The following is a 141,930-nucleotide window of genomic DNA, read 5'->3' as shown; positions in this document are numbered from 1 at the left end:
CGCCTCATTATACCGAAAGGGAAATTGAGGCCCAGGAAAGTGAGGGGATTCCAAGAATGGAGCTGAAAGAGACCTCAGAGGCCTCTCGTTCTGCGGAAGGGGAAATTGTGGCCCCGGGATTGAGAGCATCCCAGAAGGGAGGCCAGAAGCCATCCAGCCTAGTTCCTCATTTTACCCAAGGGGAAACCGAGGCCCGCCACCTAGGTCATACAGATTAGTAAACTCAGAGCTGTGGGCTCTTATGTCAAGGTCAATTTATAGAATTACAGATTACAGACTGCATCGATTAAAGAATTACAAATTACAGCTGGAAGAGACCTCAACCACACCCTTATCCCCCTCGTTTTACAGAGGAGGAAACTGAGGTTCAGAATGAGGAAGGTACTCGTCCAAGATAATGAAGCTGATAAAAAGGTTCGGAGCTAAGTCCCATCTTCCCAAGTATGTTCTTAGCACTTTACTTTTTGGAAGCTGCATAAATTAGGGACAGCCTCACCCCACCCCCACTTCATCCCCAGAAAAGGAGCTCCTTTGTGCTTTTGAATATAGCATATAAATGCCCAGCCTGCTCCTTTGGCCTCTGCTCCTGACCTTTCTCATTCACCTTCCCATGAGGAACCCCCCCCACCAAGGCAGATCCGTACTTTCTCTGCAATTTAGAGCAATTGAGAGTTGTCTGCCGCATTAAGGTTAACGAATAGCCAGGATGGCGCAGAAACAGGCTTTGCATTTAGGTCTTTCTGACTCCCAGGACTGTCTCTGCCCATTAAGCCTCGATACCTGTCATAGTCTAGCTACTTTCCCTTATTGTCAAGGGCATCACCCTCCTCCCATCCCAAAGGCTCCCAACCCTGGAATCATCCTAGACTCTCGTCCCACCTCACACACCCTCACACCAAACCCATATCCAAGCTGACGCCCAGAGTTGTCAATTTCTCCTTTGCAGCATCTTGTGGATTTCACCTCTGCAATTTCTCATGTCATTTTCACCCCTGCAGCATCTCTTGTGGATTTCACCTCTGCAGCATGTCTTGTCGATTTCACCTCTGCAACTTTGGTCATTTTCACCTCTGCAGCATCTCCCAAATATGTCCCCTTCTCTTCTCTGACCCTGCACCCTGGTAGAGCCTCCCATCCCTCATGCCTAGACTATTGTAGGAGTGCTGGGTCTATCTGCCTCAAGTCTCTCCCTATCCCACTCTGTTCTCAGTTCAACCACTAGAAAGATTTTCCTAAATGCTGCCCTCTACCCCATACGTTTCAGGGGCTCCCTATGGCCTCTGGGCTCAAATGCAAAATCCTCTTGTTCAGGGAGAACACTGTGTACAGTAACAAGATTATATGATAGTCAACTGGGATGGACTTGGCTCTTCTCAACAATGCAGTGATTCAAAGCAATTCCAATAGCTGGGGTGGAAAAGGTCAATCACATCCAGAGAGAGAAATGTGGAGATCATGTCAAGCAGAGTCTTTTCACCTTTTTGTTTGTTTCTTTGCTTTCCTTTGGGTCTGGTTTCCTTGCACAAAATGACGAATATGGAAATACATTTAGAACACTTGCACATATTTAACCTATATCAGATTACTAGCTGTCTTGTGGAGGGTGGAGCAAGAGAGGGAGGAAGAGAAATTTAGAACACAAAGTTTTACCAAAAAATGTAGTTGAAAACTATCTTTTTCAGAGAGGCCTGGAGAAGCTTATATAAACTGAGGCTGAGTGAAACGAGCAGAATCAGGAGATCGTTGTACACGGCAACTACAAGACTATACGATGATCACTTCCAATGGACGTGATTCTCTTTATTTTGAAAATAAAAAGTTTTAATAAAAAAAGAAAACTATCTTTACATGTATTTATAGAAAAATAAAATACTATTAAAGAATATATAAATATATATTTTAAATAATATAATAAAAAATAAATGCAGCTAGGAGGTGCAGTGGATAGAGTACCAGCCCTGAAGTCAGGAGAATCTGACTTCAAATTTGGTCTCAGACACTAAAACTTCCTAGCTGTATGACCCTGGACAAGTTACTTAACCCCAATTGTCTCAGCAAAAAATAAAAATAAAAAAACAAAATTCTTGGCCTTCAAAGCCCTTCTTAATCTAGGCCCTCCTGTCTTTCCAGTCTTCTCCTTAATCCACACATTGATCCAATGACACTAGCCTCCTAATGATTCCTTGATCAATTCCTTGATTCCCTGAATTGCATCTCCAGACTCTAGATATTTCCTTTTGTGTGTGTGTGTTGTAGTAGATAAGGTGAAGAACTTCCAGCAGCTGTGTGTAGTAAAGATGAAGTGAAGAACTTCCAAGAATGTCTAAATTCCTCTTCTATATTTTAGTTTCTCTAGGTCTCTGTGACCTGCATAAGTATGTTGAGTAGTAGCCAATATGTACTTAGATTTTAGATATATGTATTTAACCTAGAATGATGACATTTATCGCTGCTCAAATTATCAATGTTTAGACAACTAGTTGCCTGATGTATGGTTCCTTCCAGAACTAGGGAATCTGCTGTTTTTGGCACGAATAACATCCAGTTAAGGGGTGGGAGGGCACCTATCTCTTAATGTTCTCCAACTCATGATATAATCCTTTGTAACTAAAACCTATAAAAACTGTATATCTTATCCCCTTCTTTAGCCCTTCTACCATGAGCTCTCTCTTTCCCTTCTCAGGAGTGGAATTGCTCATTCTCATGAGAATTAATTAAATAAACAACTTTTCTGCTTTTTACTTTGAGAGATCTCTGAGTAGTCATTTTTGGATAGGATTTTCTATCCCTCACACTTTGACTGTTCCCTCATCCCTAGAATGTTCTCCCTCCTCATCTCTACCACCTGACTTGCTTGGCTTCTTTCAAATTTCACCTAGAATCCCATCTTTTATAAGAAGTCTTTCCCTATGCCCTTTATTGCTAGTTCATTCTTTCTGTTGATTATCTTCAATTTATTACACTTGTAGCTTCTTTTGCTCATAGTTTGCATATTGTCTTCTTCATCAGACTGTGAGCTTCCTGAGAATGGGACAGCCTTTTATAGTGTTTAGCACTATACCTAGAGTCTAGCACATAGCGAGATTTTATTATATACTTGCTGATCTGACTTGAAAATAGAGTAGCGTCTATTTAAAACCATCAGCAAAGCATCATATGTAATGGGGATAAACTGAAACCATTCCCAATAAGATCAGGGTGAAACAAGTTTGCCCAATATCACCACTGCTATTCGATATTGTATTAGAAATGCTAGCTTTGGCAATAAGAGATGAAAAAGAGATTAAAGGAATTAGAGTAGGTAATAAGGAAACCAAATTATCACTCTTTGCAGATGATATGATGGTATACTTAGAGAACCCTAGAGAATCAACAAAAAGTTTATTAGAAATAATCCACAACTTTAGCAAAGTTGCAAGACACAAAATAAATCCACATAAATCATCAGCATTTTTATACATCACTAACAAAATCCAATAGCAAAATTTAAAAAGAGAAATTCCATTTAAAATAACCTTCGATAGGATAAAATATTTGGGGATCTATCTGCCAAGGAAAGGTCAGGAACTACCAAACACTTTCCAAACAAATAAAGTCATATCTAAACAGTTGGAAAAATATCAAGTGCTCTTGGATAGGTTGAGCGAATATAATAAAGATGACAATACTGCCTAAACTAATCTATTTATTTAGTGCTATATCAATCAAATTCCCAAGAAACTATTTTACTGACCTAGAAAAAATAACAGAATTCATCTGGAAGAACAAAAGTTCAAGAATTTCAAGGGAACTAATGAAAAAAATGCAAATGAAGATGACCTAGCTGTACCAGACCTAAAATTATATTATGAAGCAGTGGTCATCAAAACCATTTGGTATTCACTAAGAAATAGAGTAGTTAATCAGTGGAATAGGTTAGGTTCACAGAACAAAATAGTCAATAACTATAGCAATTTAGTGTTTGACAAATCCAAAGATCCCAGCTTTTGGGATAACTCACTATCTGACAAAAACTGCTGGGAAAATTGGAAACTAGTATGGCAGAAAGTAGGCATTGACTCACACCTAACACCATATACCAAGATAAGGTCGAAATGGGTTCATGATCTAAATATAAGAATGATATCATATCATATATATGACATAGGATAGTTGGCCTCTCAGAGCTGTGGAGGAGGAAGGAATTTGTGATCAAGGAAGAATTGGAGATCCTTACTGATCACAAAATAAATCATTTTGATTATACTAAGTCAAAAAGTTTTTGTACAAACAAAACCAATGAAAGCAAGATTAGAAGGGAAGCAATAAATTGGGATAACACTTTTACATTCAAAGATTCTGATAAAGACCTCGTTTCTAAAATATATAGAGAATTGAGTCAAATTTATAAGAATTCAAGCCATTCTCCAATTGATAAATGGGCAAAGGATATGAACAATTTTCAGATGAAGACATTGAAACTATTTCTAGTCATATGAAAAGGTGCTCTAAATCACTATTGATCAGAGAAATGCAAATTAAGACAATGCTGAGATACCACTACACACCTCTCAGATTGGCTAAAATGACAGGAAAAGATAATGACGAATGTTGGAGGGGATGTGGGAAAACTGAGACACATACATTGTTGGTAGAGTTGTGAATGGATCCAACCATTCTGAAGAGCAATCTGGAATTATGCTCAAAACATTATCAAACTCTGCATACCTTTTGATTCAGCAGTGTTTCTACTGGGATTATATCCCAAAGAGATTTTAAAGAAGGGAAAGGGACCTGTATGTGCAAAAATGTTTGTGGCAGCCCTCTTCGTAGCGGCAAGGAACTAGAAACTGAGTGGATGCCCATCGTTTGGAGAATGGCTGGGCAAATTATGGAATATGAATGTTATGGAATATTATTGTTCCATAAGAAACGACCAACAAGATGATTTGAGAGAAGAAAGACTTACATGGAGAGCCTTACATGAACTGAAGCTAAATGAAGTGAGCAGAACCAGGAGATCATTATACACGGCAACAAGATTATGTGATGATCAATTCTGTCGGACATGTCTTTCTTCAACAGTGACATGATTCAAACCAGTTCCACTTGTTCAGTGATGCAGAGAGCCATCTACAACCAGAGAGAGGACCATGGGAACAGAGTGTGGAAGACAACATAGCATTCTCACTCTTTTTGTTGTTTGCTTGCATTTTATTTTGCTTCTCTTTTTTTCTTATGTGCACGATAATTGTATAAATATGTATACATATATTGGATTTAATATATATTTCTACCATGTTTAACATGTATTGAACTACTTGCCATCTAGGGAGGGCATGGGGGAAGGGAGGGAAATTGGATCACAGGATTTTGCAAGGGCTAATGTTGAAGAATACACATATATTTTGAAAAATAAAAAGTTTTAATAAAAAAAAAAAAGAAAGAAAATAGAAAGCTGTCCAATAGGCTGTTTGCTCTTCAGGTAAGTTCCTCTTGGCCAGATGCAGGAGCAGTCCAGGAACAGTCCAGGAACAATTTGTGCTGCCTGCTCTAGCCTGAGTGTCACAAAGGCTAAATCATAGGATTACAGATTTAAAGCTGGAAGGGACAATAGAAACCATGGAATCCAATATCCTTTTTTTTTTAAATAGGTAAAGCAAGTGAATCTCATACTGGTTACACATCTAGTAAGTATCAAAGGTGGGATTTGGGGGCCTTCCAGACTTTAAATGCAGTGCCCTATTCACTATGCCAAATTGCCTTATGGGTTGTAGTAAATGAGATAGATTTTAAGGAATTTGAAAATGGAACAAGGAAGAAGGGCATTCTAAGCACAAAAATGAGTTTCAGCAAAGGTCTAGAGGCAGGAAAGCATGGGAAACAACATATTCCCAGTATATCCTGCAGTCCTAATTGACAGAGTATAGAAAAAAAATGGAAAAGTACAAGATATGATTAGAAATATACCATGCTTTCTGCTGTAGCACCCTTGAGACTTGCCTTCTGCCCTGTAGCAGAACTTCCTATACTATGCTTTCTACTCTCAAACAGAATTGAAGGTGTTTAAGAAACTTCCTTTTTTTTTGGATCCTCAGAATTTAGTACAATGAATATTTTCCATTTCAATTCCTTTTTACAGAGGTACAAGAGATGGAAAATGATTTGTTCAAAGTCCTTGCTTGAACCTCACCACTCTGACTCCATTGACACCCTCAGATTGTGTGTCATAATCCCCTCAACACACTTTGTTGTCAAACTGGATTAAATGGCAAAAGAGAGCAGATAAAAGGAAGAATACACTAGTGTCCAAAATGAAGAAGAGGGAAGAAATTGTCATTTCATTTGATTGTGAGGGAGGAGACGACCATACAAACATGAATGAATGGGTTAGGAAAGCAGGGGTTTGATGAACCTTACTCTTACCTGAACTCAAAAAAGAGGGTTGAAAACATACACAGAATCTCAACACCAACTCATACAATCATCTCAACCCAGAGGAGAAAAGATGGGAAAGATTAAGAAAGAGAATAATGTTGGAGAGGAAATAGTCACAAACCAAGTCAATATCCTCATCCTGCAAGGGATTAAAATTAAAGGGAGGAAGAAAAGAACAGAATCAAAGGAATGAGACATACATTTCTGTACATGGCTATGTGAGAATTTGTTTTGTCTCATTATACTTACTTGTTGCAAAACATTCCCTCCCTTTCTTTTTAAATTGGGTGGGAAGGAATGATACTTGGTGAGGAGTGAAAGAGGGTTAGCAAATTGATTCGATGCCATTAAAACATTTTTTTAAAGGCACAAAGAGAACGGAAGAAAGTTCAAAAGGAAGTCCACACAATTTTGAAAGCAGGACAACTTTGAAAATAACATGTGATATAGAACCTATTATCAAATTAACTTCTCAAAGAGAGAGGTGGGGATGTAGGGAAGGATAGAATTTGGGATTCAAAATCTTAAAAGATGAATATTAAAATTTGTTTTTACATGTAATTGCAAGAAAATAAAATACTAAACAAATAAAAAATGAAAATAACATGTGGAATTTATTTTATACTTTTATTTATTTTTTATTAAAGCTTTTTAATTTTCAAAACATATGCATGAATAATTTTTCAACATTGACCCTTGCAAAACCTTGTTTTCCACATTACATACTTTTAAAAACAAAACAAAAGAAACCCTCAATGTTATGAAATAGATTTGTGATTTCATATACAATTCCATTTGGTTGGCAATGGCTTTTTTCATGTGTTGAAGTTCAAAAAGGAAAAAAAAATGAGAAAGAAAACAAAATGCAAGCAAAAACAACAAAATTTTAAAACGGGAGAAAACAGATTATATACCTGTAAATGTGTAAATAATTTCTCCCTGAAGAGAATATTCCATTTGAATAAATATTAATCAGTTTGATATTCTAAATAAATTAGGGATGTAGGAATTGGATGAGGATTTAGTTACCACAGAGTTAAATTTTTAAAAAAATCAGAAAAATGAAACTTAAATTAGAGAAATGTAGAGAAATGAAACTTGAATCGGAGAAATAAAACTGAAACCTAAGAAATAAAACCTAAAAGTTAGGCTGATGTGGAACAAAGGAAATGAAACTTGTAGAAGAAATTAGAATAAGAGACAAATTATTGATAGGTGCAGAAGGTTGTATACACACTCAAATATGGATAAAAGAAAATAAGGGCTAGGGTCACTGAAATATGGGGACCAGGAGTTATAATTGGGAGAGGGACTGCAAGTATAGTCACTTACAGGGAACTATGAGCAAATAAGGTAAACACTGATAAGAGATATATATTAGAGGAGGGAATTCACACTCATCTGGAGGAATTAGGAGCTCCAGAAGGATTATAACCTCTGTAGCACCCAGCCAATGGGAAATCAGGAGAGCTTCAGGACAGGATACAAAAACTTATGTTTTAGTTTATCTGTGTCTTCTTCAATTGTCTGCTTCTAGACACCCCTTCTTGCAAGATCATGAATAAAAATCTTTTCCTGGCTTCAGCAGCGAGTTTATACAGTTCTTGGTAAGGCCTTTTGTTTCTTACAAGAATAGATACATTCCTTTTGGGGCCTCAAGTTTTAATGTATTATTCACTATTTTGTTTACCAAATTGTGAGACTCACTTTTGCTATGAAAATGCTGACAAAGTAATTGCCATCCTAGAAATTTCATTTCTAGTCCCAGTATGGGTAGGATGCCCAGATGCTTTGGAAAGCCCCCTAATTTATTTGTTTGTTTGTTTTTTGTTTGCTCAGGCAATTGAGGTTAAGTGACTTGCTCAGGGTCACACAGCCAGGAAGTGTTAAGTATCTGAGGTCAGATTTGAACTCAGGTCCTTCTGACTTCAGGGGTGGTGCTCTATCCACTGCTCCACCTAGCTGCCCCGCCCTAACTTATTTTTGTACTTCCAGACCATGGAGGTCCTATGTGAGCAGGTGAAGATCTTATGACCACTTAGTGGAGATACCTCATGTTTGACCCAACCCAAGATCTCCCTGCTAATGTCATTTGATCCTCAAGAGCAAGAGCTTTCAACCAACTTTACCATGCCTCTTCTGCGTTTTTGGGTATCAAACCTTATGATAAAAAAGTTCTAGAAAAAGGAGGGATCTCAGATTGTGAGGAAGATCTGAGTTTCACTTCATTAGAAGGGACTATGGACCCCTTAATAAAGTGCTTTTGGTCTGTCGCAGTCTCTTATTTTTAATTTTAATCCCTACAATCTCCAACCATCACTTAGCCCCAAATCCTGGTTTCGTTAGATATGACTTGGAGCAACTCAAGAATCACATACCCACATCTCATTCCCCCTATATCATTCCCTGTTTCTTCTGAATTTTCAACCTCTTCCTATCTACTTACTCTTATTAGCCTATAATCACTCCTGTCTTCCCCATCATTAAAAAAAATAATAATAAACTTTTCATATAACCTTAACAACTCCTCAAATGATCATACAAGATTTCTCCAACTTTTCATAAACAAACTCTTAAAAAAAAATCATCCATAGTCATCATTTCAACTTTCTTGCCATTCCCTCACTTCTGAAACCCTTGCTGAGTAGTTTCCATGCTCACTACTTTCTTGGAACTGCTCTCTCCCAAGTTTCCAAATAATGATGGGGTTCTAAACATTTATTGCTAAATTATCAGAACTGTGAACCTCTATACCTCAGAAAATCAGCAGACATTAAAATTAAATAACCTCAGAGGAAGGCAGCAGGTGGTGCAGTAGATAGAATGCTGGGCTTGGAATAAGGAAGACCTAAGTTCAAATCTCAGCACTTTCTGGTTGTGTGACCTTGGAAAAGTCACTTCACCTCCTATTTACCTGAGTTTTTGCAGTTGTAAAATGGGGATAATAATAGCCTGTGAGGATTAAATGAGATATGTTTAGGCAATATTGATTACAATCCCAGGGGATTAAAGTTCTTCCTAAGTGCAGGACCAGGAGAGCAAGGACCACACTTTTCCCCAGATCAGATAACCCTGGAAGTGCCAAAAACCTCCAAATCTACAGAACTAGCTCTGAAAGTAGCTGTGTGAAAAATCCAGAAATTTCAGACACTGCCTCTCCATTTTCCATGCTCAGAACAAAACCCAACATTAACATAAAGTTCCAAATCAAGAAATAGAGTGGGAAAATAAGCAAGCAACAACAACAAAGAACCTGACCATAAAAAGCTATTCTGGGAACAGGGAAGATGAAGACACAAAGGAAAACAAGAAAGTCAAAACAGCTAAAAGCAAAACCTCAAAGAAATGTGTGAATTGAGCACAAGCCCAACAAGAATTCTTGGAACAGCTGAGAAATGATTTTTTTTTAATCAAATAAGAATGGTAGAGGAAAAATTAGGCAATGAAATGAAATAAAGGGAAAATTATGAAAAGACAATTAACACCTGGGTAAAAAAGACACAAAAAATACTAAAGAAAATAATTACCTTAAAAAATTGAATTGGCAGAAAGGAAAAAGAGGTACAAAAGATCACTGAGAAAAAAAACTATGAGAAAGAAAAAACAAACAAACAAAATAGGTGAAAATACTATGCTTTGAGCCACATTCAGTCTCTATAGTTCTCTCTCTGAATGTGGATGGCATTTTTCAACCCAAGTTAGACAACTATTTTTTTATTCTCTTTTTACATTGTACACAGAAATAATAAGATTATTTGACAATCTACTGTGAGCAACTCAACTCATTTTCAACAATAAGGTAATTAAAGACAATTCCAATAGACCTGTGATGTAAAGAACCATCCGCATTCAGAGAGAGAACTGTGGAGACTGAATGTAGATCGAAGAATAGTTTTTTATCTTTTTGTTGTTATTGTTGTGTGCTCTTTCCCCCTTAATGCTTTTTTCCCCTTTTGATCTGATTTTTCTTGCACAGCATGACAAATATGGAAATATGTTTAGTAGAATTGCACATATTTAACCTATAAGGGACTGCTTGCTGTCTTGGGAAAAGGGGAAAGAGGAGAGAGGAAGAAAAATTTGTAACCCAAGGTTTTGCAAAGATGGATAAATTTGATTACCTTAAATTAAAAAAAGTGTTGCACAAACAAAACCAATGTAGCTAAGATTAGAAATAAAGCAGAAAACTAGGGGAAAAAATTTCCCCTCTATTGTTTCTGATAAAGACCTCATTTCTAAAATATATAGAGAATTGACTTAATTTTATAAGAATGCAAGCCATTCCCTGGTTGAAAATTGATCAAAGGATAAGAACAGATAATTTTCATATGAAATGCTCTGAATCATTATTGATTAGAGATGAAGACAACTCTGAGGTACCATTTCATACCTTTCAGATTGGCTAAGATGACAAAAAAAAAAAAGATAATGGTAAAAGTTGGATGGGATGTTGGAAAACTGGGACACTAATGCATTGTTGATAGAGTTGTAAAATGATCCAACCATTCTGGAGAGCAATTTGGAACTATGCCCAAAGGGCTATAAAACTGTGCATAGCTTTGATCCACTCTATGTCTCTACTAGATTTGTATCCCAAAGAGATCATTAAAAAAGGGAAAAGGACCCACATGTGCAAAAATGTTGTAGCAACATTTTTTGTAGTGGCAAGGAACTGGAAACTGAGTGGATGCCCATCAGTTGGGGAATGGCTAAATAAGTTATGGTATGTGAATGTTGTAGAATATTATTGTTCTATAAGAACTGATGAGCAGGGTAATTTCAGAAAAGCCTGGTGCTTGCTGATGCTGAGGGAAGTGAGCAGAACCAGGAGAACATTGTAGACGGCAACAAGATTAGATTATGTCACGACCAATTATGATGGACTTGGCTCTTTTCAGCAATAAGTTGATTCAGGCTAATTCCAATAGGCTTGTGATAGAGCCATCAGCATCCAGAGAAAGATTTATGGAGACTGAATGTGGATCAAAATATAGATAATATTTTTGCCTTTTGTGGTTGTTGTTTGTGGGGTTTTTTTTTCCTCTTTCTCATAGTTTTTTCCCTCTTTTTGATCTGATTTTTCTTGTGCAGCATGACAAATGTGGAAATATGTTTAGAAGAATTGCATATTTAACTTATCCTGAATTGTTTGCTGTCTAGGGCAGGAGGGAAGTAGGGAGAGAGGAAGAAAAATTTGGAACACAATGATTTGCAAAGAGAATGATGAAAACTATCTTTGCATGTATTTGGAAAAATAAAATACTATTTAAAAAAACAAAAAAGTTCTCTTTTATATTTTTTAATCAGAAAGAATCTGCCTTTTCTTTCTCCCATCCTAACCCTACCTACAATTAAGAGTGAAAGAAAAACAAAACCTCTTTTAGAAATACATACAGTCAAGCAAAACAAATTTTTACACTGGCCATGTCAAAAAAACTTGTCTCATTCTGAAGCCTGCGTCCTTCACCTCTCTATCAGGAGATGGACAGCCTGTTTCATCATGAGTCCTCTGGAATCTTGGCCAGTCATACTCATTAGATTTCTTCAGTCTTACAAAGTTGTTTCCTGGATAGCTAGTCCTACCTATCTCATTTGGGGGTAAATTCCAATAAGTATGGTCTCAGAATGTTCAGACTCACAAATATTCCTTGAAATATGAGAAATCATTGAAATATTTTTAATTAAAGCTTCTTATTTTCAAAACATATGCATGGATAATTTTTCTACACTGACCCTTGCAAAACTTTGTGTTCCAATTTTCCCCCTCTTCTCCCTACCCCTTCCTCTAGATGGTAAGTAATCCAATCCATATTAAATATGGCAAAAATATATTTATACAATTATCTTGCTGCCCAAGAAAAATGAGATCAAAAAGGAAAAAAAATGATAAAGAAAATAAAATGCCAGCAAACAACAAAAAGAGTGAAAATGCTGTGTTGTGAACTACACTCAATACCCACAATCCTCTCTCTGGATATAGATGGCGCTCTCCATCACAAGATCACTGGCACTGGCCTGAATCACCTCATTGTTGAAAAGAGCCAGGACAGGGCTAGGGAGTATAGTGGATAGGGCACCAGCCCTGAAGTCAGGGAGAACTGAGTTCAAATCTAGCCTCAGACACTTAACACATCCTGGCTGTGTGATCCTGGGCAAGTCACTTAACCTCAATTGCCTCAACAACAACAATAACCAAAAAAAAAAAAAGAAAGAAAGAAAGAAAAGAGCCACGTCCATCAGAATTGTTCATCACAAAATTTTGTTGTGGTGTACAATGATCTCCTGGTTTTGCTCACTTCACTCAGCATCAGTTCGTGTAAGTCTCTCCAAGCCTCTCTGAAATCATGTTGTTGGTCTTTTCTTACACAACAATAATATTCCATAACATTCATACACCATAATTTATTCAGCCATTCTCCAACTGATGGGCATCCACTCAATTTCCAGTTTCTTGCCATTTCAAAAACGGCTGCCACAAACATTCCTGCACATACAGGTCCCTTTCCCTCCTTTAAGATCAATTTGGGATACAAGCCCAGTAGAAACACTCCTGGATCGAAGGAGATGCATAGTTTAATAGCCCTTTGAGCATAGTAATAATTGAAATCTTTATATGTTAACTCCTAATTTTTTAATTGATTCATCCACAAACATTTAATAATATCACCTTGTGCACGAATTCCTGTGGGAGACAGAGTTTTGTCAAAAGCCAATCCCTGTCCTCACTTAGTAGGGCAATGCCAGACTTAACAAGGGGAGATATTTGCTTATAAATAATGTTAAATAAACAGTTCCATTCAAGTCCTACCTACTCAATCTCTTCTGGATGTTGGAGGTCTTTATGGAGCATTATTATTAGTATTCTTGCAAGACACCCATTCTTCTCTGGTCCCCTGCATGAATGTTTACTGGGGTTAGTCCTATGGGACCCTGGTCTCTAAAGAGAAGCATTAGGTCCCCCTTTCTTATGCTTTTTGGTTTGTCACATCCTCACTCTAGGACTTAGGAAAAATAATTTCAGACATATATTGGTTCATGCCTAGGGAGTCTCTAAAAGAAGAAGTAAAAAACTACCCAAAGTATCGTATGGATCAGGTATGGGACAGTTATTTATTTCCTCCACAAAAAAAAAAAAAAAAAAAAAAAAAAAAAAAAAAAAAAAAAACTAAAATACTCTCACAAAATTGCTTTAACAGTAATAATAAAAAAAAGAATTCTGTAACAATATAAAACTATGACTATCCCATGTTTGTGTGTCTGTTTTTCTCTGTTTCTCTCCCTCCTTTCTTTTCTGCTCAATTCATCTATGTTACATGGACAGAAGAAACCAGTAAATTTGTTATATCTGAAAAGGAAAATGACAAATGTTGGAGAAGATGTGGGAAAACTGGAACACTAATGCATTGTTGTTGGAGTTGTGAACTGCAACTCAAATTGTGATCCAACCAAATCGAGTTGTGAACCAATCTTTCTGGAGACCAATTTAGAATTATGCTAAAAAGGCTATAAAACTGTGTATATTTTTAGGTCCAAAAATACTCCTACTGGGTCTATATCCAAAGGAAATCATCAAAAATGGAAAAGAACCCACATATACATAAATATTTCTGGCAACTCTTTTTGTGATAGTAAAGAATTGGAAATTGATGGGATGCCCATTAATTGGGTAATGGTCGAACAAACTGTGGCATATGAATGTAAGGAAATACTATTGTGCTATCAGAAAGAATATGCAGGACTATTCCAGAAAATCCTGGAAAGAGTTACAGGAACTGATGGCTGAGTGAAGTGAGCAGAACCAGGAGATCATCTACACAATGACAGCAAGACTGTATGATGAACAACTTTGATAGCCAGCTCTTCTCAGCAATACACTGATCCAAGACAGTTGGCTCATTATGGAAAATGCCATCCACATCCAGAGAAAAAAATAGGGAGTCTGAATGCAGATTGAGCATATTATTTTCTCTATTTAATTTTTTTTTTTGCTTTTTTATGTTTTTTTCCCTTTTCTTCTGATTTTTCTTTCACAACATCACCAATATGGAGATATGTTTAACATGATTGTACATGCATAACCTATATATCAGATTTCTTGCTGTCTTGGGGAGAAGGGAAGGAAGAAAAATTTGGAACTCACAATCTTGTAAAAGTGAATGTTGAAAACTCTATTTACACATATTTGGAAAAAAAAATTTTTTTTTTGTTAAATTTGTTAAAGTGGGGGAAAAATTGTTACGTCCAAAGAGTCTACATATATGCTCCCCAAGACAGCCCTATTGTCAATTCATTCCCACTGTACTGGAAAGCCAGGTTTGGGCAAAATTGTAGTGGAACTTGAATGACAAGTACACTCGGTGTATCTAGGGAGTCACTAAAGGGCTCCGAGCAGGGGATGATATAACTGGGCTCAATTGTCAGTCACCTAACATTTAATAAGTACTTACCATGTGCCAGATAGTGGATAAATTGAAGAGAGGAATGAACAGAGCTGAGAGAAACTGATAGGGATCTACTTCAACAACCGTGAGCTGGCTAGGGTGACCATATTAGGAGTGGACTGATCCAAGAGATTTGAAAGAAGCAGAATCAAAACGGATCTGATGACTGGATTGTAAGGGGTGGGGTGGGGATGGTGGTAAAGGAGTGCAGAGTCCCAGATGATGCTGAGATTTTTAAGCCTGGGAGACAGGAACGATGGGATAAAAATGGGAGTGACAACCTATATATCTATAATGTTCATAGAAATAGGGGAGGGAAGGAGGAAAGGGGGTAAAAAAGACAGATTCAAGCTTAGATCTGTAGAGTTTGAGATTCTGGCCACCTGAACGTCATCTAATAAGTGGTTGGAAATAAATAAGTGGAGCCCTGAGAAGAGATTGGGGCTGGAGATAGAGATTTGAAGGTCATTTGCCCAGAACATGGGATATGGGAAGAAGAGAGAAAGCAGTTGCCTAGGATAGAGCCTTGGGGAACAATTACCTTCAATGTAATCCAACAAACATTTATTCATCATCTCCAACAGGCAAGGCCTTGGGCAAAAATGGCTTTCAGCTTTCCTCCCCCTCCCTAATCCTTTTTCTGTATTCCCTACTATCTTCCCATAATTCAAACACCATTCTGTTATCCATCAGGGTGAAGGTCAAGAAATCCTGAATACTGAGTGCTCATTGGTCCTAGGAAGGACATTCTTCCAACCTTCATAGTGTCCCACCTTCCTACCCTCCCCCAAACTCCCAAGGCTGGGTCCGTCCTCATTGGCCCAGAAAGGAAGAGGCAGCCCAGAGATTCCTGAGGCCTATTAGGCTTTGGTGTTTCCCTGAAGCTGTTGGTGCAAAAGGCCTCCTGTTTCCATAGCAACTGCTTGACCAGAACAACCCTTCCTGTAGGCTTTCTTAAGATTTTTCAAGTTTTTATAAAATCCATCAGGATAACACAGACCCACATATTCATATCACCATCACCATAATATTTAGTATGATCAAGTCACAGAATGCTAGCGCTGAGAGAGGTAGCCCTAGCTACCAAGTTCTTTTCCTGTATTTTGGGTTCAAATCCCAACTCTGTTGCCTCCCACCTGTGGTCTCAATTTCCCCATCTGTAAATTAAGAACATTGGACTAGGGAACCCATAAGGTCCCTTTCTTGCTCCAGAGCTTTGATCGTATGATCTTCGTCCTTCTTTTTATTGTTAATTCACTCAAAAGAGGAGATGAGCTGGAATTAGCCAGGCTCATCATGCCTCAAGGTGGTCCTCCATGGGCTCAAAGAGGCAACATTCTCCCTAAAGTCAATTGATTTAACAAGCATTTTAAAGTATTTCCTGTGTGTCTGGCATTGTGCAGAGAGCAGGGGATAGAAAGAAAGATAAAAGATAATTCCTGATGGCAAGAAACTCTCAGTTTAAGGAAGGAGAAATGTGCAAGCAGTCAGGTACAAAGAAAAGACTGACAGGAGAGCTTGGGAAAAATCTGAAAGGTGAGGTGCTAGAATGAAAGGGGATTGGAATAAAGCTTCTTATAGAAGATACGATGGGACTTGGAAGAAGCCAGGCAGGGGAACTAGGAGGCAGAGGTGAGGGTGGGAGAACATACCAGGCAGGTGCCAGTCAGAGAAAATGCATGGATATAATAGTCACATTGACATTGGCTTATATAAATGCTGGATTTGGAAAGGAAAGATGATGAGCCAGACACTGAACTCATGGAAGAAAAGAGAGTATTCTGGATGTCAGTAGACAATAATGATCAGAATCTTATTGATTTTTGAGGATTCTTAATTACCCATCTCTGGAATAAAAGAAAAAAAGCAGCTAGTCCTTAAAGGATGGACAGGGAAGCTGTGTCAGTAGGAGAAAGGAGAAGAAGCTGGAAGGAATAGCAAAGGAAAGGATTTGGTAAAAGTCAGTTTGATACCTATGGAACAGGCATTCCAGAGGGTACAGGACTATGGAGATCTGGAATGGGATGTGGTACAGTGGTTCATGAGAATGGAGATAATGGAAGGCAATGAGTGATAGGTTTACATCAGCTGAGAGTCCAGAATTTTGAGAGTACAGGAATAAATGGACTTTTCTTTAAAATAGTCAGTAGCATCTATTTAAAACCAATAGTAAGCAGCATATGTAATGGGGATAAACTGGAACCATTCCCAATAAAATCAGGAGTGAAACAAGGTTGCCCACTATCACCATTACTATTTTACTAGCTATATGACTTGAGGTGAGCCAATAAAGATCTCTAAATCTCATTCACAAAATGAGAGGCACATGTGAGTTTTTCTGAGTTGCTTCCTAACTCTGGATCTCATGAGTTGAATAGTTAAGTGAGCTGAAATAAATTACTTCACCTCTCTGAGTTCCAGCCTCGTCATTAATAAAATGAGGCTGTCACTCTGCTGTAGTACCATCAACACCTTGGAGGGCTGTGAGGGGCATGTGAACAGCTGCTACTTATTATAGAGTGAAAAGAGTTCTGGTCTTTGAACCAGACATGGCTCCATTTACTCCATTTACAAACTTGTTTCTGTATTGTATGGATAAGACTTGTGATTTTCCACTCAAGTCTTCCTCCAATGATTCCTCTGTGTGGCAGTGACCCTGGCTCTTGGAAAACTTGTCCGTGAAGCAGAAGAGTCTGTCCTTTCAGTCCCATCCAGTTGGAAAGCGTTCAAGGACAGATCTGGCAACAGTGTTAGAAGCTCATCACGAGAAAGTAGCCTGGGTAGGGGGTAGGGTGAGCTGCCATACTGGGTCATGGATTGTTCTACTTTAGTGAACTGAAGATAATTTTTAGAGCATATTGTGATACAGGCGGGTTGGTAAACTGATCAGAAAGGGCTTCATTGAGAGCAAGTCTCATTTCCAGACAAACTCATTTCCTCTTCAGCAGGTAGTTATGTCAGGAGTAGAATATTGGAGATAGATTTGCTGATGTCGGCAAAGCATATACTAAAATCTCCTAGAAGCCTTTCTGGGTTTCTGTGACGTTGTTGTTTCCTGGTTTTTCTGTTGCTCTTCTGGACACTTCTCAGGCTGTCCTTGGTAGGACTTTACCCATAAGCCCCAAATGTCCCCCAAGGCTGCCTGGGACATATATATATATATATTTTTTTGCTCTATCATCTACCCTGGTGATCTCATCACCTTGCATGGGTTTAATTATCTTCTGGGTGGAGGATTCCCCAATCTATCCAGTTCTCATCTCATTTCCTAAACTCCATTTGCTTTGGATCTCTCCAAGAGGCATCCCAAGTTTAAGGGCTCCAAAACAGAATTCATCTTTCCCTCCCCAACCTCCCCTCTTCCCAGCCCAATTATCCAGGGCTCTCAATCTCATGTTCTCAACGCACCTCACACAACCAGCCTCTGGTCAAATCCATGGCCATCTTTTTCCTTCTCTCCATTCAGAAGGTGCTCAGTGCAATAGCCTCTAGGTCTCCTTGATTCAGGGGCAGGGAGTACTGGGTTTGAAAGCATCATTTTGAGTCCAACTCCAGTCTTCACTAGCTGTGGAATCCTGGCCAAGTCTTCACCTTCTCAATTCCTCACCTGTAAAATGGGCTAGAGATGGAGATGGCAAAGCACTCTGGTACCTTTGCCAAAAACGCTCCAGAGGAGGTCACAAAGAGTGGGACACACTTTTCTGTTCCAAATCACTCTCCATTCAGCTCGGTACCTGTAGTCCTATTTATCTCCATTAGAATTCTGAGCGGATTGAGGGCAGTGACCCTGATTTTTGCCTTTGTATCCCCAGCATGTCTGGCATGTAGAAAGTGTTTAATAAATGCTTGTTGTGTAACGACACAAGAAGGATAGATAATAGTACAGTTAAGGGGGCTCAAGACTAATTGAATATCCTAAGCAGTAGGATTATTACCCCATACCTGCCATTTAGGGGAAGGGGTGGAGGGAAGGAGGGGAAAAGTTGGAACAGGTTTTGCAAGAGTCGATGTTGAAAAATTACCTATGCATGTTTTGTCAATAAAAAGCTCTATTAATAATTATATATATGTAAAGGATTATCACCCCGAAAAGCATTTGTTGGTATACTTCCAAGGATCTGTGCTTTTTTTTAATCAGTTGAAAGGCATCCATGACTTGAGCAGTTATGGATGATACAAAACTGATAATCCAAGTAGATTGAGTTAGGATGCAAAAAGAGATGGGGGGAGATCATCAGATTGAAACTAACAAGATGAAATAGAGAATAAACATCCATAAATTTTATAATTGGGGTCAAAAAGTAAATTAGAGGTTGGGAAAGTGGGGTTTCAAAGCTCTATGGAAAAGATACGGTTGTTTGGTTTTTGTCCAAATGACATCACCGTGTCCTGGTCAAGGTCCAGTGTGTCCGACTGTGGCTGAACAGACCATTATGTGCTCGGAAAGCTCTACCACAGCTAAGGCACAAATTGTTCACATGAACGTTTGGAGCGGAGATGTCTCTATATTTGTACATCTCCTGTTTCTTTGGAGTTATTGAAAAAATATTTGAAGACCATCACTACCAGAGATTTTGAAACGATGCCCAAGGCGACCCTGCATTACAATTAAACACTCTAATGGGGTCTTTGGAACATCCATAATGAGGCAAGTCAGACTCACTTCTGGGTCCAGAAGTATGCTTAATTCTGGGCACTGCATTTTCCAAAGAGCATTAATGAATGAGCTCACCCAGGAGGGCAATCACACAAAGAGGTTTGGACTACATTCCACGGAAACACTTATTCTGGAAAAGACTAGGGCTGGAGGGCAGGAAATCGGTAGCTGCCTTCGATTATTTGGACTCTCATGTATCTCCAATCATGGAGATACTAGTTAGAAAAGCAAATCATTTCTAACACCTAGAATATAACCACTTTTCACTGTTCTGGGTTTGAATTCTGGCTGGGATTCCCTTTTGGAGTCTTCACCTGTATACTACCAATCTTGGGGCAAAGTAATGTTTTAAGTGGCTTGCGGACATGGGAAACTTTAGTAGAGGGGGTCTGGGCCCTGACCTGGAAGACCAGGTTTAGAATTATTCCATTACTAGCTATGTGATCTGGATTTCCCTATAAAGATCCCTTTCGAGCTCAAAATCTGCAATCTCATCCAATTACATAGAATTAACCTTATTTTATCAGTCTAGAGAACGCAGGGCCTGGAAAGCACATATTTCTAACAACCATACAAAGTCTTAGAGGTATCTATTAACGTTACTATGACATTTGTTAAGCACTTCCTATGTACTCAGATCCTTTGCTAACTGGGAAAACAGGATTTTTATGGGCTGACTGCTTTTGAAAACAATAAAGTGCTACAGAAAGACTGTTAATTCACGTTCACATCTGCTCTATGGGAGGCCACAGTTGTGAAGATCTCTTTAAATGGACAGGTGACCATGTAATTTTCCTTTAACTGCGGTCTCAAATTTATATATTTTTAAAATCAATTTTGGATGCACCTCAGTGGTGGCCCATCCTCCAGGTGACAAGGATACCCTGAGACACCCCACCTCCCTATCTACAGTCTATCTCCCAAGCTACTATTAGAACTACCTGAAAGGGAGGGAAAAGACACAAGCAAAAGGAAGGAATTAGCTTGGCCTAGTTCTTTTCCTATTTGCTGTATCCCTTGTGCCTCCTGGAAGCAGTCCTGCCACAGACTACCTGGAGGTGACCCCTAAAGGAGAGAGGGAGTCTTAATGGTCTGGCACCTGGCAGGTGAGGAAGGGGACTTTTTAATCACGGAGCCAGTCTTGGAAAGGAACATCGACCACACTATTTGCATTAGGTTTCCTAGATGGCTTACAGGGCTACTATGCAGCACAACCACAATCACACCGACTTCCATTGGAGAAGCAAAAATATTAAAAATCAGGTAGTCTGTCTCACGCAGTTTATTTAACAATAGGTAATAAGAAATCAATTTTAACAGTCTATACAGTGATCGAAAGTTCATATTTATAAGTAATCAACTTTTAATTGCATGATTTACAACATTTGAGGGTTGTTTTTTTTTTTGTTTTTTGCTTTCTATTTTCAAGTTTTACAGAAAGTGGAAGAGGGAGGGAAGGAGAGGGGAAAGAAAGCAAGCCTAACGTAACCCAGGGACATATTTGCATGTTAAAATCATCCCCTTGGAAGTCACCCTCTTTTTTTGTTTTTTTCCTTTGTTAGATGTAAAAATAACGAAAAAAATTCTTTCAAGAAACAAAACCGCAATATATATCCTACATCCACGTGACAGCTGCCCCTGCATAGTCTGAAAGCATCTTTGTTGTTCTCTCTACATGTATGAATTGTTTTTAATACTCGAAGTTTTACGCACAACTCTCGTACAGAAAACGTCTGGAGGACAAAAGTGGACTCAAAGGGGGACTGGACTATTTCATCTTTTTTCTTTTTAAACATTTTTAAAAGAATGAACATCTTTGCACCCAAAGAGGAAAAATTGGTATTTTTAATATATATTTATATATATATATTTATATAATATGTATTTTTTTTTAAAGCAACATTAACCCCTTTTGTCCTCTGGTTTAAGAAATGTTCATGTGTTAACTTCTCTGCCATGGTGTCATGAGGAAAAAGAATGGGGAGAAATGTCAACCATCTGCACCAGTAAATAATAACTATCAATATTACATATTTTCATTAATTTAAAAAAAATAATAAACTGTAATGCAGGTGCAAGGAAAAAGCATGTGGCCTTGACTCTGCACTGCACACACAGGAGGAAGGGGAAGGGGAGCACAGAAGGGGAAGAGGCGGGAAAAGGGCGAAAGGGGGGGAAGGAGGACTGGCGGGGAGCGGCCATAACAAAAATAGATTCTTTATATTCTGTCATCCCTCAGGTTCAAAGTTTGCTTTTTGTTTGAAACCACAAGCTTTTGCTGCCCAGTTCAGATGTGTTCCGGGGAAAATTGTCTTTTAGGCTAAGAAAGATTCAAAAAAATTTTGTCTTCAGTACAAAAAGTCTTAAGAGAAAATAAGTTTTTTTTTTTGCTCCCAAAATGCTACAAGGTATCTCTAGTGTATGTCTAGTGTACTCTGTGAAAGGCTTGAATTCAAGTCTGAGCTGTCGGCGCTCAGCCCCAGGTCCGAGGCGCCTGCCCCGTGGAGACCCGCCATGCCGGGGTTGCCCGCCAGCTGGGAGAGCATGGCACTCTGGTCCGGGCTGGCAAAGTGCCCTTGCTCCATGGCGTTGGCCTGGGCAGCCACCAGTCCTGGGTGCGGGGAGCTGGTCTGTGGGGACACGTGGTGCGGGGACGGCTGAGGCTGCATCCGGGGAGAGGGGCTGGAGTGGGGCGGCTGGGACTGGGGTCGGGGGGATGGGACGGGCTGGGGGGAGCGCACTTGGCTGCTGAGCGACGGGGGAATCTGCTGGCCCTGGGCCTGGCCCGGGAGCATGTGCTGCTGGGGGCTCATGGGGTTCGGCGGCGCAGGGGAGCCCATCTGCTGCTGGAGCAGCCGCTGCTGGTAGGCCTGCTGCAGTTGGGCCGCTGGCTCTGCCCCCATGGCCTGTGGAAGCTGGCTCATCTGTCCCATGGCTCCCGGCTGCATCTGCTGCATGTGGTGCTGCATGCGCTGCTGCTGCTGCTGCTGGGGGTAGCCCAGGCCCTGGGGCTGCGGGAACTGGCCGTGGTTGCCCATGGCGGGGCCCACCCCCTGCTGCTGCTGCCGCTGCTGGTCAAGCAGCTGCTGCTGCTGCCGCCTCATGAGGAGCTCCCGGAATTGGGCCGACATGCCCCCGTGATTCATGTTCATCTGCGGAGCCTGGGGGCTCACTCCCCCCATGGCCGGCGGAGGCTGGGGCTGGGGAGGCGGCTGTGGCTGTGGCGGGGGCAGGCTGGCCCTCTGCACGCCGGCCTGCATGGGGTTCATGGCCTGCATGGCCGGGTTGGGGTGCACGCCCTGCTGCACCTGCATGGGGGGCTGGCCTTGGGGGAGGCCTGGGGGGTTCTGGGTGGCGTACTTGGCCGCCCGCTGCTTGATGAAGGCGGCCAGCAGCTGGGGGTTGGCGTGGAGGATGTTGAGCACCTGCTGCTGCTGCATGGGCGAGCTGGGGGAGCGCAGAGTTCTCAGTAGGTTCTGTAAGGCTGCCTGAGGCAAGGAGCCTTGCTTGGACTGGGCCACCGCAGGGACCTGGCCCAGGCCCGGCTGGGGAGCCATGTTCATGGGCTGCCCGGGCTGGTTCCCCGACATCATAGCGGGCCTCTGCATGCCCGGCTGGAACTGCGGTGGCTGGGGCAAGCCGCTCTGGGCCCAGGGGGGCTGCTGCTGCTGCACCCCTGCCGGGCCCAGCCCCTGCTCCAGGTGGCCACCGGGACCTCGGGCCATGGGGGGAGGGTTCATGCCCATGGGGGCCATCTGAGTCATCTGCGGCATCGGGTGTTGGATGGGCCGCTGGAAAATCTGAACGTGAGCCATCTGGCGCTGTGTTTCGGCGGCCCTTTGGATCTGCATGGCCATCTCCACGGCCGCCGGCGGGGGTCCTTGGACGGGGGGCTGAGAGGTCTGCGGTGGGGTGGGAGGGGTCACCTGCCCCCCTGCCTTGCCCTGGGACACAGGCCCAGGCGGCTGAGCTCTGGGCATGCTGTAGGGTGGCATGTTGTTGGGGGGCGCGGGCTGAGGCTGGGAGGCAGGCTGGGGCGGGGGCTGAGGCTGGGGTGTCTGGGGCGTGGGGGGCTGCTGGCCGGTGGGTGTGGTGGGCGTGGCCGGGGTGGGCGAGGGCAGGCCCTGCTGCTGGCCCACCACGCCGGTGCGCTGCATGCTGGCCATCCTCCGGCGTAGCATCTGGGCCTGCTGCAGGCGGTGCTGCAGCTGCTGCTGGCGGAGCTTGTGCTTGATGTTGAGGCAGAAGGGCACCGGGCACTTGTTCTCCTGGCAGTGCTTGGCGTGGTAGCAGCAGAGGGCAATGAGCTGCTTGCAGATGGGGCAGCCACCATTGGTCTTGCGCTTGCAACCCTTGGTGTGCTGGACCACCCTCTTCATCTTCTGGCAGGAAGGCAGCGAGCAGTTGGCGTTGCGGCACTGGCAGGCGTGGACCAGTGACTGGATGCAACGCTGGATGCTCAGCCGGCGCGAATCCCCCGGGCTCTGGGTCGCCGCCGCCTGCTGGTTATTGCTCTCGTCGTCCAGGCCCAGGCCGAGTTTCTCCATCTTGTGGTCATGGTTCTTAGTGTTATAGCAGGTGATGCACAAGTCGTAGTCCTGGAGAACAGAGAGGGGCCCGGTCACTTGGGAAATTCTGTCTCTCAGCATCCTCCCCCCCAAAGCCTTGCCCTCATGGGGCACCAAGGTGTGCAGAAATACAGGTGGTCCCGGGTGCCCCGCTCCCCGCCACCCCAACCCACGGCAGGTCTGGGGACTTCCCAGAGGCTCCCGGAGCCACAAGCTCACCTCGCAGACCGTGCAGTGCCATCTCGTCTCCACGTGGTGCTTGCACTCATTGCAGGTGTAAACAAAGCGATCTTGGCTTTGGGTGTGCAGCTCCACCAGCATGCACATGGTCGACCACTGGGCCCTGCGCAGGGAGGAGAACTCCAGGTGTTTGTCCCTAGCCAGGGTGAGGAAGGCGTCACGGCCGTCCATCAGGTCACACGGGATGAGTGGGTCGGGCTCAGCGATGGGAGGCAGAGAGTTGGCGGCAGGGCCAGCAATGAGGCGAATCACAAAGAAGACCTGCAACAGAGGAAAGCCGGCGGTGATGCACCGGATGGACGTTCCGAAGCACCAAGTGGACACCTGGGGTGCAGCCTCCTGCCACGGGCAGCGGCTTAACCCAAGAGCGTGAAAAGGCAGTCAAGGCATTTACCTACTGCAAACAATTCTCTGGGGACTGTCTCTGTCAGTAAACTCAGGACAGCAAAAGCAACAGGGTGCTCACTGCCTCTAAACGCGGAAAAAAAGCAAAGGATTGTCCCGTCTTCCTCCTGCCCAAATGACGTGGAGCTCTCTGTTCCATTGCAATCACAAACCAAAGGTATATAGCTAACAGGCTGAGACGGGAGGATCCTTTTCCAAAAGAGTGGAAAGACATGGAACAACACTCTCAAATCTTACAGCTTGTTGAAGGGGATAAACTTCTGGAGTTGCAGTCATTGCACCTTCAAACTCCAAAGATTGGCCTGAATTGTACCAAAATTTTGGCAAAGTGAGCAGAGCTCTTTAAAAAAAAAAAAAAATTCTAAACCAGAACTTGACAACACTGAGAATGTAATAATTTTATCATCGTGGTTTTAGTAGTCTATATTTACTTGAGACCAATATTTCTCTTTATCTCAGTTGAGTTTTTTTTTAAAAAATAGCTTGTTATTTTAAAAATATATGTGAAGATAGTTTTCAACATTCACTTTTGTGTTCTAAGTTTTTCTCCCTCCTTCCCTTTTCTCTTGACAAGCCAATATATAGTTAAAGGTGTACAATTATTCTAAACATATTTTCATATTCATCATGCTGTACAAGAAAAATCAGATTAAAAAAGGAAAAAAATCTGTATCTCCGAGTTTAAGACATTACTCACATTGTCTTCCAGCTTGGGGAAAATGATTCAAATGGCCCCATGATATCTTGGAATTTAGTATCATTCAAGGATGTGTTGTCACTAAAAGCCAGTTTCCTCACACACTCCCATTCTCTATCACACTTTCTCATACACACACATGCAGCCACTGCCCCGCCATATTATATATACACACACATACACACACACACACACACACCCCCACTCCCCCACCCTGAAATGTTGCTCTAGAAAGTCACAAGTAAAATTCCAAAACAACAACAAAGCTGTTTCCTCGAGGTCAGAAAATGGACCCTCTTAAGACCACACAGAACCTAATGTTGTTGGAATGGACAATTCTGAAAAACAGGCACTTTCTTCGATACTTGTACGCATTGAAACAGGCAATTTCAAGCTTGCTCAACAGCCACAACATCCATTCAGCAGTTAATGGTCAAAGACAAGGCCCTCAAACTGGAAAGATAGTTTTTTTTTTTTTTTTTAAAGGAAGCCTGTTACTTCTCTGCTGTGTTGAGAGGGCAGGGGAAACAGAGGCACCAGCCAGAGAGGGGTCTCCTGGAGGAGGAGCCCACTCGTCTCACCTCTTTGTGCTTCTCCATGGTGGCGTACAACTTCTGGGAGAGGTCATTTGATACATTGGGCATGCCTGGCTTCTTCTTGTTTCCCCGGCTCAGGCTGCTTTTGTTTTTGCTTGTTTTCTTATTATTCTTCTTTTTGGCGTTCTTGCTGTCTCCCTTTGTCACCTAAAGGAAAACATGGGACAAAGGTCAAGTCCAGAGAAAAAGTTGGAAAGCTGCAGAGACTCACAGCACTTAGAAAAGGCTCACACTCAGGAGACTGACAGCATGGGGGTGGTCTGAGCTTTCTCAGCCACCAAAGTAACTTGGAGCAGCTCCCCTAATAGGCATTCCATGTATCTGCAAGCTCCTCAGGTAGAAGGAGCCAGCACCAAGTCCCCGTCATTCGCCCTGCTCTAACAGTCTATTTAAGAGCCCAATAAGGAGAGAATCACCAAGCACCGTTTTCCATAGGAGTGAACCCCATGCTCCAAGTCCCACGGGACTATCCCATCTCTGAGGGAGACTTACATCTGTGCTCTCATTGCTCGTGTTCTCTTCTCTCTTTCTCTCTTCTTCTTCCTGCTCTAGTTCCTTGATGCTCTCCTCCAGCACATTGGGCCAGAAATCCCCTTCAAAGTAAGGAAGTTCCTTTGCACTTGTTAAACGATCTTCTGTGGCTTGTTTAAAAATGTCCTACAAAACACACAAGCAGTTAATATGACCGCCCCTATGGAAGTGGGCCACCAGCACGACGGGAGCCCTGGCCTCTGTTGGCTACCTCTGCTCCAATAGTTTTCCCTCCTTTTCAAAATTCTTTCTGATGAGGGATGGTTCCCTGGTAGGGACATAACAGGAAATGGAGACAGTTTATTCGTTTTTTCCACCTAGGATCCAGTGAGGCGGAGGTGTCAATCTCAACACTAGTGCAGCCTGGATCAGAAGAATACATCAAACCACAACAGAACTGTTGTTAACGTGTATTTTTCTAAGTTAACATGTGGCCAAGCAGGGATGCTTTGTCAGGCCCATTATTAGTTGAGCCTGAGACCCAAGCACGAAGTCACCATCGACAACAGGACCCACCTTGTAATCATGCACAATGCGCTCAGACACAGACTTGTCCAGCATCTTTTTGTACCATTCCTGCAGTCGTTTGGGTTTAGGGATCTTCTGATCGGGAGGATGGCAGTGAAAGATGTAGTCATCACCTTCGCTTGGAGGGCAGGCCCAGATGTGTCCCGTGGTGTATCTAGCCAAAGAAGGTTCTCATTGAGAAATGATTTGATACTTTTCCTCTGTAAAAGCCAAAGTGACCTAACAAACCACCACAGGGATGACACTGAGCTCACGCCCCTGATCTCAAGCACCAAGCATGGCTCTAGGGGGTTGCTGGTAGCAGCAGAGCAGGAAGAAAATGCAGCCAAGACCTTTTGGTCACCCTCTCACCACCACAAAGAAGCCCAATGATTCTACTGATGATGAACACCACCATACATTTTTGTAGCAGAGGACCATTCGTGTACAGCAGGAAGGTCTGGGGTATTCCTGAAAATGCCATTTTCCACGAAGGGATCATAAGTGGGAAGAGAGCTGACTGCCATTTTTAGTGGGGATAGCAGAATGTAACTTTTTTTTTTTAAGGAGCATCCCATGAAGATTTGCACACTCAATAGGACAACAAAACCTAAATCAATGGGATCATTATTTTCTTTGAAAGTAGGAGTGCAGTTGAAAAAATGTCCTCAATGTTCATTTGGTTCCGCTATTGTTTGACGCTAGCCCACCAGATGAATGCTTAAGATAGCCTTACATGTTCTCAGGTGCAGATACCAATGAAGACAACACCTAAGCTACTTAGAGCAGAAGAGACCCAAAGGAAATAAAGAGACATCATGACAGGTTATTTACAGGCATATCCAAGGACAATTCCATGACATTAGAAAATAAAGAGTCCTTCCTGTTTTTACAAGTATCTTTAAAAAGCCTGTAAGCCAAATTAACAGTTTTATCTACTTCCCATTATTATTATAGACCACCATTTTAAAAGATTTTTAATTTTTAAAAAAGTAAATTTTAATTTAAATAATTTAAATTTTAAAAATTTAATTTTTAAATTAAAAAAAATAGGAATATTGATATACTTACCCTAATTTCTTAACATATTCTAAGTAGCCAATTAAGATTTCATGATAGACTGCAGTCCTGAAGCATTTGGGACGGAAAAAATGAACACTGTCGAGGTAAGATATATATACTCTCCTAAAAAGACAGGAAGGAAAAAGAACAAATCAAACTTTGCTGACATAGTCATTCGTATCAGTATAGACACTCCAGCAGGCATGGTTTTGAAGAAGAGAAATTCTCCAGTCTCCAGACTACCTAGATCTATAGAAAATAGGTTTTACATCCCTACATCTATCTTTTATGTAGCAGCAACTTTTCCTAATGAATGACTTTTGCTACCCTGCCTAATATATGTACTCTACATTCTATGGCTGACACATTCTCTTCGCTTGCCAGACAACAATGAGCTTTAATCTTAGTGCTCTTCTTACTGTACTCAGGCCTTTTCTTTGATAAACGAAACTTCTCAGGTAACCAGAGATGCCAAAAATTGGACATTTTGAATTTTACAACATAACGTACCTACTTCAGGGCAGAATTTCTCAATTAGAAGGAAGGGGCCCCTGGGCCACTAAGGTGAGACCAGGGAGCCCTCTACCTGGTGACTTCCAAGGCAGTCTTTGTGGAAGAAAGTTCTTGGGACCAAACAAATTTGTACCATTGCAACTTTCCTCTGCTCCTAGGTCAGCCCACACTCTGGGGCCAAGCAAGATGAGATCTCTAACATATCACAGGTGTTGAAGACAGACAAGAGGTCTACTTATTTGCCCTGATAAACTTTCCCAATTCCTAAACTCTAGATAGACATAGAAAGCCATGTCCTGCCTGCTAACTCTGTACATCCCACCATGTCAAAAACCCCTTACCTCTGATTGGGTGGAGGGCAGTCAGATCCATACTCCTGAACATGCATGCCAAAAAAGCACAAGTCAACACCATCTATTTCCTCGAAGGCGAAAAGGGCCTTTGTTCGGTAAGGGAAGGATTCTGCCATTTCACCACTGTCGACAAACCTACAGGATTCAGAACAATGCGTGGCTGGTCAGATGGAGGACACACATGTACAGAAAAAGGCAGAGTGGTGGTCAAGAACTACCCCCAAACCCATCTAAAACCAAGACCCACCTTGCTTTCATGCCCGGCTTCACCTCAACGGTTTTATCTGAAGCATGAACAACCCGAACTGTGACCTCTCCTGACTCTGGGTGATTCTGCCGTCTCAGGAAGTCATTTACTCGGTTTTCAAGGAAGGTACCAAGCCTGGTGGATGGCAACCCTAGAGAAACCAAAGTGAAGATCGAAAACAAGCCACAAGCACATCTCTTACAGTTGTCCAGAAAAAAGGACCATTGTCAATGTGTGAGATTATTAGGACCATCCAAAGATCTCATACTGGAAGGACATCCAACACATTGCCTTAGCCCCATTCCTATAAAACTTTACAAAACTAAATTTTTATTGGTATCTTTTGCTTGCACTATTCACTTTTAAATTTATCCCTACTGTAGGTAGGAGGCCAATACTAGCAATGAAAATCGGCAAAAAAAGAGACTCAAAATTAAGTGATACGCCAGCTCTGGAATACGCTATTCACTAAACTTGGATGATGCTGACTTGTTGAGGCTGCCCTGGCCTGTGCCTGACAGCACTGGAATAAACAAGGTAAACAAGATGCCCACTGGCACTGACAAGTGTTTCTCCACTAATAAAATCCCAAGTCTAGGCCAAGTCCAGTAGGAGTGAGGAGCTGTCACAGCATCCTGTGGTAGTGTTCACCTACACTTTGCCAAGACTAATTAGGTGAAGTTCAGTTACCAAGAAGGAAGTGACATACTTTTAGCTGAAAACTTGTTTTCCTTCCGAGTTCGTCCAGTTTTCTTCAGACACCCATCACAGACAAATCTGCAGGTAGAACAAAACCAAAAAAGATCACATGTGGTTACTGATTCACATACGAACCGGAAAGGAAATTATTGGTATAAAAATGGGATCCTACAAAGACACCACATGTGGCTACTGGGCTGGGAGAGAACATCAAGTCCCAGCTGAACTGGAGAGGCCATGGTTTTGTACTCTTACAATAAATAATCTTTCCCTCCAGCCTCCTGCCTGCCAAGAGAGGGGCAGAGAGCTACCCTGCAGGGCAGTGCAAAAAGGCACTTTGGGCTTCAGGAAAGAGCACTCTTCCCCCTACCCCCCACGGCCCAGAGAAGGGAGATTAAGAAGTCAAGACGACACCAATCATTTAATCAATGAGATGATTGGTCTGCTCCAATATGGAAATAAAGAACAATGATCTAAATGAAGAGTCCAAGGGAAGAGCCCGAGTCAGAATTGACAAAGAAGACCTGGCATGGGTATTTTCAAGTGTAGTCACCCAACCAAAATCTGAGGAGAAAGTGTGAGAGAGCTGCTGCCTATGGCTGAAACAGCCCAAAATCTGGTGCTTCACTCAGGCACAAATGAACTGCCAGGAAGGACCAAGAAGAGGCCCGAGCTGGGCTTCTCGATTTCAGACCCTGGCTTTCCAGGGAAGGCACATTAGGATGTGAACGGCTGGGTCTGAAAATGCCTTTTGGATTCTGGATGCCAGGCCCCAGAGGCCAGGGTGAGAGTAACTGCACTTGGGTCAGACAGAACTAAGATAAAAAACAATGGACAAATACGGTGCCTGACCCATTCTGAGGGGTCTCCCAAAGACGGAGTGCAGGGTCAGCGGGGGCCTTCTGATTTTATTTAAAAAAAAAGCTAATAGAATATGCCAGCTCTGTCTCTATGCCTACAAGTCTGACTTCAGTTCCAAGGAAAACTGCAAAGGGTTCATCTCAAGATGGTCAACATCCAGAAAGTGCTTCTCTGGGAGACGGCAGGCTTTGCTTCATTTCTCGACAATACCACCATCATCCCCAGGCCTGGTTCTAGGCCTGCCCTGGGCAGACATGACTTGGCCACCTCAGCATTTCTGTGACCAGAGACCCAGAAACCAAAGGTGCTCATATCCAAATGTTTCCAGGTGAAGAATAGTTTATCAGCGGCTACCACATTAATGCTCATAGACAAAGAGGTAGACTCAATGCTAGAACCTCATCTGGTAACTTGGAACAGGCAAGGCCAGAGCTGCAGAGTGGCCTTTCTCCAATGGAGAGCCACAGCAATCTGCTTTAACTTGGAGGTTTAGGAACATCCTCATAAATTATGCAGATGTCACAAAGTTGGGAGAGGGACAGTCTATGTGCGTGTGTGCAAAAATATACTCTTACAAGTCAGGAGATTCCAGTCTAAGAGACAAAATTTCACAAGGATACAAACTACCTCTTACAACGGATATTTTAAAAACTGTTTCTGAGAAGATAGAACAAGCATGAAAAAGAGCCAAGATAAGAACTCAGGTAAGTCTCATGTTCAGTGGGAGGGCCACAGCGAGAGGCACTTCCAACAATGGAATTCTGGGAACGATCCCAGCTCTGCCAAAACTCCCACTGTAACCCCAACAACTCACTAAAAACCTCTAGGCCACAGTCTTACCTGTAACAACAAAGGGGCTGAAAAGTCCCTACTAGGCCCAAAGCCTTTGTTTTTACCACATGAGCCCTCAGAAAGCTCAGGACTAGGCAGGCACCTCAAATGGCAGGGGGGCCAAGAGAGGATGAGTACAAGGACAACTAACAGTAGCACAGCAGCTTACCCAGAGGGCCAGATGACTTCGTTGTGAAGGACACAGATCTGATGCATTTTCCGGCCACATTCTATACATTCAACAAATCTGGAAACCAAAATAGCCAAAGGTCACAACTCAGAAAATACCCAGAAAAGAAAGTCACGTCCAAGTCAATTGGTGATCATTGTCAAGGGAGGCCCTGCCAACTATGACCCACCAAACCCTTGCTTTTGGATTCCCTGAGAGAAAGTGGCCCCTCAGTTAGCTACATCCAAAAGTAAGTACATTATGGCCATTAGGATTTGGGAAGGTTGTAGACAACCAAACTGCACCAGCCACCTTGGGGGCCCCCAAAAAGCAGACACCACCTTTTCTCTCCCCAAATTCTTGCAGAATATCTGCATATTCCAATACCCCTCGTTTCTCAGAATCATGATACAAACAGGCCAATTACACAAGACCTCACTCTATGAAAATCCTGGTATAGGGTTTCTCAGCTCTTGATCCAAGTAAAAGCATTAATTGTAGAGCTGTGTGACCAAGATATAGACGACAGCTCTAAGATTTGCTCCAAGGCTACCAAAATATCAAGCCATTGAATGTCACACGGTGGTGTTTAAGGGTACAGGGATCAAAACACAGTTGGATCTTTCATCTGAACACCACCAGGAGCTTAGTAGCAGGTTAAATGCAACATAAAATTACAATTCAAGGAAGGGGTGGGAGATTTTATTAAAGGGTTTCTGGAAGGAAAATGATAAAATTCTCTCAATATCCAGCAGTACTTACAGTTCAGGATCCAGTGTATCATTCTTTCTTTTGGAAAACTGTTCCTTATTTATTGTACTATGGAGAGAGAGAAAGGGACAATATTAAGAAAACACTCTTCAAAGGAATGACTATTTTTAGTCTACTCTTCTAGCCAAAATAAATGGCATAAATAGCCATCAAAGGTGGTCTGCTGAATCCATTTGTCTCAGTTTAACATTTATAAATTGGCCCCTTCTATGGTATTTAAAAAACCATTAAATGACAGTGGAAAGTAAGCTAAAAGGGCAAAATTCAAGGTCAACTAAAAAGGACTTCCACTAATAACGATTGTATTTATTTTTCTATCATTAATACCCATGATGTCAATGTTTAAGAATGACTTTGTCACAGAAACAAGCAAGTAATAAATGCTCATACACATTTAAGATTAAATTTATTAATAAATAAGAAAATGGACCCCACATGATGAGAGTTACTTTGGACCTGTAAAATCACTTCTCAAGACATTCATACTCACTCATCCTGTCAGGTCCAGCTTCATAGGACCACAAGGACCAATCTCTCAAAGCAAGGTAAATAAGTCCTCTCTTCCCACGATGTACCATTAGGTCTCGTCATGGGATTTTTGGGAGTAGAAGAATCACTTCACATTTATAGCATTTATCCCAATAATTACTGTAAGGTTCACGATAGATTTTGCCTTAGACTTTGTTCCCCTTAACAACATTCATTGGGCTCAAAGCATTATAGTGATGTTCACTTGGTCCCTGCAGTGGTCTATTCTGAATACAATTTGTGGACCTGACATAGAGTAATAAAATGAATTCAATCTTGTTCAAAACTTTAGTTTCTATTTGCTCTGGTTATCCAAGCCTCTAAACTAGAATTGTGTGATTTGGATCAAACCTCTCAAGGTGTTAGCAATGGCCCCCACTTAAGAGGTCATCCTCTTTCCTCTCTATTTGAGGCCATGTCTCAAAGAAATTACTTTTCTGATCTAGTTGGAGTTTCTAAGAGATAGGTCAGACTACACTTGTTTCCAAGATAAGCTTTCAACAAGAGAGATCTGAGCTCAGGGGTGGCTGTCCCAGGTGTTTCTTCCAGGTATGCTAAGAGAATAACTTCTAAGATTAGGAAAGTAAAATCGGTCTAAAGAATTCTACATCCAAGTAAACTGAAATGTGCGCTGTCATTTTCTGATAGTGAGAACTCTACCCTTTGCTTGGATATTTTAGAATAATGGGCAAGTCCTCTCCCTCCAGTCTCCATTTCTCTATCTGTAAATGGGAAGGAGAGCCAAACACTGCACAAGCACATTATTTTTATCTCAGAGCATGCTCCCCAAATGAAAAAGTGGAGGTGGTGAGCTGCCTGTTCTGTCCAGCAAACAGAATTACTAAAGGGGCTCTGCTACAATACCACGTGCCAACCATAAAGCCACAAATGATCAGTTGGGGAAAGACAAGAGGCTGCTTTTGTAACTTGAAGGGACTTTGTCAGGAAAGAGAAAGCCATTTTCAGGTTTCCTTTTAGGAAAGTAACTTGTACAACTTACACACTGGTCTCAACACGTATTTATGATACTGACAGACAGGACTAAAAGGGATGACTGTTTTCAAATAAACTAGGTGAGATGACGCTTTTCCAAGTGAAACATTCAGACACCAATCCTAAGCCACAGATACTTACGTTTGAGGCTGGGATGGATCATCCCCCAGAGATACGCTCTCGCCCTGGATTTCATTGAAACACTTCTCACAGAAATGATACCTGTCGGCAAGAAGGCCATACTGGGGTGAACTGTTCCGGTCACCCAACACAGCCCAAGCCACGCAACGACGCCACCAATCACAGCAGGCCAAGGAGGGGGACAGGAGCAGAGAGCAGGTCATCAACGGCGACAAGGACAGTCAATGATGGAGGTACATGGGCACCCACAGTTTGGGTTTGGGTTTGGGTTTGGGTTGGTTTTTGCAATCAGAGCCAAGTGCAGACAACGACAAGCATGGGAGAAAAAAAAAAAAACACACAAGTACACACGTACTCAAAACAAAACAGAAACGTGGGATCGCGGGACAACGGACAACACGGGGCCAGACAAGACAACACATAGCAGAAAGCCAAGGCAAAGCACAGATTAGCATTCAATCTCTCAAATGGGATTCCCCAAGCAGCAAATCAAAGAAATTCCTATTAAGTCAACCCACACCCTCCATGCCACTTGAAGCAAAGGATCCAATTGAGGAAGGGGAGGGGGAGAAATGCTCCTGTGTCCTTCCCTTAATCAGGGTGATCCTACTTTCCTCTAACACTCCTGTAAAGATCCTGAGAGGTCATCATGGGGAACAGTCAATCTGACCTTCGCCAAGTTGGGGGTGGGAAGCTGACTATTGGGTGAATCCTTTACTGAAATAGGGTGGAGACCAAGCCCTGGGAGAGTTGTGCGCCTACATGCAGACATACACACACAACTTCCAAATGGGCTGGAATTTAGAAACCAAAATGGCATGTCAAGACAACATATTAGAGGGCAAGGGTGGGGAAGAATAGGACAACAGGAAATGCTTCATGCCAACTATTGTTCCTAAGAACTTTCAGTTATTCTATCCTTAAAAATTTCACTAAATGTAATCAACTGAGCCTCAAATACCACCAAAAGGTTAATGAGAGTGTGCTGAACTTTAAAAAATACTAAAGCAATCATTTTTCAAAATCAGAACGGCCTTGGTTCCAAGGGGCATCACTACAAAAATGTTCTTTCATTTAAATTCATTTGTCCAGTGTTGCCATTACATATCATGGCATGCTAGCATGAAAGAGAATACAGTGAGCACAGTTATACTATATGCTGGTTCCTGAAAAGGCAGACATACAATTACTATGGATAAGGGAAACTTGCTGATGGCTGGCTACAGAAAGGGGCTCGATTCTCTGTCTATCTACAAACATGAACACGCTGAAATATATATATAATCTATCTAGATATCAAGAATTTATCATGGACCTCACTGCAATAAACCTCTCTGTGAACAAAACAGAGTTGCCTGCCTTCTTATGAACTAGTAACATAAAATGTCACAGAGAACACAAGAATGAGTGTGGATCAATCTCAGTAAGTCTCTGGTAATTATTTAAAAGGAGAGGAAAATCTGGCTAGCTGGTTAAGAAATTCAGGAAGAAATCTGCTTTAATGCAGAACTCTAGTTCAATCTGCAAAGTCTATTGCAGAATCCCAATGGAGAACCAGAGTAACAGAACAAGCATTGGACCTTTCAGAACACAGGAGAACAGTTCTCATTCTAACATCACCTCAACCACTAAATTCCTTTGTCCTCTCTTTGGATCTCAACTTAGAAAGAACAGAGCCAGAACCAAAGATCTCTCCTAAGTCTACCCTCTCCTAGCCCTGAGTTCTAGGACACAATAACCCGGGAAACCCAGGAGGGAGCAATTTTTTTCTTTGTTTTTTTGGTGCGGGGGGAACAAGGCAACTGGGGTGCCATGGCTTGGCCAAGGTCACCTAGCTAGGAACTGTTGCGTTCCTGAAGCTAAATTTGAACTCGGATGCTCCTGATATCAGGGCCGGTTCTCTTATTCATGGTGCCTTCTAGCTGCCCCGAATTCTTTTCTAAGAGTACTGAACCCACACTTTCCTGGATGTCTAGAAGGCCTCTCTGGGGGCAGGCTTACCTGTTTTGGTAACTGTAGTAAGTGGCATCTCGAGGGATTGTGCACAATTGTTTGCCATAGCAACAAAGTGTTTGGGGTGAAAACTCCAACTGCAAGGCAAATGGGACACATTGCAAAAGTTTGAATGACAAGCCACAAGAACAATTAACTGACAAATAAAGATCCTTTTAAAGGCCCTTCTACCCGCCAAGCTCATAATTCTAATTTCTCTTCACCTATTTGTTAATGTTCTAAAGCTTTTTCATATATATATATAAAAAACAGAACACAGCAAGTTTCTCATTTAGTCAATATGGTGCAGTACAGTGAGGGAAAGCTATTACTAATTTAACAGGATGCAATAATAAGGGCAGTAACATCACAAATCATACCAATCTCAGCTATCCTCACAAGTGCCCAACCACCTGAGACACATACTTAGGCCCACAGGGAACACAGAGCCAGAGACCCCCGGGGGGGAGAGCCCATTTCTCACCTTTCTGCCACAGCAATAGCCAAGGCTCTGCATGACAGGATCAATTTCCTGCTCAAAGACCTCGGCCAGCTTGGAGCAGTACTTGTACACCCTCGATGTCTTTCGGTTATAGAGCCAGGCATTGTTGAACATAAGCCATATGTCATCCACATACTGCCAGGGCTCTTGGTACTGTCCCGTGTCTAATTTCCTTTTAATGGTAGAGAGATCCATTGGACTCTTCACTATATCAAAATAATCCTAATAAGACACAACAGACGGAAGGCATCATTATTCAGAGACTTCCAGGACAAATCCAAGGAACAAGGGATAGTGGATCATTTATCTGTCTTCATTCTAAGAGAATAAAACTCTAAAGGTAGCAAAGTAAGATACAGCTTACTCTATAACTATTAGAGACTTTCTAGGCAAGAGCTGCAGATGCATTTTCTTGTTCTACCTGCAGCTAAGTCTGGATCCTGAACTCCCAGATGAACAAAACATAACTCAACTATCTTATTTTCTTGGGACAGCACTGTTCCTTTTGATGTCTTCTAGTAATCTAATGTTTTCTGCCTCATTATTACTTCTGGCCAAATGCATCAGTTTTCAAAACTACAAGAAAAATTTAAAACACAAAATATATTCATTGGGCATCTAATGACTAATTCCTCAAATTATGGCACACCAGAGATTTGTTATATATAAAAATAAATAAAATTAAATTAAAATTTAAAAAATTGTAATAGTACCATAGTTCAAAGATAGGAGTGTGGCTAATGGGAGGGCAAAGTCACATACGTACCGGAATTCCTAGAAGCTGGGGGTCAACAGGCTGCCGGAAGGGTAGAGATTCTGGATCCTGACGGTAAAGGGCCTCCAGTGTTGGCATAAGTGCCTGACGTAATTCTTCTGGCTTGAAAACTTCAAAAAAAAAAAAAATTTAAATAAAAATAACTAAGCGAGAGCACTTTAAAAATGTACACAATCCAAAAACAACCCCCTTCAACCTCCCTCTCTCCTCTTCTCTAACACAGCCCACACCTACTAATGTAAGGAAATGACCACTAAAGCAACCTCTCCATGGGGTGATGAGTTAGTCAGCTTTAGGCAACACTACATAGAGAGGGGTCCAAGTCACTTGAATTAGGTCAATCCTGTCTGTGATGAACTAGTTACAACTGCTTTCAATCAGGAGATGTGTCTGTAAAAGCAGGATTTATCAAAACAAGCACAGAGTGTTCAAATAATATTTTTATTAATAGATGTCATAAACTAGAGAAAGTCTTAGGAAACCTTGGGAATGGTTTATGAATCTACTAAAATATAATGACAAAAAAGGAATCCTCAGGTTTTTTCAAATGAACCACGCCCAGAAAATGGGGGTCAGGGGGAGGAGGAGAGAGATGGGGGACAACGGCAACAGTAGGGAGCCAATGTAGAAAGGGAAGGAGGGAGATCTGAGTGGTGGGCCTCTGCAGGCCCTCAGGCCACTCTAGACCGGCTTGCCCCTTCCTCCCCATTTTCCACAAGGGAGAAGCTGACCTAGACTTACTTTTTTTCTTCGACTGTCCTGGGGCTGGAGAAGACTGAGTGGCTGGAGTGTTTGGCTGCTCTTCTTCCTCCTTCACTTCCATTTTCACTTCTCTGGGTTTCTCTTCTGTGTCCATGGCTTCCAGCTTATTGTCTTCCGTTGCAGCCACTGCTTTAACCTGAAAGACAAGCAGAGTTCTGTCCTAGAGCATCCTGTATTTGCTAAGGAGGAGACATCATCATGGAGTTTACTTAGTGAGATGCAAACAATCAGAACTGGAGTCTAAAAAATGCTGGTTTGTCAAATGCTTTTTATTATATTTATTTTTGTTCTAAAGAGATGATCAACTCATGAACCACGATTCACTGCTCTTACCTCTGGCTTATCCTCTGGCTGGGGGTCTCCGGGTTCTGATGGATCCTCCTCCATTTTGGAGCCAATCTTGAGGTCCTGAGAAGGCTGCTGCTCAGGAGCGGTCTGGGAATTCACTTCTATGCTACTAGTTGACGGAGGATTTGACACCTGTCCTTCAATGCTCACAGCAGGCTGGGAAAGCTACAGACAAAGCAAAGGATCCAAATTATATGGGAAACGTATGTGGAGAACACTTGTCTGGGGCTTGAAGTTTCAACTTTTGCTAATTCAGTGCAATTTCCATTATACTTTTAAACTTGTCTCACTATACCACTCAGGTGTTTTAATTTACCAGTTTTAAAAAAGTGTAGACATCCAAAACTTGCAAATATCTGTTTATTTTTTTCTCCAACAAGTACCGAGTATCTAGTACACAATTTAAGATAATGTGCCAGGTGCCTCAGAAGAGTCAAAAGAGAGGCTCCTGAAAGAGCTTCTAAATCTATGAGGGAAAAAAAGCAAATAATCCAATCTCTCCCCAGTGAAATGGCTGCCCTAGGAGGGGCCAAAGATTCAAGCCCAGGGTGACTTACATGTGTATAAAGGCCCTTCCCCTGCTTTTGGAGATGAAGACCCCCTTCCCTTCCTACATATACACTCTCCCCCCCTCCACCCCAAATTTTCACTATTCAACAAAGGCTACAGCTGCTCCGCTCTCCCTTCTCCTCTTCAGGAGACGTCTGTCACACAGTTTCAAGGTGGAGTGATCCAACTAGTAATAGGAAAATTGGATTTCTACAACTATAAAAAAGCATGTTAGGATGTTTTAGATTCATTAAATACATGGGATCATTTCCATAGTAACTATTATGTGTTAAGCACTATACACCTTTGATATATTCATGGACCCTCCCAACAAGCTCTAGAGGTATTATTATCCCCATGTTACAAATTAGGAAATCTAGGCAAAAGATTGCCTACGTTATCCGTCCAACATCACACAGTTATTAAATGTCTGAAACTGATTTATATTCAATTCTTTCTAAATCTAGGCCTTTCTCTATCTCTTTATGCTTTCTTCCCCTAACATTCTGTACCCTATGACATTAAGGAATAGCATCAGGAGACCCCCTAGATTAATGGACTGGAATGACTCTTTCCCAAGTCATTTGGCCAGTGGCTTTCCTAGTCAATGTCCTTGCTGCACCCCCTCTGATTCTCCTGGGCACAGTGGCAGGAGCAGCACAGAAGGGACATTTCCTTCAGCACAAGGACTGCCTGACTTTTTCTGTTTACAACTAAATGTACTAAATGGCTGCTGGGCATTCTCAGGGCACCCACAACAATCTACTTGTCAGTGGTCATGCTAGGCAGAAGAGAGAAAAGTCAATTCTGTACATACTGGAGTTGTCGGCTGTTGAGGAGGTAGTGGGGCCGTTGGGGTGGGCACCGATGGTGTGGCGCTCTGCTGGGAGAGGGGTTGTTGCTGGGGTGGCTCAACTGAAGGAACAGCAGGAAGTGGAGGCTGTACTTGGGGAGGAAGCTGTGCCTGAGGAGGTGTGGGCGTCTGTCTCGGAGTAGGGTGGAGAGCAGGGGGCTGTGGTCCAGAGTTCATTGCTGGGGGTGTTGGAGCAGGAGCTGACGCTACTGGAGCTGGAGGCTGCTGGGACCCCATGCCTGGGGGAGTATGATGTGGTGTAGGAGTCCTACTGGGGACCGGAGAAGGTGAATTCCGATGCAGCGAGGGTTGAGGGAGAGGGGGGCAGTGAATGTGGTTCCCCTGTGAACCAGGAGTCATTGCAGGAGAATTCACCGGACAGGAAGAACTGGACATCTGTGCCTATTTAAAAAAATATATATATACTTTTTACAAGTTCACATAAGGAATACTTCTATCTGAATTAAGCAAGTTTAAAATGAGATGGTAGATTTTGTTATACTCAAACAAGACTATATGATGATCAATTTTGAAGGATGTGGCTCTCTTCTACAATGAGAGGATTCACTTATTCAGTGATGAAGAGAGCCATCTACACCCAGAGAGAGAACTGTGGGAACAGAGTATGGATCACCACATAAGCACTCTCATTCTCTTTATTGTTACTTGCTTGCACTGTTTTCTTTCTCAGTTTTTCTTTTCCTTTCTTCTTGATCTGATTTTTCTTGTGCAAGATAACTACATAAATTTGTATACATATATTGGATTTAACATGTATTTTAACATATTTAACATGTACCGAACTACCTTACAGCTAGGGGCAATTTGTAAGATTTTGTAAAATCAACAAAAGATTTTGCAAGGGTCAATGTTGGAAAAATTACCAATGCACATGCTTTGTAAATAAATACATTATATATAAAAAAAGATTTTGTCATACCCAGTGAAATTTACCAAGGGGGGGGGGGGGGCGCGGGGGGAACAAAAAGTGTTCTCCCTAGACATCTTTAACACATAATGGGCTTCCCAATCAGATGAGCAAATGCTCCCCTGAAAGTTAAAAATACAGACTCAGAACAAGCCTTATACATACTTGAGACACTGGTGCCTGGCTATTGGGCTGAGCCATAGGCATATTTGCAGCATTCAGTCCTTGAGAAGAAGCAGAAAACTGATTCTGTTGAAGGAATTGGTTCTGGTTGGAAGGCTGACCGACTCCTGGCTGTTGCATCCGTGAAGCAAAGGCAAGAGACTGCAAAAGAGCATACAGCCCCCCCAGAATAACTTGAGATAATGCCATAAAGATATGTGGCCAAAATTAAGAAAGTTTAGCTTAGGAAAATGATCATCATGATATTCATGATAGCTGGATTGGAATTTTCCTGATTGGGCAAAGGAAGGCAAAATGGATTTAATGAATAAATACAATTCTTTAAGAGCAAAATGAGCTGCCCCATTTCCACCCCCTAAAAAGGGTAATCAAGGAAAGGATAAATGTCAACCAGTAGAGACAATTAACAGTTTCAATGGCGTAAGGTTTTGTGAAAAGAGGAATTAAGAGAAAGAAGGGGGACAACTAAGGGGAAAGCAATGACAATAAAGAGGAGCCTATTCCCAACCGCTGCCTCAAAGGCCTATCAATACACTTATCACTCCCAACTGTCTATCCCAATAATCAATCTTCATCAATGTATGATCCATGTTATTGGCCTGATGAAAAGAGAAGGTAGGAAATACTTCCTTGAAGGTCAAAAGTGAAAAGGGAAGGGAGAGCAAATCTGCCAAGGATTCAGCAGCACTGGGTACAGCACCACAATTTCTCCCATCTAACATGACATACACTTACAAACACGAGGCAGGTCAACAGACTAAATCCATGATGACCTTTCTGTCTCACAGGCAGAAGCAAAGAATGTCTCCATGCCTTTGCATGCACTACAGCCAGGGAAGGCCCCACTTTGATCCTCCCTTTTGGGGGACGACCACATACATTTTGGTACATGACCCTATGCTCCCTCCTTTGGTTTTCTCCCCAAAGAGTGACCCCATGTTTAAAGGAAAGACTATCAGGCAGAAGGCCCCACCCAACCATCTGGAAGTCGTGCTGATGACCACCACCAAGGTGTAAGGAGGAGGGGGGTGAGGAGAAGGGAAGGAGGACTCCAATCGGACCTGGTTCATGGGCCCCGCCTGACTGAGCTGTCCAGGGTGCTGAAGAGGCGGCGTCTGTCTGGGTCCAAGAGAGGGCAGCTGCATGTTCATCTGGCCAAACTGATTCATTCCTGCTTAAAGAAACAGAATGAGTCTGAGTGAGGGTGACTAAGGAGCCACATAAACTTTTCAAAGAAAAAATATTCTCTTTGCTTATAAAAAACAAGGAAATTTGCACAGGAATTAATGCTCTATAACTGGTTGAGAGGACATGGGGGGAAGGGGAGGGAAGGAGAGGAAGGTACTGTTGTAATACAGCTAATAAATGTTAAATTTGAACTCGGGTTCTCCCATCTCTGTCCATGGTGCCATCGGGGTGCCCTAAGACGACATTTTACAATGTGCAATTCTGGTAATTGGAATGGCCCTTCATTGGGAGGAAGATTCACTTAAGATTTCAAGAACTTGAGATGTGTGCAGTCAGGGGTTTCTTATCATTTAAGACCACTGCAATTACATTACCTGTCTGTGGAGGCATCCGAGGCATCATCTGGGTTGGAACATTGGCACGGATCATGTTTGGGTCTGGCAAAGGACCATCTGAGGGAGAAGAGAACCCAGATTAGCAAATACCTTCCTCTGAAAAGTAGAAATAAAAAATTTCCAATTTTTTTTGAAGACTGAAAGTCTTCTAAGGGCTCTGTTAACCCAAACCTTTGGTCTCAGGTGGTACTGCCTGGCCCAATTTAACAAACTGTTTCCTGAAACTGACCCAGCCATTTCCTTCAAGAGAGTAATTATAATACTATACAGTGTGTATGTATGGGGGTGGAGAGGGAAGGGAAAGAGGTAGAGAGGGAGGATGAGCCAGGATTTATTTTTCAATTAGTCACTCATTTCAGTCCTGTCCGCTTTTTCTCGACTGTTTGGAGCTTTCTTGGTAAAGACATTAGAGTGGTTTGGATTTTCTTCTCCAGGACATTTTAAAGATGAGGAAAAGAAGGCGAAAAGGATTAAGTGACTTGGTTAGGGTCAAACATTGGAGTGTCTGAGGCCGATTTTGAAATTGAGGAGATGAGTCTTTCTGATTCCCGGCCTAGTGTTTATGAACTGTGCTATCTAACTGGCCTCCAAAGGTCTCCTAGTGGGATCACTGCCTAGTTAGAATATGCACAACTTATTAGATCACTGATAATCTTATGTGTTATCAGACTCTAATCAAAAGGAAGTTGCCTTAGGGCAGCTAGATGGTATAATGCATAGAGCACCATACAGAAGTCAGAAGGATCTGCGTTCAAATCTGGTCTCAAGACACTTCCTAACTGTGTGATCCTGGGCAAACCACTTAACTCCAATTACTCCAATTACCTCAGCAAAAAATAATAATAAAAAAAAAGTTCCCTTTATAAAATTTATGGAATCAGCACATATAACAAGCATAAACTAAAGGAAACAATAAAATTTAAATTAATATAAAATAACTACACACTCATTTCACCTAAATCCCTCAAATAAAGCAACCTTTCTCTGCAAAACTGAGTATCTCAGCCTGAATTTCTTATTATGAGAAGGAAACTTTCCCCATCCTCCCTCTCCTCAGATCCTTCAATATTGGGAAAGAGCCACTAGTTGCCTTATATCTTCCAGCATAACCATCCTCGGAATCGTATCATGGTTTGTCGAACCTCCAGGCTACTTTCCCCTCCAATTTTCTTTAAAATGGGACAAAAATGACAAGAACTCAAGAACATACACAAATTATGCTTTCATGACTATGGAATATGTGTCATTTCTTCTCTGGAATTGGATATTGTATCTGTGCTGCTGTATTGAAAACTGAGCCTGCAATTAGTGAGGAGGGTTGACTGGATGAATTCAAAAAGGTTTTCCAGGTGTTTTTTTAAAAAGGCTACCAAAACTTTTTTTTTTAAACCCCTATTTTCATATCAACTGTCCTAACCAGCACAATTGTTAAGGGAAGGATTGGCAGGATTTTGCATGTGCCCCTTTCTTAGCTTGACAATAAGTTTTTTAAAAAATGGAAATGACTTGTGGGTCAGACAAAAAGTAGGTGGTGTGCATTGCAGGTTAACTCTGGTTTGTTAATGAATGTTTTAAGTTTACAGTCTCATTTACCCATGTAAAACTTGTTAATTCCAAGATATAACCCAAATTCAATTCAATTCGTTTCAAGGTTTGTTGTAACAGCTAAATAACAAAATAGCAGCTAGCTTTCCTATGGGGATGAACTTCTTTGTCTTTATCCAAGAGACCTGTGGAAAGCCACATCAGTTTATCTTCCAGGACACCATCAATATATTAAAAAGCATTTTGATTTTTCACAGAGCTGTAAATCAAAGTAATTTCATCGTGTTCCCCCCCCCCCCCCCATTTTGTCCACAAAGCTATCTGACCTTACTACATGGGCAAAACCACAATTAGTCTTTCATTTCTCATCAAGTTACATCTTAATTCATTGGTAATGAATGTGCTGCCTCCTCCTCTACCCTGATCAATTACGAAACTTCCTGGCTGAAACGAAAGCCAATCTGAAATCATTCCTCAATGAACAAGCATTCCCTCTTATCCTTATTCCCATTCCTCTTACCCTTACTCCCCACAACATACACATATAATCCCCTTCCCCCAAGACTTTAAGATTACTTATTTCATGCCTTACAAATTCCCTTTCTTTTTCCTTTGCTGCTTTTTATCTCTCATAATGTGTCCACACCCTGATCTCCAATACCTGACCACTCAGTTCTTTCCTAGGACATCATCCCTGCATTTTCATTATCACTATGACCACTTGGTGAAGCAGCAGCATCCCTACGTTCTCCTTACCTGGAAGGTATTGAGATCTCCCCTGAAGATGTGACCCATCTCTTTGTCATAGCTCATTCTTCTATCCACACAAGCAATTCCATTCCACCCTGTCTCTTCTAGCTCACCACCCTCTCTGCTGCTTTTCATTGAGGGCTTCATTCTTTCCAAGGATAGTTTAATAAGTTGACATATAGAATGGGTGGGTGCCTCCACTTGCACTACCCTACTGTTCTCTCTGAGGTCTCCCAAGTTATTTTCAATGTCTAATCTAGTGGTGCTTTTCTCAGGCTTCCTCCTGTGAATTTTCCTGCAGCCTCTGACCCCTAAATCACTCTCTTGTGCCAGCTCCCTTCTCGTCTTCTCCCTGCCTGACCCTTCTGGCTCTGGTCCTTTTGGTGGATATGCATTTAAATCCTGCTTGCTAAGGACGAGCGTCCTCTCTGCTCCCTTAATGGATTCATCAGTTCCCATGGACACCAGTGATTGTCAGCCTACATCACTTTGGTGGTGTTTAAGTCTTGCATTTTCCACATATCTATACTGAAACTCACTATGTCCAAAAACAAACTCATCTTACCTCTCCCTTTCCTAATTATCCTTTGGGGGGGGAGGGGAGGGGAGAATTGGGGGGTTGTGTGTGTGTTGGGGAGGGATAGACTGACCACCTGGGTGTGAGCCTTAATTGTCTCCTCCCTTGCCGCCATCCCCACCCCCCAATTCTCTGCCATGGCCTGTGGACTTTACCATGTACCATTCTGTGCCCTTTCTTGACCTCTAGGAGTGTAGCTTCAACTTAACAGGGGACATCATCTCAAGCCACATATGCCTAAGACAGCTTCAATTCATCCAACTTCCCTATTGCATCCCTTCTCTGATCCTAGACTATTCTATTTCAAGAGCTATTAAAAATGATGAGTTCAGTTCTCACTTGCCAGAAGGTATAGACACAGCTTATAGGCAGTCATCAGTTGTTGTAGTTGTTTTGTAGTAGCAGAGATGACCTTCAAATTTAAGACATGCCCACCCAAAAAGTCAAACATGACCCCAGAGAAGCACTCACTGGCAGCCATGGTGGGCGGTGGGGGCCCCAGGCTGGGCCCCTGACTCATGGAAGGAGGCGGTAGGCCGGGGCCAGTAGGCATCAGGTTCTGTTTTTGGAGCCTAGTACGGCGTTTCTCCTCTAGTTCTTTCTGAATCTTGTAGATCTTTTCAGCGAGAAGGTGATAGTACTCAGCCTTTTCATCATTTGAGAAAGAAAAAGAGAACGTTATTCAGTGCTAGTGAGGAAATGGAAAAATAGATTGAATAGAGAATTATTAGATCTGGCTAGAGAGGCCGACACAGGCCAAGGGTAGGAGTTTAGCAGTGGGTGGGTGCAGTTTTTCCACCAAAATGGAAAACACTTAGTAATTGGTTTTACAATGTGCATATTAGTATCTAAATTTGGAGCTTTGTAAAGTAGCTCCATCTTCCACATGGGATTTATAGCACCTGAAAACACACCCAAGTGCTAACAGAAGACTCATCTGCTTTGTTCAGAAAGAGATGTCTTTAGATATGATGAAGTAAATGCTCCACAAAAAGCAAATTCCCCATAAGAGGGAGGAGGGACTCAACAGTTAGAGATGGGAGACTCACCCGACTATTTGCAGATTCATACATGTCTCCCTCCACTTTCCGAGCGTAAGCAACCAGGTTCTCCATCCGCCTGTCTTTGAGAGCAGCGGGATCCGGGGTTGGGAATATGGCTTGGACACTGAGGGCAGAAATAAGAAACTGACTTGCCCAGGATCAAAGCTAGTATCTGAAGCTGGCTATGAACTTTTGTTATTTACCTGACTGAGGCTGGCACCCTACCCACTGTACCACCTACCACCTTAAAATACAGAGTACATCAGTAGAATATCAATCCAGCATTTTCAAAATGCTCCCAGACACACACACACACACACACACACACACACACACACACACACACACAGCTTAACGGAAATAACACAATTCTTCTTCTTCTTCTTCTGATACTGTTTTCTTTGTGGCAGGAAAGGATGAGAGATGAAGGAAATGCACCAATTGGACTTTTTTTGGCTGAAGCAGCTATAGACTGGTGGATAAGTTGAGCAGCACAAGACAATACAATAGTATTATAAAAGATCAAGGAAGAGAAATGGGGCCAAAGGAGAGGTCCCAAAGTAGTTCAGAGAGCAGCAGAGCCGGGCTGAGGTGACGAGCTTGTGCTCAGTCAGGTAGCTGATGCTCCCATCAACTTACAGTTTATGAACAAGATGATTCCGAAGATCCTGGGTAATATCTTCATGCCACTGCTTCCGGATTCCAGCATTAGCTGGCTGGTTGGCTGCTGGCAGAGCCCCCAGGTTGGCAACACCAGCATTTTCATTCATCATTGAGCTATAAGAAAAAAATCGATAAAACAGTTTACATTAAGAAGAAGGAATAGGAAAAGACACTATTTGAGACAAAGAACTCCCTGGTGATTGCTATAAAATCACAAAACATGATTGGATCTTCTCTTCTTAAAAAAACAAAACAAAAATCCAATCTCCTCAAGTTTTGAGCTAGAAAGCAGTGCTTCCCCACAATTTTAACAAATAAGTGAACCCCTGCTCATTTGTCACTAAATAAGATGGTATAAAGTATTCAGCAAGACACAGGAAAGGCAGGAAAGTAGCTTTGTCATTCCAATTCCCCAGGGACTAGGTTGAACTAGATCTTTTAATACCTCCTAATCTAATAATGACTTATCTCAACAGATAGAGTCTTCAAATCCAAGGAACTCCGCAGAAATGAACAAAAGAATCAATAAACAACAAACCACTTATAAACCAACAGATCATGAACTTACTTTTGAGAATTCATGGTTGAATGTATCATTGCGTCAGGAAGCAGACTAGATGGCTGAACCCCTACACCTCCATTCACACCCATAGGACTGGCACCTGGTAAATAAGTCAACATAACATCATTTAAAACTGCTTTAGGAATCATCACATTAATGCTCCAAAGATTGTAGGAACATTGCCTTAAAAATATTTCACTAAAACTCAACTGGTTCAATTTTCACTTTCCCCCCCTCTATTTGGTCATCTGGTCCTTCTCTAACCCCTTTCTCAGCATACATGACTATTTCTTTGAAGAAGGGACATGCTTACCCACAATCCAATAGTGCTCACTGGAAATAGCTACAAATACAGCTCACTTTTGGGGGGAAAAAGGCCAGTGTCTTTAAACATAGTTTTGTTCTCAGGCAAAAGCAGCAGTGTCAAAAGGTGTAGGGTAGATTGCCCTCTGGCATACTATAGACAGCCTCTAGTGGGTCTTTTCAAAGCCAGAAAGCCAATAAAACAAGCAAGACAAGTGATATATTGTTTTAGATTGTGTACAATGAGGCTCACAAAAAAACCCCAACAATCAACGGGAAATCATTCCCTTCAAGCTCTCAAGAAATCTGAAATGACAGAGTATATAGAATAAGAACTGGGGAGAAAGAACAAATGAGTGAGAACTTGATGAGTAAAAATGACTTTAGGAGTTAGAGCTTTGCTGAGAATAATAAAAACCAAATACTTCCGAAATACACTTTATAGCCATACAATAAACCTCTTGGGCTCCACAGCATGGATAGGGAGACCCCATTGGACTTGTTCTTTACCTAGGAATAGCTACACAGCCTAAAGCAGAATTCTTTGGCTTGCTACTCTCTTTCCTGTGATAGGTGGGTACCTTTATGGGTCCAGCTCTACCAACCTATAAGTACCTTATTAAGTGTCTATGTACACTAGTTGGATCTACGCACAAAAATTAAACAACCTCTATTTGTGAAGAGCTTACATTATAACAGAGGAAGTTAACAAGAACATAGGAAAATATGCAGCAGAAGTATAAATTCAAATAGGTAAACATTTGAAGGTAGTTTGGGAGTGGGACCAGGAAAAGCTCCATGCAGAATACAATGTCATAAAGGAAGAGAAGCAATGCATTCCAGGTATGGGGGAGAACCATGACAAAGGCACAGGGACAAGACAAAGAAAAATGGACAATTTGGAAAGAAAGCAGATCTGAGAAAGGAGGAATGTCTAATGAGGCTAGAAAGATCGGCGATATAGGACTTTAAAAACGTAAAATAATTCATCTTTTGTACCTGAATCAACAAGAAACCAACAGAATTAGGTGGATAGGAACCAGATTGAGTTTTTCTTAAAGTCTGAAGAGCAGATCTTAAACAATATCAGAGGACTGGAAGCCTGAAAACACCAGGAGACTGTCCCCATCACCACCACACTGAGGTGGCAGCATCATCAGAGAGACATGTTACAGACATGCACTAGGTAATAGGTGGGAATGGAGGTAAAAAGAAATATGACAGGTGACTGGATGCTTGGAAAGCAGCACTGTGAGGACAATCTGCTAATTTACATAAAACAAACCTGAGACATTGGAAGGGCAGAGAATGAGTTCAATTTTAGATGTCAAAAGGTCTTTGGGACACTCTGTTTGAAATGCCCAAATTGGCAGCTGGTAATATGGAACTGAGGTTGAGTTTGGTGTCAATGTAGATTGTTTTTTCTGATGAAAGCTAAGAAGAGGATCATTCTAAAATTAAAGGACCGATGTGTATGATGAAGCAAAAAGTAATGTGGGAAGAGCAGCCAGGCAGGTAAAAGGACAATCAAATCAGGATCACAAAACCTTAGAAAGGAACAAAAATGGTCACCTGGGGTGGATGGTGGTACCATGTAAGATACATGAAAAACTTGCCAATATGCAGCTGACGTGGAGGAAGATAGAACAAGGGAATCAATATTTCAACATGATTAAAGAAACTTTCCAATAACATGGCAGGAGTGGAAGAGCCAAGATCTAGCCTAGGTGCTTAAGTTATCACAGAAGTAGTAAAGAAGATGAGAAGACAGCATTGAGGGTGGGGAGATAACGTAATAACTGGATGTGATGGGCAAAGAAGGAATGAGGATTAAGGACCAAAGGTTTAAGAGAAGAAGAAGACAATGAGGTAAGCAATGGGTATTACAACTTTCTTCCTTGGCCATTATGAATAGGGAAATGGGAAAGAACAGTCTCCAATGGAGAGGGTCCCATGGGATGATGATTAAGACATTTTTGAAGTAAAGAGGGGGACAAAAAAATGTCTTTAGCATTTAAGGGTGTTAGGAAGAGAATAAGAATTCTCAAAGGCAAAGTGAGGTAAGTCATGAGGATGGTGAACTAAGATGGGGGAAGAAGGGTGATACAGGTTCTTTAAAAATGCTCTCTCTGGAGCACTTTCTACTGCTCACAACCTGTGTGACCATAAACCAAGTCTGCTGAATGAAAAAAAAAAAACAATTTCTGGGGTTTCCCCCAGCTTAAAAACAAGAGCTGTGAAGAGTAAGGGAAGAAGGAGGGAAAGAATGCTTGTCCTGGATGTGACAGGATGGATGGATTGAAACTGGGGAAGCACTGAAATGGAAGAAAGTGGGAATGTGGAAGGGGGAGAGAGCAGACTGGCAATCAGAGACAAATTAAACAATGATTTTGGAAATGACAAAAAGGCTCAGCTTTTGGGTGGTACCTTAATATCATTCCTCAGGTAAGCTCTATTAATTTGACAAAGAGACATATCTAATCTAAGCTTCAGATACCTTGATTGACATTCTTGAAGATTTGTGTAAATCCAAGCCCATTTTAGACGTATTTTGGAGTCTCCACTGTTTAAATGAATACACGAATCTTAGTAAAGTAGTCATTATAGTAAATTTGTATTTTTCATGTTTCATATGCATGCAAGCATATATGTATGCAAAATAGCAGGCTTGTTAAAAAGCTTGAACCCTTGCAGCAATTGCCTTTATGTTCTAAACTCCTCACTCCCATCCTGGCAGGACTGTTAGTTCCAACAGTAAGAAATGTCTTTCAAGAATTGATTTTAAGAGTTCATAGTCTGGGAACTAACTACATTTTAGGCCATCAGAAGACAATTCAGATAAAAATGCAGAAACTAGGTGTTGATAAACGCTGATCTTAAAACAAAGCAGTGGTCTCAGAGAGGCTTAAAATGAACAAAGGTCAGAGAACAGGTTGTATAGAATAAAGGTCCCATGGCTTTCTTAGGGACCATTCAAATATAACACTAGATAGTACACGAGGAAGTGAAGAGTTTCTTCACCTGTTTGTGTCCTAGACCCCACTGACAGTCTGGAGAATTCTTGGAAGCCTTTCTCAGAACAAGGTTTTTTAAAAAAACAAAAACAAAAACAAACCCCTACAGTGGATTACTGAGGAAACATGGCTGTGGGAAAAAAGCTCCCAGATTCTGGTGACGAAGAAAGCCAGTTTAATTTCCAACCTTCCCTCTAGTCTTAGCTGTGGAACAGCTGGAGAAAGTCAGGACCTCCAAGAACCAGAATGGCTTAACCCTTTGCAGCATATGGAGACATAATTAAAAGGTAGCCTAAGGGCCTATAAAAGAAATTATTATTTCTACCTGAATCAAGCTAGTTTTGCTAGTTTTTGCTAGAATAAAGGTAATGATATAACATTGTCAAATAGCCCAGCCTAGTATTTTCAACAGTTTGTTCACATAGGGCAACATGAGAGAAAAGGAAATGAAACCTAGTTATTTGTCTCATTAACTATGGAATGCCTGTTGCACACCAGTTTATTTAAGGGGAAAAAAAAAGAAAAACAAAACAATACAAAACAAAAAGCAAACAAAACAAAGCAAAAAACCCCCAGCAAACATTGCAACAAGACAAAGAACAAGCTTGGCTCCAAAAAAAGGGAAAGTTGGGAAATCCAAAGATATGATACAAGTCTTTGATATAATGAATAATTTTGCTCTGGTAAGGGAAAAAAAGAGGGGTAATAAATTTTGTTGACACAAAAATTTTGTCAAGAAAAATTAATTGGCAACTATAGCAGCAGTTATCTTAGTGCCTACTTGGGATATGAGCTCCCCTGCTGCCCCATTTTCTGACCCCATGTCTATCATAACAGGCTTTGTAAATCTATGTATTCCAACTATCTAACCAGGCTACACAAAAACCTAACAACGACGGAGGTGTTACATGTAAGACCATGGCACCAGGCATTTGAAAAGACTGGTCGAAGCAAGGAGGGGTGAACTTACTCAAGGCGTTCATGGGGCGCATGCCCTGGGCTGGCTGCCCTGGCTGCTGATTCTTCACCGGAGCTTGTGGCTGAGTCTGCATCTGGTTTCCTTGATAGGTTAGGCCGAGAGCTGCATACGCCCGCTCTATGGAACTGGGATCAATCTGACTGGGAGGGTTTAGGCTGGGAGTACTTTGCTGACCCACCCCTACAGAACCAGCATTTCCAATGCCCACTGAAGCGCCGGTCAATATTGCTAAGGAAGGAAGTAGAACATGTTAAAATATCATAAGGAAGTCGTAGTTAGGACCAAATAGCCAGCGTATTCCACCTTCAATTCTTTCAAAAGTAAAAAGAAAAACACAAAGTCTGCCCACCTCCCCTACCTTCCTTCCCTCCCCCCCAAAGCACTGAGTTTTGGGGTCTAAAGAACTGATAATGGATAAATAGAAAATCAGCCTCTGGTCTGCTGGCAGATCAAAACGACATTAAACAAGTGACTGGGACCTCGATGCTTTGTGGTCACCAAATATGTGTGTGTGGATATATGTACGTGTGTGTGTATGTGAGTGTGTGTGTGTGTATGTGTATGTAAGTGTATGAGTTTGTGTGTGTGTGTGGAGTGTACATGTGTCAGGGGAAGGGGCCCACTAGTGATCTCCAACACTGCTGAAAGGGACCTAAGCATCCTGAGGTGTTATTGGCCAAGGAGAACACTGAGGTTCCACTGGTGTCAAAGGAAGGATTTGAACTCAGATCTTCCTGGCTCTAAGCCCAGTTTTCTATCCACTGTCATGTAGCCTCACAGATAAAAAGTGATGGAGGACCAACAAAATTTGGGCTCTTCCACTTGATCAGACTTTAAAATGGAAAAAGGTCTTCAAAAACCTCACCTCTCATGAATGCTATTTCTAAGTGGACATAACAGACAATACTATGAGCACCCATGTGGGGATCTGCAAACTACACAGTAATTGTCTGTTTTTTCTCAGGACTTTTAATTGAACCAAAAATATCGTGTACCTCAAGGATAAACTTATAATAAAGACTGACAGTGGGAAGGGCAGGACCTAAGTGTGCCCTTGGTGGATTTGCAATTTAAATGTTCTAAAAGAAAGGTATCCTGTCTTGTTCTATTCAACAGCCTCTTCTCTATTTTCCAATTTTACAGAATATTAGATTTGAGAACCAAACGTTATTTAACTCGGGAAAAATATAAGGATTCCGAATTTTGTTTATTCTGGTGCCAACAAGAATTATCAACTTCATAGTGTTCAGAAATATGAAAGAAAAGGACGGTTGAAACCTAGAAAAGAAGACACTTTCCTTTCTTCAACTGTGCACAAGACTTCACAATTTAAACATCTGGACTCCTGAATTCCACATTAGATTTCATGAAAAACTATATAATAAAGAACAAAAGCAGTGAGACGGATGGCTTACATTGTTGATTTCTTTTATCCCCAGCATTTTTGAGGGGCAAACACACAGGACAGTCGTGCCTTGTGCAATTCTTCCAGTGTGAGATGATTTGTCTTGAAGAAGCACAATGTGCCACTAAAGGGAAGAAGTGGAAAGGAAGGAAGATTTTTTTAAAATAAAAAATGTCTGCTGGTTCTTTTGTGTAGTAAGCAAAGATCAAGTCAAGCAACATGGTAACTTCATGCCTATAAAGAAGGGTATCTGTCATCTACTCCACAAACATCCAAAGCCTGTAACCAATGTAGGCAATCATACAAACCTGACTCAACCAACCTCTCAAGAGAGGTTTTCTTCTCCAGCTACAGAAAAGCAAAAATTGGAGACAAGAAACTCCCTCAAATCCTTATACTCTAAGGACAGCATGAAAGCGAAGGCCTTGATCCTTAGGACACAGTGATCTCTCTATTTTCAGGTCTATTACATGAATCTTATTAGAGAAAAGGAGAAAGGGGGGAAAAAGCACCCAACAGGTGCTCTTGTTGGTTGGCAGATAAAAAGGGTTTTTAAACCAGCAGAGAATGCTTTTGGAATTTGAGAAGGTTCTCCAGATCCTCAGCCATCAAGTCCCAACTCAGGCTCCTAAATAGCACCCCACCTTCATATGGTCTCAAAGGTTCTCCCTCAGGCTTGTCAAAATCCCTTCATGTATTAAATTTGAACTGCAGTTCTGAAAGTCTACAAGGAAGGTATATGGTATAGGATTAACACTATTCTATTAACACTTTCTAGATGGTCTTCTGTTGTTCACAATTGTCATCTCTTCCTTGGATCTCCCACACAACTGAATATAGAGCAAATTGTCAGACTTCATTTATTCACTAAGGGTTGGTACAAGAAGCATCACAACTTGGGACCCTGCTCTCTTGTTTCAGACTGGGATCAGACAAACAAAAGGATTTCCTCTCTCTCTTTCTCTCTCTGCAGACATCATCCCAGCCAGTTACTAAGCAGCTACTAAAGATCACCAACTTTCTTTGGCTAATTGAAGGTCTAGCCTCTAACATTACAATGGCCAAAGTCAAATGTTTGATTCTCCTGAGAAGCAAGGGAAGTCATATTTATTTTAATTTTCATTTCACCAGAATATGCAATAAGGATGACCATACTTTTGGCTTACTGTCTCTTGATAAGAAATTCATCTGAGAAAAACTAAGCCAGGAAGGTGTGATATTCTGAAACTTGGTACGTACAAAAATTTTTACTCTGAACACATGAGCTCTTTTTCCAGCAGTGGCAATAGACATCACTGAAACCACTGGATCAAGTCAACATCCAGACTGCTGTTTCCCCAATTTATTCTCCAAAGAGTAGAAGAAATGAAGAAAGGAGGGGCTATTCTGACCCTGAAGTTAACCAGTAAGAAGGAAATGATTACCGACAAATCTTAATAAACCAAGTTATCATGACATCATTGAATCACCATTAAGAAAGGGAAACAACAGATGCACCCTTGGACAGAGAGTGTGTCTTAAACACCACTGCAATGCAATGGCAAAGGGGAGTTCTGGCTAACCATAAAGATGCAGCTGTATAGGCAACTCGATCAAAACTAAGCAAGAATCAAGCCCAAAGAAAACACCAGAGGACTGGCTGAGCAGTCCTAGAATAGCAAAAGAATTCCCAAAGAAAACCGGGGGGGAAAAAGCACCCTCTAGAATGCAATCCACATATCCAATGATGGTTGAAGAACTACCAGTCTCTGATCACTAGTCCTCAGCCTTCAGTGGAGCAATGGAAAATCGTGGAGCTTTCAGAAAACAAGATATACTCGAAACACAAAAAACCAGACCCAGATGTGTAAGTGGTGATGAGGGTGCGAAAGCTGCAGACCCAGCAACCTGTCTATACTGACCACAACCGATGAGGGGTTAAGAGAGAAAGGAGATGAAAGGGAAAGGAAAAGAAGAGAGGATGAGAAGAGTGTAAGGAGGAAAAAGGTGAGAACTAGAGGCACAAATTTTGAAATTCAAAGCTCATTTTGGGAGGGGAAGGGGTTTAGCGTCAGCTGTGCGAGCATGCAATGGCTTTTTGTTTGTACGTGTGTGGTGAGTAGAGTCAGAAGGTTTTTATAAGCGTTAAAGCACAAAGAGCTGGAGACCGTGCCCCATGAGGACGCACCAGTGATGTGAGGGACGCTCAGCTTAAAGGCAACATTGGAGGCCAGTGGTGGCTGTCAGGATTGTTAGTCTTGTCCCTAGTGGGATGCCCAGGGGCTCCCAAACGGCAGCTGTCCCCATGTTGGAGCTGGACTAAAGGACTGAAAACCCATAGTTCCATAATCCCATAATCCCAATTAAAAACAAAATTCACAAATGCTTTGCTGTCCTGCCCACACTGTGAGGGCCCTGGGAGATGAGTCGTTGGTGCAGACCCCACCTCTGAGCTCTCTCTCCATCAGAGCTCTGGGTGCATCGCTTCTTACCAATTCTCCTTTCCTGCTGAGGTCCAGGTGGCTTACAAACACAACCAGATCTCCACTCCTGCCACAAAGGTCATCTCACCCAATGACAATCCTGTTTTCCCTTTGCTTTGCTTGTAATTCCAGATACCTCTACTTCCTCCTTTTGTAATCCATGGAATAACATGCAATTGCAATTTAACTTTTTTCCCTCCATTAAGCTTATGGAAAAATTGAAGGTTTTTTCAACAGAAACCACATACCAGGAACTAAGCAGGTGTGTAAAGGAGACATCTTGGGGAGTGAGGAGAGAAGACCTGTGGAGGCTACAGCAGTGCTTGAGAAGGACAAGCGTGAGGGCTTTAATTGGGGGGGCCTGGGAAGGACTGACCAAAAAGCAGAGGAGCCAGAGACCTCAGGATATGCTCTGGAGTCAGCATCAGTGGGTCCTTGCCCTCTGCTCTGCTCTCCCTCCTTACTCACAGAAGGGATGGACACCCCCAACCTCTCCTGTAACCTAAGCACAGGGACACGCAGCAAGGCTGGGTCTCTCCTCTGGCTGGCTGCTTAGCTTTCCACTTTTCCTTGGCAGGCTCTTCTTGCAGGTTGCCCCTGAGCTCCAGGTTCTCACCCCCATTGCTCACTAGATATCTCACCTTCCTCCCACTCCCTGGACACCTCCATCCAGCCTACTACCAAAGCTCTCCCCAGCCTCTGCCGTCTCCACCTCTATGTACTCATCTTCAATGGCTCCCTGAGCATCCCTACACTAGAAGGGAAAGGTTTGAAGAGAATAGGGACTAAGTTCTAAGCTGCTCTTTCTAGCACCCAAGGACCAATTCATCATCACCCATTTGTGCCATCTGTCAAACACTTGCCCTCCTTGTGACCAGCACCCTGAACCACCTTGTTTTACATAACCAAATGGTTATGTAAAACCATCTCCCATGCTCCCCCATCTCCATGGCTTATTTTATGTGTGTAAGTTTCTTCTCCACTTGGTATCATCCTCCAATGACCAGTAACCATGAGGCACACAAGAACTGAATAAATGCTGAGCAAATTAAAGGTATACTTTGGGTGCCCTGAGAAAATGTTTAGTCAAGCAGAGGTAAGCATGAATCACGTCTGCTGGACCAGTGTCATCTCTTGCCCATCCTGACTATGGGTCCAGAAGAGCAAAAGGTCCTGTTTCCAAAAATCTCTCAGTATATTTGTGAAGCAGACAGAAGTGGATCAGAAGAATTCAGGAGAACCCAAAAATCCAACTCAAGTGATGGATCAGTGGATCACTAGAGTCTCTGATCAAGGACTATCAATGACGTAGCTGAAAGAATGGATCAAATACATTATGGCTTTGTAGGTGACACAGATGGCCAAGTCACTGAATGACAGAATTGGGATCAGAAAGAGAAGAGATGTCAATTAAAAGGCCAATGGGAAACTGACCTATGGGATAATTTTCATTTATTATGGCTATTCAAAATGGAGCAGGCACCTTAATGGAACATGTCTAGCAAACCGAGACTCGGGAAACAAATGGGCAATGCTGGTCACTGTCTTGCATATACCAATTGTGCAAAAGAAAGCATATGGCTTTTTCCTGGCTATTGAAATTAGTTCAGCTAACAAAATTATAATTAATAAACAACAGCAACATTCAAACTTAGATTTAAAGCTGAAGAACTGGATTGAGGAAAGTTGGATGGGTTATTAATGTGAATAATAATCAGGGTTTTTGCATACGGACGCTATCGTAAAAATCAAACTATCTTCTTCATCATAGATGGAATGGGAAAGGATCTCAGAAACCAAGCAGGCCAGACCTCGTTCTACAGAGGATGGGACAGTCATGGAGTCTGGTCTTTGCTTCTAGGCACTAGATAGATGGACATGAATGATTCTTCCGGCTATCTGGCAGTGTGACCAGGATGGTCACTTGGGTTACAAGTGGGCCTTAGGAGATCTCAGAGTTCTGAGTAAAATGGAAGACTTGCCTCAAGAAGAAAGCATTGGGAGCAATGGGGTAGGAGATGCAGAGGCAGAAAACCCTGGATTAGCAACTTTCTATCACTTCTCCAGCCTTGGTGGAAAGCTGATGATATGATCCCCTCTCATCTCCACCCCACCACACCCCCCAACCATGTGGGAATCCTATCAACTTAGAATCATTCTGGGAAAGGTGGGATAAGCTTCCTTGAGGTCTCCAATACAAGAAGATTTCAATTTGAGGCTGGGTGTCAAATTTGGGAGTGGATGTGAGTGGGTACATTCCTAACCAAGTATGAATGAGTTGGATTAAATCTGAAGTATCAATTTTAATGGTCGTATTCTAGAAACTATTTACCGGATAAGCCATGGGAGAAATACCTGTGAACACAAAACTAAAATTTGGTCACTGAATTTGACTTTCAAATGATACCTCAATCAAGAGGTAGAGGGGAAAAAAAATCAAATTGGGGAACAAGTTGCTTGGATAACTAGCAGATAGGGTTTATTCAAAAATGACCCATAGGGCAGCTAAATGGCACAGTGGATAGAGCACTGGCCCTGGAGTCAGGAGGACCGGAGTTCAAATCCAGCCTCACACATACTAGCTGTGTGGCCCTGGGCAATCACTTCATCCCAATTGCTTCTCCCCTCCTGCCCCTCCCATGACCCTATGTTCTGTTTTTGAGCAAATGTTTATAGAAAGCTGTAATATTATCTAGCTTTCTGTCTACAAAGCTCAAGTGGCCACAGCAGAAACTGGAATTCGAGTTTGTTAGATGCATGTCATAACTGTGCTAGAGGCGCAGGCCTCGAAGGCAAAGCCAAAGAAGTTTGCTGGAGTGGCAGCAGGCTGTCCGAAAACCGAGGGCTTCAGCCAGCAATTCTTACCTTGGAGGTCCATGCCTCAGCCCAGGAGAGAGGCTCTTAATGGGAACTAGAGTCAGCTCTGTGCAAAGCAAAACCCAGCTCCTCTAGCACAAATGGAGTGTGCACAGGAGGGGACAGTCCCCCTAAACCCGTCTGGGTTGAAGAAAGCACTTTCTCTCCACACAGATCCTGCCCCCACTGCAGGACCCAACCCATCCCTGCTGCCTTGTAGGTGTGCCCGTTAACAAATATAGTAACACACATTCACTTTCCCCTCAGAAGAGGGGCTACAGTCCTTTGCCAAAGAGGAGGCAACATTAAGTAATGTACGCTATATTTAGATGTCAGCGGGATTAGGGAAAGGATGGCATGGCCTAGGGGCTAGCAAATCTCAGGACCACAGAAGGCTCCTCTGCTTTTCCCAGGTCACCAATGAGTCTGCCCACCCCCAATGCTGCCAATTCCTTGTGCCAACAGAGTTCCCTTCCCCCTGGGTACCCACTGCAGCCCTGATACCCCGCTTCCCTTGCTCTCCACGCAGCTCCTTTACCAAGAGACCTCACAGGTCCAGCAGGAGCTGTCTGACTGGTAGTATGGCCTGGAAAGGGCCCCCTGATCTCATCTACTGATTGCTCTGGATAATACCTAAGCACCCACTCTACTTACCCTGGCAGGACTTGCCAGCCTGGCAATGTGTCATGTGGTTGAGGACATTCTTCATTGTGCGACAGTGGGGAAGGTTACACTGGCGCACTTCCCCGTTGGCTTGCTCGCGCCGCTGACACTTGTGGGCATGCAAGAGAAGAACAAGTTGCTGTTGAATGAGCTTCCTCTTCTCAGGATCAGCTGTGGGGGGTCCAGAACCCATCCCCTGGGGTGCAGAGGGCACCATGCCAGGTGGCTGAACTTGAGGGGCCTGCTGCTGGCCCTTAGAGAGACAAGAGCAGGAGCTGAGTTAGTGTCCGTTACTTGCACCATCCCCCTCATTTCTCTAACACTACAGTGGGACTGGGGGACTCTGAGCAGCCCATCCTGACCCTCCCTCAGTACAACAAATGAAGCTCCCTTCCCACAGGTGCAGCTAAGTCCTGGCACTGTGGATTTAGGCCTTTACCTACTTTAAGATGTAAGAGAATTTCTAGGATGTCAAAGACAACAAAGTGATAGCTCCTCGAAATGTTGTTCCTCCTAAGACTTGACAGAAAAAGTAAGATAAAATGGGATTCTCGGAAGCTAGGGACAGGTGGAGGAAAACTGAATTTCTTTTCTTGAAACCCTACAAAGTTAATTAGGTGTCAATCTAAGAAAAAATCATCAAGGTATTCATTCTCCTAAGGAAATGAGGGGCCCTAAATTTCAGGGGAAGTGACTGGTGTTTTGGCTAATTTTGTGACACAGGCACATTCTATACAGGTGAAGAAGTTAATGGGGGAAAAGAGTGGGGAGGGAGTGGAGAACTCCTTAATCTGAGGACAGCCAACTAGCATTTCTTTAGGCACCTACTGTATGCAGGCATTGTCCCTGCTTTCAAGAAGCTCACAAGCTAACAGGGGAGAGAGACAAGGGCCTGGCTCACAATTGCAGGCCAGTCCCACTTCTCTCTAAGCGGGTGTCTTGATCCTAACAAATAGGCTTCTAATGTCACTCTTGGAAGAAGTGGAGGTAGAATGAAGGAAGGATTCTTTCGCATCTGAAGCCTAAAACACTTACACAGGCACAAAGAGCAACAATAGAGTAAAAACAAAACAAACAAAAGCCATGGGAAGACATTAAAGGTCGGCAATTCTTACTCAGTCCAACTTCCTCCCCTAAGAAATGGTGGATGAACACATTCCTTGACTTGATATCTAGCAGATATAGGTTGTTGGCAAGGTCTTAAATGCTGTCAACTCAAAACAGCCTATGTGGAATGGCATGTGGGGGAATGGCAAAGAGACATGGAGTCATACTCTGACTCTCACCAGCAAAATGATGAAAATAGCACTTGTAATACTTGCCTCATGGGAAAGGAAGTGCCATGGGAGGAAATGTTTTAGAAACCTTAAAGTACTATATAAAATAGGAGCAGCTTCTATCATCTATCTTGCCTTTATTCCTGGAGATTTTAAACAGAATATAGATTTATTGATTGATTTAACCTGGTACCAAGGCAAGACTCTTGAGGAGCAAGGGAGAGGGAGATGCTATCATTGCTCCTTCCTAATTCCAACCACTGCCCCATATCCCAGTGTGGCACCTGCCAGGCTCTGGGACACAGCACCACGCTTGTGTTCAAAGAAAAAAAATGAAAAGGCAGAGAAAGGCAAGTTATGCATATTTATGCACAATTCAATTTCTTCATTTATTTCAGAACAGAGAGATGGCCCCCTTCCCTCCCTCCCAGTGGCAAGAAGAGTGTCTGTTTCCCACCCTCAACCTCAAAGTTCCAACCCTGGGAAGAGAAGGCAATAACCTTAATCCCAACTTATCACAGAACATTACCTACCATGTTAGGCATTCCTGCTCCAGGAACAGGCTTTTTGTCCATTGGAAACTGGGGTAAGCTGTTGGGCATTCCAGCCTTGTTCTGCATCTGGGGGCCAAGTCCAGCAGCTCCAATCTGTTGAGCAGGGTTCTGACTGTACGGTGGACCATAAGGATTGGGATTATTCATTATTCCCATCTAGTAATGATAAAGAAGAAAGACAAGAGTTCCAGTCAACGTATCGACTAAATAACCATTCATCTTTTCTAGAAAATCCCTGATTAATGAAGTCATTTCTAGAAGGAAATAGCATTTCTCAGTTCTGAAAGAGCTACATACCAGGGACTTCCTCCTATAAACTAGAAAATGTTTAAATAGGGGGAAAAAATCTATTAATTAAAAATCATGTGTTTTACAGTTTAGAAAAAGGCAATCATAGATGTACAGGAGGAAAAAAATTCTATAGCCTAACAAAGATTGAAGGCAATACATTAAGTAGACTCAATATTCCCCCCCATCCCAAATGTACCTTGGCAGACATTAAGGCTTCATATAGTCTCCAAAGTGCTTATTACTCTCTCTGTTTTCCCCACTTTATGCTTCTTTGTGCTGTGTTCACAAATCCACTTGGAGTTACTCTAGGGCATGGTGACTAGCCATTCCTATGAAGTCCCTTCACCATACACTAAGTGTGCAGCTAAGAAAATCCCTACAATTCCAACTCTGAAGCTCTAAGGCAAGTCCAGGTGAGCAGCCAACAAGTCTGCTTCCATGAGCAGAGGTAAAAGGTACAGTTGCTTCTCTATCCCCAACCACTCCTAGTCTAGGCCATCATGCAGCACCAAAGAGAGCACTAGCAATAAATAAATACATCTTTTTACCAATGGAGGGAGTGGGTGGGGGTGATTCCTATGCTTTCATTTTTCCTTCACTCATTTATTGGGGAGAAACCCTGAAAGTTCTCTGAGTCTCAGTTATCTCATCTGTAAAATGGAGAACATATTACCTCACAAGGGCAATGGAGGTTATGTCACAAATTTTAAAAGTAAAATATAAGGTGGGTGTGTCTACTATAATTTTGTCTTTTATTTGTTCCTATAGATATTAACAAGCTATCATTATTCTTTAATTTAACCTAGTACACAAGGCCCATAAAGAACCATAATAATTCCTACACTACTGCATAGTAGTGTTGGAGTGGAGGTAGGCAGCAGAATCCCAATGGTTGTAAACACTGTGTACTTGGGATAATGTATAACAGAAGGATATGTTAACCTAAGACAAAGGGAAAGATCCCAAGGATTCAAAGGGGGAGAAAGTAAGTTCAGAAACTTTCTAGAGGCTATTTAGGGATTACAGGGCACTCAAATTTGACCTGTGCCTCAAACCCTGACAAATCCAAGGGAATAGTTGGATTCTTGCCAAGGCCCAGCTTAAATTGGAGATCTGCTTAAAGGGTAATTGGTAATAGAAAGGGCAGAGCCACCTAAAATAGAAAGACCACTCCCATCAGTGAGGAGAGAAGAGACAGGGGCCTTCCCCAAGATCAGCAATGTCCTGCTCCAGGAGAACGTGAAGAACAGTTCTTCCCTTCTAAGTTAAGAAGATGAATATATTCAGACTATATCAAAGGAGATCAGGGAGTAGGGGAGAAATGACCTAAGAAGTAGGGGGAGAAAATTATCTATTTAAGAATAAAGGTTCAATTCACATGCTAGGGCCCCAAGCCAACCAGAAATAACTTGGGGAAGGGAATCAAATAGTCAGGGGGAGGCTGGCTCTTGACTGGACAACACGATTTTAGGGTTCATCTGCATTTTTAGCTTTCTTTTTCCAATCATATTCTTAATTCACATCACTAAAAATGTCTTTGTAAATGTTCATTCAGAACAATTACCCTAAGCTGGTTCAAGGGACTCCAGCAAAACTTTGGAAATTGCCCGTTTAAGTGGGAAATAAAAACACTATCTTCCCCTAATAATTAACGAGATTCCATCTCAAATCACAGGAAGCCAAAAGTAGAGATTCACGTGAAATAATTATCCCAAATGGTATTTTATGTAATAAATAACAAGTTGCAAGGAATTCAGAGACACAAACTGATGTGGAACCTCAAAAGTAAGCTACAATGATGGAAATGATAGGTCACCAAACTTTTAGTACCTGAAAAACTAAAAAATGGCTCACAGACTAGACAATTAAGGTTAAGGTCTAGACCATCATCTACATTGGCAGAAAAAAAATTACTAGATGTTTCTTTCCTGTTATAAAGGATTTTCCAAAGGGGGTGACTCCCTCTCCCCACATCCCCAAATGGCTGTTATTTTTAAAAACCACATGATTCAATAAGTTCTTCCTAGATACTCATGTGCCTGCCACCACACAATATGTTCATTTCAGCTCCTTTCCCAAGGTAACCACCTAAGCAGAATGTGGGGAAAGGGTGCCTGCAGGAGTAAGCATAGCAAGCTACATGTAGCACAGCCCCACCTGGTACCTTTCTAAAACTGCCAGCTGGACAGCTGATTAAAACTATAGGTATCAGGAATGACAGTTTTTCATTCAGTACAGAAGAAATAAAAGTTTTCAGTGCAAAAACAGATGTAATAAAAGGGCTTCTGGTTCTGTAGAGAGCCTTCACAACTTAAAAAAAAAAACTTCTAAAAAAATGCAAAGTATTTACAACACAAAGAGGCAGCTACAAGATCTAATTACCTTCACACTCAAGCTGAGCTGGGTTCTCAAAAACTGATGATCAACTATTTTTACCTTTAGGATCTCTTTGCTATTAAGGAGTGATGCTACAAGCTCTTTGAGATGGGATTACTTGGTCCCCAAGATCAATCTATTTAGTTAACATATAGCAGTTCATCAGGAACAGAAAGCTCTTCATCATCAGAGGTGGGGTTTGGGCCCATTGGTTAAACTCAGTTGCCTTTGCAAAAACTATGCTCTTCAGCGTTGAGACCCAATTTGGCAATATGCTCTTGAGTTGTTAGTTTTTGTTTTAAAATCATTTTCATTTCAAAATATAGCATTCCTGTACACTGCAAGCTGTCCTTTGTAGCATAAGGCAAAGAAATTCCAAAATCCAATTTGAACCAGTCTGTTAGTATGTTAGTATGTGCTAAGAAGGGAGAAGATGCACATTCTTCTGTGACCAAGCCTGGTCACTAATTACAGAGAATTCTGGTTGGTTTCTTCCCATGTTTGTGGTCACTAAATCTGTCCCTACATCAGTTTGACACTTTGCACTAATATTCTATTACATCCAGGCCATTTAGCCATTCCTTACTGGTGGAAACTTCTTTGTCCAGACTCTGGGTCATAAGCTATTGATCTAAAATCCTGTCTCAGAAAGGCTGCCCACAATGGCTCACAGCTCCACCAACACTCTGAGGGATGTTCATCTCTTCCAACATTACCAACTGCCCCCCCGCCCTTACTATTCTTGGACAATTTTGGGTTGTGTAGCGATTTGAAATTCTCTGATGATTGATGTAATCTCTGAAACAGTCAACAGTTTCTTGACCACTTGATAGACAGGTAAAAAGTTCTTTTGCTTTATATAGATTTCACATTTTCCATGTTGTCACAAATATTAAAGACTTTGCCTAATTCCTTGCCCAATACCTACCTTTTCTTCTCAACCTGGTTGTAAAACTTTTAAAATCGCATCTAAATGAAAAATATATTGTTCTCCTTTGTGACTATGGTTTAAGTAATTAGTATATCTCCTCCTGGCCCCCTTATGTGTCTATATTATTTTTCTTTCCCATTTTGTAAGTCCCAACTTGGGGCTCATGGTAGAAATAGAGGAAGTTCTTTCACAATAGAGCTAATGACCAATGTTGGATTCTTCCTAAAATAGTCTGTACAACCATCAATGAGAGTGAAAGAACTGACCATTGGCACAAAGTACTTGCTACCGACAATCTTTATTGACTGCCCAAGAATAAGGAATTAAATGAAATCTAATTTTAGTCCCTTTGCTTATCTTTCTTTTTCTGACCTGTTTTTAGTATAACAAATGGTTAATGTAAAATTACATTATCTTATTGTTATTGTAAAAAGTGAAAAATTTCTGTAGCTTCCTTCAGAGTTAAATGACTATCTCCACAGAATTTTATGGGTTCTGCAAGGCACTTTTTGTAAAAAATGCCTTGAGAGGCAAGCAATTAATGCATTTAAGGTGGACAGTTTAGAAATGAAGAAAAGGGGGTTCAGAGAGGTTTTGCTATAACTGGTAATTTTTGCTTAAACTAGTTAAATGTCAAACTAGAACTGGGATTTAATCTTAACTTATAAGGCCATAGTTTGTCCAATTCATTATACTAGCATATGACATCATTTTTTCCAGCTCAACGGCAACTACAAATCTCAAAGTGCATTTCATGTTACATAGATCTTAAACCATCATAGTCTGAAAAGGCTTGCTAACTGGAAAGGGAAGATTATTTGGGTTCCATTTCTCTTTCTTTATATTAATAAACAATACTTATTCCATCATTTTAATCCAATTCTTGTACAAGAGGACAATGGAAAGATATGGTTGGTGGTTCCTCTAGGAAAGTTGGCCATCTGGGATACATTTCTCTAAACTTGGCTCAATCTGCCTGGCAGATACTTGAGGAATTCTGTAAAATTTCAGTGTGCAAAAACATCACTAAAGCTGCAAACTACAGGATTCAACAATTCTCTCTCCTAGGGCCCCACATTGTTGGGATCAAAACCCCCATTTATTACAACATCACCTATTACTACTACTTGCCCACCTCAATTCCAACAATATCAAAATTTATGTTGTTTTCCACAAATACCAATGATTTTAATCCTGCAACTATAACTAATTAAGTCACGTAGGCAGTGCATCTGGGAAAATCTCCACTTTGCTAAGGGTTCCCAAATATTTCAGGGATTACTATTGTGAAAGGAAATAAGAGAACTGATTAAATCGAAGCAAATAAATAAATCTGCTTCTAGAGGTCGTAAAAAGACTGACAAGCATCCTAGTGGACTGAAGGCCAGAAATCTGAGTAATCGAAGTTTCAATTTTAAACAGCTTTACTATTCTATAGATCAGATCTCTTTCTCAAGGCCTTCTAAAAGGTAAGTATATTGATAGCATTGATCCAATAAGTTAACTCACATAAGGCATCTGGCAATGCTTAAAGGGTTAATGCTTGGGGCAGCTAAGAGAGGCAGTGCAGAGCACCAATCCTGAGTTAGGAGAACCTGATCAAAATCTGACCCTGACTTGCTAGCTGTGTGACCTTGAACCAGTCACTTCACCCCGTTTGCCTAGGTCCCCTCATTTATAAAATGAGCTGGAGAATGAAAAGACAAACTACTTAAGTATCTGCCAAGAAAGCCCAATTTGGAGAGTTGGAACACTGAAAAAACCACTGAACATCAACAAGAGAAGCTAGGGAATGGGTTCAGGGTAAAGGCAGCACAAAGACTACAACGAGGGAAATTGAATGCTTCCAGAGACCAAGTTTGGCCTCTCAAAGGAGCTGTGGGGAAGACAGCCCTGGTCACTTTTTGGTAGGAGGAGCTCCAAACGTGGACATTCATACCTATGTTTTTGACTTTTTAAAATGTCTACTTCTGCTCTTTTGCCTACAAAAATATTCTATATTATGTGTGACTGTCTCTCTCAAGGAGGTATGACCTGCCTTGATCCAGTGTTTTTTCCACTTGTTCGCATTTAGAGTTTTCTCAGTAAAGATGCTGGAGTGGCCATTTTCTTCTCCAGCTCAGGTGAGGTGATCGAGGGAAACAGGGTGAAGTGACTTTCAACTAGCAAAAAGATGCCATTTTAAACACCTAAGTCACAATTCAGCATTAAAGCAACACTATGCTCTTTCCTTCAAGAACCTTCCACTATATTGGAGAAAAAAACCACATGTATACATACACATGATAACAGATGCACTACATGGAGTGCAGATTTGTTAGGGAGATAAGGAAGATTTGAGATGCAGTGGTGAGATGGGCTGCAATCTAGATGTGGCAAGTGGCCTGTGTAGGAGCATCAAAATGGGAAACAGTTGGTCAGTTTGGTCAGAACATATACTTTATGTTCTGGGCAAGTCTCTAAGTCTGCAAAAGCAGAGCGGTGTGTAATGGAGCACATTATGGAGAGTTTGGGGACAGCAAAGTGACTAGTTCAAACCCAGGTAGATACCATTTTGGCACCTGAGAGAAAGATGGCAGACCAAGGAGTAGATGTGACCTAGAAACATAATCGAGTAGTACTAAATACTGACCCAGACTGAGTTAAGATTAAGTCGCACCCTCTTACCTTGCCCAAGGCTCCTCCAGGTTGTGGACCCCTTAATCCGGCCTGTCCTCCCATCTGGGGAGAGCCTTGTTGCAGTGGCTCAGCCAGTAAATTGCCGGCACTTCCCATGCCTTGGTTTGGATACGGCATGTTCGGTCTCCCTCTGCCCGCTCCAATGGAACCGTTCATGACTTGACTTGGCATCATCCCCTGCCCGTTGCCTGTAGCTAACATGCCAGGATTCATGCCAGCACCCATGCCTGTGTTCATCCCGAGGCCAGGCTGATTAACTGGACTGTTCACTCCTGGGATCATACCTGCGGCAGACTGTGCGGAAGGACCTTGATTTGGCCCACTGGCACCCACTCCCATGTTCGGAGAAGTCAAGCTGGCCTGGCCCATGGGGCTTTTGACCATGCTATTCAATATTCCCATTCCAGGACTGTTCTGCTGGGCTTGAGTAGCCATGCCTTGTCCGGGGCCACCAACTCCCATATTGAGATTTGGGGAACTGCCAGCCCGTAACAATTCAGAAAGCTGTTTATGTTTTGAGGCAGCGTCTTGTGCTATGCTAAGACTTGACTGGATCTGATTAATGTCACCACCATTGGTAAGTCCCAATTCTGAAGAGTTGATTAATTCATCTGGTAAGTCGTGTTCTAAGTCAAACAAGGATCCAAAATCTAGAAGAGAAAAACAACAGAAAATTAAGCCTTAGCAAATGAGGAGATCCAGAGCAATGGTTTTTACTACTAAACATGTTCAGCTTTCCACACTTTGTCTCATGGAACCAGAACTGTAAACCAAGCCCCTAAGAATGTATGGGAGGTACCACATTCACTTCCTGACACAATGAGCCCACAAGGAATACAGGTGAAAGACTTGAGAGTGTCATTAGTTGTGCTAATTGTAACACAGAAAAGACGGAATTTAAATCTTTTGACGGCAGAATGGCTAAAGAAACAGTGTAATAGAATATTGTACCACTGAATGACAATGAAATGTAAGGAAGTAGATGAGGTAACACCTTGAAGATGACAAAATACTAGTAATTAGGGATTATAAAAGGACAGCTCAAGAATAAGCTATTTGGGGATGGGGTCAACATGAATGCTTGTTTGCCTTCATTGAGGAAAAAAAGGTAATGATAGCCAAACTAAGCACAGAGAGAAAGATTACAGACAATATATTGTTGTAAAAGATTACACTATTTTCCCCATTAAGTGAAAGCTAAGCTCTACATTTTCATTGGGGGAAGGAAGGGGAGTTTCACTCTACATTATTAACACTTGGTGAGGAAAAAAACAAAAACTGAGCTTCGTACATTAGTAGTACCTTATATGCTAGGTGCTCAATAAATATGTTCTATATCACCAAGAACAGACACTAGAATTCAGAGCAGAGATAGCTTTGGCAATGTCTCTGAGAAGAATTACACACTTATCATAGGACTTGCCCGGCCTCATAGAAAATGGTTGGCTAGTCTGCAGAATACGGACAAGGGTTGTGCAACAGACTTTGATAGAAGAAAAGACAACGGGACTCTTCGAGCAGACCTATCATTTTGGCCTTGAAAGCCTCACTTTCTCACCAACTACACTTACCAGGACCATGCACTCACTATGTCATGACCTAAGAACTATAATTAGAGCTAAAAAGAAATGAATAGATGCTTGCCCTCCATTCTAATAAAGATAAGACCTCCAGCCCCAAACAGACCTAATTTCTTTTAACCTACCACACAGTTCTGAAGAATTGACAGTAGTGGGTGAACAAATCTGTATAATCCATTTATCATTCAGATAACACTATTTACAAACTAAGATGGTTAAAGATTGCTTCACCTAAGTTTAAGTTAATCATAATTATAACAGTAAAAGGGGAGGATATGAATATATTTCAATCATCTTGCCCATTTTAAAAATCATCTTTTTTTACATAACTTTGAGAAGTACTTCCTTCCACAACTACTTTTAAAAAATAGTTAGAAATAAAAATATTTGACAATTTAAAAATTATCCTTATTTATACAGCCAAGGAACTTACCTGCTTGCCCAACACAAGGACTGGATTTAATCCAGACTAGACTTGCCATCCCAATTAATAGACCCCTATGAGCTGATCTCCTCTCCATTTAACTGTCTAGAGATATTGTGTTAGAAAGAAAATCTTGGCACTCAGGAGGTTGCCCTAATGTACAACAGAATGCAAAGAAGCTATGAGATTTTGATTTTATCATCCTCCAAATAAACTTATCTGTGGACAAGGTGTTGTTCTAGTACTGGGGACACAAAGTTCAATTTTTATGTTTTGATATTTAGGTCCCTCCAAGGAGGCAGAGAGAAACATCCAAGACATTTTAGGAAGTTTTAATTCTTAAAAGAACAAGTTTACATTAGATCAGATATCAGCCCCTAAAATTGAAATTATGAAGAATTAAATATCAATTTACATTCAAGCAGTTAAGTAGCACAATAGATAAAGCTCAGGTCTTTCTGAGTGCAAATCCAAGCTCCTATACTTACTACCTGTGTGACCTGTAAACAAGCCCCTGTTTGTCTCAGTTTCCTTATCTATAAAATGAGAAGGAAATGGCAAACCGATGCCATTATCTTTGCCAAGAAAACTCTAAATGGAATCGCAATTATTATTAATGAAGAGCTTCAGCACTTTACTTAAATAAAAAATGACAAACTACCACAATACCTAGCTGAACCACTTGCAAGAGAAAAGTTGGATGACTTTGGGCAAATCACCTAACCTCTTTGCTTTAGTTTTCTTAATTAAAAAAGGGAGAAGGGGGGGGAAAGGGGGGAGAGAGAGATAATAACAACTACATTCCAAGGTTGTTATAAGGATCAAATAGAACAATTACTTGTGCTTAGTGCTGGACTTTGTGGGTAACATATAGAAATACTGATAATTTATGTGGATTTATTTTGTATCCTTCCATTTGCTTAAGTTGTATAACTTATTTAATGATAAGCTTGAATCATAAATATATTTTTCTTATCCTTTGCTGTTATATTAATAAATAGATAAAATTTTTAATGGGATTTTATTTATTTCCATTGAGCTGGAACCAATTACTATGTTTTACAACTTGGAATTCGATGCTATTTGATGAGGACAGAATTTAATGTCCAAAATAATTGTGCTCAGCTGTGATTTTCTTTTTCTGTTTTATTCAGCCTGTGAAAATGCTTTAAAAAAAATTCATTAAATTCAGAATTAAGAAATCAGTGATATGAACATTTCTTCAAAGAACTATCAACCATTGCTATTAAATTATTAATAACCATATGAAAGAAAAGTTCTAAAAGCCAAATCTAAACAACTATGAGTTTAGCTCTTCAGCAAATTAGCAAGTGTTAAGAGATGAACGGTCAGTGACTGAAGGATTGTGGAGAGAGGCATTATTCTAGAAGTCTGAACTGATATTGTTGCGGAAAGCAATTCTGTCAAGTGACTTGTCTCCATATCCCTGCACTCACTCCACTACTAAATATCTGCCCATTCCAGGGGCCGATGACAAAAAACAATCCATCTATTACAAATCATTTATAACATTGTTTTGTTGTGGTGGTAGTAGTAGTAATAGTAATAGTAATAGTAGTAGTAAAATAGAAACAAAGTAAATACTGAGCAACTGGAGAACACTTAGACAAATTATGGTGAACAAATGTAAAGCCATATTGCTACACTGTAAGAAAAGATGAATATGATGAAGTATGGGAAGATGCAAAGTAAATTGAGCAAAATCAGGCAAACAAGATATGCAATTGCAAAAGTGTAAATGTTAGAGGCAGCAACAACAAAATAGAATAGAAATGGAATGTGATCAAATCAGTGACCCCAGCTCAGCCCTAGAAGGGCCAGCAGGAAGAAAACTGGGGGTAGGACACTGCAGTAATGTCTTTTTGATATGTTGGCAAATTTCGATGAATTGCTTTTTTTTTTTTGAGGGTGGGTCTTTTTTTTTTTGCTCTTTTTAAATCTTTGTTGTAAGTACACGTACACACACACACACACACACACACACACACACACACACACACACAATGACAGCAAGCTCCTTAAATTATGACTGTGTGTGTGTGTGTGTGTGTGTGTGTGTGTAAAGAAGTTTGCTGGAGCAATGGAAGGGAGATTTATAGAGAGGGGCTTGTTAAGAAATTTGAGACCTGAGTGTGTTTTTAAGAAGCATAGAAAGGATCAGTAGATAGGGAAAAATTGAGAGGGATGGTTGAGAATGGGGGCAATTTTCTGGAGAAAATGGGTATGGAGGGACTGGTCCTGGCAAGAGGACCAAAATAAGGATATTGAGGATGACAATTATTCAGGAAAAACTGACTGACAAGAGAAGTTGAAACCACCTGGATTCCTGAAAATAAATAAAATGATTTAGTAAATACTTCCAATGAGGTAATGTACATAATGTACACAAGTAACATATGCTATGCAATAGCAGTACATGTATATAACAGAAATAAATATATTTGGGTATATGTTCAAAATTTTCACCCATGGGTTGCCTAATCAAAAAAAAAAAAAAAAAAAAAAAAAAAAAAAAAAAAAACCATTAGTCTAGACAATTGAGGACCAGCTAAAAGACTTCCCACGCTATCCAGATATGATAGAATGCTATCTCATCTTCCCTATTTTTATGACCATCTACAAATAGTCTGCTTGGTGAAAAAAGCAATTATTTCAATCATTTCACTCAATGCCACATGCACAAAGATTCTCAAATCTCAAGTTAAGCAGCAGTTAACCTTAAGGTTAAAAAAAATAATAATTTTCCCCAAACAGGTACATATCTAGAAAAACAAAGAGAAGCATTCTATCAGCAGAAGCTGGCACGCCTGAAACTGTTGCTCTCACATATGAATTTGCTGCTAGAATGTTCAGGAAATCCAATCATTTTTGTTGAACCTATGAAATAAAGTCACTTGTCGAGTGAAAGAGTAAGATTAGGAATCAAAGTCTGATCAGCTTGACAGAGATTATTGCTGGAAGAGTAATCTAGCCAAACCCTCTCAAAAGTGTAATCTTGTTTATCACTTCTTGTTTAATAAAATGTTTTGGTTGGGAATTCATTCCTTTCCCCTTTTATACTATTTAATCCCACAAGTAATTCTGAAAGTAAGGAAAAAAACATGTCCTCAAGTACAACTATGAGGATCCCTGGATCCTGTCAGTTTATTTAATTAAAATAATTAATTATTGGTTTGGTTTCCACAGATATTTATTGATCAAGCAAGGTTAATTTAAACAAGATTCTGACCCAACTTTAAGGGAATTTCAAGTAGTTCCATTTAGAGATCTATCTAGAAACCTCAACTTCAATTGTGGCCATCTAGAGATCACACTCTTGATAACTGGATGACCGAATATTAAACACATTGCCTGTGCAGACACAGATCTGTTTTGTTGAGCAATTAATATTTTTAAGAACAAGCTTTTAATCTACTCAAGGATGTCACCTACAATTGTTTCCTCTTAAATTTACTATTAAGAATTGCTACAATTTCTACAAAGTGTCCCATTTCATTCATTCAATATGCATCTATTAGAACCTACTATGTGCCAAGCACTCTGCAAAGAATTGATAGTACAAAGAAGGGCTCAACCTGATTGATAGTGAGACAACATGCAAACACACCAAGAATAAGCTATAGAGCAGAAAAAAATTATTCACAAAAGGAAGGTACTAGAAATAATAAAAACTGGAAAAGGTTTCCTATAAAATCCCTATAGAAAATAGGGATTATAGGGGGGACTTCTAGGCATAGGTTTGGCCAATAAAAATGTCCAGAGTCAGGAGGTGGAATTTTGTGTGACCAACAGCCCAGAAGTTAGCATCACTGTGGGGTGGGGATGGGGGGGGGGGGAAGAAGAGAGGTTTTGAAGGATTTTATATCTGGTCCTGAAGATTATGGGGAGCCACTAGAGTTTGCTGAGTATATAGGGAAAGGAGGAGTGTGTATGTGTGACATGGTACTGAATGAAGGATGCACTGGAGCAGAGAGAGACTTTTGGCTACAGAACATCCTGCAGACTCCTTAACAATCAAGGATTGAGAAGATAAGTCTGCATTAGGGTAATCACGGGAACAGGAGAGAAGGGGGAATATTTGTAGGATTCTGCAAAAGTCTTTGCAACAAGTGAGGGAAAGAGAGGTGAGGTGTCAAGGTTGACAAAAGTTGTAAGCCTAGAGCACACAGTAATAAGGAGGTTTGGAAGAGGGAAGAGCATGGGGGATTTAAAATGTATATGGGACAAAGTCATAATGGTAGGGAAGAAGAAAGCAAAGTGGCAATAAATGAAAGTGTGAATGAGCAGAAGTATAGCCAGATGTCTAGGGATTTTAAATCTAGTAAGCAGTTGGAGATGTGAAACTAGAAGTCTCAGGAAAATAGATTTGAGAATCTTTAGCATCAGAGAACTGATATAGGACAACAGGAGAAGGCCCAAGAGAGTCCTGTGGATCATTTCTGAAGAAGTAGCCAGCCAATCTCTGGCTAACTCTAACCTTCCCTAATATAGAGAACCAAGCCTCACCCGTTTCCATTAAGGACACAGGTCTTTAATCTGGGACTAGGGTACCCATTTAATATTTTGATAAATTTTCAATGTAACAGGTTGCCATAGAAATGTCACACATTCTTATTTTATACATCTTAATAAGCGTAATTCTAAGAAGGGTCTCAAACTTTAGACTGCCAGAGGGGACAAAAAAGAAGAAATCTCCTTCAAATATCTAAAGGTAGATAAGGCCACACACATCGCTTCTTCCTGACTATCACACTGCTAACACCTACAGAGGGCATAGAAATCACCTCCTTTCATTTTCACACAAACGTTTCTAGTTATAGCTGTCACATCCTGAGTCAGCCACAATCTTCCTAGGCCTATAAGGGAGCTGGATCCCAAGGTCCCTATAGGAATCCAAAAACTCAACCACTTTCAGGTCACTCATTAAATATGCTGACCACATGCTGAGGCAAATCGTAGTGTCCTTTTTACTAGGAATATATACTTACCCCTCCACCCCCTTTTACCCCCAGAGGTATTTTAGTCTGTTTTCTTGACCAGTTCTAAATCCATTTAAATGATATAGTCCATATTTCTCCACTTTTTACATTATAATAGCATGGAAAACTATCAAACAATTTACTGAAATCCAGAGTTGTTTTCTCTTTAATATTTCCAACTATTTTAGAAATCTTATCCAAAAAAGTAATAAAAGTTACTCTGGCCTATCATTGTTGACAAGTCTATACTGGATTTGAGTGGTTTCCATTTTTCTAAATACTCACAAACCATTTTTTATAACATTTTAGAATCCAAGTCAACCTCACTAGCATAAAGATTAAAGATCTCCTCTATACCCCTTTTTGGCCTCATGTATCAACATCTGGATGATGGAATATAATGAATATCATATGGTTTAAAAAGGATAAAATAAAGGAAATGCTCACTTTAAGTTCACTAAGTAAGGCTAGGAAACTGGTACTTCTTGCTTCAAAACATATGTTTGCTCTAGAAATGAGGGGAGAAGGAGAGCATATCTAGCAAGATTCAGCATGCTCCAGTCCTCAATCTACAAGTGATCTTGAAGAACTAGAAAGAAAAAGATCACCCACAAAATAGAGCCCCAGGAGAGGCAAGGAGTATCTGCCCTTAAATAACAATTTGTATAGGGTAAAACAAAATGGTTAAAAAGAAATAGATAAAAATAAAAAGTAATTTTAGTAGGAGAAACAGTAGATGGAGTTACAGCTGAGCTCCAGACAGAAAGTTAAAAATATATGTTTATAATCTTTTTCTTCCCACTGCCTCTCATGTCCACAAAGGGAGAAAAAAAGACCCTCATCATTAACATACATAATCCAGTCAAACCAATTCCCCAAACTAGCCATGGCTGAGAATGTATGACTTCATTTTCAATCTGCCATCTCTACTGGGAAGTGAGTGATACATTGCATCTTCAGTTTTCTGGACTCAATACAGTGCACTGATTAGAGTTCTAATGTCTTTCAAAGTTGTATTTCTTTATAATATTGTAATTGTATAAATTTTTCTTCTAGTTCTGCTCACTTTACTCTGTACCAATTCCTACCTCTTTCCCACAAAGTTGGAATTCTAAAAGGTTGAATTAAAAGGGAATGCATCTTACGCAATTCCCATAGGGAAGTTACTGTCAAAGGGAGCGAGAGGGGGGCAGTGGAATACAAGTATGAGGAAGCCCAATTTGGATGGGCTGTGTATAGAGGGTAAGTGAAGGGGGAAGCAAGGAATGATATTTAAGAATAGCGTTACAGGCTGTATCAGGTTATGAAGGACTTGAAATGGCAGATGGAGAACTCAGGCTGAATCTAAAAGAAGCCACTAGAGTTGACTGAGCAGTCAGTGGTCAGGTCTGTACTTACGAATGGATGGATTGGAGAGGAGAGAGGAAATCATAGAAGAAACAATCAGGTTTGCTGAATTCACACACACACACAAAATTAGTGTGGCTCTAGCTAGAGGGGGGAGGGGAGGAAGTGATTTTCCATATTGTTTTTCGAAGAACCGACATTTTTTAAAGGTGCTCATCCAGAGGTACTTTGGTTATATTTTTGTTCATAGGTTTGTTTACATTTAAGCAGGTGAAGGAGTTCTCTGGACACCTTTGATGCCTTTAGTTAACTCCTCTGTTCTTCATTAGAAAAATTTGCCTTTTTTTCCTTAAATAATTCCCTCAAAGGGCTTTTCCCATACCTAGTGACCTGGGACCAAAAAGCTTACCTGACCCTTTTCTCTCTGAAATATGCTCTTCTAAAATCGTGTTGTGAGTCACACCCCTTCTTTAGCATTGGCTCACACTAGTTCTAGTTCAATACAAACAGTTCTGCCTCTCAGAGAGGACCGATTCACATTCACTCAGAGGCCCTAATCCCACCCCTTTTAAGTACCTCCTCTTTCATCCCAGGTTTCAGGACTCTGATGGATCACTTCTTCTGAATCCACTTATTTCAAAAATATGCCTTAAGATTCAGGCTTTAGTCCTTCCTCTCTCTACAATCTCTCCCTTTGTTCCCATAACTCCACCATTTTGTATAGGGAACTACACAAATGATTCCCAAATCTTCCTGGAACAAACACCACAGCTCGTCCACCAGGCCAACTACAGAGCCTGCTCCCAGGTTTTTCCATTTGTCCTTATTGAGAAATCAGAAACTTTAGTGAAAAACTGTTACAGTAGCAAAACCTTCCTCTTGTATTCTACCTCCCAAACTATTTTTTCCAAATCTATTGATTTGATCTTTTGCCTCTTCTATATTGTTTACAAATGTTTTCATTTGCTCCCTGGTGCTACAACTCAGGACCTCCACAACAGGACACTTCCCCCGTTTCCTCCTGGTTGATCGCTCTCCTCCCCCTTGCAACTCTGCACCTCCTAGGCCATGTCTCCCAAATGGTTACTTGTTGCCCCAAAGGGACTGGCTCCTATGTTGCCTACTCAATGTCTATGCACTGCCTATACCCTAACTAGGGTATATGTTACTGAATTTTAAGGCTTTGGAATCTAAAACGAACATCCCCTTTTCTAGGAACGCTGCCCAGCCCAAGCCTCCTTCAGGGCCAACCAAGTTGCTGTGTTCTTTCCAAACTCCTGCAAAGGGAAAAGATGCTGTCTTAACTCTGAGATACCAATATACAACTCTCAGATGGGTTAAGATGACAGGAAAAGATAATGTGGGAGGGGATGTGGGAAAATTGGGACACTAATACACTATTGGGGGAACCTGTGAACTGATCCTACCATTCTGGAGAGCAATTTAGAACTATGCCCAAAGAGCTAACAAACTGTGCACACTATTTCTACTGTTTCTACTGGGCCCTGTATCCCAAAGAGATATTAAAGAAGGGAAAGGGACCTGTATGTGCAAAAATGTTTGTGGCAGCCCTGTTTGTAGTGGCTAGAAACTGGAAATTGAATGGATGCCCAATCAATTGGAGAATGGCTGAATAAATTGTGATATATATTACGGAATATTATTGTTCTGTAAGAAATGACCAGCAGGAAGATTTCAGAGAAGCCTGGAGAGACTCAACATGAATTGATGTGCAGTGAAGTGAACAGTACCAGCAGATTATACATGGCAACAAGATTATATGAAGATCGATTCTGATGGACTTGGCTCTTCAACAATGAGATGATTCAAACCAGTTCCAATTGTTCAGTGATGAAGTGAGCTATCTACATCCAGAGAGAGGACTGTGGGGAGCAAGTATGGATCACAACACAGCATCTTCACTCTTTTTGTTGTTGCTTGCTTGCTTTTTATGTTCTCATTTTTTTTCCTTTTTGATCAGTTTTTTTTTTTTTTTTTTTTGGTGCAACAAGATAATTAAATATCTATGCATGTATTGGATTTAACATATTTTCACCATGTTTAACATATATTGGATTACTTGGGGATATACTTGGATTATCTAGAGGAGGGACTGAGGGAAAAGGGGGAGAAAATTGGAACACAAGGTTTTGCAAGGGTCACTGTTGAAAATTTATCCTTGCATTTTTTGAAAATAAAAAGCTTCAAGAAAAACTAAAAGAAAAGATGCTCTTTTGCCTAAAGTTCTTACCCAGCCTAGCCCAATGACCTCCATGTTAATAGTGCTATATCACAGGGTAGCAATAAATGCTGAATTTGATTTCTTTGAAAAGCTGTTCTGTAAAGGCTCAAGTCAAATTTTACTAAGCCTACTGGGGTCCCTGAGAAACCCACAAAAGACAAAGTAGGGAAGGTGCCAAAGGCACTTGAAGCAGTCTACTACAGCAGGTGAGCCCAGTACCTTTCTGACAGTAGCCATGTAAGCTCAGTCACTGAGTCTCTGGAGCAAGAAGCACTCGTAACCTTCCCTAACTCTTCTCCAGTGTGGCTGGGAGGTTCAGATCTGGGAAGAACCTCTACTTTACCCTCACTTGACAGTCAATATACATTCTACATTGTGTCACAAGAGAAACAGATGTAAATGTCAATTACAGATGCAATACCATTCCCTATTTTAAGGACTCCAACAACAACAAAAAAAGGCATGATAATCTGCAAGTTTGTTGTATAACTGGGTATTCTAATTTTTCTATTCTTATTCTTATCTTCTAATCTTATAAAGGCAAATACAGGCAGCAGAACCCATTCACTGACCTACTCCTTCCTCACTTTCATTTTACCTCAATATGATCATAATTATGCACCACAGGATCTGGAACCATCTTAACTCCTGTATCCCAAGCCTAGTACAGGACACAAATTCGTTCTTGTACATGATCTTAATACTAAGTTGGGAAACACTGTTAATTCTGTTTTCTTAAAACCTGGGTGTTTAGATAGCAGAGAATGCCTCACTGCCTAAGGAGCAAACCAAATTTCCTTCTTGACAGTTGTAAAGAGCTAATGGGAGTCATGAGAATCTCTTCCTTTTCACATACATTTTAAAGTTATCTGCAGTGTCTGATTAAACTGGGATCTGCTGAGACAGTTAAGAAAAATTAAGCGTATTGGAGAGCCAGTGTATCTTAACTAGCTCAATAATAAAGACACAGGAATTCTGGAAAACAGAAATAAACAATTCATTGGGAAACGTCCACCTGTTCCTCACTAAATATCTTGCCAAAGCTCATGAGCAAAGTGCTGGGAAAAGGGAAGAGAGGCCGAGACCCTCTTCAGAGGTGCCCATAGGAGTTAGCAGTACTGCTCCACTGTCCAAGTGCTGGCTTCTAGATATACCCCCCTGCCCAAGTGGGAACTACATAATGATTTCAAAGGTAAGTTTTCCCTTTTCATTCTTCCCAAGTGGAGGGAAGGGCTGCCAAAAAAGAAAAGAGGACCATTAAAATGTATTTTCAAAATGCAAAGAGAACAGAGGAAAGAAAGGCCACAAAGGAAGCAGAGAAAAACAACAGTTTTGAAATTGCTGTGAATAAATTCTAAACACAACAGAAGCAAGCTGGACATACATTGCAATTTCATGTACAATACTGTGTTCTATTGTGCATATGCAAGGTTCAGTTTGGTTGATGCTTGTTAAATCAATTTTTAAAAAATAGGAATACAAAAATAAGGTTATGAAAAAAAACGGTGAATGTCTGAAAAGATAAAGTTCAACATCTCTCCCCTTCCCTTTCTGGACAGATGAGATCTAGAAGCAGAATTGTTCACATCTATGAGAGGGAAAGAGAAAAGGAGTTCTCACCCAACAAGTGGCAGGCACAAATCTTGTTACACAAAATGGAAAAGCTCCTCTCCTGAGACTGCCACAACCCCTGGTGCAGGTCCTGATAACTTCATGTCTGGACAAGCCTTCTGGCTGGTCTGCCAGCCCATATCTCCAACTCAGCATGATCTTCCTAAAGATCAACCTTTGCTATGTTCTCCTTCAAGTCAACCAACTCCACTGGCTCTCTATGGCCACCAGGATCAAATCTAAAATCTTTCATACTTTGCCTCCTTGCTCCCTTTCCAGTCTTCCCTTGCCATTCAGTGACAGTGGCCTCCTGGCTTCCTCCTTATGTCTCCAACACACTTCCACTCCTCATTTCCACCTCCTATCCCTTTCTTCTGCAAGAAACCGTTTACCAACTTCCTTAACACTAGGACCTTCTCTTTTGATCTACTTGTATATAGTTGTTTGCAGATTGTGAGCTTCCAAAGAACATGGACTAGACTGTCTTTGACTTTATGTGTCACATTATGTGTCTCAGTGCCTGGGCACTTGGCAGGTGCTTAATAAATGCTTGCTGGCTTGTTGATGAAAATAATGACTACCACAGAGATAAGGAAGAAAGCAAACAAGGTGACTTCACTAAGGGTCACAGGTACAAGACCCATGTAGGGAAGGCAAATATAAGAATCAAAAAACTAGAACCAAGAATCATTCCCCAATGAACAAGTGGTCAAAGGAGATGACTAGAAAGACATGCAAGATGGCTTCAAATTACTGACAAGAGAAATGCCTAACACCCCTGGGGGGTTCACAGATGACAAAGATGCCTCCCACGTGGAGGAAGCAATGGACATATAAATACACTGAACTAGGACTTACTAATGAAGCTATGAAATGGTACAGGCCTTCTGGAAAGCAATTTGGAGCTAAAATGCTGGCAGAGATCCACTGGCAGGACTCTACTCCAAGGAGGTAAAAAGCTGAGACCTCTCCTTAAATATCCAGGAGTAGTTTTTTTAAAGATCTGTAATCAGAGCAGATGTCCATAGACTAAGGAATGTAGCCATTAAAAAAAAAAAAAAAAAAAGGTACTTTTCTATAATAGATTATCAACAACACACTGAAGACAGTGAAAGGGAAGAATTCAGAGAAGCACAAGGAAGAGCTTATGAGATGACATCAAGTGAAGTAAGAAGAACCAGGAAAACAATTTAAATGCTAAGTGACAAGAATGTGACTGAATGATGTGCAATAATCAAGGTTGAGTCTAGAAAAGAGATAAAAAGTGGGGACTGCCCATGGGTGAGATATATGTCAAAAGCTGCATCAGACATTATCCTAGTATTGTTGTAGCTAGTTTTGCTGATTGGCCTTTTCTTCTTGTTTCCTCTCTTTTTCTTCTTTCTCCATCTTCTGCTGTGAAGCTTAAGAATCTTCAGGAGAAGAATGGTGGAAGACTAAGCAGTATCACTTCATTACACATTGAGAAGCAGTAGAGGAAAAATCAAGCTTACAGAGTTTGATCCAACTAAACCCAGATCAAGTCATTAGAAGAACAAAACCAGAAGACAACAGTGAGAAAAGTCAGTCTTGTCAAGACTTCTGTGACAATTACATTCTCCATATAACAGAGCAGCTAAAAATTTGAACAACCAACTATGAGCAGAAATGGTATGAAAGCCTGGAAAAGTAAAAGTAACCACACCAGATCAAATAAATGTACACTTCCAAGAAAGGTGATTTTTGTAAGAAAACATCATTAACTACAAACTTGCTTATAATTTGATTTAAAATAATACAAAAGGATTAGGGAAGGCACATTTTCACAAATAACATTTTGCACATAGCAGACTATATAGTTTTACAATTAACTAAAGAAAAACACAAATCCTGTTTCTCTTTTGACTATTAAAACAACAACAACACATTTGTTCTGGCAATAAAATATTGCTTTAAAAGCCTTAAAGTTTCTCGAGTATTAGCTAAAATCCTTAACGATTCCTTAACAAATGAGATAAGGTAACCTCATTCATAGAAGCTCTGATTATTACTATCAAATGAGATGCAAAATGGGGAAATGAAGGCACCCCTAAAATGTTTTGACACCCATGGAAGCTTTCAGGTTCTATGTTCCAGTGGAAAAATGCTTTCCCACCAGATCTCCCTGTTTGTGGAAGACATCCCCTAAGGTAACAAGAACAAAATCTAATAAGGATTCCAAAAATCTCCAAAAAGAGATCCATAAATCATGAAAGAAAGGGCAAGCCTCACTGGTGAATACACAGAAAAGACCAATGGATGAAGATTTTTTTTTCAGTTTGTCTGACCTATCAAGCAACCCATCGATCTGAGACACTGAACTAACTTGAGCTCAGAATAATATAAGCAGATTAGACTGTCCTTACTTCTTGCAACAATGTCAATATTCTCCTGATACAGCTGTCTGAAATGCCCGAGATCCCACTAGTTTCTAAAGAAATTAAGTCACCCAAAGAAGATGTCTGTCACCCAAAAGAGACATAAATAAGTTATTTCCAAGTGCCAAGAAACAATATAAAAGGTTCAAAAATTATGTATGATCTGGAAAAGTGAGCTATAGCAAAACCCAGACTATCTCTGCAAGACAGTCTAGAAGAAATATCAAAAACCGGTTGAAGAAGTAGCATCATCAAATCACTATTGATTAGAGAAATGCAAATTAAAACAATTCTGAAGTGCCACCTCACACCTCTCAGATTGGCTAAGATAACAGGAAAGGATGGTAAATGTTGGAAAGATGTGGGAAAACTGGGACTGATTCACTGTTGCTAGAGTTGTAAATTGATCCAACCATTTTGGAGAGCAATATGGAACTATGCCTAAAGGGCCATCAAACTATGCAGCACACCCTTAGATCCGGCAGGATCTGTATCCCAAAGAGGCCATAAAAAAAAAAAAAAAAAAAGGAAAAAGCACCCACATGTGCAAAAATGTGTTATAGCAGCCCTTTTTTAGTGGCAAGGCACTAGAAAACAGAGTGGATGCCATCAGTTAGAGAATGGCTGAATAAGTTATGTTATGTGAATGTAATGGAACATTGTTCAATAACAAATAATGAGCAAGCTGATTTCAGAAAGACCTGGAGAGACTTACATGAACTGATGCTAAGTGAAGTGATTAGAGCCAGGAGAACCTTGTACACAACAAGATTATGTTTGATCAACTGTGATGGACCTGACTCTCTTCAACAATGAGGTGATTCAGGCCAATTCCAACAGACTAGTGACAAAGAGCCATCCTCATCAGAAAGAGGGCTATGGGGACTAAACATGGATCACAACATACTATTTTCATCTTTTTTGTTGTTAGCTTGTTTTTTTCCTGTTCATTATTTTCCCTTTTTGATCTGATTTTTCTTGTGTATCATGATAAATGTGGAAATGTTTAGAAGAATTGCTGATGTTTAACCTATATTGGATAACTTGACTAGGGGAGGGGGAAAAATTTGAAACACAAGATTTTGTGAGGGTGAATGCTGAAAACTATCTTTACATGTATTTTGAAAAAATAAAAAATTGGGGGGAATAAATCAGCAGTGACCCCAAACGTCATCTTAGGACTGCAATTCTGCAAGTCTCAATGCAGGATGCTAGCACATAACTCCTGGAAGCACTTAATCATTTCCAGTATCATTAGAAGTTTGAAACAAATTAAAGAACTTCAAGAAACAAGTTGTTTTTAACTTATTGGGACTAATTAAAGTAGAAAATTTTGAATTCAACTAGCTTGATTTAAATCACTTAAAGTTATTCTAAACATTTTCCTCTGTGTATATTAAACAGCAGACAAGAAACTTAATCCATTACAATCTTCCTGCGGTTGCCTCAGCTGGATAGAAAGGTAATCATAGAGTCTCAAAGACCATACACAAGCTTAGCTTGTTCCTCTTAAGCTTGAGAAGGAAAGCTTTAAGTATAAATAAGTCCAGGAACTGATTCTCTCTAGACCAACTAAGAGGTGGGCTGAACCTAAAAAACCAAAGCTCTTTTAGCAGCCTTTTCTGCTGATGCTAGATGCCTGAGTATTGGAAATTTTGGATCAAAATGACAATCACCCTAAAGAGCAATTCAGAGAGTCATAGTGGGCATAAGTAGGCTGCTTCATGATTTTCAGTGATGACTGACCTAAACACAAGACTTGCCATATAAGAGATGATCTAGGATATGTTTAAAGAGAAAACAGCTCAGTTATGCAATGAAAAATCAAAGAATAGTCTCCCAAATATTGCACAGGTAGACAAAGCCGTTAAACACCTAGCCCCAGACCTTAGAGGTCCGAGGGTCCTCCAGAGAAAACCCAATATAGAACAGTAGATAATCACAAACACACTAAAACAAGTGGGAAGGAGGGAAAGGGGATATAATGGTATTTACCCAACAGTGATGATATCCACATCTAATGAGCACTATATCTACGAGTATCCACATTTCTCTATACTAGTAGAAGAGTCATACTAAAGACAATGATCCAAGTCTTAAAGCATCTTACCTCACTAGTTTTTAAGATCTGATCACCAGTTAAAACACAGCAGTTACCTGCTAATTGCTCTATGGTATGCTTTATTTTAATATAATTCTTGTACATTACAAATGAAGCAAAACGTAACTCAATTTTTACAAAATTAAAATTAAGCATAAAATTTTTTTCTATTCAAGTTAGGCATTCTAAGGAAAATCAACTAAATAATTTGGAAATGTGACTAGTTACCTTCCATTCTATCATTACAACGTTAAAAGAAGAATAAAAATATTAAACTACTAGCAACCTGATGTTTTGTAACAGACATTAAAAGGGTGCCAAAATAATGGTTCACTATTAGCTATTTTCATTTTTACCTTAGATGACAAGATTATTAAATAAAATACTGAGCGTAAAAATACTTGTTAACCTCACTATCCAAAATGTTAACATATACGTTTCTTTAAAACCCTGTCAGAAGAGCAGCACAGTGGCAAAATGTATTGGATGAGCACAGGGAGCAAACTGACTCCTCCCCTTCCCCCCAATTCTCTCATCCACTAAAGGAGCTGAAAGCGGTAATAGCCAGAAATTTTTCTCCTGAGCAGCTCAGCATGCTGATGAAATCACACCAATCTTCCTCTTTCCTTTGTAACAAAAAATTTACATGAAACAAAAAATCTTCATATTATCCCTATGAAGGGATGACATTTTATGTACATGGGGTGGGGTAGAAAGGAGCTCAGGATACCTGGAGAAAGCAAGTGACCAAAAATGAACCCACCTTTCTACATTTCTAGTTTAGAAGCCACTAAATCATTGATTTGAGGGAGAAAAAACCTACCCAGAGAACCCACATATTGAGGTCAGGCAAACCAGAAACACTTTACATATCATTAAGAATTATCCAATATTAAATTTCTGAAAACAGGTAAGCAGAAAGATATTCAGCAACTATTTTGAAGTGAGATGACACAGTGGACAGTGCTGGGTAGCACTGAAATCACTTGGTTGTGGCTGAGCCTAAACTAACTCCGTCTCAGTTTCCAAATCTGTAATATGGGGAATAACTCCTATCTTACAGGGATTTTGTGAGGAATTAGATAATATGTAAAGGATGTTGCAAACCTTAAAAACACTTATAAGTTCTAAAGACTAAGATATTCACATGAGAACATCAAGATGCCCAGAAGTAGAATTCATAATAGGGAAGGTATAAAATGTGGGATAAAGAATGTTTGAAATTCACCTAATAGTTACACAGTGCAGCAACTCAAGTTACAAGTGAAGCATTATGTACTACACAGGAAAAATAAAACAAACCACAGAATAATGGATTCTAATTTTTTAATTTGATGAGAAACAGCCTGTACATTTTGTACAATATTACCATGAAATGCAAGATCAACTGTGAAGATAGCAGTTAGTCCAAGCAAGGTGTACTGATTGTCCTGGATACTGGGGCTGCCAGCTGTCTACACTTATCTACTGTGAAGCTGCCCAAATGGGGCCTGACAAGGGCTGGCTACCAATTCGGGGAAAGGTAGGAAACTGTAGCTGTGAGAGCCTTCTTATGGCATAGTCTCCAAACTTAAAAGAAATTCAACATTACAGAGCTTACTTACCCCACTGAGGAGATGAGATGATTCTATCTGCACTCAGTCTTGTCTTGGCAATTCCCAAAAATGCATCTACTAACACTCCATCAAAGAGCTTCCATTTCCACCTATGCCCTATAGATCTCCAACCTTCTCCATTTCCACAAGGAAAATCTGTATGATGCAGATGTGTATTCTTTAGCTATGCAAATGTATATTCTTCTTAACACTTCTTCCTCCTCAAATTCCCCAGATTTTTATTTATTCACTCTGAGTGCTTAGCTGTCTAGGTAAGTCAAAAGGTGAAAGATCAGTTAATCCACTACATTTTGGTGTTAACTCTTTATTGCCAGGGTTTTTTCCCCTCATTACCTGTTTTCCAATGTACTTCCCTATCCTTGAGAACCAAAGAATAAAAAAAGTTCAGCAAAACCAGCTGGATTCTGTAAGCCAGAGATCCACAGCAGACTCTCTCCCCAGGGGAGCTTGTCATTCGTGAAGGCCATAACCTTCACGAATGACAAGCCCCCCTGGGCCATTGTCTTTTCATGGTATTGTTTGGTTCCTCTGGTTCTTTCCATTTTCTGTTGTGAGAGATTTTGTATCAATGCTTTTATTATCTATTGTATTTCAATGTCAAGGTAAGCAGGGTCTGGGTGGGCTTGAATATAGGATGTGCTTGGAGTGTTTAAGCTAGAGCCACGGTCTGGACTTCAAGGAGTTTTTTTTTTTTTTTTTTTTTTTTTTTTTTAAACAAGCAATTGGTGTTAGGGGAGAATATCCATATGACTGGTGTGTGGTGGGAAGGGTTAACGCTATGAATGCTTAAGAAAGAGAACTTGGATTCTGCATCAGAGGGATTAATTCAATCGACAACCTGGGTGATCAGGGCCTATTTCTTCATCAGAAAAAAATGAAATCATCAGATCCCTTCTAACTCAAATTCAACTCTCTCTCATAGTTCGATCAGTGTTAATTTTATAATTCCCTGCCCTTTTTCTGTCCAGTGCCTATGAAATGATCTCAGCCTTCAATTCAAAGCCTTTTTTCTAACTCAGGGCCCAACCCACCTTTCCAATCTTCTGACACCTAATTGCACTCCAAGAGCTCTTCAATTCAGAGACCCTGGCCTCTGGACTTCCTTAAAAGGCTCCATCTCTGGGCTCCCACTAAAATCCCATCTTACACAGGAAGCCCCTCTGAATGTGAAGGCTTTCCTCCTATTTATTGTTTCCTACTCAAGCAGCACATTGCATGCTTTGTATGCATTAGCTTCCATGTTGCCTTTCCTATTAAACTGAAGCCCTTGAGGGCAGGGACTGTCTTGCCTAGCATATAATAGGTGCTTCATTGACTGACCCTTGCCATCCCCAAACTGAACTTTCTGATCTTTATTGGTTCACTTTTGCCAAAGAGCTTTCCTTTCCTTTTTTTTCCCCAGCCTCCCCCTCATGGCATCAATAAACCCCTCATTTCCAAGCCAGAGGTCTTCTTTGACCTAGCCCATTACAAGTTCTAGCCTCTTCGGGGCCTAGGGAAGTTTTGTCCCAGGTACAACAGCTAACTTGGGACCACAGCCTCCATCCCTCCCGAGGGGGATCCAGCCTGAGCACAGGCACAAAGCCCTTTACAAGGGCTCTGTATGACTGTTCATGCACAGAGTCAGAGAAGTGGACACAGGCCACTCTGAGCTAGGTGCTGCCCCCAAGAGCACTCAAGAAAAACTACAAGAAAGTCCTTGCCCAGAGCAGAACCCTCTGCTAAAGAAGTCATTCCCACCACACCGAGCTCCCAAGCCTGAAGCTGCTTTTCTATTCGAAATCAGGGCTTCCTTTCCATCTTCAGTCAGTTCTGTCTTGTCTGGATTTTTGGCTTAACTTAGGATTTTACATCAAACTGTCAGAACAGCCTTCCCTAAATACAGCCATCACCATTCCATCAATTTCCAGCTCAGAACAATGCTTTCCCTCTTACCCATATCAATCACTAAATCTTCAAAATGGGCAGAAGTCACCATTAGAAAGTCCTTTTTCCACTCAGACTTCTTGCTAAACAACCCAACTCAGCCCAACTGACTAAGACAGTGTCTCTCCAACCTTGCCCCGTTTTATAGCCCGTCCAGCTTTGAGCTGGGCTAGATGGCCTTAGCATTCCCTTCAACTCTACCACCCTAAGCTCCTAATCTATGTCTTTCACTTCTCCAAAGACTTAATCAAAATGATTCTTTTTTTATAAGAATTTTTCAAAAGTAAGTTCAACAACCATGAAAAAGCCTCCAAATCATTAAGAGAAAAATAAATCACATGCAGACTTCACCTCATACTCAAACTGATAAAGATGGGAAAAGATAGAAAAAGTCAGCATGGGAAAACAGAATTCACTGCTGTTGGTGAAGCAGTAAATTATCACACAATGACAAATATCTTGAAAAATAATTTCAATTTATTGGAGAATAGGCATTCAATGGCCCATACCCTTTAATCCAGTGATCCCATTACTCCACAGACCTATTCCAGTCCTGCCATCCTGCAGTCCTATTGTCCTTTCATCCCCAGGTTCCCTAGTTCTTAATAAGATGCCATATATTAATATGATCACAATAACACTTTTTTGTGATTGAAAAATTGGAAACAAAGAAAATGACCAACCAACCAGAAAACAGCTGAATAAATTACAGTACAGAGAATATCAACATATCATGAGAAATAGTCAGAAATTTAAATACAGGAAGCCATGAATTGAGTAAGTAGAATCAGAATATTCACAACTATAATAATGTAAATGAAAAGGCAAGAGAGCTCAGATTAAAATCAAAGATCAATATTGTTTAAATACAAAAACCCCAAAACCAATAAAAAACCCACAGCTGGAGTGGGGGTGGTGGTTGGGGATTGTATTTAGCTTATGCCAACCTTTTGGGTTTTTACAAAGGACCAAACTAAAGGAGTAGGGGAAAAGAGCCATCAATAAAACTTTCAAAAACAAAAGGACTTCAAGTCAAGAGGATTTAGATTCCAATCCTTGTTCTGCCTTTTCTGTCAAAAATCACTTTGTTCAATTCAAGCCTTTCCTGATGATATTCTTTCCAATTCCAGCAAATGCCTCCCCCCTCATCACCCCCCATTCAAAGCACTGGCTCCAACTTGCAGACAAACCAACCGAGTGTAAGAAGTTCCCATGACTTTGCCCAGGATCCCACCATTTCAGTCCAGGTCCCTCTAATCTCCAAGTGTGGCTCACTCTGCTTCCCCAGAACCGGTACATTCTTGGATGTTTTACTTACACTCAAGACCATCATGGTTTGACTGGACTTTCTCATTGCAGAGAAATGTTTGTTTCAATCACCAACATACACATGCCACTACTTACAACAGAACCATCTGATATACAAAGTATTCTGCTCACTTGTTTCAAGGTTATCCTTCCATAAGAACAGTAGCACGCAGGAGTGAAAAAGCCCAGCAAACTATGCATGTATCATATACATTTTCCAGCTTTTCTGTTTTACCTTCTCTGTATATCCTTCCAATGGCATTAGATTAATGCTCCCTGTGATGTGCCCATGTAACCTTCCTGGCCCAGTGGCAGCATAGTGACCAGCAACAAGCACAGACCTAAATTAGAGTTATTGACCGAATGGCACCGAACACAGTTGTATTAAGTACAGAGGTTTTAGAGTCCCCTCCTTCTCACTGGGCTAAATTAGCCCAAAGAGCCAACCTAATGCCCATCAAGTCCCAGCTATTTAGTTATTCAGGCCTTTGTTGAACCTAAACTGGAAGGACGCCATGGTAAAAATTTCCAGTTAACAGTTCAGAGGGGAAAAGAAAGTCAAATAAAAGGACAAATAACTTCCCAGATTACATCTTCATTTTTGTCACTTGAATTTCACTAGCACTGACTTCAGACATACAATACAATTTCCAAAAGTGCAAAATCCAAAAATTTCAATGCCGTTTTAATAAAAGAAGCATTCCTGAATTTTCGGTCCCTGTTGGGTGTACAAACTGGCAGAACCAGCCCTGAATTGTTTTTATAAATACACGGCAAATGGGCATTTTAAACACCCACTACGAGCACTTGCTATCCTCTCTGCCTTCTCACTCCTCCTTCCTCTCTTGACAGCCAGACAAGGATTCTGAGGAAATCTATGGCTCTCTTTTCCCTTTAATTCCTGGCCTACGGGGCAGGACAGTGGTCAAATGGCGCTCCTGAGACGCCTACTACGTGCCAAGCATTGCGCCATTGGCTAATCAAACTGACATCTTCCCACTTCTGAATTTCTTACTAGAGATGCTTTTTAGTAGATGCAGACTTCAGGGGGGAAATGCCATCTTTCTCTAGCTCAAGAGCCTGAACTGTGTACACACCTGGAGAACTACTCCATCCATGCCCCCTTTTCCTTTCCTTTTATTCTCCTCTTAACTCTACAATCAGGCTTTGGACCTCATCATTCAAATTAAACTGCTTGACTCAAAATTACCAATTACAAAGATCTCTATGGTCTTTTTTCCACCTCCCTTCAACTGTTCACACAAGATCATCCTCTTCTGATGTTTTGAGACTGCCCACTTTCCTGGTTTTCCTCGAGCAAGGTAAAATCCCTCTTTCCTCAGTTTTCTTTGGTGGATCTTCACTGGACCACGCCCACTAATCAAGAGTATGGAGTTAAGGATGTCCCCTGCCCCCATCTTGTCTTTTCTTTTGGAGAACTTTTTAAGTTCCCATGGATGTAATTATTAGCTCTACATCCATGGTTCCAAGATCTACTTAATCAGCCCTAAACTCTTTCCTCTTTTTAGTCTTGCATCTTCAGCTACCTATTACACATTTTGAATTGGATGTACCACAGACAAATTTAGTGAGTCCCAAACCAGCAATAATGAACTCCTAACCTTTCCTGTTACTGGAGAGGTCCACCTGCTACCCACTTATCTTGTTCCTCTGGTTTCCTGGCCCAGACCTCCTCAGCCTACTGCTGCCTGCCCTCAATCTCTGCCCACTCCAATCCCTCCCCCCAAAAAGCTGATCTGATCAGGTCAACTCGGTGCTTCACCAACTCACGTGGCTCTCGGACTACTTCAGGGATGGAAGTATAAAATCCTGTTTAGCTTTTCCATGTCCTTTGCGATCTGGCCCCCTCCTCCCTGTCCAGCCTTCTCACCCCTTACTCTCACAGCTATCCAGTAACACTAGACTCTCCTGTTGTTTCTTATAAGACACCATCTCCCAATTTTGAATAGTTTCATATTTAGAGGCAGCTATGTGATAAAGTAAATAAGGTCTGGCATCAAATCCAAATTCAGCTATTTCCTAGCTGTGTGATCTTGGGCAAGTCTATCTCAGTTTCTCAACTGTAAAATAAGGCTAACAGCATCTAAATGAGATGATTATAAAGGCCATAGCACAGTACTGGGCACATAGTAGGTACTTAATAAAAGCTTATTCCCAAGCCTCCCTTTCTTTTTTGCTTCCTCCCAAGCCTGGAAGCTTTCTCTGGATTCTTGACTTCAAATTCCAGTTAAAATCTCATTTGCTACCAGAACTCTTCCCCAGTTCCCCCTTAATTTCCATGCCTTTCCTATAAGGATCACTACCTATTTATCCTGTATGAACTTTGTTGGTATGTTTTCTCCCTATTACACTATAAGTTCCACAAAAGCAAGGCCTGTTTTTTTAATTTTCTTTGTAGGGCCGATGCTTAGTACATTGCCTGAACTCATAGCAAGTCTCTAATAAATGCTGGTTGACTGCCCAGTACTTTGGGACATAGTACATCTACTCCTAGGGCCACCTTCCTGTTAATCTATGCTAGTGGTGCATGAAGTACTCATTCTTCACAATAAATGTATGCATATGAAATCCAAACAACACAGTATAAATTCAAATCACAGAACTTTCCAAAAGCTTTGATATTTTTTCAAAATGACAGAGCGTACCCTACAGTTCAATATTTCATATATCTCTATTTTTTCTTAGTTTAAGGCTCCCCCACCCCAGATTAAGATCCCTCTTTCCCAATTGGTAATCTGTGTTGTTAAGATCAATCAGATCACCCACCTTCCATCAGTCAAGGACATTAGATTGAGGTTTGCTAGATTTGAGTACAAAACTTCCAACTTTAGTCTCTATGACTGAACTGTATATTCTCTACCTATGATGAATTATGCATACCATTTAAAAATACATGTAAATTACAACAAAGCTATTTTCTAGGACTTACATGAAAAGACTGTAGACTTTTTTTTTTTTTAGTACTAATAGCAATCATTTTAGCAACTAGCAAAGAAAGCCCTTCCATCCAAAAATCATTCAATTCCTAAATCCACTTTATCACCTGTCTACCTATAGATCTAACACTAACCTGAATTGGTTTTCCATTGTTTGAAGGCAAGATGTTCCAAGTAAAAGTCTAGTATTCTAAAAAGTAACTGAAAGTCATTCAAATTAAGTAAGTAAAAACAAAAGAGAAGCTCTTGGACAGATTTCAGGTAAAAAAGAAGCTCCCAGAATTATTTTAAGATCCTACTATGCTCCTGGTACTGACTACAGATATATATCTAGGACAGCTCCATGCAAAGGCTGCATCATTTAACCTGGGCAGGGCCATTACATTTGTTTTGACCTTTGGCAAGTCAACTAACCAATATGGGCTTTCAGTTTCTTAATCTATTATCATTTTCACTTGCTTGTCAAAATAACTGGACACTAGATTACTACAAAAGCATACTTATAACAGGGTATCTGAAGGATCAAAAAAAAAAAAAATTCCTGGCAAAAGATCCTTCCATCAAATCAACCTCCAAATGCTACTGCAATTATGTGTCAAAAGCAATCCTTAGCACAGGGAACAGCTTTAGTTTGTAAACAATCACTAAACACAGGAGACTCAATTTTCTAAAGTCTAATCATAGAATTTCAAGTTAGAAAAAGTTGGAAGGCACTGAATGTTAAATAAAATATTAAAATGTAAATGTAAAAGCATTTATTTTGTGAATTGTTATGTCAGGCAAACCGACAAGCTACTTTCCTTAGTAAAGGACAATTTGTGGATTAAGTTAAAATCCTAGCAAAAAGGTTTCTTACCCTTCAAATGCTTGTGGGGGGTGGGGAGGAGAAAGATGAGAAACAGGTCAAAACTGGATAATGATAAAGCAGCTGAGGCAAAATAAAAACTTCACAAGGAACAAAGATATTAATTCAAAAATTGAGAAATTTGTAAAAAATAATCTGAACTTATTTAGAATTCTCTCAATCATCCAAATGGATCTAAAATAGCAATATGATTTGTGTGTAGAAAAAAGAAAAAGAGAAAATCAGACCCTATCTAGTGAACGTATTAAAATACTGGAAAAAAAAGTACATGAGAGGGGGAACTTCCAGCACTCCAGATGGGAGCAGGTCAACAGGGAAAAAGAAAAAAGGGAGACCATTTGTCAGATCTTTCTTTCCTAATCCAGGAATAGCTATTAGTAAGCTACTATAACCTCAGAGCTTTCCTATCTTTTACACCTTAACTAAAATAGAATAAGGAATCACTTAAAAAGTTATTTAGGGAAGTTAGTTATGGAGAAAGCCAACAATCTAACAGAGAAAAACAATGTTTTTAAACAAAGACTGAGCTATTGAAAGCCAATTGAAACATTTAATGTGCCACAATTCCAGTATTAAAGGAGACAGTTACTGTGTAAACTAAGGAAATCAAGTAGTAAGAAGTAAATCAAAGCTAATACACCTCCAAAAAGTGGCTTGGCACAGAGTAGCACCTGAATAAATCATTTTCATTCATTCATTTATAACTAGAATTAGTTTATAGGAAATTGGCATTCTAACCTGCAAAAATTAAAAATTGGATTCTTGTCAATTCATGTTTTGACAGTAATTATTTACTAAAATTAGACCTTGCAAGGCTAATAAAAAATATCTGTAAATGCATGAAGGAACCAAAATACCTTCACTAGAGAGGTGTTTACCAGCCCACCCAAATTTTAAATTATTTGTAAATTTGTCTCTGTGTTATTAACAAGGCCTAATTACATAGGGATATCCAAATGTATTCTAGAGTTGATACATGCTCTGATGTTTAAATGGATGAACTTGGTAAATTTCACGATTAGAGAGTCAAATGTGGAATGCCTTTCACCAGCAGTCACTAAAAGGAAGAAGGAATGTTGAACATTATACTTCATTTATAATCACTCCTTTTTAACATAAGACAGAAGGTTGGGGGGGGGTGTCTATTAAACATCAGATGGAACAAACCCAATCTTAACCTTTAAAAAACAATTCCCGATAAGAAAAAGCCCCTTCACTCCTATTAACCCCATCTCAAGAATCCTCTCAAAACCATTTGTGGAATCCCCATTCTTCCACTATAAAATGGTATCAATTTTCGAAAAGGCTAGATAAAAATTTTCTAAAAAACTTAAGAGGATATTAAATTCGCTTAGTAAAATAAAGGAACATATTCCATCTCCAAGTACTCAAGTGGGATAACCCCGTCCCTCTCTCCCCAGCGACCTGATCAGATGGTCCTAAACTAGTGCCCGGTCGAGCCCGATCCTCCCCAGGGGGAGCAACAAGGTCTCCCTCCCTGTCAGAGGGCCAGCCATTTTTTTCTCTTCGTTTTCCTGGCAGCTCCAACTACATAACAACGACCAAGGAGATCGGTGGCCATCAGGGGCAACGACTCCAGCCGGGATGTGAGAAGGGAAGAGACAAGCGGCTCCGGATTTCTCTACGGACCCCCCAAACACACAAGCGGGGCGCCACCCCCAGAAGTGCGAAGGTTAAAACCCCAAACGCGCATCTCGCCCCGGAGTCAAGCATCCAAACCCGAACTCGCTCCCCGACAACTAAGTTCCAGGGGCGCCAGTGCAAGGGCTGCGGAACCCGAAGCCTCCAGCTTCGCTTTATAACTTCCAGCCCGGACCTCGGGGCACCCCAATCCCCGAACCAAGAAAAGCCAACAGAGTAACATCGAGGGCAAGGAAGCCTCCGCCCACCCCCCACCCCCACCAAGCGAGCCCCTCTCCTGCTCTCCTCCAACCTGCTAAGCCTAAAAGGGGAGCTTCAGACATTTTGGTCTGAGCAAGCGAAGCGAGGGGAGATGCAGAAAAAGCTCGGTCCGTGTATACTCCATATTGATTCCGAACGCCAAGGATGAAAAACCAGAGAGCCAAACTCGACCACGGGATTGCAAGGAAAAAGAGGGCGAAAATAGGGGCAGGTCCCACCTCGGAAACCCCAGATCAAGAATACGAGGAGTTAGGGCTAATTGAGTCCGAATTTTGCCCCCCCTCCCATCAGAGCAAAGAGGAAGGGAGAAAAAGTAGGAAGTGGGGAGAAGCACCCCTGCGGACCCCGGGGAAGGCTGGGGACGACGGACATCACGGGCTCTCCACCCCCCCACCTTACCCCCCCCCCCGGCTCAGGCAGGGACCGTGCACCAAGGGCCGGCTGGCCGCGAGGGGATCGGGGAAGCCCGGCGGATGACGGGACTGACCTGTGCCGTCGCTGGCGGCCACGGACAGGGCCGGTGAGGCAAGCTTGGGCCGCTTCGGGGCGGGCGGCCCGGGCTCCACCACGTTCTCGGCCATGGCTGCGGGTCCGGCCCGACTCGGTGTCGCTCTCTGCTCGGCTTAGCTGCTGAGCTCTGAGCTGCGCTGCGCTGCTCTGCGCTCTAGCTCTGGGCTCCGGGCGGGCACACTCACGCACACTCACACTAGCTCCCACGCACGCTCACGCTCACGCTCACGCACGCTCCCCCCCTAGTGGCGGGGCCGGCGCGGCTCCCGGCCGCTCGTCGGGGCGCTGGCGGGGCTGGGGCTGGGGCCTGCGGGGCGCCATGGGCCGCGGCCTCGTCGCCGTCCTCATCGCCGGCCCGGGGGCTCGTCGGCGGCGGTCGGGTCGGGCCGGGCCGCCGCCTCACATCGTGCTGCCGCTGCTCCGGCGGCGGCGGCAGCGGCTCGGGCCGGAGCCGGGCTGGGCCGCGCCGCGGGGCCTCCTCCGCCCGCCTCCGCCTCCTCCTCGGCCTGGGCCTCGCCTCCGCCTCCTCCGGGGCCGGGCCGCGCACCCAAACAAAATGGCGGCTGTTGTTCGTCCGCGGCGCGGCGCTCGGCTGCGCGGCGCTGGCTGCGCTGCGCGGCGCCCGCTCGGCTCGGCCCAGGCCCCGCCTCGCCTCGGCTGCGCTCGGCTCGGCCGCCGCGGCTCGGCTGCGCTCGGCTGCGCTCGGCTCTGCTCTGCTCTCCTCGGCTCGACTGCGCTCTGCTCTCCTCCGTCCGCTCAGCTCCGCTCCGCTCGGCCCAGTGCTCCCTCCTCCTCCTCCTCTTCCTCCTCCCCCAACCCTCCTCCTCCGCCTCCGCCTCCTCCCGCTCCTAGGCGAGCGCCGGCGGCGGCGGCGGCAGCAGCAGCGGCGGCGACGGCAGCAGAGGCAGCGGCAGCAGCAGCGGCAGCAGCAGCAGCAGCAGTAGCGACGGCGGGGGCCGGAAATGAGCCAAGGGGGAGGGGGACAGGGGGCGGGGCCGAAGGCGGGCGGACAGACGGCGGCGGGGGGGAGGGCACCGGAGAAGAAGGGGCGGGGCTTGCCCCCCCTCCGGTGGACTCGCACAATGGGCGCCGAGAAGCCCGCAGGGGGCGGGGCCTTGGCCTAGCCCGGGACCGCCCCCTTCCCTGCTTCCCCACGCCCGTCCGTAGACGACGCGCAGGGGGCTTCCGCAAACTCCCCAAGCGAGCGTCATTCTTAAAGGGGAGGAGCGGGAAGGGGGGGAAAGAGGAATTTAAAGTCGGAGGGCAATGACAAAGTGGAGCTGCTGGCGCTGGCCTCAGCTGGAGAAGAGAAGAGAGGAGAGGAGAGGGAAGGAGAGAAGAGAAGAGAAGAAAAGAGAAAAAAAGACGAGAAGGGAGGGCAGGAAGGTGCTACGCCCTGAAATGGGCCAAGTCACTGTGCAGGGACTGCTCCCCACATCCGTGAAACCCCTGTCTGCCCTCAATCCCTCCCACCCAGAAGACTCCGCTTGGTGCTTCCCCCCCTTCCCCCCGAGTCCTGATCAATAAAGAATATGTAATTATTCAGGAGCCATTAACACCCCCCACCTCCCACCCCCGCCACTCTTCCCAACCCCCTCCCACCACCCTCGTCTGGCAGGTGTAGTCCCCAGGAGAAAACTGAGGCTCGAACAAGTGCACCAGCCTCAGAGCACTTTGAAAGGGTTCGAAGTAAATCTAGCCCTGGAAAAGATAGCCCAAACAAGCCTCTCTCTACAGAGAAGGAAAGCGAGGCACGAGCGGGGAGGGGGGCGGTTTGGCTGATTTGCCCAGAGTAACAGTAGTGGAAGCTCGATCCGCTGCAACAGGAGCTCGGCGCACTTTCTCTCCCCCTCCCCCCACTGCTTTCCAGCTCTGGTTTTGCTTTAGACGTGGATTATCAGTGGCTCTTCAGCTGCGGTGCGCCAACACTGCAATTATACTCCGAAGTCTTTTACTTGACGCGTTGGAAAACATGATTCCCAGAAGGACTCCATAGGTTTCACCAGACTGGAGTCCTGGACATGAAGAACCCTGCTTTTGACGCCGTTCCTTTTCAGCTTGGATGGGAGGGGGGAGGAACAAGTATTTGTTAGAGCCAACTATGTGCCATGCACAATACTAATCCTTTACAAATACGATCTTTGTAACTGGCTTGGGATCCCGGCACAGGAAGTCGGTTCAAATCCGAGCTGTTACTGTTTGGGAGAGTTTTTAGCATAAATCAGCCTCCTCCTCCTCCTCCTCCTCCTCCAGAGTCGGAGGACTCGTTCTCAATTCGTCCCCAACTCTCTCTGAGCTTCAGTTTAGTTTCCTCCTTCGAAAGAGAAAAGCAAAACCACAAGGGTGTTGGACAAGATGCCTTTTGAAGGTGCTTCCAAACTATAATCCTTCAAGCTTCATGCTCTACAAAATGGAGTAAAGGGAAGCTAGTGGACTTCCCTTCCTCCCAATATTTTAGGCTTTAGTCAAAGTTGGAATAACCACCTGACAGGTGTGTGATGGGGGAAAAGGGGGATAGTGGGAGGAGAATGGATTCTTGAGATGGCGCAAGATGGTCCCTGGGGTCCTTTCTGCCTCAGATTCTTTGCTAGATCAAAGGGTCCTTCCAACTGCAAAGTATAGAATCCTAGCATTGTCTGCATGCCATCCAACAATGGAAATTAGAGTCCAGATAAATCAACATTCATCCCACTATGGCTATATTTGTAACCCCACTGATTAGCACATACTGAGCACAGGAGCAATGTTTTTCATTCGTTCATTTCATTTATACCTGCTTCACAGGATGGTCAGGAAGTTCAGATGATAAAATGGATGTGAATTGATATAATGGACACAAATTCAATGTGCAAGAAAAATAGAAATGTTAGATGCACTAAATATTTTACAAGTGCTTGTTGGAGATTTCTAAGACCATTTTCTTAACTCTTTTTAACATTTCCTGCCTTTAAGTCCTATCTCAAATCCTACTTTTTGGAGGAAGCCTTCCCCAACCCCTCTTAATTCTAGTGCCTTCTCTTTTTTATTTCCTATTTATCTTGAATATAGTTCTGTAAGCATTTGCTTATTGTCTTTTACTCCACACTCCTCATTCCCTTACACTTAGTACTGGGCTTGGTACATGTTATTGTTTCATTGTTTCAATTATTTGTCTCTCTTTGAGACCCTATTTGGGTTTTCTTGGCAAAGATACTGAAGTGGTTTGCCATTTTCTTTTCCTAGATGAGGAAATTGAAGTAAACACTTAAGTGACTTGGCCAGGATCACAAAGTCTGAGGCCAGATTTAAATTCAGGAAGATTTGAACTTCCTGACTTGAGGTCTGGCACTCTTATCTACTGCAGTACCTCTGGAGACTGCTCTGCCCAACTGGCACTTAGTAATCACTGAAGAAATTTGTGTTGAATGATTGATTGAGGCCTAGAAATTGGAAGAGATTTGGCTAAAGTCACATAGCTATTGAGAAAGTGTTGGGATTAGAACCCAGACCTCCGAATCCAAATCTGAGCCTCTGTCTACATCAATTTGCCTCCCATAATCCTTTACTACAAGGAAAGAAAGTAATAATAGCATTTATGTAGCACCTACTATGTACCAAGCAGTGTACTAATTGCTGCACAATTGGCTCATATGATCCTTAAAACAACTTTGTGAGGTAGCGGTTATCATTATCCCCAGTCTGAGGCAGGCAAAGAGTCATTGGATCAGTAAGTTTTTGGACCCACATTTAAACTGAGCACTTTCTGACTCCTGGCCCCACTCCACTGCAATATATATCTCCCTTAGAAAAGGAACCTGTAGAGTAGAGAGGAAAGCAAAGGATTTGTTTCTCTGAGATGATACAGAATTGTGGATGTGGGGCGGGCCTCATTCCTTTCCTGTGTGCTCCCAAGCCTTCACTTTTTCCTGGATTTGTCCCTCTCTTCCCCTGCGAGCATCAGGAGGCCAGAGAATCCTGACTTTTCTAAACTTCAAACTGTAGAATCATAGAAGAAGACCCTCGGGTCCAACCCCCTCATTTTCCAGAGAAGAAAACAGGCCCAGAAAAGGGCAGTGACTTGCTCCAACATCACCCCCCTCGTAAGTTTTAAATAGTAATTTAGGTGGCACAACAGATAGAGCCCCAGCCCTGGAATTAGGAGGACCTGAGTTCAAATATGACTTAGACACTTACTAAATGAGTGCTAGTCATTTAACCCTGTTTTCTCATTAAAAAATAAGGCCATGATTCAGTCCAGCCACACAATTGGTGCTTTCCCCATTTACTGAGTTGCTATTCTATCCCTGCTCTGGTTCTGTATACAGTAGGTGCTTCTTTTTATATACATATAATAGTTTTTTTTTATTACAAAACATTCATGGGTCATCTTTTCAACATTGATCCTTGAAAACCCTTCTGTTCCAAATTTTCCCATCCTTCCCCTTACCCCCTGCCCTGGACGGCAGGTAGTCCAATACATGTTAAATATGTTAAAATATATGTTAAATCCAATATATGTATACATATTTATACAGTTATCTAGCTGCACAAGAAAAATCACATCTAGAAAGGAAAAAATTTGAAAAAAAACAAAAATGCAAGCAAACAATAACAGAGTGAGAATGCTATGTTGTGTTCCACACTCAGCTCCCATAGTCCTCTCTCGGTATAGATGACTCTTCATTACTGAACAATTGGAACTGGTTTGAATCATCTCATTGTTGAAGAGAGCCACATCCATCAGAATTGATCATCATATGATCTTCTTGTGCTGTGTATAACCTCCTGGTTCTTAGCATCAGTTTATTCATGTCTCTCCAGGTCTCTCGAATCATTTCTTACAGAGCAATAACATTCCATAACATTTATATACCATAACTTATTCAGTCATTCTCCAACTGCTGGGCATCCACTCAGTTTTCATGTTCTTGCCACAACAAAAAGGGCTGCTACAAACATTTTTGCACATGTGAGTCCCTTTCCCTCCTTTAAGATCTCTTGGGATATAATCCCAGTAGAAATACTGCTGGATCAAAGGGTATGCACAGTTTGATAACTTTTTGAGCAGAGTTCCACATTGTTCTCCAGAATGGTTGGAACAGTTCACAGTTCCATCAACAATGTATCAGTGTCTCACTTTTCTCACATCCCCTCCAACATTTGTCATTATCTTTTGCTGTCGTCTTAGCCAATATGAGAGGTATATTGGTATTAAGAGTTGTCTTAATTTGCATTTCTCTGATCAATAGTGATTTAGAGCTCCTTTTCATATGAATACAGATAGTTTCAATTTCGTCATCTGAAAATTGTTCATATCCTTTGACCATTTATCAATTAAAGAATGATTTGAATTCTTATAAATTTGAGTCAATTCTCTATATATTTTGGAAATGAGGCCTTTATCAGAACCTTTGAATGTAAAAATGTTTCCCAGTTTATTGCTTCCCTTTTAATCTTGTTTGCATTACTTTTGTTTGTACAAAACCTTTTTCAACTTCATATAATCAAAATGATCTATTTTGTGATCAATAATGATCTCTAGTTCTTCTTTGGCCATAAATTCCTTCCTCCTCCACAGACCTGAGAGGCAAACTATCCTATGTCATATATATGATGTAATATCATTCTTATGTTTAGATCATGAACCCATTTCGATCTTATCTTGGTATATAGTGTTAAGTGTGAATCAATGTCATGCTAGTTTCCAATTTTCCCAGTAGTTTTTGTCAGTAGTGAATTCTTATCTCAAAACCTGGGGTCTTTGGCTTTGTCAAACACCAGATTGCTATAGTTATTGACTATTTTGACCTGTGAACCTATTCCACTGCTCAACTGCTCTATTTCTTAGCCAGTACAAAATGGTTTTGATGACCACTGCTTTATAATATAGTTTTAGATCTGGTACAACTAGGCCACCTTCATTTGATTTTTTTTTATTCGTTCCTTTGAAATTCTTGACCCTTTGTTCATCCAGATGACTTTATTGTTATTTTTTCTAGATAGGTAAAATAGTTTCTTGGGAGTTTGATTGGTATAGCACTAAATAAATAGAGTAGGTTAGGCAATATTGTCATCTTTATTATATCCTCTCAACTATCCAAGAGCACTTGATATTTTTCCAATTGTTTAGATCTGACTTTATTTGTGTGGAAAGTGTTTTGTAGTTTTGCTCATATAGTTCCTGACTTTCCCTTGGCAGATAAATTCCCAAATATTTTATGCTATTGACAATTAATTTAAATGAAAGTTCTCTTTGTATCTCTTGTTGTTGGATTTTGTTAGTGAAATGTAAAAATGCTGATGATTTATGTGGATTTATTTTATATCCTGCAACTTTGGTAAAGTTGTGGATTATTTCTAATAGCTTTTTAGCTAATTCTCTGGGGTTCTCTAAGTATACCATCATATCATCTGCAAAGAATGATAATTTGGTTTCCTCATTACCTACTCCAATTTACAGTAGGTTTTTCTTTCCAATCAGATTGTAACCATCAGTGGGTCTCTCTTTCTTAGCCGTTTTATTTCTTTTCTCTCCTCCACTTCATGTCTTTATATATGTAAGTCTTCCACATTGAAAAGTTACTCTCAGTGAGATTTGCAATTACTTTTTTATCATGGTTTCAGCCTACTTGAACATTTCTACTCAAGTTTCTTGGCAAGCTAATCACACATAGAGACCTGGTGCTGGTGGAAATTAGGGTGACCATAGGGGTCTAAGAGGGGCTGCATGATCCAGAGATAGAGGAACGGTATGAATGAAAAAGACACTTAGCAGAGATTGTGTGCCACATTTACGAAGGATGCACTTCATGCATTTATTTACACCTTGAAAGTGAAATGTCCAGGCTAGCTTTCTGGAGGGCTTTGGGCCCAGCCTTGGTCTCAGCAGAATAATCCCCATGAGAATAGTCAAGAATAAAGTCCAAAGTCTTTATTGTTCCCTTCACAGTGTGCATCTGTCTTAATCTGACTTCGTTTCCTCTGCCAACATTCTGAAAGTCTTCCAGTCTGATCTTAGTGCAGGAGGCATGAGAGCCACCACAAGAAAGGTCAAAAATAGAATGTCTATCTTCCAGTCCATGTTAGTCCTTATATACCTTATTGTAATTATGTGTGAACTTAGAGAACCATTACATCACCATGCTAAGTACTAAGTATATATAAACTAGATAACGATTGTTTCATCAATTCCTCTGAGTTAACACCTTGTTCCAAATATGCTTCTTTCAAGTATACTTCTCCAGAGTTCTGGCTCTCTACACAAAAGGATATGCTGGGTAGAGAGGAGAAGGTGTCAAAGGTTTGGGGTTCAGCTCTTGACTCTGACATTTACTCCTGTTGTGACCTTGAGCAAACCACAACCTCCATTTTTTCATCATTTTAATGGATAATCTTTGACTCCCCTTCCAAATGAAGAATTAAGATCCTATTATCCTACCTAGGCAGCTTGAGTGAGTCCCATAACCACCTTGAACCTTATTTTCCTCATCTCTAAAATGAGGCCTTTGAACTAAGTGGTAAGATCCCTTTCAGTTCTAACTTTATGGCATGGCCCTGAATTTCTTTCCATGACTATAGCTAAAATCCTGATTAATGCAAATCAAAACTCCCTTGGTTGGGTGTAGGGGTAGGAGGAGGAGGGGGTGGTCTTCACTTCTCAGAAATTCCTCATTGGCACTAATCAAGATTTATGATCTAATGATTTTATTAAAAGCTTATTGCCAGGCACTGTTCTAAGGGTTGGAAATATAAAAATAAGCCCTAAAAAAGACATATTGGGGAAAAGAATTTATACACATAAATAGAAAACATATATTGAGTAATTAAATAATTGCAGGGGTTAGGGAGATCAGAGAGGGCCTCGTGTAGGTGGTGGTTCTTGAGTTGAGCCTTAAAAGGAACTGGGGATTCTAAGAAGCTGAGAGGAAATGCATTCCATGCAGAAAGGACAGCTTGGGCAAAGCTAAGGAAGATGAAATGACCCAATTCAGGAAACGATGTGTTAGTTATGTTGAATTCTTCATTCTGGCAATCAGTCAATTAGCATTTATTAAATGCCTACTGAATACCAGGCACTCTACCAGACCCCAGGGATACTAATTAAGACAAAAATATGAAACCTGCCTTCAAAGAGTTTATATTCCAAGATGGGAAACAACATGTATATACAAGGCATATTCATTATCTATTCAGAGTAGATGAAAAGAAATGGGAAAGCGTTGGTCAGAGTTTGGGGATGTGGAATAGAGTGGAAGATGAGGAAGGAACCCCTGCAGAGAATACAATTTGAATTGAGCTTGAAGGAGGTGGAGGTAAGAAAACAAATCATAACTGGTATAGGGAGTGACCAGTACAAATGTGCAAAGGAAGGAAATGAGGTATCGAGAGAAAAGATCTCTTTAAGATCTTTTAGATCTCTTTGGGATACAGGCCTAGTAGAAACACTGCGGGATCAAAGGATATGCACAGTTTGATAGCACCTTTGAGCATGATTCCATATTGCTCTCCAGAAGGTTGCATTAGTTCACAGCTCCACCAACAATGTATTAGTGTCCCACTTTTCCCACAACCCCTCCAACATTCTTCATTATCTTTTCTTGTCATCTTAACCAATCTGAGAGATGTATAGTGGTACCTCAGAGTTGTCTTAATTTGCATTTCTCCAACCAGTAATGATTTAGAGAATTTTTTCATATGACTAGAAATGGTTTTAATTTCTTCATCTGAAAATTATATATCTTTTAACCATTTATCAATTGGGAAATGCTTGTATTATAAATTTGAGTCAATTCTTTATTTTAGAAATGAAGCCTTTATCAGGAATACGAGAAGGAAAAAAAAATTTTCCCCAGTTTTCTCTTTCAGTTTTCATCTTGACTTCATTGATTTTATTTGTAAAAAACCTTTTTAATTTAATGTAATCAAAATTCTTCATTTTGCATTTCATAATGCTTTCTAATTCTTTTTTGGCCAAAAATTCCTTCCTTTTCCACACATCTGAGAGTTAAACTATCCCTTGTTCTTCTAATTTGCTTATAGTATCATATTTTATGTCTAAATCATGAATCCATTTCAACCTTATCTTGGTATAGGGTGTTGTTGGTCATGCCTGATTTCCACCATATTTTCCAGTTTTCCCAGAAATTTTTGTCAAATAATGAGTTCTTATCCCAGAAGTTGGGTCTCTGTGTTTGTCAAACACTAAATGACTATAGTAATTGACTATTATGTCTTGTGAATTAAATGAATTTTTAAAAGATATCATATATACAGAATATTCATAGGGACACTTTTGTTTTTTGTTTTAACAAAAATTGGAATTAAATAGATATTCATTAATTGGGGAATGACTAAAATAAGTTGTAATATATGAACATAGAAGTACATAAGTCCAACATCAGGTGTGCCCAGGTATACCAACATGGACCAGTCCATGGTCTACAAAAGCCTATGGACACAAATATAATGAAATTTTGCTGTCATAAAAAAGAATGAATATGAAGAATTCAGGAAAGCAGGAAAAGATTAATATGAACTAATACAGAATGAAGTAAACAGAATCACAAAAGCAACATGTATAATGATTTTAATATTGCAAATGAAAAAGACCAAAAAATGAAAAAAAAAAATTTGAGTAATTGTCACAACCAATCTTGACTTCAGAGAAGAGATGACAAAATGCAGAGATCTAAGAATAAAGATGTGGAATGTGAAATATGCTGTCAGACACAACTGATATGTTGTTTGATTTTCCTAAATTGGCTTTTTCTCTTTTTCCATTGTTACAAAGGATGATTCACTTAGTAGGAAGAGTTATATTGGGAAATTAAAGTGATAGAAAATCCAAAGGATATAAATTAAAAGTATAAAAAAAATTTAAAAGGAACCAAAGGAGAGGTCACAAAAGACAATAAACTAGACCACCAACAAGCAGTTATTAAGCAGCTGTTGTGTTCTAGGAACTATGTTAGGCAATAGAAATATATATATATTTTTTTAAGTGCAGTGCCTGTCCTTAAAAAGCTTACACTCAATTGAGATAGACAGGAAAGGAATTTAAATCCCTGGGGTGGGGAGTGAGAGGACTCTTGAATATTTGCTCAGCTTCGACTCATTGGTGGAGAACCAGTACTCAAATTTCCATGCTTGTGTGAGGTATGGAGCTGACAAAAGCTAGAGAAAGAGAGAGCCTGGTCTTGTGGTTCCCAGTTTTGAGAGAAAGACTTGTAGCTTCAACCTCTCTTCAAGTCCCTGAAAGGAGAAGACTGAGAAGAAACCAACATGTAGAGACTCTATCATGTCCTCATCCCCAATTTACTACACTAGATACTTGAACAAATTTCCCCTTGTTGAGGCTTGAGATTTTTTTCTCTCTCATCTAGCTCCCAATGGAAGAGCTCATTCACTCTGCATTATCTAGTATACATTCTCCTAAGTGTATATATAAATATATATTTTTTTCTTCTGATTTTTGTTTTTCTCTTGACTTGGATAAATGGTTTTATTTACTCACTATCTGCTTCATTTTAAACTGGCATCTGCTGAAAAGAGAGTCAAATCTTAGATATATAGCTTGGAGTATTTTGTCCCCATTAAGAGATAGTAATCAGGAGCTCAACTTGAACCTAAAAAATATTCCATGTAGACTAATATTTAAAGGAGCAGATAGATAAGATTCTAGCCCAGAACTCTGAGGAGAGCAAAGCATCCAACCTCTGGCTCCAAGCTCCTGCTGCCTCTCCTAGCAGGAATCAAAGTGTCCCCTGGAGAAGGATAAGCCACATCCAGATAGACTCCCTCCCCAGCCAACAATTACAGATTCGGATCCAGTCAGTGTCAATGTAGGCTCCTCAGTAGATTGCAGAACCAGAGTTCCATGCGTGTCTGACAGATCTCTATAATTTTGACAAGTAGTCCCAAATAATGCAGCACCTCAGATTTTTTTACAGGTTTCAAGGAAAGATCAAGAGATATACAGTAATCACTATATAATCACATTGTAGCCTTTGTCAAAATGGTTTCATGTACTACATGTGTACATGATTCACTGGTTCCAGTATCATTTTTTTCCCAATGACGGGACTCTTAAACAAGTATTTATTTTCTATATCTATGGTCAATCAAAATTTCAGACCTAATTTATCTGCCATGTTTGACATAAGTTAAAGGAATTCAAAGAGTGCTTTGCAAGGCAATTATTGCTCATTGACCATTATATGTACATTAGAAATTAATGCCTTCTGACAGTTTTCAATAAAAAGATTCCCCAGTGAAGATGCTAGAGAAAACTTATCCTGAAATAGATTTGGTTTTCAGTTTTCAGACGAAAGCAAAGATATTTCATTATCTATAGGAATTGGTTATGACACAGTTTTATCGAACAAAGGATATTCTCAAGAACTATTCCACATATTTTTCATGTACAGATTTCTTCTACCAATTATACCAACCATAAGACCAATGAACTTTTCTAATTCATCTCATAATGGATCAATTAGCATTGTTGGCCCCGAACACTAGGACATGTTAAAATATTTCTAAGCAACAGGTCATTAAATAAAATTCAAAAAAGAAGAAATGAGACTTTTCTCAATGCTATGAGTTGCAGAATATGCACTTGGGCTAGATTGAAGTGCAATCATATTCAACTATTTCAAGCAAGCTCATGCTGCCTGAGAAGAAGCAGCCCATTGCCAAGAGGCCAATGGGAATCCTCTTTATAGTTCAGACCTTGTGGTTGTTTATCCCTTTTGTCAAGAACCTGGGTCCAGCAAGAACCATTTTGCTTACTACCTTATTGTCAACTGTAGAAGAAACTTTCCTGATGAACTCATTGTCACTGAAGTCAGATGAGGAATATTTTTTTCTGCTTCATACATTTGCAATTGTAGCATATAAATTACCAAATTCACTATATGAACGTTCAACATCAGATGAATTGGGTGGGATATTTCTTATTTATTTTAAAATCTGTTCATCAAAGAATTTCACACACATTTTATCAGAAAGGAAAGAAGTCAACCTTAAACTCTAAAAATCTGATAAAATCAGAAAAATAAAAATTAAATTAGTAAAATATGAAAACTACATTTATAGACAAAATTTTATTTTATTTTACTCTATAAGTATTTTTATAAACATTTGACAAATTTAGTGATGCTTCAGGCCACCTGCCCCCCCAATATTAGCAAAGATATGAACAAATAAAAATAATGAATGAATAATAAAAGAAATAATGAATCAATGAATCAATAGAAATAAATGTAGGAAGATTTCATGTAATCCACAACATCTTTTAGCATACATTATTTAACACTTCGGGTCCTTATAGGTAGAACTACATGTTTTGTTTTTTTTTTAATTCCTTGAAGTATTTAGAATGCTAAGAAATACTAACAACAATAAAACAGAAAAAGTCATCAAGAAGTAGAAATACCCAAGTCTTTTTAAGTTTGATGTATCTTAAAAATATCTACCTCAATAGACACTTCTGGTCTTTCCATATGTAATATGACAATATGTGATAACTGGTGAGGACATAAAGACAGAAACACTGTCCCTATCTTCAAGGAGTTCTTACTTTTTTTTTTTATTTTCAAAACATATACATGGATAATTTTTCAACCTTGTCCCTTGCAAAACCTTGTGTTCCAAATTTTTCTTTCCTTTCCTCTACTCCCTCCCCTAGATGGCAAATAATCCTTGCCTTTAATATGTTAAGCATATTAAAAATATATGCATGTTAAATCCAATATAGGCATACATATTTATACAATTGTTGTGCTACACAAGAAAAATCAGATTAAAAAGAAAACAAAATGCAAGCAAACAACAAAAAGAGTGAAAATGCTATGTTGTGATCTATATTCAGTTCCCATAATTATCTTTCTGGATGTAGATGGCTCTCTCCATCACAAGATCATTGGAAATGGCCTCAATCATCTCATTGTTGAAAAGAGCCACAACCATCACAGCTGATCATCACATAATCTTCTTGTCGGTGTGAATAATGTTTTTTTGGTTCTACTCACTTGACTCACCATCAGTTCATGTAAGTCTCTCCAGGTCTCTCTAAAATCCTGCTGATCATTTCTTACAGAACAATAATATTCCATAACATTTATATACCATAACTTATTCAGCCATTCTTCAATTGATGGGCATCCACTCAGTTTCCAGTTTCTTGTCACTACAAAAAGAGCTGCCATAAACATTTTTGCACATATGGGTCCCTTTCTCCCCTTTAAGAGGAATTGGTTACAATTCTTTGGATACAAACCCAGCAGAGACACTGCTGTGTCAAAGGGTATGCACAGATTGATAACTCTTTGGGCATAGTTCCAAATTGCTCTCCAGAATGGTTCCACCAACAATGTATTAGTGTCCCAGTTTTCCCACATCCCCTTCAATATTAATTATTATCTTTTCCTGTCATCTTAGCCAATCTGAGAGGTGTGTAGTGATACCTCAGTTGTCTTAATTTGCATTTCTCTGATCAATAGTGATTTAGAGCACCTTTTCATATGACTAGAAATAGTTTTAATTTCTTTATCTGAAAATTGTCTGTTCATATTCTTTGACCATTTATCAAATGGAGGTCTTGAATTCTTATAAATTTGAGTCAATTCTCTATATATTTTAAAAATAAGGCCTTTATTAGAATCCTTGAAAGTAAACATGTTTTCCCAGTTTCTTGCTTCCTTTCTAATCTTGTCTGCATTGGTTTTGTTTGTACAAAACCTTTTTAATTTCATATAATCAAAATTATCTTTTTTGTATTCAGTGTGAACTCTAATTCTTTGGCCACAAATCCTGTCCTTCTCCACATACCTGAGAGGTAAACTATCCTTCATTCTTCTAATTTGCTTAAAATATCATTCTTAATATTTAAATCATGAACCCATTTTGACCTTATCTTAGTATAAGATATTAGGTGTGGGTCAGTACCTATTTCTGCCATATTAGTTTCCAATTTTCCCAGCAGTTTTTGTCAAATAGTGAGTTCTTATCCAAAAAGCTGGGGTCTTTGGGTTTGAACATTAAATTATTATAGTCATTGACTATTTTGGGACTCTAAACTTAAAAAATATACATATAGTGATAACTGCATTTCAATATATTTAATTTCCTTTGTAGTTCTTTGTATTTTATTTTATGCATTTTGAACCATGGTTTGGGGCAAGGGGATGGTGGTCTATGGACTTTACCAGATTGGTTGCCATGATACATCAATATGCTAAAAATCCTTCCTCTAGGTGAATTATCTCCGAAGAGCAGGCAGTGAAATGGCAATAGCTCCACCAACAATCTGACAAAGAAAATGATGAATACTCATAATTTAAAACATTGTTTTTTGGAAACAAAGACTCTACCTACCAAAATATTCATAACAATCTTTTTAAGTGGAAGTTTGAAATTGAAAACAAAGTTAGTATTTATCCATTAGTTGAAAAAATGGCTAAACAAAATCTGGTATCAAAATATGATATTTTTTTTCCTGAGAATTTTGAAGGAAACAGTAGGAGTATGAATATTTAAATCAGGGTGGCTCTTTGAAATTTGAATACTTACCAAAATGTTGTCAGCTATATACCTAAAAACTGGAATTCCCAAAAAATTATTATTTTTAAAAATGTAGTAAACATTCTTTCCATCTTTATTTTAAGGAAGGGCTCCTAGGCAAACCATATTCATTCCTTCATCTCTCTCTCCAGGAACCTACTCCTGACTCTCAGAATTTTTTTTTTGCCACTATTCTCCAGCAGAGACAATTGGATATACTACCCCCTTCCTCTTTCTTTTATTCATTGCCTTCTCCCATTCGAATATAAACTCCTTGAGGGTAGGTTCTACCTTTCTTTTTTGCTTGTCAATGTATCACTAGATCTTAGCACAAGGCCTGGCACACATTAGGTGTTTAATAAATGCTTGATGACTTAGCAGAGAGTAAAATCTAGACCTTCTTCCAGTTCGTAGGGTTTGAATTGCCTTCAAATCTTTTTATTTTTTATGTATTAACCCCCACACAAACGTGTGGTCTTGGTCCTCTGAAAGTCTATTCAAGCTCATGTTTGCTGTTTCTATGCTTGAGAAAAGGGGAAACAATCAGCTCTAAGGCCTCCAACTTTTCCCCAAATGAAACCTGAGGCAATGAATATCTTGGCAACCTGGACTTCCAGAAGAGGGAAATGTAATGGAGAATATTTTATGAAGTTTAAAGAAGGAGAAAAGAAGTGATTTCGCATTGGAGTGCACGACAGACTACCTAGACAGAACAGGGACAGCTTGGTGGTGCAGTGGATAGTTCATCCACCTACTTTAGTCCTCAAGCTTTGAGTTTAAATCCTAACTCAGGTACTTCCTAGCTTTGTGTTTTGGGGCTAGCCATAAAGCCTCTGTCTGCTTTGCTTTCCTTATCTATAAAATGGGGATAATAACAGCACCTTCCTCTTAGAGTTGTCCCTGAATCAAATGAAATAATATTTATAAACTATAAAGTATCAAATAAATGTTAGCTGTTATTAATTATTTATAATAATAACTTTACTTTTATTTATTATTCATTTATTTATTTAATAAAATTTGTTATTTATTTCCTTATTTAGAATAATATCTTTATTTTTTAAAATACATGCAAAAATAGTTTTCAATATTCATCCTTGCAAAACCTTGTGTTCCAAATTCTGCACCTCTCCCCCAAGACAGCAAATAATCCAATATAAGTTAAACAATTTTTCTAAACACATTTCCACATTTATCATGCTAGCTGTTAGTAATAAGGGAATAGATGAGAAACACATCACAAAACCTGGCAGATAAGCAGAATATAATGGTGATAGTGGATTTCAGTTATTCTGAAAGTTCTGGGAACCGTCTCTGCCAAAAGCAAAGCAGCAAATAATTTTGTGACTTGATTTAGCAATAATTTCATCCTTCAAAAGATGGAGGAAACCACAAAGGGAAATTCTATCTGGGTTTGATTCTCACTAAGAGGGAAAAACTGGTGGCTAAAATTATGATTATAGGGAAATGACCTTTCTTTCCTAGAGTTTGTGATAAAGGAGAAGAAATCTGGGTGGGCCTAAAATGTACCCCACATTTTAGAATAGCAGATTTCAAGGAGTTCAGAGGAAAGATAGGTAGGATCCCATACATTGAGATGTTTCAGGGGAAATCAGCCCAGGAGGGAACTGATGGGCTCAAAAATGAAATTCTGAAGACACCAAAAGAAACAATTCCCATGAGGAGGAAAAATGGGTATGTGTCTGAAGAGACTTAGAGATAGAGAAGAAAAGTAATTACAAGATGGAAATATTACAGATAACATAAAATGGGACAACTAGATGACTCAGGGGCTAGAAGAGAAGATTCTTCTTCCTGAGTTCAAATTTGGTCTCAGATTCTTCCTAGATGTGTGATCCTGGGTAAGTCTTCATCTATAAAATGATTTGGAGAGGGAAATGTCAAACCACTCCAGTATCTTTGCCAAGAAAACCTCAATTGGGATCATTGTAGGGGGCCGCTAATAGTGGGAGAACTCTGGGTAAGGTATAAATCCCTTCAGCCCAGAGGAAACCTGCTAACAATGTCTGGTTTGGCTCCCCATTTTCCCTTTGGTTTTCTCACCTTTCCGGAGACATCAGGGAGGGTGTGACCATCTGTGTTATACTTGAAACAAGAATACTTACAAGGTGTTAACTCTGAGGAATTGATGAGACAATGGTTCCCTAGTTTACACATACTTAGTACTTAGTATGGTGATGTAATGGTTCTCTAGTTCACACATATTCAGTTTGCTGTAATGATGTAATTATAATAGGGTATGTAAGAACTGGGGACAGGAAAGCAGACTGCTGGAGGAGACCGAGTCTGACTATGACAGACACAGATTGTGTAAAAGACAATAAAGACTTTGGACTCTTGTCCATTCTTGTGGTGTCTATCCTGCTGAGACGAAGACCCTCCTGAAAGCTAACCCAGACATTATAGATCATGAAGAGTGGAACATCACAGAAACATAAGCCTGGGCCTACCTGATGAAGGTATCAGGGATGTTAAAGTTCAGGATCACCTGAGGCTGACTGAAAAAGCTATGAAGGTGCTCACTTCGGCAGCACATATACTAAAATTGAACCAATACAGAGAAGATTAGCATGGCTCCTAGGTGAGTATGACACACAAATTCATGAAGGTTCCATATTTTTTTTTCTTTCTCATTTTTTCATTTTGATTTGATTTTTCTTGTGCAGTAAGATAATTGTATGCATATATTGGCTTTAACATATATATTTTTACCATGTTTAACATATATTGGATTACTTACCATCTAGGGGAGAGCATGGGGAGGGGGTAAAATTAGAACACAAGGTTCTGCAAGGTCAATGTTGAAAAATTATCCGTGTGTATCTTTTGAAAATTAAAAACCTTTAATAATAATACAAGGAAAGCTATGAATGAGAGTGTCTCAGTTATATTGGGAGAAAAAAAATAGAGCCAGGAATATGAGAAAAGGGAAATGGGATGGATGCTTGGGATGGATGCAATGATGATAACCAGCAAGAGACAAAGAAAGAACCACTTAATTTTCATGTGATATATCTATTTTTTCTGCATGGGAGAATGACCTTTGCCTTGGAAATGACTAGTAGGGATAATAAAAATGACTAATAGGGAGCTTATTCCCCAGATAAGTAAAGAGACTGTAAGGGAGGACCCAGTTTGTCCTTGAGGAATTCCAGTCACTTGGTATAGATGACTGTTCTGGGTCCCCAGATGGGACTGTATTAGCTGCTACCAGCAATTTATAAGCCAGTGAAAAAGGAACCATAAGAGTGGAGAATAATATATGTTCTCCCAATGCTCTTCTAGAAAGGGAAGAGAACAGCGCTTATAGACTATAAACACATGAGTTTGACTTCAACTCATGAAAAGATTCTAGTACAAATCATAAAAGGGATGATTGGTAAACATTTAGAAAAGGAAGACACACTTCCTCAAGACCAGGTCCTGGCCAGACTAACCTCATTTCCTTCAATTATCACCTCACGATTAGCAATTCCCAAACTTTTCCAACTCTACCTAATCTCTCCCTTGGATTCTAATAACAGGAGTCATTATCACCTCCAAGATTAGTTAATTAGTCAGTCAACAAACATTTAATTAGATGTCTACTATGTGCTAATTACTGGGAATATCAAGAAAAGCAAAAGGCAGCCCCTGCTTCCAAGAACTCAGTCTAATGTGGAAGACAACAACACGAAAACAAGCTATAGATTTACAAGCAAACTATAGATGGGATATATTGGACTATCAATAGTAGGAAAGTACTAATTAATATTAAGGAACACTGGAAAAGATATCCTAACAGAAGGAGGGATTTTAATTGGAATTTCAGGGAAGCCAGAAAGTGGGAATGAGAGGGAGGGAATTCCAAGTTTGGGGGAAAGTCCGTGAAAATGCCTGAAAGTAGAATATTTTCTTGGAGGAATAATGGAATCAGTGTACTAGAGGTGGGTAAGAAGTAAGAAAGGTAGATGGGTCAAGTTATAAAGGACTTCAAATGAAAAGCAGTGAATTTTAAATGTGATCCTAGAGGTGATAGGGAGCCACTGGAGTTTCCTGAAGAAGAGATCGATCTGATCAGATCTGAGCTTTGAGAACATTATTTTCACAGCTGAGAGTAGAATGGACCGGAGTGGGGAGAGACTTGTGGCAGGGATGCTATTGTAATAGTCTGCAAGAGAGGTAATGAAGATCTGAAAAAGGGTAGTAGCAGTATCAGAGGAGATAAGGGGATGTATTTGAGAGATGCTATAAATGCAAAACTGACAGAATTTTATAACAGATTAGAAACAGGTTTGGGTCGGAACAGAAGTGAGTGCAAGGGATAATGTTGTAAAAAATTACCCAGGCATGGGCTCTGTCAATAAAAAGTTATAATTATGAAAAAATAAATAATTAGAAAACACAGATAAAAAAAAAAAAGAAACAGGTTTGGAGTTGAGGAGTCAAGGATGATTCCTAGGCTATGAACCTGAGTGACCGAGAAGAAGGTGATCCTCTCATTGTTAACAAGAAATTTAGCAGGTGGAGAGGTTTATAGGGGAAAAGGTAAGGAGTTCAGTTTAAAAAATGTTGGGTGAGGACATCCTGTTAGAAATATCCAATAGCTACTTGGAGATGCAAGAATGGGAGTTAGCAGAGAGACTGGGCTAGATAAGTAGATCTGAGATTCTTCAGCAAATAGATAGATGATAATTGAATCCATGAAAACTGATGAGAAACCCAAGTAAAATTGGATAGAGACAAAAGAGAAGAAAGGGCAGAGCCCTAAGAAAACCACATTTAGCTGGTATGATGACTTGAACAAATATTCAGTAAAGGAGATGGAGAAGGGAGCAGTCAGAGAATTAGGAGGAAGACCAGGGGAGAGGAGTGTTACAAAAATCCAGAAAGAAGAAAATGTTTAGAAGAGCATGATCAACTGTATTAAAGGCTGAAGAGAGGTCAAGAAGGATGAGAATTGCATAGAGACCATTGGATTTAGCAATTAAAAATTGTTAGTGCCTTTGGATAGGGCACTTTCAATTGTATGATGAGGTTGGAAGAGAGATTATAAAAAGTTAAGAAAGAAGTAGAGAGATCTACTGTAGATTGGCCCAAAATGGAGGAGAGATAGGAGCGGTAGATATGGGAACAAGGGATGGATAAGAAGGGAATAAGCATTTATTACGCACCTTCTTCCAGGCAGACTGTGGGCTAAACACGCTTTATGACTATCTCATCTGATTAGCACAACAATCTTGGAAGGGAGGTGCTCCTATTTAACATATGAGGAAACTAAGACAAACAGAGGTAGGTGGTGTGGCCAGGGTCATGCAGCTAGAAAGTGTCTAAGGCTGGATTTGAAGTCTTGAAGAGGGGTCTTCCATCCTAGGTCTCGCACTCTCCATCATGGCACAACCTACTGGCTACAGCTTAATGCTTAATAAGTTCTTAACAATGCATTGGCTGGCTGGCAATTTTGTATCCTTAGCAGGTAATACAGTAGAAGGTACTATATAAATGCTTAGCACAGTATCTGGCACATAGGAGGTACTATATAAATGCTTGTTCTTTTCCCTTCCCTTGAAATTATCTGTATCAATTTTTTTTCAACTAAGGCACAAACTCAAGAGCCTTCATCATCCTTGGTTGCCCTTTCCTGTATATTGTCTTGATTATCAATGACCTTACAAAGATACAGGACCCAAATCTGAACACAATACTCCAGATAGTCAGACAAGGATAGGCTAGAGTGGAATCATTTTCTCCTTATTCTAACCTATGCCTCTCTGAATGGAATCACTTTTTCTTGGTTACCCTAGGGAGTAGAACTTTCCAGGTGATTGAAAGGTTCTCACATCAGAACAGCTTATTTAATTTTGTTAGGTTTTTCTTGTGGTTTTTTTTTTTTGTTAGATTAAATAAAATCCTTCCATTATTTCATACTTTGTTAATCTGAGAGCTTGAAAAGAAACTACCAGGTGCTGACATTCATAAGGAAGAGCCTGAACAAAACAAACATTTTTGTAAGAAATAGAAACTGAATAGCTTTTTTTCCTTTTCATTTAAAATTATTTTAAAAAGTTACACATGTATATTCATTTTTTACATATTTCCATATGAGTCATGTTGGAAAGAAAAATAAGAGCAAAAGGGGAAAACCATGAAAAAATAAAAAATAGGAAAAATTAAAATAGTATACTTGATCTTCATTCAATCTTCATAGTTCTCTCTCTGAATACAGATAACATAAAGTTTACTGGAATTGCCTTGGATCACTGAATTGCCGGGAAGAACTAAGTTTATCATAGTTGATCATTATACAATCTTGCTATTACTATGTACAATGTTTCCCTGGTTCTGCTTGTTTCACTCAGCATCAGTCCAAGTAAGTCTTTCTAGGCTTTTCTGAAATCAGCCTGTTCATCATTTCTTTTTAAAATTTTAATAGTATTTTATTTTTCCAAATACATATAAAGATAGTTTTCAACATTTACCTTTGCAAAACCTTTGTTCCAATTTTTTCTCCCTCTTTTCCTCCTTTCCCCCATCCAAGACAGCTTGCTATATATAGACTAAACATGTGCAATTTTTATAAACATGTTTCCATGTTCATCATGTTGCCCCCCCAAAAAAATTCAGAACAAAAGGGAAAAAACCAAGAAAGGAAAAAAAACCAAGTAAATAAACAACAACAAACGGGGAAAATACAATTCTTTGATCCACAATTCCCTCTCTCTGGATATGGATGGCACTTTCCATCACAAGTCTATCAGAATTGCCTTGAGTCACTTCACTGTTGAAAAGAGCCAATTCCATTATAGTTGATCATCACATAATCTTCTTGTTACTGTATATAATGTCCTCTTGGTTCTACTCACTCCACTAAAGCATCAGTTCCAGTATTTTCAGAATTTTCTGAAATCATCCTGCTGATCATTTCTTATAGAACAATAATATTCCATAACATTCATATACCATAACTTAGCCATTCTCCAACTGATGGGCATCCACTCAGTTTCCAGTTCCTTGCTACCGCAAAAAGGGCTTTTACAAACATTTTTGCACATGTGGGTCCTTTTCCCTCTTTTATGATTTCTTTAAGTTACAGACCCAGTAGTGAGCCAAATAGTTTTTGTGAGAGCTGTGAATCAGATACTGATGTTCCTTGGGTTTCTCTAGGTGGGATTACAAGCAGAGAGAATTTTGTAGGAGACCGTATTTCCTCCATCCCCATCCCCACCAAAATTATGCCTGGATTTGCCATGTCAGGGACCAAAATCCATATGACACACAGGTTACAGATATAAAGTAAAAATAAACTATAAAGCACTATATAGAGGCCATTCATTCAGTCGCCAAATATTCACTGAGGTATTCATTTCCCATTCCTTGGGTATAACTTTGTCTGATCCACATACATCAGCTCAGTAAATCACTTCTGAGTCCTTGAAATCATTTGTCAGGCCCTTCTGTCTGTACAACTTAAGTGAGCTTTTAATCAGCAAGTAGTTTTTAAATAGCATAAACATTGTCCAACAACATGGATGATTGGGAGTGATGACTGTTCTCTTCTCAGTGTTATTTTCCAAGGACCATTTCCCCTCATATGAAACCAGTCTAATATGGAAGCAAGGACAAGCTTATCTAGTTCAATTCAACTGAACCTTCTAAGTACGAGGCTCTGGAAACAACAGAGATTGACAGAAGTCTGTTCTTGGGGAGCTTATTATATAACTAGGGTTGAGGAACAGGGTGCTAGGGATTCAGGTACAAAGACATTCAGGCAAAGATTATTTGCCTCCATAGAGATTCCATTCTGTAGGGGCATATCATGTGCAAATAGATTAGTCTACATGAGATTATTTGCAGAAGAGAGGGAGAAAATAATAACTAGAAGAATCAGCAAGTTTCCTATAGGAGAAGTCACCAGAACTGAACCTTGAACAAAACTAGGAGGTCCTAGAAGCAAAGGTGAGGACAGAATCTATCTCAAGTATGGAGGATAGACTGGTCAAAGGTATTGAGGGAGAGTGGAACACAGAGTGTATATGGACAAGTAGGGAAAAGAGCCCTGGGAAGTTGGCTGGAGACAAATTAAGAAGGGCTTTAAAAACCAAGCTATAGAGTTTGAATTTTATTCCAGGGACCATAAGGAGCCCCTCAAAAGTTCTGGAACAGAGAAGTGATGAGGTCAGATGAGCATGAGGGAGATGGTTTGGGCAACTGTAAGAAGGAGGACTTGGAGATAAGAGAAATGGGCAATTGAGATCCCACTTGTTGCAATAGTCCAGGCAAGCGGTGATGAACACCTGAAAGAAGATGGTACCCTTGGCAGCAAAGGTTATGAATTTCAGAGCAGGGGCTGATATTATTAGGGGAGTGAATTTCCTCCTCAGGAATGAGTTCTTAATGGAAGAACAGATTTAGCTAAAAAAAAAAAAAAAAGACAATTATTTGGCTGTGGAAAGGAGGGAGGGGGGTGACCCTGCCTATGGAGCTGGGAAGTGTTGTCCATGAGCATCAAACCCAAGAATCTCCTAAGTCCAAGTTAGCTGTCTTTACTTGGTCAAATATATACTGCACACACCACATGGAGTATAAAAGGGAAGAGGCTGTTTGCTTTTATTTTGGTATTAATAGATATTATGCACACAAGATTTGGACTCAGGTCTAATAGGCCTCAAAAAATGTGTAGATACTGCTTTTAAACAATATAATGGAGAGTGAACGCAATACATAGAAGAATTCCAGGACAAAAGCATAGAGAAATTTGAGCAGGGAGAGAGCAGTCAAAGGCATCTGGAGAACAATGCAGCTGTGGTGTTCGATGGGAATATGGAACATGGGAGAGTGAAGCAGCCCACCTTGGAATGCAGCAATTAGAGACAGGGTGGCTCCAGATGAGGGGACCCCACCAGCCTCCCGTTTTTCTGGAGCAGTTTGTTTTGCTTTTTTCTCCCCCACCCAATTCCATTCTACCTTGTCTCATCCTTCTCTTTCCCTCGTCCCTTCTCTCCTTTCTATTTCTAGCTAACTAATTGTTAAAATTATATATATATCTTGGATATCCCCAGGAAAATGTAAACTCCTTGAGGACAGCATTTTCTTTTTTCTTTTAAAATTTTTCTTCTGTTTTTCTTTTCTTTTTTTTAAGAGTTTTTAATTTTATTTTAAACTCAAGTACAAAATAAGGAAATTTCATTGCCATGTATACAGCAGACCCAGAGAGTAATCAATACAAAATAATAAATGTCCATTTCAAGAAAACCCATACAAAAACACTACACATTGTTTTCAAAGATAGCCAGCTTTTCTTTGCCTCCTTATAGGTTTTCTTTCATTCCCTTCTGTGTACTTCATTCTTACTTAATTTTTCTCCTCTCTCCCCACAAAGAAGACTATAATTAAGCATGGATATCTATAAACATACATATATATTAATATATGTATGACCATTATACTTATTTCCACTTGAAATCTGCCTCTCTGAAAATGGATAGTATATTCTTTCATAAGTTCAAGTCTTTCCATGTTTTTCTAGATCAGCCAGGTCATAATTTCCTGCACTACAGTAATATTCCAACTCAATCACATTCTATTTAAGAGATTGTCTATGAAAATCCCCCCTCCCCATTTTCTGCATTCCATCTATTCTTGGCTGCATGGGTTTTATTTATGCAAGAAAATTTTGATTTAAAAGGATAAAAATTATTCATTTATACTTCCACAAAGCTCTTAGATTATAATATTGCTTAAGGTCTGATATTAATAAATCTGCTTTTTTTATATCTCTTCCCCCCGTTTTAATAACATGTATGTTGAGTTGGCCAAAGCCAGATCAATAAGGCTGCTGGGAAGGCAGGAGTGGAAGAGAGGGAGGCTGGAAACAGAGGGGACAGGACTTGAAGCCAGAAAGAAACTTGAGAATCTGAACTTGGGAAATGAGTAATGGGAATAAAGAGAAAGAATCATAGAATATAAGGAAGATTGATCATCATTGTGCAAAGCAGTTTGTTCCTTCTCCAAAGATATCTGTCTGTCTGAAGTTCTGGTCATGGTTGGTTCCAGATGGCTGATGCTAAAACTTACTTCCTTCTTTTCTGTTAAAAAATGGTCAACAAAAAGAATGGAAAGTTACAAGGGCTGTCATTTGCAATATTGGACAAGGCTGTGTCTCCAGAGATGTGAGTAATCGGGTCCTCAGCTCCCACATAAGCTCCAAAGGTAACAAACATATATTGGATAGAGGACAAATGCTACATTCAGAGGTTTCCCAGAGTAAACACTAAGGTGCAGAGGGAGAACATAAGCCATTAAAATCTTTTTTAGAAAGGTCCCTAAGATTAAATCTGATCTATGTGAGCCAAACTTTGGGGGATCCTAGGTTCCAGCATCTACTTTTAAATGAGAGAAACACCCTTTGGAGGAATAAGTAGAAGAATATTGTTTATTAGGAAGTAATCAATATTTAGCCAATAAAAAATATATGAATGTTTAAAAAACTTTTTAAATGACTGGACTGGAGTTTTTAAAATCATTTTTTTTACAAATGATTTTTATCAATACCCTTTGTTTTTATATGACAATGATTTCTGGATATCATGGTCTCCACCCTAACCCCCCAATTCTTTTATAGCAAAATTAGAAAGTGTTGAGAAAAATTGCTGGTGCAGTAACTACTTTTGCCTTCATGGGCAAGAGAGAGAAAAGGAGCTATATATTTCCTCCTTTGTTCTCCTTTTTCAAAACCAATATTGGTCATCAAAATTACTCCTTCCTTTTACAGATCTCTTCATTTACTAGATTACTTCATCAAGTAACTTTGTGAAGATTACTTCATTTACTTCATTAACAGTCATTGGTTTCCCAGTTTTTCTCACTTAGTTCTGCATCAATTCATATAAGTCTTTCCATAGTTTTCTAAATTCCTCCTTTCAGCCATATCTTACTGCCCAGTAATATTCCAGTTCTTTCATATTCCCAATTTGTTCAGCTGTTCTCCAGTTGATGAGCACCCAGCTTGTTTCTGGTACAATGCTTTTCAAAAATCTCAGAATCACAAATTCTCAGTCAGAGGGCAATCTTCAGAGGGGATCCAGTCCAATGTGTGCCAGAACAGAAACCCTGTCTACTTGTCTTGTCTGATCTCGCATCTCAATCAGCACAGAGCACAGTGTGCCCTGGGGCCCTTCATAAATTTATCAACCTGGGATGGTTTCTGACTGAGTACAACAGCTTCCAGCCATTAATGGGAGTTGAATCTGGGCTGGTGGCCCCTGTTAGGGTCACTCCAACAGGCAACATGATCAGCCCTGGGATCAGTAGAAGCAACAACTGCACCCTCTCCATTCTGACTCCCATCCCTCTGAAGAAAAAGCTTAACCTTAAGCAGCTGGCTTTCACAGCCAACAGCTGGCTTCCAATCCTTAATAAATCAATGCCCCAGACCAGACAAGAACTGTTTACCAGTCATTCGTACATGTTTCCAGGTCTGGAGAAAGGAGAAGCTCATGATTTGAAGTTTATCAACCATAAAAGGATTATAAGTTTAGAATTGGGAAAAAAAATGTAAGAGTTCAACCCCTCCCCATTTTACAGATGGGAAAACTGAAGTTCAGGGTTGGGAAAATGACTTGCTCAGGAGGTAATTATTCATGGTGTAATTTGAAGCCAGGTTCTCTCCTACTAGATCCAATACTCTACATACCTTTTGCATCTCTCCAGAGGGCAGTTCCACATTTTCACTTGTCTGCTGGTGGAGATCCCTCACTTGGATGCAATTCCTCCTCCAGCCCTCAAACTCAACAGCTCCTAACAGATTTTGTTCAATAGAACCTTTTCCTTCTCCTAATTTTCCCATTTTTTTGAAGGCAACCCTATTCTTCCATTCATCCAGACTCAGGACTTTGAAATCATCTCTGACACTTCCCAGTCACCCAACTGCCATATTGCATGTTTGATTAGCTACCAACTCTAGTCAATTCTTACTTTCTCACTTCTTCATACTTCTGATCTCTTCTCCCTCCAATCCATTCTTTTTAAACAAGTGCTAAAGTAACATTCCTGACCATTTCACTCCCCTTCTCGAGAAACTTCAATAGCTTCTTTTTGTCACTAAGATCAGATAGAAACTTCTCAGTTTGGCATTTGAAGCCCCTCATCGTCTGATTCGACCTGATATTTTCAAGTTGATTGTAAATTTATTTCCTTCTCACACATTGCTAAGAGACTGATCTAAATTCATTCTCTCTGCCTCCTCCCCACCCCTCATCTTTTATACTTTTGATTTAATGGTTGTGTTTTACCACTCATGAAGAACTCTTTGGTGAAGGGTCTCTTGTTACAAACTAAAATGGTGAAGGAAAACCATCAAAAAAGTGACCTAGTCTGAAATTCTCATAAAGTTTCATATATGTATCAGCCTCTCCCAATTTCTCTATATTTTTTAAATGAACAAAAATATATTTTCTCTTCCTCCCACCCTCACTCCATTGAGGGGAGGGGGATAGGAGGTAGATAAATTTCTTATTAAAAATCCGTATAGCCAAGCAAAACCCTAATGGTGGTCAACAAACATATACATGGAAATATACACAGATATAAATATACATTCATATATATATCTATGTTCCATTTCTCATCCTAAATCTATCATCTTTGTCACCTTGCTGTAATGGATAGCATGTTTCTTTATATATCCATTGTTATCATGAATGGTCATTGTATTTGTCATAGTTCTTACACCTTTGAAAAGTGTTTATTTTTACACTGTTGTTGTTGAAATCAAATTTGTTCTCCTGACTTTAATTATTTCAGTCTTTATTAATTATATCAATTAGTAAATTATATTAATTAATTAATAATATTAAAATTATCTTTATAATATTGATATAAATTGTTCATTTAGCTCTGCTCATTTCAATCTGTATCATATTTGTCTTTAAAACCATATATTTCCTCATTTCCTTAAGCACTAGAGTGCCCACAGCTTATCCAGAGTTTTCTCAGTTATTTGACATCCCGTCATTTCCAGTTGTTTGCCACCACAAAGGTCTTTTTATATATGAAAGAACTTTTTTCTTTACTTTCTTTTGGGTAAAGGTTCAGCAGTGACATAGTTGGGTCAAAGGCCCTGTAACTTTTTTGTATAAATTCATTCCTTATGATAATAAATTCATCTTGATGGTTCTCATAGTTAACATCTATGTTCCTGTTAGGAAAAGGAAGGTGTTAGTAAGCCACCATTAGAATTCAGCTTTCCCAGCCAGAGGCCAAATACAATTGATATCTCATTTTCTAGAAGGGAAGGAAATCTATAAAAGAGCTCACTTGACTCTGAAAAAGCTTTCAGGAGTACAAAAGCTTTGGGGACTATTTGTCATGGCTGTAGTTAGAGCTAGAAAAAAATACAAAGCTCTTATCATGACATTTCTAGCCCTTCACAGCTGGGCTCCAGACTACCTTTCCAGGTTTATGGTCATTATATCTTCTACTCATAATCTCTGTTCTATTCCAACTGGCTTTCTTTCCTCCCAAACTATCAAATTCAATATCCCATACACCAGCTGTCTTACATGCCCCAAATGCACTTGTTGGTCACTTCTCTTAAAATCCCTTGCTTCCTTCGAACTTCCCAATCTTAAGGAGCTCTCATTCTGATGGGGGAGATAATGTGTAAAAAACTAGCTGCATATAAGATATATACTGAACAGGTGGATGGTGATGTGAAAGGGGAAGATCCTAATAGTTAAGGTTAAATAATTTGCCAAGCCATTAAGTGTCAGACCAACTTCAAAGCTAATACTCTAGCCATTAGACCACACTGACTCTCATTTATATATCTTTAAAAATAGTAGAATGTAGACTTCTTGAAGGCAGAGATTGTTATATTTTTCTAGTACCCTGTACACATTAGTTGCTTAAGAAAGGCTTGTTGAGTGAATGCAGTCCCCTTTAATAGTGAGATTCTGTGATTCATAATTTTTTCCTCCACTGAGGTTTAACAAAGTAGGCAACAGTATCTATGTGATTTATCTCAACCAAAAATACTCATTCCTACAGATAGTCACTGTTCTATCAATGGACATTTCCATGCGATGTGAGCGGGCTCTCAGAGAGAAGACACAGAGACCATCATGGAACCTGGGTTGGAAACCTTCCCAGCTTTATCAGACCATAGAGACTTTGTGCTTCTCTAACAAAGCCTTTGGGGAAAAAATAGGTCTTTTTTGATGAGAATGAGAAGTCACAGATGGAGTTCGATAGAAGCTGGTGACAGGATCATAAGAGATACTTAAGTAGCTGGCATGGGTGCAGAGGGGATTCTCTTATCTCATTGGGTAATAAATTTCAAGCACATTTTTCATGTCTACAGTCTAGAAATTTCCTTCATATTTTCACAATTTAAATAATTTTGATTAATTCATTGTTCCAGTAACTCTACCATTACCTGAGCTGGGAGAAGCCTTAAAATAGGAAATGTCAGAACTGGGAAAGAGTTTAGAACATGAAATGTGGGAGTTGAGAGGTGTCTGAAACTAAGAAAGATCAGAGCTGGAAAGGTCCTTAGAACATGGAGTATTAAACCAGAACTTAGAACAGAGAATGCAAAATCAAGGACAGGCCTTAGAACAGGAAATATCAGAAATGATTCTGGGTTAGTTGTTATTGGCACTCACTTTCTGTAAGTTAAGTACGTTTTTGTTGTTAATTTTTTTATTTTTTAGAATATATTTTAAAATTAAATTTTTTTGAAGGAAGAGCTACCTTCTCTCTTCCACTCCCCTCCCTGCCCAATTTAGAAAGCAAAACACAAAAACAAAAACCTACCCTGTTACAAACATGTAAAGTACAGCAAAACAAATTCTCAGATTGGCCAGATCTAAAAAATTACGCATCCATCTGCATTCTGGGTCTGTCTCCTCTCTGTCCAAAATGGGGTAGACTTTTTCATCACAAATCTTTTGGAATTGTAGTCGTTGTGATAATCAGAGTTCCTAAGTCTTCTGAAGTTATTTGTCTTCATAATATTGTTATTATATAAATAATTTTCCTTGTTCTGTTCACTTCACTTTGCATTAGTTCATATAAATCTTTCCAGGTTTCTCAAAAAATTTCCCCTTTATCATTTTTTACAACACAATAGTTTGCTATCACATTCATGTACCATAATTTATTCAACCATTCTCCGACTGATGGATCCCCCTTCAATTTCCAATTCTTTGTATCACAAAAAGAGCGGCTATAAATATTTTTGTATGTATGAGTCTTTTTCTTCTGTCTTTGATCCCCTTGAGGTACAGACCTAGTAGTGTTGCTGGATCAAAGGATACACATGATTTTATAGCTCTCTGGGCAGAGTTCCAAAATTGCTTTCCAAAATGACTGGACTAACTATATTAGTGTGCTGGTTTTCCCACAATACTTCCAACACGCGTCATTTTCCTTTCTTGTCAACTTTGCCAATTTGAAGGTCATGAGATAGAAATTTGGAATTATTTTAATATGTATTTCTCTAATTATTAGTGATTTAACATTTTTTCAAATAGGAAGGGAAGGGAATAACCATATATATTATGCTTTCTATGTGCCAGGCACTGTACTAACATCCCCATGAGGTAGATGCTGTTATTATACTCATTTTACAGTTGGGATAAATTAAGGTAAAGTTACATGCCCAGGATCACACTAATAATAAGTACCACAGACTGTATTTGAACTCAGGTCTCAGTTGCCAATATACTGTGATTAAGACCTTCTCATAATCTGAGCTGGGGTGCAGCCAAGTGAGACTAATCTTTCTTGAGGTTAGACCTTCTAATCTATCTTAAGCTGAAGAGTAGTTTCATTCTTGGTTTTGTGTGGTTTTTGAGGAAAACTGGGAAAGCTCCAGCAGTATGCTAGCTTCATTTTATAAATCGTGGCTCTGCCCCACCTGAAACTCTCTGATCTAGTGTTCTCTAAATAAACTCTCTTATCATCTGCAAAAAGTGATAATTTTGTTTCTTTTTTGTCTATGGTTATTCCTTTCATTTCTTCTTCATTCATGTGTTGCTATATCAAGCATTTATGGCACTATTTTGGATCATAATAATGATAATATACATTCTTGCTTTACCCCAATCTTAATGGAAAGGCTTCTGGTTTATCTCCATCAGAGATAATGCTAGTTCTTGGTTTTAGATATATACTTATCATATTAAAAAAAAAAGTTTCATTTATTCCTGTGCTTTCTAATGTCGTTAACCAGAAATCTGTTTTGTCAAAAGGTCTTTCTGCATCTACTGATATAATCATATTTTTCTTGGTCTTATTATTAATATGGGTAATTATAGTTATCATGTTCTTATTATTGAACAAATTCACATTCCTAATACAAATTTAACCTGGTAGTAGTATCTTTGTGATCTATTGTTATAGTCTCCTTGCTAATACTTATTTTAAATTTTTGTATCTAATTCATTAGGGAAATTGAACTCAAGTTTTCTTTCTGTTTTGACTCTCCCTATTTCTGATATCAAGAACATATTTGTATGGTAGAAGAAATACCTTCTTTTCTTGCCTTTTCAAACAATTTATATGATAGTAGAATTAATTATTCTCAAATAGTTTGATAGAAATACCTTTAAAATCCATCAGTACTTTTTTTTTCTTTTGGAGGTCATTTATGGCTTGTCCTTTTCCTAATATTTATTATTTAAGATCTCTATTTTGTTGTTGTTGTTAATCTGGCTATTATATTCAGTTTTCCTGGATAAATTATTCTTGACCATAAATCTATAACCTTTGTCTTCTGGACATCACATTCTAACCTCTTTGCTCCTTTTCTAGTGGTGGTTGCTAAATCTGCTTCTTTTTGGGAAAGGGACCTGTATGTGCCAAAATGTTTGTAGCAGCCCTGTTTGTAGTGGCTAGAAACTGGAAAATGAATGGATGCCCATCAATTGGAGAATGGCTGGGTAAATTGTGGTATATGATATTATGGAATATTACTGTTCTGTAAGAAATGACCAGCAGGATGAATACAGAGAGGCTTGGAGAGACCTACATGGACTGATGCTAAGTGAGATGAGCAGAACCAGGAGATCATTATACACTTCGACAAAGATATTGTATGAGGATGTATTCTGATGGAAGTGGATTTCTCTGACAAAGAGACTTAACTGAGTTTCATTGGATAAATGATGGACAGAAACAGCTACACCCAAAGAAGGAATACTGGGAAATGAATGTGAACTATTTGCATTTTTGATTTTCTTCCCGAGTTATTTTTACCTTCTGAATCCAATTCTCCCTGTGCAGCGGGAGAACTGTTCAGTTCTGCAAATATGTATTGTATCTAGGATATACTGCAACATATTTAACATATATAGGACTGCTTGCCATCTTGGGGGGGGGAGGAGGGAGGGAGGGGAAAAAACGAAACATAAGTGATTGCAAGGGATAATGTTGTGTAAAAATTATCCTGGCATGGATTCTGTCAATTCAAAGTTATTATTAAATAAAATTTAAAAAAAAATTAATGATTCCATAAAAAAATAATAATAATAAATCTGCTCCTTTTCTAATGGTGGTTGCTAAATCACATGTGATCTGGATTTTGGCTTCTTAGTACTTATATTCTTTATTTCTGATTGCTTGTAGTAGTTTTTCTTTGACTTGGAAGTTCTGGATTTTGGCTATGATGCTCCTGTGAGCTTTCATTTTGGGGGTTCTTTCAGGAAGTCATGAATGGATTCTTTCTGTTTCTACTTTGTGCACTTGTTCTAAGATATCTAGGCAATTGTCTTTTATGATTTCTTGAAATATAATGTTTAGACTCTTGTTTTGATCATACTATTCAGACAGGCCAATGATCCTTAAACAATATTTACTTAATCTATTTTCTTTTTTATTATTATTATCTTTTATTTTGGTTAGGCAATCAGGATTAAGTGACTAGCCCAGGAAGTGTTAAGTATCTGAGGTTGGATTTGAACTCAGGTCCTCTTGACTTAAGGGCTGGTGCTCCATTTATTGCGCCATCTGACATCCAAGAAGTATTTGTCCTTTAGCTTTTGCTTATAGATACATGGAATTATTCTTTCCTATTGGATTTATGTCTTGAGAAACTTGTCAGCACAATAGCTTTATATAGTGGAATTTTTTTTTCTCCTCTTCTTCCTCCTCTCTTTCTCCTATTTCTTCTCTTCTTCTTGCTCTTCTTCCTCCTCCTCCTCTTTTTCCTTCTTTTCTTTCTCCTCCTCCTCTTCCTCCTTCTTCTGCATCTGATTCTAGTTGGGAGAATCTAAGCAAGTCCCTTCCCCTCATTTGGTTCTTCATTTATCCAATGAGGGTTGGATTCAAAAGTCTCGGAAGCCTTAAATCCATGAACAAATGAGGAAACTGAGGCCTAGAGAAGAGAAGAGACTTGCCCAAGTTTATACAGCTGGTAGGTAGCAAAGTAATGTCTTAGACTTAAACCTAAATCTTCCAGCTTCCCCATCATTTATTCTTCCTGTTATATGTCATGCTGAATTGTGATTGTTCCCAAAAAGGTGCTGTTTGTGCTTAGATTCTCAGAGCATTTGCCTGGCACTCACAATAGATTGTTAATGAAAAGCTCTCCTGTGAAAACCACTTTCCCCCATGCAGTAACCCTCAATCTCAATAATCCACATCTTTCAGTCCTATGGTCTGGGATGCCAAAAAGTCAGTCCCATTTCTATTTTTCATCTTGAAGCCCCAGAAGTAATCAGGCTGCAAGGTCTTTCTTCATTAAGTCTGAAAATTGCTAAAACAAGGACTATATTAAATAGAAATCAAGTCTTTGGATGAAGTGTGCTTGGCAGAATTTCCTGTCGATTGTTTTTCATTATGATGGAATAGTTTTGGGATAGTGGCAACCCTATGGCTCGGGGAGGGGAGGGAGGAGCCCTGGCTTTTCTATTTATCAACTGGAGGACTGTGGGCAACTCACGGGGTTCTAAATCCTAGAAAGAACTTCAGAGGCCATTGAGAACCATAGAGTGTCCATATAGTACAAGTGACTTGTCATCTATAGGCTCATAACTCTAAAACTGGAAGGATCTCAGAGGGGATCTGATCTAAATCCCTCATGTATATGAGAGGGATAATGAGACCTAGAGAAAAATGACTTATATAATGTCGCAGAGGTAAATAATAGGAGCAGGAATTGAATGCAGGTCCTCTCACTCCAGAGACTGACTATCCTTTCCACTATCCATGATGTGGAAGCTTCGGATTCCTTATCTATTTAGAAATAAAATTAGAAAAAAAAGTGAGATTTAACTCCCTTTAATTTGAAATTTGGTAGGGTCTACCTCACAGGGTTGTTGTAAGACTTAATTCAATGTAAAGGACTTTTTATAAATCCTAAAATACCATAGACATGCCTTTTGTTGTTGTCATTGATGTATTTTAGGTACTTACAACCTTGGCTTCCCAAAATGGCAGTATATTATGGTAGAAACAGTAAAGGAGGCAGTCAAGATGGCGGAAGAGCAAAAAGAAGTACAGTTCAACTCCTCTACAAAGGTTTAGAAAATAAATTTGATCCAGTCCTAATCAGGAACTCTAAAAGAAAATCAGAATAAGTCCTTTTTTTCCAACCTAGTTCAGCACAGAAAGAGGACAGACAGAGGAGTCTGTGGACATTGGGACTGGAGTTTGGTCAGGTATACATCATATATCTAGAAAATGAAAGGGGCCTGAGGCTATGCACCAGGAAAAGAAAAAGTTCTTGACCCATAAAAGGGTGCAAGGGTGTCAATTGACAACTCTGTCCTTTGTTGCCCAGTTCCAGGTCACAGATCCGGGGCAGACTGAATGATATTCTAGAGTGAGGGTTCTAGACTGTGTACTCAGTAAAAAACAAGTTCAGAAGAAAACACTAGTTGTGTAGTTCTGACTACAGACGCTGAGTTGGGTCCCAGTTCCAGCCTTTAGCCTAGATGGAAGCCTATAGCAGAAGAATCAGGCAGGAATGCCAGACCAAAGGGAAATCCATTGTTATGTTCCTTGGAACTATCAGGCTGACAGGACCTAAGTCAAGCAGCAGTCCGATCAGGAACTTATAGAACTCAAAACAGAAGGGCACTGATTAGACTTTATCCTGGATCCCACCACTTAGGGAACCTTACAAGCAGCTCACAGGTCTCCAGCCTGAACTGTCCTTAAGCTCCTGAAATAATACAACACTTTTCAGATATTTTCCAAGCCACCTTTGATTTCCTCCATTACACTTGTTCTCTTTTTTTCTGCATTTGTCTTATCCCTGTTTTTAGATAATAATCTTCTTAAAGTCAGGGACTGTGTTGTTTTGAAGCTTGCTCAGTATCAGGAATGGAAAGATGGAAAATAAACCAAAAGACCAAAAGAGTCACAAGAAATGTGGATTTGGGGGTGGTTTAATATAAAGAAAACTATGAACATAATTGATTATATCAATAACAAAAATAAAAAGTATATGATTATATAAATAGATAAAGAGAAAGCTTTTGACAAAATGCAACACTTGTTTTAAAAAAAAAAAACAACACTTGGAAGCATACATATAAATGGATTTTTCCTTAAAGTGAGGAGAAGCATCTATTTAAATCATCAGCTAGCCTTATTTATAACAGAGATAAGCTAGAAGCCTTCTTCATAAGATCAGGAGTGAAACAAAAATTCCTATTATATGGAGGAGAAAATGAGAACTATTCAGGAGAATTATGAAAGTTTGAGGGGAAAAAAGCCAACAGCTTGAAAAAGGAAGCATAGAAATTGACAGAAAAAAAACAACTCCTTAAAAGTGAAGTTGCTGAAATGTAAAAAGAAAATGACTTTTAAAAAATAGAATTGGTGAAATGGAAAAAAAAATCCAAACAATAACTGAACAAAAGAACTCCTTTAAAAGTACAATTGGCAAAAAGAAAAAAGAAAAAGAAAGAAAAGTACAATTGGCCGAATGCAAAAGGAAATTTTAAAAAGCTAACCAAAGAAAATAATTCACTAAAAATTTGAATTGGACAAATAGAAGTGAATGACCCAGTGAGACATCAAGAATCAATCAAAGAATTTATCCAACCATTCTGGAGAACAATTTGGAACTATGCCAAAGGGCTACAAAACTTCCAGCAGTGCCATTACTGAGTATGTATCCCAAAGAAATCATAAAAAGGGGAAAAGAACCCACATGTGCAAAAATATTTGTAACCACTCTTTTTGTGCAAAGAACTGGAAAATGAGTGAATGTCCAGCAACTGGGGAATGGCTGAATAAGTTATGGTATATGAATGTTATGGAATAATAAGGAATGGAATATTATTGTTCTGTAAAAAATGATAAAAAGGCTGATTTTAGAAAAGCCTAGAAATATTTATATGAATTGATTCTGAATGAAGCCAGCAGAATCAGGAAAATATTGTACATAGCAACAGGAAGATTGTACGATGATCAACTATGGGAGACTTATTTCTTTTCAGCAGTTCAGTGATCCAAAGCAATTCCAATAAACTTTTGATAGAAAATGACATCTGCATGCAGAGAGGGAACTATGAAAATTAAATATAGATCAATGGATACTATTTTCACCTTTTTAAAAATCTTTTCTTTTTCTCATGGTTTTTCTCTTTTGTTCTGATTTTTCTCTTCCAATCTGATTCATATGGAAATATGTAAAAAAAAAAGAATGAATATGTATAACCTAAAATAACAATAATAATAAAAGGGATCAGATAAACAAAAATTTTTAAATGAAAAAATAGAAGAAAATGTCAAATACCACATGGGAAAAAAAACCCACCTGGAAAATAGATCCAGGAGAAATAATATAAGAATTACTGGACTAACTGAAAACCAGGATTAAAAAAAGAGCCTAGAAACTTGAAGAAATCATCAAGAAAAACTGCCCTAATATCCTAAAACTAGAATTGTACAATACTCATTGAAAGAATTCACTAATTCTTAAAAGAGAGCCCAAAGTGAAAACTCCAAGGAATATTATAGCTAAATTATCAGATCAAGGAGAAAATACTGCAAACTGCCAAAACAAACAAACAACCAAGATTCCCATTGTAACCAATATTATTCAACTTTGTATTTGAAATACTAATAATAGCAAATATAGAAGAAAAAAATCAAATGAATCAGAATGGGCAGTGAGGTAATATCTTGATATTATTGATATATTGATAATATGAGCTATCTTTTTTTGCAGGTGATATGATGATCACTTGGAAAATGCTAGAGGTTCAATTAAAAAGCTAATTGAAAGAATCAACAATTTTAGCAAAGTATCAGGATAAGAAATAAACCCACAAAAATCATGAATATTTTTATATATCACCAACAGAAACCTATAAGAAACAATAGTAAGAGATACCCCATTTAAAATCATCATAAATAGAATAAAATACCTGGCAGTATATCTGCCAAGATAAATCCAGGAACTACATGCACATGATTATATCACTTTTTATACAAATAAAGTCAGATTTAAATAATTGGAGAAGTAGTAGTTGTTCGTGAGTGGGCAGAGCCAAAATGATAAAAATGACAATTCTATGTAATCTCCTCACTTATTTAGTACCATCCCAATTAAATTTTTAAAAAATATTTTATTGAGCTAGAAAAATAATAACAAAATTCATGTGAGAAACAAAAGGTCAAAAATATGAAAGGAATTAATAATAAAAAAGGAAGATGGTTTATCAGCTATTAAATTGTATAAGGCAGTGATTGTCAAAACTATCTGATGCGGGCTAAGAGATAAAAAGGTGGATCAGTAGAACAGAGTTGACAAACAATACATTGTTTTTGTTATTCAACCATTTCAGTCTTGTCTGACTCTTAGTAAATGATCATAATAACTTTGTGTTTGACAAATGTAAAGATTTAAGCTTTGTGGATAAAAATTCACTTTTTGGTTAAAAAAAATTAGCAGGAAAGCTGAAAACCAATGTGTTAGAAACAGTATATAGATCAATATCTTACACCATTTACTAAAATAATCTCAAAATGGATACATGACATAGATGCAAAAGGATATATTATAAGTAAATTAGAAGAACATGGAGCATATTGACTATAAGACTTATGGATAGGAGATTAATTTGTGGATTAACAAGAGATAGAGAGCCTTGTGAGATGTGAAGTGGATAATTTAAATTACATTAAATTTTAAAAAGGGTTAGTACAAATAAAACTAATGTAGCCAAAGAAGGAAAGCAGAAAGTTGGGGGGAAATTTTTAGACAGTTTTTCAGATAAAGGTCTCATCTCAATAGTAAAGAGAACTTTGTCAAATTTGTAGAAACATGAATAAATCCCCAGTGGATAAATGGTCAAAGAATATGAACAGGCAGTTTTTAGATGGAGAAGTCAAATATACATACATATATATGTATATATAGTCAGATGAAAAAATGTTCTAAATCATTATTGACTAGAGAAATACAATTTTAAACAACTTTGATATGTCTCACATCTATCAAATTTACTAAAACGGTAGAAAGGAGAAGTGACAAATGTTGGAGAGGACATGGAAAAATTGGGAAATTAACATATTGTAAGTAGAACTTTAAACTGATCTAATCGTTTTGGAGAGAAATCTGGAATTATGCCCAAAGAGTTATAAAACTGTATATAACCTTTGACCCAGAAAAATCACTAGTGGATCTGTTTTTCAAGGTGATCAGGGAAAAAGAAAAAGAACCTACATGTTCTAGAGTATTTACAGCAACTTCTTTTGTGGTGGCAAAGAATTGGAAATCGAGGGGATACTCATTCATTGGGGAATAACTGAACAAATTGTGGTATATGATCATGGTGGAATATTACTGTGTGGTAAGAAATGATTAGCTTGATTAAAGAAACATGGAAAGACTTGCATGAAGTAATGAAGAGTGAAATGAGCAGAACTATGTGAATGTGGTACACAATAACAGCAATATTGTGGGAGGAATAATTACAAACAACTAAGTTATTCCGAGTATTATGAATAATTGAATTAAGTATAAAGGACTGATGAAAGAAGATGCTAGCCACCTTCAGAGAAAGAACTGATAAATAAAAGTAAACATAGTGATTTTACATATATATTGATATGCACATTTTATATATTATATAAATCATACTATATTTATAATATATAACAATCTTTTTATATAATATTTAACATGATCATAAATATAATGTATACTATATAATATAATAAAATATATAATGTATGATATAAATATTATAACAATAAATAATAATATAATGTATGATAATATAATATGATATAATAATATAATGTTATGTTGTATAACATATATCATATATAATTATTAACACAAGTGTATTCTATATCATATAAGTATTAATATCTAATATCTATCTGTATCAAATAGTGGTCTTCTCTATTGTGGTATGGGGAGAAAGAATTATTTTTTTTAAATGAAAGAAACCTGGGTTTGCGACTTGCTTATGAAACTTAATAGCTGTATGATCTTGGGCAAGTCACTTAAATTCTTAATCTGTATTCTCATCTGTAAAATGGGACCATAACACCTACTATTACCTCTCTTATATGAATCATGGCATCAGAGCTTAAAAAAGGGCTTCAGAGCCAACAAACAGTAATTGGGCTCTTCTCCAGCAAGTATTGTTCTATTCTTCCAAAAGGAAATATGGCAGTCAAAGGAGCAAGGTTCAAATCCTGCTTCAGGATTTTGATTTATATCTGGCCATTGGACCCAGAGGGCTCTGGAGGGGTGAGACAGATGACTTTACATAGGCCTCCCTCATTTAAATTCAATTCACTTACATGTCATGGCATTACATCCCTGAAATCATGTCCCTCTTAGAAAATGCAAAACAAATAATTTAGGAGCTGAAAATCCTCTCATTCACAATCCATTTCAAGGGCAACTCTCTTGTCTCTTTGCCTTAGTTTCCTTCTCTATAAAACCAGAGGATGGGAATCCTTCCAGCTTAAAGCTAGAAATCCATGGCAGCATGATAGTTCCAATCACTGGGACAATCTTCCCAACAAACAAGCCTCAGTTTCCCTCTTTGTAGTTTTCACACATGGTTCTAAGTTTTGTTCTTTGTTTAAAGATGGTGCTCTGTTTATTGTAAATTGACTTTTACCACTATCTTTAGTATTGATGTTACCTTCATTTCCCTGAATATCCACCCTTGGACCATCTCTTGTAAGAAAGAAAAAAAAGATAAAGATCAGTTTACCAAAACCCACCAACATATGGAATGTGTCTGACAGTGTATGTAATGCTACCCATAGACTCTCACCTCCAAAAAAGAGCTGTTTAGTCTTTCAGTTGTGTCCTAGTTTTTGTAACCCTATTTGGGATTTTCTTGACAAATTCTCGAGAGCTTGGGCTCTGAAGATGGGGAGATGGGAAGATATGACCAAAGTGGAGGCAGCAGGTGTGGAGATGACCAGAACAAGGCCTCTATGTCCTTTCTAGTCTATCTACATTTTCTATGGGCTCTCCTCTGCCCACTCCCCTACCCATAATCTGTGTTTCCCCATAACCTGCTTCCATTTTTTTCTTCCAGCTTTGGATATAAACACTTAAAAAGGGAAGACTGATATTTGTATTTCTAGCACTTAGCACATAGTAAACACTTAGTATTTACTATGTACACATACATACATGTATACTACATACACATAGTACATAGCACATAGTAAACACTTAATAATTTCTCTCTGTCTTTGGCTCTATCGCTTTGTCTCCAAATCTGCCTCTCTGGCTCTCTCTCCCTCCCTTTCTCTCTGTCTCTTTGTTTCTGTCTCTCTTTCTTCTAGGCGTTGTCTCTGTCAATCTATCTATCTTTCTCTCATCTCTCTCTCTCCTTCCTCCTGTCTCTCTCCTCTCTGTCTCTGTCTCTTTCTATGTCTGTCTGTCTCTCTTTCTGCCTCTTTCTGTTGTATCTCCTCCTATCTGTCTCTCTCCCTCCCTCTCTCTGTCTGCTTCTCTCTCTCTCTGTTTGTCTGAGACCCTTTCCCATTTCTGGAGTTCAGTTTCCTCTGTAAAATAAGGGTTAGGGAGCTCAAGAGTTTCCCTGAGCTCCCTCCCAGTTCTAAGTCTTGTGATATCTGAATGTTTCTTGAATTAGGTTCTTTCTTACCCTGGTTTGGGTATGTGAGGCAGGGGGGCAGGGAAAGAAGTCAGAAAGAGAAAATTGAAAAACAGCAAGGGCAGGGGAAAACAGAGGAGGCCAGCTCGCCATAGTCTTGTTCTAGTGCATGCAGAAACATGCTGGAAGAAAACTCAATTTTCAGGAGCAAACTCTGTCCAGCTTGCCCATCAAGTCTCCACTTTAGCTGATCTCTGGATCTGGAACTTTCTTTGTTGAAGTGAGACACAACTTTTCGATGTACCTAGGGCCTGGTGAAGAACTGATCCTTTTAGAGATTATTTACTCAGAGAAGGGGCAGAAGGCAACATAAGGCAGGATGGGGTCTCAGTCTCAGCCCTGCCACAAACTAGATGTATGACCTTAGGTAAGATACTTTCTTTTTAGGAACCTGCATGTCAATAGCCATAAAGAGCAGTATGATCCAGTGAAAAGAGCCGTGGCTCTAGAGCTAGAGGTCTGGAGTTCATTTATATCTCCAAGCCTCAGTTTCTTGATCTGCAAACAGAGGTGTTTGCAGGAGAACATTGTACACAGCAACAAGATTTTGTGATGATCAACTGTGAAGGATTTGGGCCTTTTTAACAATGAGGTGACTCAGGGTAATTCCAATAGACTAGGGATGGAAAGTGCCCTCCCTATCTAGAGAAGAAATTATGGAGACTGAATGTGGATCAAAGCACAGTATTTTCACCTTATTTTGTTGCTTATTGTTGTTTTTTTTCTTGGTTTTTTTTCACTTTTGGTCTGATTTTTTTTGTATAGCATGAAGAATATGGAAATGTTTAGAAGAATTGTGTATGTTTAACCTATATTGGATTGCTTGCTGTGTATGGGAGGGTGGTGGAGGAAAAGAGGGAGAAAAATTTGGAACACGAGATTTTGCAAAGGTGAAAGTTGAAAACTATCTTTGCATGTATTTGGAAAAATAAAAAAGCTATTAAATGGAAATAAAGTTTTCAGAAAAAAGGAAAAAAAGATGTTTGCACTACATCAGTTTTTAAACTGAGATCTGAGAACTTGCTTTTTCAATATATTAATCACTGAATTTCATGATAGTTCATTTCCTTTATAATCTTGTGTATTTTATTTTATGCATTTAAACATAATTCTCATGAGATTCATCTACAGGCAGGCTGCCAAAAGGGTCCAGAATTTAAAAAAGAGAGATTTAAAATGTCTGGGTTTGATGTCCCTTGAGAGCTCTTCCAGCATTTATTAAACTCCTATTAAGTGCCAAGCTCAAGGAATTCAAAGAAAAAAGAAACAACATACCTGCCATGGTTGCAGATGATTATATAGACAGCCAGCCTTGGTGTGTTCTTAGTATTTTTTAAAATTTAATGGTATTTCTCTTCTCCCCGCCCCCATTATCTGTAAAGATAGTTTTCAACATTCACTTTTGTGAGATTTTGAATTCCAAAAAAAATTTTCCTCCCTCTTAAATGAGATAAGGTGAGATCTTTCAAGACAGTTGTGAAAATTGAGTAAGGCTTCATCTACTTCAGAGTTTGAATAGGCCTGAAGGACTTTCTCTCCATTTCAGTCAAATATGGGCAACTATGTATTTATTGGTCAAGTTCAATTTCTTGGGTAGTTCCTGAGTTTAGAATGTAAGATCCTCAGCCAATGAGGATGAGGGTCAGTGGTAGGCGGGAATATTTGCTTTAGGGATTAAAAGTGTTGACCCTGCCCCTGAGGATGCTTCCTCCCTTCAATTGTCTGCTAGAAGGGTGGGACGCCCTTCTCTCCTCTCGAGAATGTATGATAAACTTTGCTTTGCTTCTAGAGATCTCTCCAGCTTTTTTAATTAAATGGTGACCCCTCACCATTTCTGAACCCCACTCTCTTCCTTCCCTGCCCCTTCCCAAAATCTACTTATGTCTTGATTATGCTGATTCTAGAGTCTGGAAGACCTGAATTCAAATTTTATCTCAGATAGTTGCTAGCTGTGTGACCCTGAACAAGTAAATTGACTTCTGCTTAACATGGAGATGATAAAAGAATCTCTCTTGCTGGGTTTGTGAGAATCAAAAAAGATAATGTTTATGAACCACACTTAGCACATTACCTGGCATAAATAGTAGGAGATGTACTTTTTCCCTTTCCCCCCCACTTTTTTGATTCCTGTAACAAGTAACCTCCCCTCTGGGGAGGAGAAAGGAAGGACATATTTGAAAATGAAAGTGGTCTAAAAACAAACTATATCATTAAAAAACTTTTTTTTAAGTCCCTGCCCACAACGAGTTTACATTCTACTTCTGGAAAGTGGGAATTGGGCGTAGAATATCTTAATCTAATCAGTTTTTTTTTCTTTCTCTTCTGCTTTTTTTCTCTCGTAATTTTTCCCTTTTCTTCTTGATTTTTTTCTCCCGACATAATTCATAAAGAAAAGTGTATTAAAAATTAATGTACATGGATAACCAGAAAAAACCCAATATTAAAAAACAAAAACAAAAACAAAAAACAAAGGTGAACCATAGAATAACTTAATCCTTTCAGTATATACTACAAAAGTGAAGACCTGGCTGGCTCTGGACTCTAATCTTTGTATTGTGTAACCTTGAACAAATCACTATTTCCACAAAATAACAATAATGAACCTTTAAAAGGGTACTTTAAAGGGGAGGAATTATTTCATCTCACCTCCTTTCTCAGCTTTGCCTTAATCAGTACTCCAGCCAGACTCAATTACTCCACCTTTCCCAGTTCTAAAATCTTATCAACTTTAACTTTCCCTCCCCGGCACACCCTCTACTGTGTTGAATGCCTCTTTAGGTGGAGAGCTAATGAGGGTGGGGACCCAACCTAATCATTGCTTTGCTAAACTCTGGAGGTTCCTAGGATACTTTTATTGTGTGATTTGAGTCTGATAAAATATAAGTTCCTTGAGGGCAAGAATTATTTTGTTTTGTGTCTCTTAGGTAGATGGGTCTTAAGACCTTTGAATGTTAGACTGACTTGCCAGAAGGACCTAGGCCAGAAGGGACCTTTTAGTCCAGTACTGATTTTACAGAAGAGTAAACTGAGGCTGAGAGAGGGGAAACAGCTCTCTTGCTGCATTGTCTAGCACTGTGTCTATGACTTTAAAAAATGCCCAAGGAATGACAGAATAATAAGAGCTAACGTGTTTCTGATTTACTTTACAGACATGATCTTTGATTCACATATTATAGTTATTGCTCTCCCCATTTTATAAAGGAGAAAATGAAGCAGACCATAAAATGACCCGCCCAGAATATCAAAGTTAAAACAACATTTGAATTCAGGTATTCTCAAGTCTTAATGAACTGACCTTCCTTCTTTCTAGGTCAAAACTCATCTGTTCTACTATATTTAGGAGGGAAAACCCAATATATTTGAAGTCAAGAATTCTCTAGTTCAAATCTGATTTCAGATATTTACTAACTATAGGACTCTGGGCAAATCACTTAACTGCTGTGTGTCTCAGTTTCCTCAAGTGTAAAATGGAGAAAATAATAACTCGCTTTACAGAATTGTTGTGAGAATCAACTGGAATTATATTTGTTAAGTCCTATATAAATGCTAGCTATTAATATTATGTTTTCAGGCAGAAAGACCATAGAGATTATGAAATCCAAGCCTTTTAATTGACAGGCAATAAAACTGAGACTGAACTTCGTCACACAACTAGGAGGAACATCAGGGCAAGCCATTGGTTTGCTGTGGAGCAGCCTAGAGCAATCAACCCATGATATTTATTCAACAAGACCTGGCAGCCCTGCTTAAAACCTGTGAGTAAAACTGGAATTGCTGAATCCCAAGTCATAGAAACTGTCTAGTCTGCCCTATCTTTTCTAATTGGCTTCTTTTCCTCAGGGCTCTACAAACTATAGCCCAGATCCACCCACTGCCTTTTGGGGATGGCCTTGGAACTGAGAGAGGTTTGCACAGTTTATTTATTTATTTACTTACTTACTCACTCATTTATTTATTTATTTATTTGTTTGTTTTTAAATTTTCCCCAGTTACACATAAAAGCAACTTTCTTTGGTTATACATGTACATTTGTTTTTTTTAATATATACATTTCCTTATGAAATCATGTTGGGAGAGAAAAATCAGAACAAAAGGGGAAAAACCATGAGAGAAAAAAATAGAAAAAAAAAAAAAAGCAAATGTAGTATGTATTGATTTACATTCAGTCTCTATACTTCTCTCTCCCATGCAGATGGCATCCCAAAGTTTATTGGGATTACCTTGGATTATTGAAACACTGAGAAGAACCAAGATCAACCATAGTTGATCATTGCACAATCTTGCTGTTACTGTGTACAATGTATTCTTGGTTCCAGCATTGGTTTATGTAAATATTTCAAGTTTTTCTAAAATCAGCTTGTTCATCATTTTTTATAGAAAAATAATATTCCTTTATTTTCTTATACCAAAATTTATTCAGCCATTCCCCAATTGATGGACATCTATTCATTCTTCAATTCTTTGCCACCACAAACAACAACACACACACAAACAAACAAAAAAACTGCTACAAACATTTTTGCATACATCCTTTTCCTTCCTTTATGATTTCTTTGGGATACAGACTTAGCAGTGTCACTGCTGGATCAAAGAGTATATACAATTTATAATAAAGGTGTATTATAAAAAAAAATAAAATAAAATAAAGGTGTATTATATTTAAAACCCCTTCTTAGCATCCATTTGGAGAGAAATAGGCTTCTGATTTAACCAAAAGCCTCTCTAGCACATAGTAGGTATTTCATAAATGTTATTTGACTAACTGATAGTTTGTCCCTGCCTTGCCTGATAGAAGCCTTGCCACTAATGCCCTACTTAACTTTGCCTCTGAGCTTTCAGAGTTCCATGGCAGTCCTGAGCTGACTCACCCTGGACCATTTCTCCAACATGACAGTCCCTTTCTCCCAATAGTGAGGTCCCCACTAAAGTAAATGGCACTTCCATTCTTCCAGTCTCCATCCCCTAGATTTAATCCTTGCCAAATCTTTGATTTTTACCTCACCAACATCACTTGCATCCCCCTGCCTCTCAATTCTGCCATAAGTCACCCCTTCATTCCCTCTCACCTGATCAGGTTCAGTAGTCTCCCAATTGATCCCTGGATCAGTTGCTGGAAGGAGTTTCTCCCTTCCCTAATCAATTTTCCAAATAGATGCCAAATTGATATCCCTAAAAAAAAAAAAAAATCTTATTCTGTCACATGCTCCCCACTCAAAAATCTGTGCTAGCTCACTATCACCTCCATGATAGGTCACAAACTCCACAAGAATCTGACCCTTCCCCTTCTCTTTTCAGTCATAGCTTTCCTTCCTGTCCTCTCCCTTCTGGTCAAATTGGTGCACAATCTGTTTTGTTTTTGTGTTTTCCTTCTTTCACACATCACTCTCCATATCTTACATTAGAGAATCCTTGATGTCTTTTCCATCTCAGAAGCTTACTTAGCCCGTCTGACTATCAGGGAGTTCCCTATCTTCCCTGAGCCTCAGTTTCCTACTCCATAAAATGAAGTCTAGCTAGGCCTTTCTGCTCCCATAATGCACAGCTCAGGGGGCTCTCTTAGATTTAGCAGGTGTTATATTGTATATATTTGGCATTTCCTTTCTTGAGTAAGTGTATAGACCATAAGCTCTGTGAGGGCAGCAATCATTTCTGTCTTTGTATCCCTAGGACCTGATACATTCTACATACATTGTTCACATTTTGTTGTGCTGTATTGAACCCACATGAATTCCTACTCACTATTGACATCCAAGATTTTTGTTGAACTCAATGCAGAGTCGACATGTCCAATTTCTCTAGCTCATGTAGCACTTGCTACGTATGAACCATAGTTG

The 141,930-nt window shown here is 39.9% G+C and overlaps 1 protein-coding gene and 1 non-coding gene across 4 annotated transcripts; one reads left to right on the top strand and one right to left on the bottom strand.

Annotated features, from left to right (window-relative positions):
- Positions 1-20,781: 20,781 nt before the first annotated feature.
- EP300 (E1A binding protein p300) lies at positions 20,782-95,682 on the bottom strand. Of its 3 annotated transcripts, none has more exons than XM_051962137.1 (31): positions 95,416-95,682; positions 67,621-68,282; positions 61,335-61,511; positions 59,516-59,777; positions 53,554-53,667; positions 52,130-52,366; positions 47,849-47,942; positions 47,257-47,394; positions 46,624-46,741; positions 46,046-46,220; positions 42,682-42,759; positions 42,181-42,290; positions 41,102-41,260; positions 39,973-40,410; positions 38,592-38,771; positions 38,238-38,394; positions 37,488-37,606; positions 36,704-36,943; positions 36,229-36,317; positions 34,228-34,308; positions 32,557-32,613; positions 31,795-31,872; positions 29,944-30,011; positions 29,235-29,385; positions 28,976-29,122; positions 28,131-28,244; positions 27,069-27,234; positions 26,514-26,678; positions 26,007-26,168; positions 24,303-24,584; positions 20,782-24,113 (listed from the first exon to the last, which is right to left on the bottom strand). In XM_051962137.1, the coding sequence occupies exons 1-31, from the start codon at positions 95,507-95,509 to the stop codon at positions 21,930-21,932; spliced, it is 7,296 nt and encodes a 2,431-aa protein (XP_051818097.1). In that variant the 5' UTR covers positions 95,510-95,682; the 3' UTR covers positions 20,782-21,929. The 3 variants fall into 3 exon arrangements, with proteins under 3 accessions (XP_051818097.1, XP_051818099.1, XP_051818098.1); XM_051962139.1 differs by having other exon boundaries at positions 59,516-59,633; positions 95,416-95,681; XM_051962138.1 differs by lacking the exon at positions 53,554-53,667.
- A 16,833-nt stretch (positions 95,683-112,515) lies between these two features.
- On the top strand, positions 112,516-112,622 carry LOC127539543 (U6 spliceosomal RNA). The gene has a single exon (XR_007947971.1). It is a non-coding gene; the product is annotated as a U6 spliceosomal RNA (small nuclear RNA).
- The last annotated feature ends 29,308 nt before the right edge of the window (positions 112,623-141,930 follow it).

Source organism: Antechinus flavipes, chromosome 5, assembly GCF_016432865.1.
Source record: "Antechinus flavipes isolate AdamAnt ecotype Samford, QLD, Australia chromosome 5, AdamAnt_v2, whole genome shotgun sequence".
Classification (NCBI taxonomy): Eukaryota; Metazoa; Chordata; class Mammalia; order Dasyuromorphia; family Dasyuridae; genus Antechinus; species Antechinus flavipes.
This window is presented reverse-complemented; position numbering and strand designations above follow the sequence as displayed.

Bases quoted from the DNA above. Each gene is read 5' to 3' on its own strand.
- EP300 (XM_051962137.1), bottom strand. From the start codon at position 95,509: ATGGCCGAGAACGTGGTGGAGCCCGGGCCGCCCGCCCCGAAGCGGCCC. The intron at 26,169-26,513 runs GTAAGTCTCCCT...GTTTTCCTTTAG, and splicing joins CGAGCAATGAGAGCACAGAT to GTGACAAAGGGAGACAGCAA. The intron at 24,114-24,302 runs GTGAGCTTGTGG...TCTGTTCTCCAG, and splicing joins GGCACTGCACGGTCTGCGAG to GACTACGACTTGTGCATCAC.